Below are 144,179 nucleotides of genomic sequence, written 5' to 3'. Positions count from 1 at the left end.
ATAGAAATTTTACTGCTTTTGTCCTAACACAAATAACTGAACAGTCAAGAACATGAGAAAATATGAAAAGAAATGGCAACTTCCCAGACAGACAATTAAGTAGCATAGCCTGTTTCTTTCTTCTGAGGCATGTGAGGCAGGGAATTTAAATTGTCAGTATTGTCAAATATCACTGCCAAAAACTAAAGGGACTTTTCAAATACTCAGGTTTTTTAAAGTTCATTCAGGATCCTTCCTCTTTTAGTTTTTCCTGGTTTCTCTTTTAAAGAAATTTGCAAGCCTATGTAGATCAAAAGGGGAAGAGTGATTCTGGAAAGGTAATCTTGATTTATGGCGTGATGGGAGCATATTGCAGCCTTCCAGAAGGCTTCTCTTCTTGTTTCTGAAAGGTCAGGAAACATCTATTTTCATTTTGTGTAGTATGGTGCATTTTGTTTTATTTGTTTATTGAATTAAAAATTTCAAACTGTATTCCCATGGATGTTTTTAATGGTATCCAGGAGAGCTCCTTTTTGTCTACAAAGGATTTCTTAGTTCTTCAGTAAAATATTAAAAGAATCAGAATTCAGTATTCTTGCAGTTTTAGTGAAAAAAAAACTTACCACTGGTGACTAATAAATATTTCATGTTAGTAAATCTGCCTGGAACAAGACCTTTCTTATTTCTATTCTATCAAAAAGACCTACTGTTTCTCCTCTCCCTGCAGGAATCTTTAAGGGAGTTAAACCCCTTTGACATCCTTAGGTGATGAGTACTTAACTTGTTTAGGCTCCTTTGAAATCCTAGCCTTACATTCTGCAAGGATGACTGAAACTGCTCTTTGCAGGAATAATTAACTGTCTAGTGCCCAGCCTTGGAATTTACAGTGAGCTGATACACAAAAGCCAAAGGAGACCCAAGATGAAAAGGTAGTTACTGGTCATTAAACCCCTAAGCTTAGTAAGCTTTATTCTTCTCAGGAGTTCCCTGGTGTTAAATGCAGGCACTCTTACTTGATTCAGAATAACTTGGCTTGTATTTCACTTTTAGGATTTGGAGATGAGATTATGCTTGTGCATATACAAGCATATTCAAGGATATACAAGACATCTTTCCTCTTGAGTCTTTTAAGCAATTAATAGTGTGTGTTTCTTATGTTCATTTTAATATAAATAAAATATCATTAAATGAAATCTAGAAAATTATTTCCTGAAGCTTTGGCCCTAAATCAGAATTCAGTAGCTGATCAAAGGACATGATCTTTCTGCTGAAAGTCCAGCAGATTTGTTTTGAGAGTTTACCTCAGAGAAGACAAAAGATAAATTAAAACTGGGCAGAAACTTCATAGATTAGCAAAGGATTTGTTTTCCTAGACAACAGACTGTGGACCCAGTTAAAAAACAAACAAACAACAACAACAACAAAAAAAACCAAACAAAAACCCTAAAAAACAAACAAAAAACTCCAAACAAACAAAACTCCAAGAAGTATGAGGCTAAATATATAGAATACACTTTCTAAAAGTCTCGAAAATCCTGAGCTGAAAGTGTTTTATATCTCTATTAGATTTGTATTAGATCACTTCCAAGGATTGAGCCATATTCAGATGACTTTCTGATTATTTATATAAATATTCTATATACATAAAGAAGCATGAAATATGAAAAGCTATGCACATTCACAGTAAAACAGGATCTATATTAATGACATTTATAATTTTGCATTATAATAAGTGGCAATTATTTGTATATTTGATAGACCAACCATATTTATACCTACATTAGATAGAATGAAGGAATATTATTAGGAAGAGTATCTAAAGAAGATAAAGAAGAAGTAAAATAAAGGGAATAGAATTAATAAAGGGATGAGATAAGAAGCAGGCAGTAAGGAGGAGTGTAAAACCTCTTACATGTATATTCAGACACCTTTAGGTGAAAGTATCCCCTGTCCTCCAGGCTGGCCTGGGAATAGTCATGTCCATTGTTTCAGTGGAGCTGGGGGAGGGATAATGAACTTGGGGCAGGAGATGCTCTGTGAGTGCCCTTGGAGGCTCCTGTTCATACTGCAAGCCAGGTCACTGCTCCTCTTTGGGGGCTTTCAGAGGTAACACTTGACCTTGCAATCAGTGGTTTCACAGTCTGTGCACTCGTGACAGATGCCTCCCTCCACGGGTGCTTACAAGATGGAGCAAAGCTCCATGACAAGGCTTTCTTACCCATCTCTTTCCTTCTATTCATAAACAGTCACTTCAGCCCACACATTCATGGGCTCTGTAACTTATTCTGTCTTCTCTGAGGGACCCTTGCCTGTGCCTTACTGTCCTGCATCTTCCCAGAGCACAACACAGAAGGACTGAGAATGGAGTGTGGTGGGAGATGTTGGTGCTCCTGTGAGGAACTTGGGTGCTGTGTCTCTCCTAAGCAAGTCAATTGAAATATTCAGACTTGGGAAAGACTGAAATGAATGATCAAAAACTTCTTTGTAGACTGAATTTGATGGTCCCATGGACCATGAGTTCTGAGCAAGGAGAAAGCCTAGTGAAATCTCATCCAGTAGGAAATCCTTCATCCAGTAGGATTTGGTTTTAACTTTGTAATTTTTCTTCTAGAGAGTGGTTACTGTTTTCCCCAAACTGGACTGCTTTCAGACAGCTTTTATCTTTTCTGGAGCCCAACTTCAAGCAAGAGCATTGGAAACATTCATCTTTGGTCCCTGTTTTACATGTTTTGGGAGTTTGTTCTGCTCGCAGTTTAGGCACTGTTAGAAGGAAGAGAAAGATCCTTTGTCTTTCGTAAGAGTAAGGCTTTTGGGGTCCCATCAATAAAGAGTGTGGTCTTACATAATAGAGATGTTTTTCCCCTGAGATGGTGCCCTACCTTATGTCAGCTGTCATGACAGACAGTATTGAGATGGGGCAGAATGTAGAAATCTGATTTCTCAGAGAATCCAGTCCTTCTGTTTCTTGCTGCATCAATCTGGTTGATGAATGGAGTGAAACAGCATCCTTTATATATGGTACAGTAGAGCACCTTTCAAATGTGTGTATGATGTTGGATCAAGATGGTTAATTTAGGGCCTTGATGAGATAATGAAATGACTCTTGGATGAAATTTATCACCCAAGGGCATTCAAGGCCACTGTGTCGTGTGGATCACACTTAAGTAAATAGCAGAGCTTTATGCCTCTGGGACAGTCCTTGGATGTGATCTAATGCATTAGTTTCAAGGTAGCCAAAAACATTTCAATTATTTTGCAGTACAGTTGAACAGTTTTAACCCTTGCTGGTTGATTTCTTGCCAGTATTTGACTTTTAAATTACAATAAAAACCTCCAGAATCATACTTTGAGTCATTCATGCTGTTTGGCTTTTAACAGCTTCTGCTCCTCAACCAAGTGCTACTTCAAACCTACTGTACCCAGAATGGTGCATTATTGCTGATGAATCCCAGAAGGGGTTATTGTGTACCTCAAACATCCATAGCCAGGTGGCTGTGGAGCCTACCAAAGTTATGTGGTAACAGATGAGGATTGTTGGTAAAAACAAAGCATTGTTGGTAAGAGCCTGCTGTGAGAAAGAACAGGATGTGGCTGCAGAAGGGAGCACACACAGCAAGGGCAACACTTTTGGGGACAGTTGTCCTTGTCCTGGCTCCTGGGAATAAGCACCACACAGCACAGCAGGAAGTGAGGCCAGGAAGTGGGCATGGGCTGTACGGGGAATCCACCAAGACCACTCAAGACCACCCAAAGCCTCCAACTCATTTCCAGAAAGGTCTGAAAGAATTAACAGCACCTGTGAACTGATTTGCACAGAGAGAAGCTCATCTCCAGGGCAGGGAAACTTTTCTATGTAAAGGTACCCCTGTGAAGCCCACGTGTGTGCCCCAGGATCCTGGACATCCCAGTGGCTCGCCTGATCCTGGAACCAGGGCTGGTGATCTCTCTTTCTCCCTTTTTCTTTCTCTCTTTCTACTCTGCTGTGGGAAAGACCCAAGCAGAGTAGCAAGATGCACCTGCTTGAATCCCTGAAGTACAGGGGAAAATAGCAGTTTAGTTGATCCTCTGCATGGACCAAGCCCCCAAGTAGTGCCTCTGTCCCCTCGTGTGTGCCTCTCCCTGAGTGCTGCATCAGAGATACCCTGGCTGGTGAGGTAACAAAATTAAATTTAATCTTTAATTTCACCTGTGGTTTTGTGGTTGTTCCTGAGTCTTGCCTGTGCCAGCTGACACACTCAGGTTATAAATGTTACCTGTCCATTTAGGTTCTTCAGTAGCACCTATCACAGACGTACCCAATCACCTTTGGATACATTCTCTTTCTCACTCATGCCTTTTTCCTAATGGGAATCAATGTTACCTGTCAGTATCACTCAAGTTTAACTAAAAGGCTGAATATAAATTATCATTCTCAATCATAAATTCATTAATAATATTGCACTTTTTTGATTAAACAGATTTCAGTTCTGGAGTGCTTAATAATTGTGAATAATAAATACATATATCTTAATCCCATCAGTAATTCCAGTGTCTTTTTATCTCCAGGGAATGCCAGCCACAAAGAAGCCCAAGTTGTCCAATGTTTTCCTGTTTTATTCTGGAGTACGGCTCATTTTTCAAAAATAAATGCTTGAGTGACAGAGAGAAACTGATGCCAGATTTACTTTCTTCTGCTTCTTGCAGGTCTTGTTTGAATTCAGGATGATCCACTGTTTCACAATAAGATTATTGCATAACTTTAGGTATGTGATCGCCCCACGTATTTAAGTCAAAAAGCATCTATTTTGGTAATTCTTTTACTACTGTTACTATTGTTTTACTACTGTTCTATTGCAAATGGTTGGGACTTGGCAGCCTCAGATCTCTTTTTAGCTTCTACTGGTTTAATGTATTTATTTGTGTCCTTCCACTGCCCAAAGTCCTGAGTATTTGTAACACAAAGGTTTTCCTTTAATAAGTCATGTTCTCAAAGAAGCAAAGAAATAAGACACTCTTGATACACCTATATTGTGACACAATATACATTACTAGGAAAAATGGATTGTTTTTGCTTCCTCAGATACTGAAAACTCTAGATTTCTGTGACTGAAAATAAGAAGACACACATAAATTGCATTCAGTGCCGACCCATTCAAAGTAAAAATTCCTTTTGAACAAGAACAACAAACAGTTGTTCTTGTTCATAAACATAAACAAATCTAATCTCTTAACAAAAACTTCACAAATAAATACAGGATTGTAATAGATCATGTGATTGTCTTACAGACAGTCTCTACTTAGAAGTGTGCAGGAAGTGCATGCTGAGAGTCAGCTATTCTCTGACTGAGAATAGACAAGCACATCAAAGAAGCAATATGCCATTTACATTAGTGGATGAGTGGATTGACTGTTTTCCTGACTATGGAGGTCAGAAGGAGCCAAGTATTACCTTATTCAAGGTTGTTGGTGAAGTCAGCATATATACATATATATCTATATATGTAAATCTAGTAGCTGGCACATGTTACTACAGCAACTTAATGAATCTGCAGTTGCAAATCAGGAATTTGATCTAAGTAATATTACTCCTAAATCAATTATTAAAGTTTCACTAACTCCACCTATTTTATCTGACCTATTTCATGCCTTTGTAATACAATTGTGGTTGTGTCACCTGCATGCCATGCTGGAGACACCATGGTAGATTGTGTGGGCTTGGCAGTCCCATGGGAAATTTTAGCATCTTGAAATTGTTCAATGTCGTGCTCTCTGTGGACTTCTTGTCATTTGATTTCTTTAAAAAAAATTATACGTTCTTCAGCACATCATTCACTGAAGTCTTCGTCTGTTTCCAGACTAAGAGTCAGCACTGAGTGAAAACAGTTTTATAATGCTATTTACAATTACAAACAATGTTTCCATGGAATTTACTGCAAAGGAGAAATAAACTGAGAGGGAATGTATGATGCAAATGCAAAACAAATCACAACATACATTTGTGAAATAGCAATATGTGACTTGAAGTACCATCTTTGCTGATGTATCTCCTTTACATAATTTCACAGCCAAACTGCCATTTTAGGAAAGGGTAGAATGTCTTTCTTAACTTCCTGAAATCAAAATGCTTACAGTATTATTAGAGTAATATAGCCAGTCATGCTATATAATGGCTATAAAAATTATTCTGGCACCTGCCAAATTCTGCACCAAAATTTAAACATTTGCTTAAGCTACACAAGAGGCATAGAAATGTACCCAGTTCAGACTAAAAGTTAAAAGAATTTTTTAAAATCTATGATTACTTCTGTAACAATTTTATTAAGTATTCATGCTTCTCATGTGCAATGGTTCTTTTATTGTTCAACATGCCTTAAACATGCTTTCCATACCAACAGTCTTTATTAGTGAGTAACAGGGCTTCCAGGGGACATACATAGTTCAAATGCATGCCATTCTACTGTGTACTGCTAAACTGAGAAAGCATTTCTAAAGCTTCTCTTTTTTTTTTTTTCTGTATGACTTCTGTATGGCTTGCCTTTTTTCTCTTTTTATTTTTTCCTTTTTTCCTTTTTTTTTTTAAATATAGGACCACTTTGTGGGTTGTGCCTGGGAAACATGGGAAACTTTTGCTTGCCAGAAAATTGCAGGCTTATCTGAGAGACTATAGGACCTACTGCATAACATGTAGCAGAAGAAAAGAAAGGAAAAGGTTTGAAGCTTCTCTTGTGTTCACCTGGTTACACTATGTCATTGACTAAATAAACAGTCCTAAGCATCCATAAGGCTGTGTTGAGTGGGAGGCTGGGAAGCTGGGAAAGAAATATTATATGATAAACCACTTACAAATGGTTTTTGTAAACCTTATCAGCAACAAGTCAGGCATACTGATAATTCTCTTTTCTTACTTCTTTTTTCTCCATAAGCACCTGTGTAACATGTAATGGGGACAGATTCAGCTGGAAAGCTCAGTGCCAACCTAATGACTTGGATTTTCCAATGGCTTTGTCCTAACTGTACTCATGTGTATGCAAAACTTGAAACGCCACCAGGGGAGATCCAACAGTTCTTTAGCTCTTGCATCATCTCCAGCATTGCAATCAGGGCCACAAATTTTTGCAGCTAAAAGGGGCCATATCTTGGAAAGGTCAATCACAGACACAATCACTGTGTCTGTCTTTTCGAGGGGGATTAAAAAAATGAGATCATCTTATCATTTTAACTCATCTACCTTGGGTCTCAAATCAATGAAAAGGGGCAGTTGACAAAATTTATCTCCATCTTCACTTTGGCCCATTTTTCATACAGTGCTGGCTGTTTCAGGAACAGCCCAGCTTGATGTCAGTACAGTGCTCTACAGCAAATTAAAATCAATGATGGGTTTACTTCAGGTAAACAGACAGCAGCAGAGGGATTTGCCAGCTATGCTTAACACACCCTTCTAGAAATCTAGTTCTTGTTCAGGAAACCCCCAGCAGGTATTTGAACATGGCAACTACAGCCTAGAGATCTCATCTTAATGCAGAACTGAGTCAGTGATAGTTGGCTTTAATGCAGTGGCCCATGGACTGGGGCAGTTAAGAAACAAATAAAACAGTGCAATTCAGCAACAAACAAAATTCCTGCTAAGAAACAAATAAAACAGTGTAATTCACTGAGCACCCACCTCAATTCTGCCTAGCGAGCCATGGAGGATGTCTGGTGCCTTTATTGCTGAAGGCCTAGCAGGGTTCAATCCAAGGAGTAACAGCTCTTCCTCAGAAAAGCTGTGTCAGATGTGGTGGGTTGTGCTGATTTCAGCCATAGACCAGTTCACTCCAGAGCAAACTGCCAGCCTGAGCTGAAAGAGCTGGGGCTTCTGAGTGGGGCTTCTGAGATTTAAAGCAGGAAAAACAATCACATTATGAGTCAAATGAAATCTGCTGTAAAAAAAAACAAACTGAGAGAGGCAAAATGCCACTCAAGAGAAAATACATTGGGATTGAATTCCGGAAGGAATGGAGACCATAATATGAAAAGATTTCTCTCCAGGATCCCCTTTTGTTTGGTGTTAGCATTATTTTAGTAGAACATAGAGACCAACAGACCATCAGCAAGGGAAAAGTACATACTTGGGAACAGGGAACAGGAAGCTATATGGCACATTGTTCGTCCAAGTATTTAGGCTGCGTTGTCGCAGTAATACAGCTCACAGATCAGCCATGCCCTGTGATGTTTGTCCAAAAATCTTTTCTTTCTGTCTCAGCTATTTCAGAGGGTCCAAATGCTCCATCAGAGAGGGGAATGAAAGGTGAACGTGCAATAACATCATCATTCCCCTGCTTGCACAAAACTTAACAAACCTCGTTTGTTGAGGGTTCAGTGTAGTTGTGCTGTAGCTATGTGTTTTTAATGAGAAAAACAGTCTCATTTCTAATCTATTTAATGTATTTCTGATCCTTCTCCACACTTGAGCCCTGTAATTGGGGGTTGGAATACCTGGAAAGCTGGTCCTGGTTACAGGCGCACATAGTGACAAGTAAATGATTACATTTTCTCTATCCCCACCTCTGAGCTGGGGATTTTCCACTACAGTGTCTTTGCTAAGGGAAAGTTTTAAAATGGTAGCAGAGTCTCAAGCTGTCTGATTTTAGTGCTGATAGAATGGTACTTGATTTGCTTGACTAAGGAAGCTGCTGGCAAAAAAATGTTACAATTGGCAATTTACTTGTCTCCATGCATATTTTGGCTCCATATCAAGTTTTTAAGTGTTTTCCAGACAAGTGCAGAATAATCAGCACATCTGCCATGCAGGCAAATGTAAAGTTGATGAAAATATTTTATTTATAGAAGCTAATGCAAAAATGTAATTTGATGTGTTACAAATGTCAATTCTAATACTAATTAGAGCTATAATCTCATTGGGGAATTAAAAGATTTTTTTCATTTACTGAGACTGTGTTCTCTTTTTTAAATCCTCAGGTTTAGAGCTCAAGTTTAGAGCTTACAGCATCAGAAACCTTTCCCACACATATAATACTAAACACAGGACATCCTATAGGTGTAAATATTTGAGACTTATTCCCCCTCTCACAGTCAAATATATAAGTTTACATGAAAAGCCTTCTGAATGCAGATCACAAAATGAAAGATGGAAGCAGCCTGCATTACTCAATTACTGAAGATAATTTGCCATATATTTACACTTTTACAAGCAATCTTATTCTTTTTTCTAATGGGCAATGTATATTACTCTGCATGCAACAGATTTATACTACATACCATTTTGCATTGGCTATACAGGGTGTTTTTTGAAAGTCAGTTATACAATTAATTTGGATAAATATACAGCAATCTTAAATCATACAAAAGTATTTCTAGTCTGGCCTGACTTTATTTTTTCATCTTAAATACATAAAATAAATAACACCGGTAGGATATTATTCAGTGCAAGAAAATACATCATATTGTATTGCCAGCAGACTGCCCATCCTAAAAATAATTTGTAAAATTCAAGTCAGAACAAAGTGTAATTTAAATGAAGACTTGGAAAGCATAAGAAAAGAGTTCTGATTTAGTTCTAGTTTAACAAATCACCCCATGTAACAAAGCTTTTCAATGCATATACATCTATATACATAGCATAAGCTCAGACCTAAATCCCATTTATTTCAACAGGACCTAAGCATGTGCTCAGTTCTTTGCTGAATTACAGCTACAGTATAGCTGATGTGGAAAGCCAAAATATAGTATTATATACAATAACTGACTTTTTGATTTCACTATTCCTCATCAATTTAACTTCCAAAATTCATCCTTAAAAGGGTTGAGGAGTCACTTAATTTTCTGCTAACACTTGTGACTAAGTTGTAACAGAGTTGTTATTAACAGCAATTTAAAGGATAATGATTTATGGAGAGGAGGTTAGTAATTCTAACTAATTAAGAAGCAAAAAATGACAAAGCATGAGATCACTCCTCCTGAGTGACTGGATAGAAACCTAATTTCTTTCTGTCAAATCCCCAAGATTAGTTGAGAATTTTCAATCAAAGTTTCTTTGGAGTGCTTCTTATATTCTGCCACAGTGACCAAGATAGACAGTAATGGTTTGCAAGCTTTTTTGAGCCAGCTTTATTTTTTAGTTTTCATACCTCACACATTCTGCATATTGCTCGGAGAATTCTTCCACAAATTATTGAGGTCACATCCATTTAGCCATCTAAAAACTGAGCTTCTCATTTGTTGTAATAGCCAGCGAAATCTCCATAAATAGAAAGTTCAAAAAGTCATAATACACGTGCATACTTATTTTCTACATCTTCTTTATGTGTAACTGTTAAGTGCATTTTTTTCCACTTTGATTCCTCAGAATTGTGATTTTACTTTGGAACTTTTTAAAGGGTTTTTATTCCATTGCTTCAATTCACCTAAGTTCTTTCAGGGGGAATATGAAAGTAAAAGATACAAAGAAGCAATAACACAGCATTACATACCTTTAAACAGGGAAGAATTTAAAATTGAGGAAAATTTACATCATCTCATTAACATAGAAAATTTAATTTTAAAAAAATTTAAAATTCAACTTGCTAAAAATCTAATGCTGCAATGTGATCAACTTGATTATTTTGATCTTCTACCTGTATTTGATCTTTGACATTTAAAATTCAGAAGTAGTATTTATTAGCTTGGATATTTCCTTTCTGGTCTTTAATTAGACCCATTTTAAATGAAATTTATAAAAATTTCACGTGAATATTCTGGCTGCCACTGTGAAGGACTCACTCCTGAAGATAGTGTTTGCTGTGCAGGAGCATGAATACCTGTGGTTCAGTTCCCCTTTGGCTGTACCACTCCTTAAGATCACAAGTAATGGATCAGAACCTGTCTGAGAATGTCAGCCCTAGTGGATTCCAGTCGTGGGGCTTTCTTCCAGACTAGGTGATGTTTCTGAGACAACATGACTCCTGGTTCCTGTCCCTTATATGCATAATGTAGCCAATTGTACGCATGTAATGCTTCTACAAGGCTTCAAATACATTAACTGCAGAGCCTGTAACAGCTTTGAGATTCATTTTAACTGTTTGCTGTGTTTCATGCACATTTTTAGCAACCTGATTTAGTATTCTTGGCCCTGGTTAAAGTAAGGTTATGTCTAATTGCTCAAGGCCAAAATGTACAAATCAGAACATAAAGGAAAATCTATTATCAAAAGCACTTTTGTAGTAATAAGTTTTAGCCCATATGAAAAAAACCTAACTGGCCAGACTTTGATTGTTAGTGAATTCTTTCCTTTATAAGCTTATTATCTTCAATCTTGCAATTGAAAGGTTGAACTGAAAATAGGTTTGTCCACTTCCAATACCCTGTCAGAACTTTCAACTTCAGCTCTGCCTGCTGTCAGAAATATGCACATTAGGTTTTCTTTCCGTACAGTTTGTTCTTTCTCCAAATTTCAAAACATCCTAATAGCTCCAATGATAGCTGTGGAGTAATTTTGTCTACACAATTTAAAACAACAGTTTCATAGCCAGTTGTTATTGAAGATTTGATTAAAGGTCCTACTCTGACTGAAAGAACATTTAATCAGTTTGTTCTCTGCTTAGATTAAAGTCAGCTTCTTCTTTCCCAGACCCGTGTGAGGAATACACAGCTTAGCAGCTTGAAGAGATAACAGCTGTACTTATCTACATACACAAATGAGCAGAAGGTCAGCTTTGAGTCTAAAACACAACTTATTTCAGCTAAAGTGGGGTGGAAAACAAACCATACACCAACACCAGGAAAAGTGAAGAAAAGGTACTTAACACTCTAAATGGGGGGAAGAGTAGTTTCAATAGAATGGAAGTATGGTAAGGAGTAAAAAAAATGTACAGGAGACCTTCTGTCACTAAGGAGCAAGAAAGAGAGCTACAGTAGGGGCAACAAAAGATTTCAAGGCTCAATTGTGGGTCCTAGAACTCCTGAACTATGGATGGAAGGAGTGAGAAGGTACAACTGAGCACACACCCATGGGGAAGTTATCCCAGAAGCAAAGAGAACCTGGCTAAGATCTGTTGCACATTTATTGAGATGGGAAGAGAGATCCTTCCAGAGTGATAAACAGAGAAGCCTCAAAACAGGCTTGTATAAGAACAAATTCATTGGTGCCTTTTCCCTTTAAAGCTCAGAAAGGAGAAGACCAGCTAACAGGTGGCCAATATTCACAAGACAAATTTTGCTTGTATCTAGTTTTAATAGACATGTTGAGAAGGGCAGGGGCTTGGAACAGGATAATCTTTAAAGTACCTTCCAAGCCATGGCATTCTATGATTCTATGACTATGCTCTCACTGAAACAAATTTTGTCTGAAACACCAGCTGGAGCTGGCAGAGTAGGTATTCTAGATTGCTTCTACACTTGTCATAATTAAGGTGATAATGATTACATTCTAGCACTCGGAACCACACAGCTCTTTTAAGGGTCTGGTTTGCTGAGCCCTAAGCAATAATATTGAGCCCTGGCTCAATAAAATGTGTCTTAGTATGTGTAAAAAGAAGCTGTATACAGTATGTGCCTCCACATTCCCACTTCATTTCATTTCTATCAGATGTAAATTTGTGTTTGAGAATGTAAGAAAGCACATGACAAAGAGCCCTGTACTACTTTAAGAACTGTCAAAAAGCTTAAATTAATTTTGTTTGTGAGATTGCTGAATTTAGTTATCTTACAATGTTCCACACTCACTGCAATGAATGAAAGTCTGGACTGAAATCAGAAGATAAACTTCAGTTTCACCTTTTCACCAGTTTAAAGCTGTTGTACTGTGTTAGAGGAAGCTGGTATTCCTTTCTTTGTCCTTTTCAAAGTCAGATAAATGTACTTCTAGAGTGATTTAATGCTATGATTTTGTTTCCTACAGATCAAGCTAAGAGCTGATATGAGATGAAAGAATCTCCACAATAGTACTACAAGAGTGATCAGGGCATCCCAATTTTCAGAGGAAATAACAATATTTTCAGAGCTGTGAATTTTTCTTTATTAATATAATTCAATAGGATTCATCTATTTTCCATACAACTGGAATTTTGAGCTTACATCTGTGACAGGGAAAATGCAACTCTAAGCTTTCCAATAAACCCAGACCTGGGTATTAATAACTTTTATACCATAATTGGATTTTTAGTGAAAATCATCAGAATTATTTGCTTTTAGGTTTTTATCAAAACCATGATACTATTAGGTGAGTGTCCTCTTACATTTTGTTTAAATTCTCAGTGTCTGCAAACCTTATTCAAACTGCAGCCAGACCAAAGTCAGAACCTTTGTCAGCAAAAACTGCTGAGTTTCACACAGCTTTAAATATTTTACAAGGTCTGAAGCTTTGTTTGCTGTCATTTGAAAGAACTGTTAAGATACTGCTCACAGTTTGCCTGACCTCAGCCAGTAATTTGGAAGGTTTGCTCTCAGGCATACCTGTAACTTTCCACTTCACACTCAGTCTCAACTACTTGGGAAGAACTGAGTGGGCAACACGTGAGACTCTCAGTCTACATCAAAAATGACATTGCTGTTTCACAAGTCACTGGGAAGTTAGAAATAGAGCTCTTGAATGCTCACAAATTGTTGTGCTAAAAGATTAAAAAAGCAACACGCTGTGTGGGGCTGGGTGCCTATCACGCGAGAGAGCAGGAGACGACGCCGTGAGAAGCAGCTCACCATGTGTAGGTAGAAAGCTGTGTTATCACGTGTCACCCAGTCTGGGAAACAAGCAAATAATGGCACAAAATACAAATGCAGGTAATGGACTACGCCCACTCATAGTGTGAACAGATCTATGCTTCTTCTTCCAACTTTTTAATTTCTAGGTACCCACTAATGAAATAACAACAACAGTAATTATCAATTAAAGATTTGTAACTTCAAAAGCAACTGCATCCCTTAAGTGGCAAGAAACTCTAATTTGAGCAGATTACAAAGTCAAACAGAAGAAAACTGAAGTTTCAAGTACACATCTCTATTGGCTTCTGGAAAATCTAAGTTTATGTTGCCAAAAATCAGTGAATCAGCTGCCTGGGAGAAAAGTGTGAATGGTAATAGAAAGCATTTTAAGGATAGCATGGAAAATCTGGGTAAAAACCCCTATTTTCTGATAAATGTGGCAGCAGTAAGGAGCATGAAACTGTCAGCAAGAAAAATAAACTAAAATCTGGAAAATTTTGATAATTGATAAAGAAATCAACATTCCTACAGAGAAATCTATGGTCTGTAGGGATAGGGATAATAATGAGATTTTTCATATATTAGGAACAATGAATAGATTCCTAATATTCTATATAGGCCACACCTACATAGATATAGTAAAATTTTATTAAAAGGCAGCATTTGTTATTATTTCTGGACTGTATCTGCAGAAGAAAAAACACAGATTATTAATTTATTACAGAGAGATAATTGCACAATTTCCATGCAAGAACTAAGAAAGGATATCATACAAATGAAGCAGGGGAGAAGTCAGCAGGTCAATGTAATTTGCATTTAAAGTTTTAACAAGCTAGAGAGTTCAGCATTGTCTGAACCATAACTGTTGATTTTCAGTAACTGTTGGAACACTGGAAAAGTTCCAGAATGCTGGAAAGAAAACTAATGCTTCACATGCATTTAAAAGGTGGGCAGTCCAGCTAATTGCTAATTTATCCACTTGAAACTGATTCTTATAAAATCTATCATGATATGAATTAATACAGAACTTTTAGATGGTACTAAAAGTGTTTGTCAATATAACCACAATGAAAATAAAGCCTGACAACACAAGTGAGTTTTTTAAACTGTGATGCCAAGATCGGAGTACCCTTTCTCACCCTTGTGTATGACAACTGACCCTGTACTCACAATTATCTCAGCCAGTTACCTGGAAGAAATGTAAAATTGTCATTGCTAAAGCCTGTAGATGACACAGTTTGGAGGACTGGGAAGCAACAATACAGATGGGTCACTAGTACAGAATGGGAGCAACATTTGAGATTTAAATATTCAGTCAATTCCTTGTGCCTTAAAGTTGTTCCTGACATGGGAAAAAAGGAAAATCCTTTCATGTTAGGAAAAAAAAGTAGGAAAGAAGAACTGTAAGAGATTGTGGGCAAGAAATGTTGCAGTAGGTAATGAGGCTTAATATCAAGATATACAACTGAGAATGTTAAGAAAAAGGGTGTTAAACAAGTAGAAATAGCAATAAACAGCTTAAATACATGAGACTAGGCAGGAGAAATATAAATCTCCCAGTTTGCACAAAGATGAAAAAGCTGAAGTGAAGAAGGCTTACAAAGGTCAACTAAAACTGAGATCACACTTCAAGAAAAAGATCTTTTTCACCAAAAAACACTGGATTCATAACACTGGACAGAGACATAACACTGTCACGAGTGTTCAGATAAAATGAAGACAAACTGTTGATGTCAGAGGAGTGGACAGCTTGCAAATCTTTTTTAACTTTTCAGATCTCAACAAAATTAATCCTGTTATCTAAGACTGCCAGGAAAAAGGGCTCATGTTTGGGAACATCAAGGCCCTGCATGACCATCCTTGCCACTTTCTCCTTCCTCCCTTACTGTTTTGTGTTTGTGCAGCGCAGTGGAGGAAGGCAGCAAAGGAATCACAGTCAGAAGTAACAGTCAAAACCACAACATGAAAGGATGATGTGGAGGCGAGTGTAACTTGTCCAGGAATTGTCATAGAAGAATGGGGAAAAAACACAAACAAAGGTGAAGGAATCTTGGGAAATTTTATCATGTCTCCACTGTGTCTTGAAAACAAGCAGTCCTTCCTTTTCCCTTATCTCATGTGCCCAAGCCTTATATCATTTTTTTCTTCATGCTTAGCTCCAAGATGTTGTTTTTCTTACCATTCTCACTTCTAGATCTTTTGTTCTCTTATTCCACAAGATTTTGCCTTAGAAAACATTTTCCTGGAAATGCCTCCTACCCTTTTACTGGTTATTTCTCTTTGCCATTTACATTCTTTTAATTCTATCTGTTTTAAATACTAATCCTTTTAGGGTAAGAACATGACCTTATTGAGTGGCTCACAAATGCAAATTTAGGCTTATGGGCTCACATTTTGGGTGGCAATACTGAGTTGTACAGGTTAAAAACCTCAGCCCATCCAACAGCAAAGGAGATGTCTTCTGATCACAAAGCATCTTGCTAATCAGCATTCTCAGGCTAAAAACAATATGCTGTGAATAAAACAAAGAATTTATTAGATATTAACAACTATATACTATTAAAACAAAAATGGTGATTTTTGAGAAACCTATAATTACCAATTTCACTGACCTGTATGAAATTATTTAAATTTAAAACAAATATCTATGATTTTGGTAACGTGTCTGCTCATCATTCAAATTATTACATCCTCATATTTTTCACTAGAACTATATAAATGCTTTTTTTTTAATTAAACAAGAAAGATTAGATTAGGTTAGGTTAGAAAAAAGGCAGATTGGTTATCTTTAGTGAAGTAAAGGTTATACATTTCAACTACCATAAAGAATTGCAAAACTTCAGTGTGAGTAGGGTTAAAGGGTGGAAATGTGCTGTAACTTGCAGTGGAAATTTCCACTGCGTGCTTTATTGGCAGAGGTATGAGCCTTACCCATGGTAAGGGGGGCTGGGAGTGTGGTCTCTCCATAAACACTTTGGAATGCTGTGTCATGATATTTTTCCTTCCAGTTTTCTCACCAGTTTTTGGTTTTCGTCCTCCTGAGTGTTTTGGGGTCACCATGCAGCAGTGTGCATTGTGGCCCCAAAAAACTCAGGAGGACCAAAATCCACTAAAATCTGTGGGACATTTTCCTGAGGAAAAACTGCAGGGTCATATCAGCCTCCTCTACTGTTTTCTCATACTGACATACTGCACTCTCTGTAGTATCCTCCAATCTTTGTCACCATTCACTCAGTAACCTTTTTATTTTTGAATGTAACACTGTGGGTTTTTTAAGTTCTGTGATATAAAGACATAATTATGGGTATGGGGGAAAGTGTCATGACAAAATCTGTTCTTCTGTCTGTAAACAAGTTGTTCCTGTGCTTCTGAACTAGTAGTTGGTTATAGGATACAAGAGGGAAATTAGGAATACTTGCAAAGTTACCTAGAAAGTCAAGAGAAGCTCAGTACTGGAACCCAAGGTGTTTAATTTATTGGTCAATGATTTGGAAAAGGCCGTGTATAGTGAAGCAGCAGAGTGTGTGGCATTGTTATTTTTAACAGTCAAGATTAAAGCTGGCTGCAAAGGAACTGCAAAAATACTCAGTGCATTGAAAGGACAAACACAAGATAGAAAAGGGTTAGCAGAATAAAAAAATTCACTATATAGACATACAAATATGGGCTTTATTAAGTTTTTGGCATAAGTAATAAAACTTTAGTGAGGATAAATAATTACCTTAAGTGGGAATCAAAATGTAACACAACCCTGTGAATTATGATGAAAGGCTAAAAGAAATATAGATGGTTAAGCTTCCTTATAAATCCATCTTGCTGATGAATTCTTACTTCTGGTCACAGTTCCTTTCTCAGTGCCAAATTGAATGTGCTGGAAACTGAAACGGTATAAAGAAATGAATGGCAAAGAGATATGGTTTTCACATGGAAAGAAGCTGAGCAAAGAAGGAGTTTTCATCTTAAAAAAAGAAAAATATCAGAGGTGACTCAAAATATTTATTTGACTGAGAGTAAATAGAAAACAATATCACAGAATCATGGAATGGTTTGTGTTGGAAGGATACCCTGGAAGAGTTGAAGGCCAGAATGGATGGAGATTTGAGCAATCTGACCTGGGGAAATATGTCCCTGCCCATGTCAGGGTGGTTGGATCTAGATGATCTTCAAAGATCCTTTCCAGCCTAAACCATTCTATGATTCTGTGATCTTGTGACTAGATGAAAATTTAGATCTCATGAGGAACCCTCAAATCACCCCCATCACTTGGAACAAATATTTAAACATATACCTTAAAAAAAACCCAACTAACTACCCCCCCCAAAATAATTAAAATATTTTTTGTATAGTAAATGACAGGTGATCAGAAATATAGATTTCTTTGGGTTTGATCTGAAAATCTTGAAGAGGCTAGGTGTGTTTATGCCCAGCTAATGACTGGGTGGACAGTGGGGAGGGGTTTTCTGTGGTCATACCTAGCTTATATATGACCTAATGAGCACAGACATCTTCAATTAGATCAGAGCCAGTCCAAGCTGAAATGTTTCCAGAGACGGGGCATCCACCACGCTTTCAGGAAACCTATTCCAGTGTCTCACTGCCCTCACTGTAAAAAAGTTCTTCCTTACATCCAGTCTCAATCTACCCTATTTTAGTCTAAAGCCTTGTCCTACTGAAACAAACAAGGCTAAGAGATCCGTTCCCATCTTTCTTGTAGGCTCCTTCAAAAAACTGAAAGGCCACAATAGGGTGTGCCCGTAGCCTTCTCTTGTTAAGGCTGATCAACCCCAACTCTTTTAGCATTTCCTCATTGGAGAGATGCTCTGATAATCTTGTCTCTCTCCTCTGGGCTGGCTCCAGCAGGTCCCTGTCCCTCCTGTGCTGGGAGCCCAGGGCTGGATGCAGTGCTCCAGGTGGGTCTCAGCAGAGCAGAGCAGAGGGGCAGAATCCCCTCCCTGCCCTGCTGCCCACGGGGCTCTGGATGCAGCCCAGGACACGTTTGGCTCTCTGGGCTGTGAGTGCCATGGCTGGGCCATGGGCAGCCTCTCACCCACAGCACCCCCAAGCCCTTCTGGGCAGGGCTGCTCTGGGGCTGTTCATGCCCAGCCTGGGCTGACACCAGGGCTTGTCCCAGCCCAGGGGCAGCACCAGCACTTGGCCTTGTTAAACCTCATCAGATTCCCATTCCTCCAACTTGTCCAAGTATCTGGATGGCATCCTGTCCTTCAGGTGTGTCAAACTACCTCAGCTTGGTGTCAAACTTGCAGAGGATGCACTCAATACTTCATCTGTGTCATTAAGGTAAAAGTTAAATAACTCTGGTCCCAGTACAGACCCCTGAGGGACACCACTTGACATAGATATCCTTCAGGACTCTGAGCCATTCAGCACTAAACTCTGGATATGGCCATCCAACTAATTCCTTGTCCACTGAACAGTCCACCCATCAAACCCATGTCTCTCCAATTTAAAGAGAAGGATGTTGTGGGGGATCATGTCAAAGGCTTTACAGAATTCCAGATGAATGACATCTGTAGTCCTTCCTTTGTCTGCTGATGTGGTCATTCTATCACAGAAGGTCACTGGGCTGGTCAGGCAGGACTTACCCTTAGTGAAGCTGTGTTGGATGTCCCAAATCATCTCCAAGTGCCTCGGCACAGCCTCCAGGAGATTATGTTCCATGATCTTCCCAGGCACAGAGGTGAGGCTGATAGGTAATTTCCAGGGGCCCTCCTTTCTTCCCTTTTTAAAGATGGGTACAATATTTCCACTTTCCTAATCACCCGGGACTTTACCTGACTGCCGTGACTTTTCAAAAAATGGTGGAGAGCACCCTGGGAACTACATCAGCTGATACACTCAGGACTCTGGGATGCATGTCAGGTCCTGTAGACTCACACATGTTCAGGTTCTTGAACCTGATCTCCTCTTACAGTGGGATGGACTTGGCTCTCCCACTTCCTGGATGGAGCTCCATCCAGCCAAGATGTCTGGGAAGAGAGGTTGCCAGTGAAGACTTAGGAAAAATATTGTTGAATACCTCAGCCTTCTCCTTACCCACCCTTACCAATTTGCCAGCTGTTTTCATCAGGCAGGTACATTTTCTTTTACCTTTCCTTTGATTCTTTGTTCAAAGAGAGAAGTTCAGGTACAGTCAATCCTTGTCCATCCTGAGCCCATTCCTACACAACTGGGTAGTGTCCCCATACTCTTCCCAAGATACCCACCCCTGTTTCCACTGCCTGTGCATCTCCTTCCTGCCTTTTAGTTTAAATAGCCTATCAGCCCTTTCCTGATTTCTTACTCATGGGGAACAAGAGCTCTGGTTCTCCATGGAACACATCCTCAAAGATCTGCCAGCTCTGTTCCACCCTCCTTGTCTCTAAAGACAATTTCCTAGGGGGCACCATTGGCAAATTCCTTGAACAGCTTGAAGTTTGCTTTCTTAAAATGTAATGTACTCACTTCAATCTTCTGACTCGTGTCCTTCAGGACTGTGAACTTCACCAGTGCATGATCACTACAGCCCACACTGCCTCCAATCGTGTCACTGATTAATTAACTCGCATGGGTTGGTGACTGACAGGTCCAGTAAGAGACCCTCTCTGTCAGGGCTGTCTGTATTACCTATTTTAAGAAAATGCTTGTTAAGTATTTTTCTCACTTTGAACACTAGAGGGCAACAATGAAATTACCCATCAGAAGAACTGATAATCTTTACATAAAATAGTTTTTAAACGAAACACAGGCATTTCTTGCCATAAAGTGTTGTGGTAGTCAGTATTTTAAGGGATTAAAGAGAAAAGAGACAAAATGCAGTTAATCCCACGAGCAGTGATGAAGCTCTGCAGCTGCTCACTCAGGAAATACTTCAGCAAAGGATGCCCAAGCAGAGTGTTAGCTTTCTGTCATTGAGTCTCCCACAAGTACCTGCAGTAGAGCCATACTAGAAGGAAAACTCAGAGATGAGACAAAACTTAGGGATGTCCTAGCATGACAAATATGTGTTTCTGACGTAAAACACACAACACCACACTTAACAATAACCTGGCACTAATACGTAAAATCTGTGAAACCAAGAGATTTGTAACAAAAGTGAATGGACAACAGGGCTCAAAGCACTGTAGTGAATGGGGCTACATCTGGCTGGTGACTGCTCACCCTGCAGAGAGGGTGTGGGGCTGGCTGGTGCTGGGCTCAGGGTGGGTCCCGAGGCCAAAGCCCATCCCAGAGCACCGAGCAGGGCACAGCCAAAGCCCATCCCAGAGCACCGAGCAGGGCACAGCCAAAGCCCATCCCAGAGCACCGAGCAGGGCACAGCCAAAGCCCATCCCAGAGCACTGAGCAGGGCACAGCCAAAGCCCATCCCAGAGCACCGAGCAGGGCACAGCCAAAGCCCATCCCAGAGCACGGAGCAGGGCACAGCCAAAGCCCATCCCAGAGCACCGAGCAGGGCACAGCCAAAGCCCATCCCAGAGCACGGAGCAGGGCACAGCCAAAGCCCATCCCAGAGCACGGAGCAGGGCACAGCCAAAGCCCATCCCAGAGCACGGAGCAGGGCACAGCCGGCCCAGGGAGGGGTTGGGCCCGCTGGGCTCAGCCTCGGGGCGGCCTCACCTGGGGCCCTGTGTGAAATGTTGATGTGCAAGTCCTTGAATGCATCCTGAGGAAGGCAACAAAGCTGGAGAGAAAGCCTGAAAGGAATGTCCTGTGAGGAGCAGGTGAGACTTGGGGTTGTCAGGTTGAAGAAAAGGATGCTGAGGGGTGACCTCATTGCTCTCTGCAGCTTCCTGAGGGAGGGGACAGGGACATGCTGAGCTCTTCTCCCTGTTACCCAGTGACAGAATGCATGGGAATGATTCAGAACTGTGCCAGGGGTGGTTTAGACAGGACAGCATTCCACACAGCAAATAATTAAATGACAAAACTGTCATAGGGTTATCTGAATATAAACACTATAAATGTAAGCTAAAAATCAATTAGGCAAAACAACGGAACAAAATACCTGCAAGTTAAAGCTTCTAAACAAAACCCCCTCATTTATGAATTCCATTCACAAGTCACATATTGCCTCAGGCTAGAAGGGGCAGATCAAGGGGCATATCACCCATATGTTCCTGTATTGCTTGCAAACCCATCCCCTGGGCAGCTACTTTTGGCCATTGGCAAGGACAGGATTTTGGGCTAGATGAACTTCTGGGCTGACCTAGGATAATATCAAGGTAATTATTTCTCTATACTTTACTACGCACTGTGTGAATTGCTAATTCATTTTTATGCTGATCAAGCATTTTTAGGTGACCATACAAAGAAAAATGTAAAATTTCATTATTGTTTCAGCCACTTCCTACCTTGATTTGTTTTGCTGTTTTGCTGTTTTGTGTTTTCATCTTTTTGGAATGTAGTGGTCATCCTTCTGAAACCACACAGAGCTCAGAAACTGTTTCACAGGAACATTTGAATCTGGCCCAAATGTATTGTAACTAATTTTACATCTCCCTTTAAAAACATTAATTAGGCAAAACTATTCCCAATAGAGATTTTCAAAATCAAAATTCACCCTGTATCCTTTCCCACAGATGAAATAAGCTGTCAGACTTGTCAGATTAGTTCTTCCAATTGCCAGAAGTCAGGCCAAGAATACCAGATCTTCCAGACACCTTTTTAATGGAAAAAGTAACTGCAGGTATAACTACACTTTACAACAGCTGGTAGACTTAGAATACTGAGTTGAGAGAGGATTCTCTGGTTTCAAGCCTACTTTGCCACAGAGCTTTCATCTTCCAGCACAGTCCTTCCACCTGGGCTTAAGTGGGGTGGGGAACACAGTCCCAGCCCTCACTACTGTTGCAAACTAGAGAGAATCCATTATTCTGCAAAAATACAGAGAAGCCAAGTCTACAGCTACATAATATCCTCTTGACAAAAATCCAGTTTGGTCATAGAATATAGCGTGGCCTGTGATAACTAAAGCAATAATCCAGGATGCTGGGTAATACTGAGTGGGTTACACCCCAAGTATGTGTTTTAGGGGGTGATGTCATTCCTCTGTGGAATATACTTGTGGGCAGCAATGATTCCCTGTGCTGCACAAAGGTGCCTAATATGTTCAAAGGGGCTATAAATTTCATTTGGAATCAAATCTGGTGGAATGGTGGCAAATGTTTTAAACCAGATTTGTGTCAGTAGCAATAACTTACAAAATTTTGATTGACACACCAGAATTACAAGCCAAGCTAAGCAGAAATACACTGTCCAGTGGTGCTAAAAGACCTGGCTGCTAGGATCAAGGCAAGCCTAGAGTGAATTGAAAGGCTTTTCAAAGTATTATGCATAGATTTTAAGCCAATAGCAGCAATAGAAGATAGATAGTTTTGATAGATACCTTATACCCGTTATCTAACAAAAGGTCCATGGGTATGAATTTAAACAACTTTTACTAAGTTCAATCCAAATGACTTTCAGTTTCCTTGAAGTGGATTTATTGAAGCCACTGGTGGCTACTGAAAACAAAGTCAAAATTATAAATGAACTACTTACTGAGGATGAAAAGTCTGACCCTCATCTATTATTAGTATTGTTAAATCAGGGACAACACTAAGGAAATCTGGTTTGCCACTTCACAGATTAAAGGAAGGCTAAGAAACAGAAAACTTACTGTAATTGAAGTGGGGTTTAAAGCAAAAAGTATACAAAATTCCAACACAATAGGGAATCATGAAGCTGCCATGAACAAAGGATCATATTTCTGGGGTTGAAATCAAAATGGTCACAAGTGATGCAGTCATATTTCTTGTGTGGTATCATGTGTCCCTGATGTAATTTGTCTTTCCAGATGACTCCCATGCATATGTGAAGAAGAGAATTTAAGACGCAGCATGCCTATAATTTGGCCTGTGAGAAATTGAAAATATGCAACAATCACACCCAAGGCACACAGTCAGACATATGGATAAAAACAGACCAAATGATCTCTCTGCTGCAAGCAAATTTCCAAGGAAATTAGTCAGAATATCTAAATTGGAAAGGACGTCAATCTGCTTGGCCTGATTTCTTTTAATGGGATAAAATAGGGGAGCATATTTTTCTAACAGCATTGGCAGCAATCTTAGTTAGCCATATGGCAATGACTAAATTGTCACAGTGAAGAAATACAGCAGGAGGTAAAGGGAAGCTCCCAAGTGCTGCTACTCCATCACTCATGCAAGTGGCTGCTCTTGGCAGTGCTGCACCCTGTGGTGCCACACTGCACTGCTTTTGCCATCTGAACTGGCTTCTGCTCAGACACAGCAACGCTGCTCTCAGATTTCTTAAGAAAACTCTACCTACAGCTCACCTAGAGTTTAGTAAACTTTTTCTGAAGTAACATCTTAAGCCTTCAGCTTCTACTGAGATTTAAACCTCTATTTTTGTCATTTTAGTGTTGGCTAGATTAAGAAAATTTTGGCAGAGATGTAGCAAAAAGTAAGAAATGTGTTTTAATGATGAATGGTACTAGTAAATTATAAAAGCTTTTCTGAACTGATGACAGGTCAGAAGACAACATCAGATTTCACGTATTTCTGACGTCAGAAGAAAAGACATGAAATTGTTTTGAAAAGCAACATTGCTGATATCAGTTACATTTAGTTAAAAAATGACATTTCGGTGTTCCTGGAATTGAGACAAGAACAAAGAATTTGTTATTACTTGCTGGTGTCTGGAAACTCAGACACATTGCTCTTTTCACCTTGATTGTGAGGCATTAAATCCTTTACAGTATTTTCTTCTGAACTGAGGTTTTATAAAACTATCTCCTACTATAACAAATACAACTAAGATCATGGAAAATACTTGTAACAAAAGATGCAGTTAACAATCAGAAAAAATAAGTGCTTCCCAGAAACAAAATTTTAAATCTTCTTTTTAATGTGACTCTTAATAGATGCGCATTTAAAGATTCTAATTCATGCTGACGTGTTTATCAAAAGACCATAAGCAGCAGAGTAGCTGAAGCTAGGGCATATTAGAAGCACTACTTGTGTTGATGAGAAAGACTAATATCTAGTGGATATGTTTGAAGATAACAAATACAATACAAATTACTTTGGATTAGACTTTTACATAACATATTTTAGAAAATTAAAATCAGTTATTGCAAAAATGCCTTTGAAGCTTACACCTCGGACTTTGTTTTTAAAAGGATGCAAGTACCAATCTGATTTACCAACAACAATTATAAAAGGTGCTTAAATCCCTTAGAATCTGATTATGTCTTCACCATGGTGATTATTCAAGGTTTGTTTCAGTAGCACTGATGTTCTCAATTTCTGATATGATCACACATCCTCAAATGACATTTTACACCTCTCCAGAAAAGAATGGCAGTCAAACAGTATAGCCTTTTAGTCAAATCAGTGTGTGCTGTGACTACAGCCGTCCCTCATATGTTTGAATACTTTGCACATATCCCTGTTCACTAAACAACTGGATGGCTTGGTGATGGCAAGAAAGTAGTGGATGGTGTTTATATAAATTGCAGTGCTGCTTTTGGCACAATCTCTTGAGACATCCTTATAGACAAACTGATGAAATACAGACCAGGTAAATGAGATGGATGGAAAGCTGGCTGGACTTCAGCCTCAAAATAATGTCTTCAGTGGCACAAATCCAGCTGGAAGCCAGTCACTTGACCTCAGGGCTGGGTATTGGCATCAATACTGGAGTGAGTCCACTGAGAGGCCATGAAGACAATTGGGTTGGACTGCCTGAATACAAGGAGGAGCTGAGAGAGCTAGGACTGTCCAGCCTGGAGTGAAGAAAACTCAGGGGGTTGTTATCAATGTGTATAAATATCAGGGGCATGGGGCTGGCAGACTAAAGAAGACGGAGCCAGGCTCTGTTCAGTGGTGCCCAGTGACAGGACAACAGGCAATGGGAAGAAACCAAAATACAGGAAACTCTGTCTAAACCACAGAGTTTTTTTCTAAATGCATAAGTGATGAATGCATAAGTGATTGAACAGAAAATCAGGTTGCCCAGGAGAAGTTACAGGGTCTCCATTCCTGGCAATATTCAAAACATGGAAGGACCCAGTCCTGGGCTGCCTGCTGTTGCTGAGCCTGCTCGGAGCAGGCAGGTTGGACTGGGCATTCTCTGGAGGTGCCTTCCAACCACCACTCTTCCACAATTCTACCATTTAATTCATCCCTTAAATGCCTCTAAACTGGGACACTCCTATGTGAATAAACCATAACATGACAACTACAGAGAATTCCAGTGACTGATTCAATCACACTCTGAATTGATCTAGGAGCTTTCTCCCATGTTTTCTTAGTGGGACACTTGGAAGAGGAGGGTTTTCTACTTTTTCTGATATGCTGGTTTTCAAAGGCTGAAGAATTATTACCACCTGCAAAATATTAACAGAATAAACAACACCAAATAATTTAAAACATCTGCTTTTCTGAGCAAGTTTAAAAAAAAACAAACCAAAGGCTTTGTAATAAAAATGCTGTCTAACAATATAATCTTGAAGCAGTCTGACAAGTTGCCCAATTCTTTCATGGCTGGTGCCTTTAAAACCTACTCCCTGTTGTGCAGTACGTTGCTGAAGTTCCTGAAGTCTGTTTTGTCTTGCCAGTGTTTCTCTCCTTGCTCATAGTTCAAAGACACACCATGCAAAGCACAGCACTTTTATGACATTAGTGATTAATATTGTTTATTATTTTATCTTGCCCTGAATGAGCCAGATATTTCTCAGGAAGTGCATCCCAGAAACACATGGGCCTGCCTTTATTACGCTGATAGTCCTCATGTCTAATATGGCCCATTTCTTTTTTGTTCTGTTGGGTATTTGGCAGCACAGAAAGAGCACTAAAACACTTCCCTTATCATCTAGAAAACTCAGGATCAGTGCAGCTTTCGGCCATAAGAAATTTCCATCTGCACACAGAGCTACAGAGGGAGAGTATAACAAACAGTAATTTTCCCCCTTTCCTGGGATGGAGCAACAAAGGGGTTGAAAAGCCCATTTATTCCTTCCTCTCTAAACCCTGGCTGGAGGCAAGTTCAGAGCACCAGAATTATTGTGTAACCTGGGCATTGCCCTAAAGTCACACTTTGTTCAAGGCTTCACAGAGGCTGTGCTTGACTGCCACTGATATTTATTTTCCCTGAGATGCCAAGATCAATTGCACAGGAAAATGACAAGCTTTATTTTCACATTTCTATTAGGCCTTTTCTGCCTTTGACAGATGGTGTATTCTTCTGCTCACATGTATGGAGAGGAAAACATTTTTCAACTTTTGTTTTGTTCCCTGTACAATCTTCCAGGCAGGCAGTTTTTCACTAACACTACATTCTTATTCTCTAGAAAATACAAGCCTCTTTCCCCATTTCAAAGACTTTTGGGCCCACAGCCCCATATGCTATTTCCCATTTCTACTGAGATACCAAACTCTGGTTTTCATCAACTACTTTCTTCTGAAATATCCTGATTGCTTATAAACAGCACTTTAAATGTCTCTTCAGTAGACTGCCAATAAGAGGATGATGATTGAGTTTGTGGTTTGCTTATCATACAGACCAATGATATCTTAACATCCCCTTGGGCTTAGCTGATGATATCTAATGTCACTTGTTTTCTACTATTAGATTATTTACAAAAAAAAAAAAAATTCTGTGAACTTCTGCTCCACGATTCAGATTTATTGGCATTAAAGTAATGCTATTATTATTCTTTGAGGTAATTTAAGTAACAACAGTAACAACAGTAACAATAATTATTGGGTAAGCATAGTAATTATGAAGATTATTATTAACAATGTTTAAACTTTTTATCTTGCTATAGTGCAAAAACTGACAATATCATCGAGCAATAAAAGTTCAAATACATCCTTTCAGTAATAAACAAATGGGATCTGCTCCAGTCCTATAAACCATTGGAAATACTGGCTATCCCCAGAAGGTGGTGCTTATGTGCCGCTAAATGAAAACCACGGCGCCGTCCTCCAGTTACAGGAAAGTTTCTCACATGACAGAACATAAAATAAACAATCGTTCCTGACCTCAGTGCTTCATTTTGAAAAGACTGACTGAATTGTCAAGATAACAAACTGGTATCTTTCTTCCACAGAAATGACTTTTCCAAGTTTTCTAAAATGAGCTCTCATCTCATTTTACATGCAATGACAGTAACATAAGTTTTTGCTGGTGGTGAGTATTATTCCATGCCGAAAACTATGAGAAATAATCCATAAATTTTTTTGTTACAAGACAAAAACATGTAAGTTGTTTTAAGTACGGATTATTTAATTTTGTACTAACATATACCTGGCAAGAAGCTGCAATTTTAATAGTTTTTTGCAGATTTTTACTATCTTTCTGCAGTTCTAATGATTGATTTTTACTACTTCAAATTAAGAAAATGTTTTTTAAAGCCAGAAAGTGAAGATAAAAATATGTTTGCAAAAATAAGCTCAAAAGGGTTTCTTTGGAATTAAAATGTAAAGTATCTGGATGTCAAAAGAATCCATAAACCCTCTAATTTATTTTAAAAAAACCCAAACAATATTTTCATTTATGCTGTATTTTTCACACAACAGGAGCACAGAAATTATTTTAGAGCCTTTGGTATATAATATCTAGAATTTCATATGCTCTATTTAAAAAGCTAATGTGGAGAAGTGAGGATTGTATCCTCTACTTCTGTTATCAGCTGTAAATGCTTGAAAACTTGTCTGTTTCAGTCTGAAACTCAGCTTAGACTACACAGATGGTCTCATTCACTGATTTCTAACAGGGACTGGAGGCACAGGAGACCAGGAGTTGCTCTCTCCACGTGTTATGTCTGTGTCTCCATAGACTCAGTGCTAACCCAGACCACAGCATCTCCCCAGAAACACAAACTATTCTGATATCTAAAATGCTGAAGTGCTGCAGTCACCACAGTTTTTCCTGGTTGTATGACCTGGTTCTTGCTAATAAACATGCGGCCTTTATTGCAGGTCTGTGTCTTGCCCAGGTTTCCCACTGGATAAAGCCATTTAGATGAGTTTATGGATTGGTTGGTAACTGTTTATTTAATCAGGCAGATACCTGACTGGAGAACCTTGGTAGGGTTGCTTCTGCCTGTGTTTTAAGCTCCATGGTATGTCAATTCTTCTGTGAACCTGAATTAATCTCACGGTTAAAAATAGAAACAAAACAAAACAAAACACCCAAAAACACAAAAACCAACCAAAACAAAACCCAAAACCATATCAGAATTGCAATCAAAGGGAAATGGTTGATTAATTTTAGTATGCAAATTTGGATGTTCATTACACTATCAACTTTCTTGACAGAGCCTGCCAACTTCATACCACTATGTATTCACACTACTGAGTTAAAAAGTTAGCCAAGTTTAGGGCCCTGATGCATTATCTCCATTAGAATCAGGAATGGGGAATCTGAGTCAGACATCTCCAGACTTACTTCCAAACAAAAAACAGACTAAGTTTCTGTTTTCTTGAAGATACTTTAACCAGCTATAGGTAGAGTCTTCACTTAAAAAATGCCCAATCCATTACCCTGCCAAGTATTGTCTTCAGAAACCTTCAGCCCTCTTCTCAGATTCACATATCCAATTATTTTGCCTCCCATTATAACTGTACTATTAAATACATTCTGTGACTTTTTGGAAGTGCTACCATTGGAGGCTACATTCACTTGCTGCTGAAGGCGACAGACAGAAACACTAAGCCCTAGGCCAAGGAAAAACAGATGTCACCTCCTGGTCCTTTACCAGAAAAAATAAGAAAAGGAAAATGTCCTCAAACAACTCAAATGTCCTCTCATAATCTGTGGCAGGAAAGCAGAAAACAACAACCAGCATTGCTCTGCTTCTTACCCCCACTGCTTGGTGACCAGCTGAGAAGGCATTGACATACAACAGGCATACAACAACTACTTGTTGTACATGTATAGAGCAATTAAAGGAGTTATTTTCAAACCTGGCTTAATTGGAGGTTGAAGGACACAAGGAATATGCTGCTGAGGAAGGAAAATTGCATTTAGCAGAGCTGTCCTTACGTTTGTTTGTTTCCTGTAACTATCTCTTTTAGTGGAGCTTAAATGAATTAAAGCCTGAATTACATCTATATGGACCTTACTCCTTCCTTTTTAGAAGGTTCTTTTCCCTCTCTTTCACCTCTTCCCTTAGGAGCTCAGAAACATGGTATCTCTGCACAGTTGAAACTATGCAGTGTTCTGTCCTCCTCAGAAGAATGAGGTGAGGCTCCCTGTAGAAGGACCCAGTCAACAGCTGCTCCAAACCTTTTTGCTCGATTTCATGAGGAAACAAGGCTCTGATGAGATCTCTTTTTACAAGTCTTTGTACCCCAAGGGTTCTCTTCTGCTTTGGTTCTCTAGAACCTCACACATTATGAATTTCAGTTGAGCCTTGAGCCACAGAACAGATATTCCTGGTATTTTTCTCTCGTTTTTCAGAGCTCTGATAAGGGCTGGGCTGAAATCATCCCCTCAGCATGTCTTGATTAAACAGTTTTACTTAACCAGTGCATACAGGAAACCAGGCTTCACTTAGCCCAGCACTCAATGAACCCTTTCCTATCCCAAGGAGTCAGCCCAGTACCTCTGACAGGGATGTAACTCTGCCTCTCCTCCCATCCCTCCCCCTGGTACCTGAAAATCCTTTAATAACCAGACTGTAGGTATTTCTTTCCCAGTTTCCCCTCAAGTGTGGCCTGCGTGGTGACTGCCCTCACAGCTGCTTGATCTATCAACAATAGGTTTGAAGCATTTGCTCCTCTTTAAAAGCTTGAGCTGGCAGAAATACAGTTTTTATTCCAAGCTTCCAAGAGGAACTTCTGCTGAGCACACCTCAGCCAGCAGAGCCAAGACCTCTGTCCTGAAGGCTGGTGTAAGACACTGCAGGAGAGTTTCTGCAGAACTGTTCCACACAAGGAGAGCACAGGCATGTCTACACTGGATGTGGAGTTACTCAGCCCACACAGAGCTGTGGCTTGCTGCCTCATATGAGGCAAACTGGGGTCTTTTCTAAAGAAAGGACTGAACCACAGATCTTGATTTTCACAAGAGTATGCACAGGCTGCTCACCAAACCCAAAATCACAACCTTCCCCCTAAACAGAATGCAGCATTTTACAAAGTAAGGACTTTTCTATCCTAATGTGCCCTCATTAAAAAAATTAGATTAAAACACTTTTTTTTAACCTGTAAGGTTTTTTTCAGATTTATTTCACCAGTAGTTACAAGAGGTTTGATAGTGCTATACATCCATGCATGACATAGCATGACATTTACAAGAATATCCTACATTGGACAATCCAGTTTGTCAAACACCCACTATGTATGTTTGCATGATGTTTTATATACTTTTGGCTGACTTCTAATATCTAATAATATTATTTTTGCCCAGTACTATTAAATTTCCTTTTCATCTTTATGCATTCTGCATACATTGACATAGCTCTCTTGCATAATCACTTCACTACTTATTATTGTTGTAGAACAAGTTGAAGAGTTGTTGCTAAAATGCTAAGTTCATGTCTTAAAGAAATCAGCACCAATTTCCCTTCCCATGCATGTCAAACACTTAATTCTGCTGCAGTGGAAATTTACAGTACACTGAAAAGAAATTTGATCAGGTTTTATTTCTGTATGCAAATGAATAAAAGAGTTTTTGAGAAGAGGTTCTCATTGCAAAGGGACTAGAGAATTTAGGAAATTAATCTCTAAGAAAAAGACTAAGACTTATGCAACCCTGGTGACATATGTCATGTATATTCAAAGGTTTCTTTTAAAAGATCACTGTAGCATGTGAATCCTCTTGTAAAAATACTCAGTATTTAAAAGCACTGGATATTGAAGAAATAGGTTAATTCTGTCACCTAATATATGTGGTGTTTTCTTCAGAGGAAAGAAAGGTGAATGTGGAGTTAAAAGAGAGGAAGGACTGGTTAACCAGGATAGACACAATCAAAAGCTTTTCTGATATTATAACTTGAGCTTGGAAAAATGGATTAACTTTTAAAAAACAGATGGCTTGATGTGGGAGACTTCTTTGAGAAGGAAAGGATTTTCAGAGAATTCACATGTTTGAGGAGAAAATGAAACAAAGCTAATTCAAAGAAAAGTCTGAAAGCTGAGGAAAAAAACCCTGCCTATTCTAATAACATTAAGTGCTCAGTGGGAATGTCAATTTTCTTTTGGTTATAAAACTTGGATTAGACTGGAAAATGAAGTGCTTGAATGTTAAGGACTGAGTCAATCTTTGAATACTCTCTGCAATTATGGTCTCCCTGTAATTCTTTCTTGAACTTTATCCTGAGTAATCTTCACATGCATGCTTTGCATTCTAAATCATTAAGGGTTTTTTTCCTATGTTGTTTTGCATGGACCAAAGACCTGCTCCAATAGAGCAACTCCTGCACTCTAAATCAGTAGTTTTCAAACTATTGTTTGCAGTCATCCACGGAGAGCTGGCTTGTCACACGGTGCTGGCTGTAACCTTGTAAACAGAAATAAAAGAAACTACAAAGATGTATTAAAAACTTTCCCACTCGGTCTCGGCAGATGAAACTGAAGGGACTATGCAGAGCTGTAAGAGCATGGGGAGGGTTCTGGGATAAACCTTGGATTCTGAATGTGATTTTTGTGTACTTCTAAAGCTTCCACTGCTTCCTTGGAGTACCAGGACTACCCACCACAGAGAATTCTGTTATCAGAACAGCAGTGAAGAGTGGTGAAACCAAGGAGAGGAAGGCAAAATAAAAACAATCTACCTTCAGGAAGGTAGATTCCAGTAAACTCAGGGAAACATTAGTTAAGAATTTATGGCAGGCAAGTTCATGGGGGAAAGGATTTAAAGAGACCTGGCAATTCCTCAAAGAAATGGTATTGAGGCACAAGTACAAACTGGCCCAATGCAGAGGAAGGATGGAAAGCGTAGAAAGAGACCGGCCTGGCGAAGTCATGAGCTTGTTATTAGCCCCAAACACAGGAAGAGAGCACAGAGAAAGTGGAAATTAGGTTAGACTGCTGGGGACAAGTATTTTTCAGAAGACACAAAACTCAGGCCAAGGCACAAAGAGCTGTAATTAGCAAGGAAGACAAAGAGGAACAAGGAAGAAATATATAAGTAATAATTACATTAGTAACAATAAGCAAAGCAAGAATAACACACCAAGAATAGTACAACAAGAATAATAGGAGAGAGGCAAAGCTTCAGAAACCACTAAAGAGATCACTTGAGAACACAAAGCTAACACACTTCATTGAGTGCTAAAATATACAGCTTGAATTTATAAAGGAAGAACAAGCTAGGCAATTTTTAAATATGTTATATGTGAAAATAACTTAAAGTAACTTCCATATTGGTTTGACCCACCATCAAAATTTTCTTAGCATAATGCCTGATACCACCTCAGGGCATAAGCAGTCCTCTGAGTACTTGTGAAAAAAACCAGAGATAAGAAGCCTCTACAGAGGCAAAATATAATGTATAACTTTATTTGGAGAGATGGAAAGAAGGAGAAAGTGTTCAATGACTGAGAAAATCCCACTAACAATGACCCTTATGGATCCCCTCCAACTCAACACATTCTATGATTCAGTGAAATCATGTCAAGTTTCTTCTGTAAAGTAACAGGACTTGCAGCTGAGGATGCAGCAGGTAATTCAATGTTTTCAGACACTATAGAGGCTTTTGAAAACTGTCCCATAAAACATCCTCATCAACAGCTTATAGAAGCTTTTTTGACTCTTAACATAGAAAGAGTGTATAATTTGTTGGAAATCCATACCTATAGTGGCCTTATTTATGTTTAGCTGTCAAAAAGGAGGGCAGTACTGAGTGATGCCATGACCTGAATGAAGCCCAGCAGGCATGCATAAAAGTACTATAGAAAGCAGGGGTAATCTACCAACTATACAAATACCATAGACAGGAGAGCTGGCTAAGGAGGAACTAGGGATAAATCACATGCTGAATGTGAGCCAAGACAGGCTTGCTCTTACAAAGGAAGCAAAGACTCAGACTAGGTTATATAAACAGAATGTATACCACAGAACAAGTGACGTAATCTGTCTCGTCGGATCAGCGCTGATAAAACCACAGGGTGTGCAGGATAAGGCAACCAGTGTGAGGCACTGCCCTTCAAGCAACACTTAGATCCACTCTAGTGGAAAGTCTAATGGAACCACAGGTTCCATGAAAACATAACCTAAATAGACTATTAACAAAAAAAACCAAAAAAACCAAAAACTGAAAATTAACATGATAATAGTCAAGAGCATAAAAAGAAAGAGATTGCTTTTTTCTGAACCTGCATATGACTGCTATCTGCTGATAGAATGATTTTTCTATGTGCCTATTCATTAAAAGTCCCAAATCTTAGGCACATTCCTGTGGTTCCAATCAGTTATTTTAGAAAAACATTGTAGAAGGTAAATTGTGTTCAAACTTTCATTACTGTAATGAATATATCATACTATATACCAGTCATACCTTTGTCATCAACTCCAGTTCAGAACTGTCACATTCTTCAGCACAAGAAAAATGCAGTATACATATACAAACAGTGTTCCCAAATTGTTTTTAATTAATGCTTCTTCAGTTTCCTTTTAAGGGAACATATCACCCAAACCAAAAAATGTTCTTCTTTCTAGCTTCCTTTGCTTTATATTCCTCTCTCTTATGCAATAATGACCAAAAATTCCAGCTAGGTAGCTTAAATAACCTCTCTCACACAGAAAGGACTCCTGAAATAACACTGAAAAAATAAGAGTGCTGCTTTCCTGATGACTGTCCAAGACCTTATTTCACAGTTAAGTCTGAGCAACTAAAACAGAACTGAAAAATGGGGAAAAATCACAGTATTAAAATAACCTCAACAAAACAGCTAGTCAAGTAGATCACCTCTGCAAAGCAGAACACGTCTTAAGGTTGAAAGCCCTATTGTATCTCAGAGTGGAAATCACACTGCATTTATTTTTAGGAATAATTATTACTGTTAGCTACTGGTTTTTTCCACAAGAGTGTGAGACAGAAATCTTTATCATGAGAGCTGAATTACTTTAATTTACTAAACTGCTGGACTGACAATAACACAGGCATTGCTTGATACATTATACATGGGATGCATGGAAAGAATTAGTGAAAAGAAACAGATTAATTACTCCTTTGAAATACTATTGTTAGAACTGGTTCATATTTCATATAGTCAGCAAGAAAATTAACCCAGAATTTATTCTGGGTTTTGTCCACTCAGACTAAATTCTTTCCTCCTTAAAATGCCAATCTTAGAAACTGAGATGGATTTGCAAACTGTTTTGATGAAATTTTCATTATTTTTTAAACTGTTACTCATTTATTGTCCTGATAAGAAACCAAGGTTCTCTGATCTCCACTGCTACCACATTTTGAAAGTTGGTTAATGGACATCCAACCTGGTGCTATGAAAGAATTTGAGATTTCAAATGTTGTATGAACTGCTACTCTTTCTGCTGTCAACAGCAGATAGTAAAAATTTACCCTCTTGCATAATGAAAGTGCAAAAGCACATGTAAGGGGAAGTACATGAGTGCAATTCCACAGGTACAAGACCAAGATAGAGCCCTGTTTACTATTTGAGAGCATATTCTGTATTCTTGAGGACAAGCTTTAAGTACTTAGAGACAATACCGAAACAACAAACCAATTGGTTAGATGGTTTTGTATTTAGGAAACAGCTACAAAAACTTCACTGATGTTGCAAAATTCAAGCATTGAAAAATTAGGAAATCTCCTCTGCAACCTTGGCTTTCACAAGTTTACAGTATTTTTCATACTGAATATCCTGCTCCAGCAGGTATGTTCCTGACCCAAAAATTTTTTGAGTTTTTGTAATGCAATATGAGGAAAAGATAGCTGCTTCCAGAGTCATTTTAGCAACAGCCAAGCTGACACTCCTACAAAAAAATTCCAGCCCACAACAGTTAGGGTGGTGAAAGAGTCTAATCATTGAAAAATAAGATTTCATAAAGTTTTAATGGAAATGGGAGGTGAATTTATTAATAACAAATATGTAACATACACACAGCTGCAGGCACAGATGTATATACACAACTGGTCAAGATTGTATAGGAAAGTTTGTGCCACTCTAGCAGTTACAATTCTATGAAAATAAGCAAAGGTATAATTTGCAATTTAAAAAAAAGTTTGTGAATCTTCCATAATAAAAACTGTAGGTAACATCCAGACAACTTGATTTTAGTGGTGACACTTAAATTCTTTTGGATAGGGTATAATGCTTTTTTTTTCAATTTAGACCAGTGAGACTTTTATCATGCACCAATCTGCACAATACAGTGTTCGCATTTTTTTGTGAGGGATTGTACTGTCTTTTCTTCTTCATTTCAAAGTGCTTCCTTTCTCAGGGTAGTGCTCTCTCTTTCATGGTGAGTCACTCGGAAGTACTCTAGCAATGCTGCATCTTGCAAATAACTGAAGGCTTATGCTTTCTCCTTTATTTTGGTGGTCTCTAATTTGGGTGGTCTCTAATTTGCATTTGGTTTAAATGTGAAAGCAGTTACCGTATGCTCAACTGATTTTTTTTTTAAGTACACATTTAGTGATTGCCTAAAAATGGGTAAAATCACATATCTGCTACCAAGTAGGTCCTGATAAAAAAGATCATGTTCTTCTTCAGACATGAGAACAACCAGTAGCTATTTCTAGTCAACAGTAATTAAAGAGAATAGCAGGGCTCATTTGAAGTTTAATTCAGGAGGATCACAGTAGCAGCACTAGTTCCAGTGTGCTGGTCATGTTTCTGTCCTCAGAGTGACCCTGCAGGGCTCCTGTTCCCCTTCTCAGCATCAATGCAGGCAGTCCCTGGAGGATGGACACTCCCTAATCCACCTTCAGAAGGTTAAAAGGATTAAATAATAGATGTAAGATTTATTTACAGGTAACTGGGATGCTGCAGTGTTACATTTCTATGCTACATGGTTCAAAGGGCCTTGCAAAACAGCAGATGATAAGGCTGGCAATGAAAGGAGGCAGTTTATGCAATTTATCTATAAAGGAAAAAAAAATAGCTTTTTTGAGGATGAATCACAGTTCCCGTGAAATCAATTGATTCAGTCAGACCAGATATTCACTCTGGTAGGTAACTTTAGTTGTTTGTAAAGGTAGCTCTAGTGTGCATTTACTGACTGAATAAGTACAATTGAAGCTCGTCTTTTATTATTTAGAATTTTTTCCCTGTTTTAGTGTATGAACACACATGACACCCCTTTAGACCACAGGTCTTTCTTTACACACTGGACACATTTCTGAGAAAAAAACCCCACTTTGTTTATCAATAGAACACATCAAGTGTGAGGTGAAAACAACCGAGTGACAGCACAGGTAACCTTTGCCTGCTCTTTCCGTTCTCCTGGCTTTCATTTGTGGCCACTGCTACAGGAAAGTTTGACAGACAGTGTGGCATAGATTGGCAAAAGGAAAAGAGAGGGATTAATTAGTCAGTAAGAGAGAGAAAAGGGAAGAGAGAAAAAAAGTTCACAGTCCTGGTTCCTGCATCAATCCACCTGATGGGGTGTCCAATGTCCGCATGCACTGGATTGCTGGGAGTATCTTTTTACAGGTAGGTTTTCCCCACTTTGGAGATACATTTCTCTCTTTCTCTGCAAATCAGTTCTCAGGTGCTATTCATTCTTTCAGACCTTTATGGAAGTGAGTTGGAGGTTTTGGGGGTCCTGGGTAGTCTTGATCCCCCCTACAGCCCCTGCCCACTTCTTGGCCTCATTCCTGCTGTGCTGTGCTGTGTTGTGCTTATTCCCAGGAGCCAGAACAAAGACATTTGTTCAGAAGAGTGCTGCCCTTACTGTGTGTGTCCCCTTCTGCAGCCACATCCTGTTCTTTCTCACAGCATGTTTGTACCAACAATCCTTGCTTGGAATTACCAACAAACCTTAGCTGGCTCCTCAGCTATGTGGCTATTGGTGTTCAATATCTGGATACCTACACACTAACCCCCTTAACTTCTGGGTCCTTATAAACTGAGCATAAAATAGAAAACCAGCTATAATTAAAGAGGAAGAATTTTAAGTTAATCCTAAGTAAAAAGGTCTGAACAGTGCCCAGACACATAGCTTACATTCTGACATTTTTCTGCAGGAACTTCTAAAATATTTGTTCTCTTCATCTACATAGTCATTGGAATAAAGTTGAGATAATAACATACTACACAGTGTCCAAATCAGAGGTGTTTAATAAAAATAAATTAAAGAGCATAGTGGTAGGAAACAGAAGATTATGGGAAGTTTTAGAAAGGTAAAAGAATATAGTCACAAAGCCCAGTAGGTTCAGAAAAATATTTTCCATTGCAAGGGGATCATAGTGTTCCATCTCCTGACTAGCATCCCTAAAATTTCCAGGCCTACAAGCAATTAGAGGACATATCTGAATTATTCTACAGCAGCACAGACCCTCAGTCTTTGTCTTGCATCACTTAGTGTGAGACTTCTACCATTTGTTTGAATGATGAATTTGAATTGCTTCTACTGCAAACATTTGCTGCCCCCAAAGACTCCATAGCTCAGTTCCCATGGCACCGTGTACTTTGAAAAATGTGGATATATCTACAGTATCATGTTTCTGTGGCTGCTGTGGAAATGAAAGTACTTGTCTTAAACAATATTGCAAAGTGAAAAAGAGGGATATAAAGCATGAAGATTAAACACAGAGTTTGAAGTTAATTACTGAGGGATGTTTGGCTAAATATGTAACAGACATACCAGTGACTTTACCTTCTTTCTGTGCAAGATTAATATGATGCTGAAGTAATATAATCAAAATAACCCCTTTACCTAGACAGTTCTGCCTATTTGATTTGTGCGTTGATTTCACAAATGTGTATATTTGTTAAAAAAGGGTCAATGACTGACTAGTATCTCATCGTTTCTGCATTTTCCTCTGCAATGTAATTGTTCCATTACTTTCTAGAGCATATCTTTATTAGTGTTTCTAATGAACAATGACAATGTGTTATTTGAGTCCAAAGCTAGAGTAGAAAGCATTCCTTGTGCTTATAAAATTAATATTTTGATGTCCGAATTCCCCATTCAGTCTGTAAAGAGGGTAGCAAAGTGTCCCTTACCAAACTTCCTACAGAGGAAATAAACCAACTGGGATACTGTATTTTGTAAGAAGCTAAAATATGGAATTTGTCAAGTAAACAAAGGATGGGGACACAGAAAACATGAGTATAAACATGAAACAGCAAAACAGGATCTGCTTGTGGAAAGTAAAATCTAAACCACTAAGGAAGTGAATCAGCATCTCACACATATACATTGCTATATACTTTCTATAGAAACACACAGAAACACATGCATACATAGTCCTATACATGCAAATGCAGTATAAACTTAAAGAGGAATGAGTGGAAACATCGATAAATGTGCCAATAACATTTTGGCATCACAGCCAGCAACACATAAGAAATAACTTGTAAGTGTGCAAAGACCTATGGCTAAAACCCAATATATTTTGCATTGCATATACACAACTAAGTTGACATTAGGCAAAAAAGCCTGTCTGTATTTTGTACAATTCTATTGCAACCATGCCTGTAATTCTGGACTCACCACATCTGTTAGAGTAGCACATTACATTCTTTTTCATCTGCTGGAAACAGCTTTTCAAAGTGCTAAGCTCCCAGGAATGTTTTCAATTATCTAGACATACATTACCTTACACTTCATACTATCATTCTGTTACTCTGGTCTCAAGACCATTCAAACCTTTCTCTCTGACCACAGGTGCCTCCCAGTCCTATGGCAGTGCATACAGGCATCATAGCAGTTCTTGTCTTGAGTTTATGGTCTAAAATTATTATGTAAAAAAGAAAAAAATTTAGATGAGAAATTAGGTGAGAACTAAGGCCAGTGAGTCCCTGTGAGTTAACTGCAGTCCCATACAAAGCCTGTAACTTAGCCAAGACATGATCCCAAATCATCAGGGTCTCAGTTAATGCCTAAACTGCAAAACAATGCTTTGTGTTGGAATAATGTTAAGCCAATGAGTCCTCCACACCATCACTGATATGACAACCTTGTCATTTTTCCTTCCTTTTAACGATATCAATGGTAACAATTTTATTTGCAATAAACATGTGTCACATGCAAGCATGATATTGCATTGTTTACATATCAAAGAAATTTTCATGCTCATTCAAATTATAATGGCAGTGTTGCTTCCTTGGAATTAGTTATAGAAATTTACTACATACTATTAAACTCCTGACTGACCACAAGAATTTTTCTTTCCTTGCTTTTCTCTAACATTTATTAGGACAATATCTGAGTTGTTTGTTCTTGTTAATTTAAGTTTTATGACACTCATATGGAACAAAGGGGACATACCACCTTATAGATACAATAAAGTTGTAGAGTACAAGCTTACATATTTTAGGAAATTTCTCTGAAGTTTCCATTTTCTAGTCTTTCCCTGAAAAGCAAATGAGAAACACCAACTAACCAACCAAAACAAAGATCCCAGCTTTCATCTTGAGATTTGCCCTTTTTGTTCTCTCCATTCTTCCTTTTTTTTTAATTATGTCTTTTAAAATTTGTTCTTTTATGTTTTTCTAAACCATGAGAAGAATCTCAAGCTAACAGCATAGCAACTGTGCTAAAGGAGTAAGCCATCAGTGACAGTCACTGTGCTTATTAAGACCCTGAGAAGCACCAGGATCAATTGCTATTTGGCCAGATACAGAGACACAAGCTCACAGACGAGCAGTGGAATGCACAGAACTGGGACAGAAGTGTTCTTTTATGTGCTCTTTTTCACATCTCCACCTCCTTTCTTCATACTTTGCTAAGCTAAAGGGTGCCAACACTGCTGTGCAGCATGTCCCATGTACTGACACTCACAGGTCTTCCAAACATCAGTCTATATTGCATCCACCCTTTGCGGAGGGCTACAGTTCTAAAGACCTATGTGATCTTAATTTCAGTCCCATTCCCCTTATTGCCCAGTCTACTACAAAATAAATGGGGTTATCTTTTGTTCTTCCCTTTCCATTTTATCCATGTTTAGACTTGTAATCCCTAAGCATACAGAGATAAAAACTAAAAGGAAATAAATTCACCCTCCTGGCTTACCATTCACTTCACCATTACCAGCAACATTCCTTTGTACAAGTCAAACCCATTCTCAGACCTTATCACTACTCTTTTGTTCTATTAAAATCCATCTTGCTTCCATAGTGAATCTTGTCAGATTTCTCTTCCTTGACTTTCAGCCCAAATCAAATTAAAGAAAGTGCCTCAAAAAGGGAGATTTTCTCAGTGATGGTGCTTTATCCTTCTCCCTTCTGTGCTGTGGGCTGCATCCCCCTCCAATGCACTTTGTGTTAGAATTGACACCTGTTGGAGCCCTTGAATGGTCACTTTAGTCTCCTAATGTTGCTTAAGACAAACTGAGAGGAAAAGGCTGGATAATTTCTGCTGGGTATGGTGTATTGAGGCAGCTTAGTGTCACTTATCAGTGTCACAGCAAGGGATTGGACAACATACCAAATGCAAGAAGGGGAAGGGGGGCAGGAGTGGGAAGGACATGTGGATTAAAGGACACAGCACATCTTGGTTTCCTAACTTTCATAAGGAACTGCAGCCTAAATCTTCCCTTTATCTGTCTTGCTAGGCATTTTCCAGCTCCATTTCCTGTCAGTTCCCTGTCCATGATGTTGTGCTATGTGTGTACACATCCTAAGCCCCACTCCCAGTTCAGTGCTCTATCCCCCCCGCCCATCTGCCCCCTGCAAGTCAACACTCCAGCCCCCAGTACTTTCCCTGGGTCAGTGCTTGTCTCCCCTGCATTCCTGCCAGGTTCCTCCTGCCCCAGCCCTGTCTGCACAGCTGGGGTGCAGGACAGACCTGCTGCTCCCAGCAGCTGCCTGCCTGGAGCAGAGCTGGCCCAGGAGCAGCTGGGACTGACTGTGCTGAGAGAGGTTTTGTGCCTTGGCTACTGCACAACGTGCACAGCTGTGTTTTCAGAGTGACGTGTACAGGCTGGCCAGCATGAGGCCATCTCCATCAGACTCGAGATTAAGGTGCTGAACTCTTCTGAAGTCTTGCAGCATATTCCAAATGAAGTAATTCAGAGTGTAACTTGGCTATGTGTGGGTGGAACTCCATGGGAATAGCTATAAGCACTCTGCCAAGCTGCAAATACCATAGTAAAGAGATGGCAGAGCTATTCAAAGCAGAGGTTGATGGATATCTTTCTTAATTTGAAAGAGAGAAGTTTTCTTCTGTCTGAATGGAAAAATTGCATACAAAAACATGCCTCCAAATGCTCAGAGGCACACATTCAGTCTGAAATGTGAGTAAAAGCCTGAAAAAGTTATAAGCAACCAATGACAGATTCTTAACAAAAAATGTCAGTTAGCTTTCATAAAAGATTGTTACCAGCCCAACCTATAATTACTGTTGTATACATTACAGCTACAGATCTATGTGTTCTCCTCCTAGTTTATACAAGTTACAGCTTATTTCTTGCAAGTTCAAGGAAGTGGGTCTTGTGGAATTATCTGATTCCATAGAGAAAATAATTTCACAGGAGTTAGTTTAGGCAGTATATTCAGACAAATTAGAAAAAAACGACAGCAACAAAACCAATGAACGAACGAACAAAAACCACAAAAAACATCCATCAACAGCCATGATGTTTTTTAAAATTGTCAAATCCACAGTGAAAGTCAAATTATCAGCACTTTTAACGGGACAATATGATGTAAGTGTGTGAACAAACAGGAAGTTTTTGAGATTATGAAATTTATCAAAGTCTTAAAATGCCAGGATAAGAACTGTAGATCAGGGAAGAAGTTAGTTTATGATGTTATTCCACAAGGTAAGCAATGCAGTTAGATGGTAGAAATATTTGATTAATTGCTTTGGAAACTGTAAGGCACTACAGTGTATTTATTCAAGTCTCATTTTCTGGTAAATTAATGTAGCTTCAAACAGTTTATAGTTTACATTGTAACATACATTAGACCTAAATGTATAGCATATGTTCAGACTTCCTTAAAATCAAATCTTCCTCCAATTTTTAATTTTTAATTATTTTTTAATAGAAGTGTCACCTCACTTTTGAACCTCTTATTAATATAAGTTTGTTTATCCTTAAGGATTGAGTTAATGAAAACTAAACACCAATGACAATATTTTTGGATAGACATAAATGAAAGGAGAATCTCACTGATAGATCTCTAAAGGTTCGGATGACACAATTGAAAACAAAATAAGATAAGGCAAATATTAACTAACTTTGGAAATCTTTGTCAAATAGTTTTGATTCCTGATGGGGTTTTCTTGCCACTGTGGCAGAGCTGTACATCAGTATGTCATGAAGTCAGTCTACGGGACTGAGTGAACAACTCATCCTTCAGTTCACCTAATAAAGAGCTAGATAATATTTTGCCTAAAACAAGAACCCTTGCTTTCATGTGTTTTGCTTCTTTTCCATTAAATGTAGAAAAGTGATTTAAAAATAATAACAAAATATGAAATGCACTTACAGAAACCTCTATTTTGTTTTCAAAACCTCTGAAATTATTTATTGGACAAGTTTCTCCTGAGATTAATTTTTTACTTGACATTTGATTTTCAAATTCTTCCCACTCTATTGATTTGTTCACATCTTTTTCACTTTGATTAAACAATTGGTTGTAATTATTTGAAATTATTTAAATTAACTATATTTGGGGAAATGCCGAACAGTAACTTCTTTTGTAGTTTTATGAATTCTGTTCGTCTCTGATAAAAGTAGCAGATGCAGTCCAAAACAGCAAAAGAAAACAAGAAATTTCCCAAAGATTCCAAAATACCATAAAACTTTTATTATATTGATCACCAGAGATCTGAATATCTCTCTCAAAAAAATTATGAATGAAGAAAGCTATCAAAGCAATAGGCATTCATTCTCAAAAGAAGCCAGCACTATATGGCTGAACTAAAAATATTTGTAATAAAACCAAAAGCTGTATTTTTGTAATAGTGTTGGTCAAGAATTTGATCAGAAAACAAGCATTTATAAGCTAGTCCAAACTTTTTCCTCTGAAAATTACAGAAGTATTCATGGGCACTACACTTCATTAACAGAGAAAAATACTATTATCCATTGTGGCCACCAGAATATAAACACAGCCCAGATTCTCTTGAACTACAATTTAAAAAAAAAAGAAGAAGAAAAAAAGATGGAATGTTGCTGGTTTGTTTCCTTTTTAAGTAATTTCTTTTTTAACACAGAATTGATAGGAACTCCCTTTTCATTGACTGCATTAAGATCCGACTAGTTCAAGGAATTCCTTGCTCACAAGCCCTAAGTTATCTTTCCAGACAGCACACAGAAAATAAGTCTCTTACCCTCTCTATTTGCTTGTGTCACAGTATGTGAATGTTTCTGCCGTCCCTCTGCTCTTTAGATAGTTTTATTACATACACACACCTATGTTTTCGTCTTCCCTTTTATAGATATTCTACAAGACACAGCAAGAACCCAAAATCTCAGACAGTGATCTACAAACAGATGAGTCTTTAGATACTGAAAAGGTAGTCTGTCATCATCCTTCATCTGCTCACATTGCAAAGCTTGAGTTCACTCAGAAACAGCGAGGCAAGCTGGAGTCAGTGTCATATGTTAGCTGCATTTGTGCTTCAAAAATTTCTGGCAAACATTTCTTTCCTAATTGGGGAAACCAGAGTGGCCTTGTTCACAGATGAATCCAAATCATTCTCCAGGTTTTGTGTTTGGATGATGTGTCACTGTTTCAGCCATCAGTCAAAGAACAATAAGTGCACTTGTTTCCACATTTTGACTGAGTGGGCAGCAGCTGACATACCTATCAGCTTGAGTGCAGTCTGAAGTCTTCTTAGATCAAAAATGCATTCACTAGCAGTCATTCAGCATCTAGCATAATGTACCATATTTTTCCACTAATGAGCTACAAACAAAATCTCATCTGTGTGCTTGGCTGCACTGGAAAAGGTAAGAGGCACAGGAAATACCTGACAGAAGTGCAGACTCAAGCAGATGTCAGTAATTAAAGTGCTGGCCAAAAGAACTTGTTGTGAGAAAGAGAGACCCAGAGGAACACAAAACACCTGGGGAGAAAATGAGTGGCCATCAAAAAAGAAGCACAGTCTGAGTCAGTCTGAGACCAAAGCGATGTTTGAGACTGAAGTGACTTGATGGAGACTGAATGAAACCACAGCACGTTCAGCCATGCACATGTTGTTGAATGCTAACAAGTGCTCCTCCTGCAGGAGCCATGGCAAAGCCCAGGAGAGAAGCTGGGCTGGCCAGCATGATGGTTTCTCGTGTGACTTCCCTGTCCTTCATCAGGGCACTGTTTGATTCAGAAGAAAAGTCACAGACTTGGAGATCATAGACTGGTTTGTGTTGAAAGGGACCTTAAGGATTATCTATTTCCAATCCTCTGCTGTAAAGGCCAGTCAGGCGAGCACAGAGGTCCCAGGGGGCAGTTTGGTGATCCTGGGAGCACTGAGGTTTGTACTTCCGCTCACAGGCTTATTTTAGAGCATGGACCCTCTAAGATATGGATGGCACCTTCATGGTTTTGGGTTACCCTAACAAATTTTTGCCTATTGTATGACTCAATGTGACTGACTGTTGAACTTCAAGCATTTTTATAACTGGCTTAGTAATATTTTTTTTTAACTGATAAGCAGAATTATTTCATTCAGGCATGAATATATTACGCATTATGAATGTAGTTGCTTGAGACTCACCTGAAAATTTTTTTTTTCCATATTTGAGTTATAGTCAATATTGCTGTTACACTACGTAGACAATATTCAGTTTCTAATATATATGATGAACAGCCTTATTTTCAGCTGTAAAAAACACAGCATACAAACAATCTGCACTGTATTCATGGTTGTGGATTGCTAAATCACTGTATGGCATACGGAAATTTTTCAAAGCAAGCTACAAAGTAGCGGGCAATAAATTGCAATTCCTGTGATAGGAAGATGAACAGAAATCTCTTGAACCAAGACTCAAAGCCAGACACTGTACTTCCTCTCTTTTAGATCTTCTAACATGTAAATCGACCGTTACAAAGAGGATTAACCACCAGAAGTGCACGACTGAAGCCCAACATTCAGCCCTGCTCTTTATTCACCGCCAGAGCAGACCAGGTGTCCAGAATCCTAATGCTGGCCTCTGCAGTTGGGGGTTGTATGATCTGCATACTAAGCACAAGTCACCATTGTATTCTGGCTTTAATTTATTGGTGGCCTTAACAACTGGCTATTTTACTGCTAATTGTACTTTAAATTGCTTGTACAAAATCAAACAGTACTTTGCACTCTAAACACGCGCTTTCATGAAGTACAGTTATTTTTTAAAACAGTTTATTTTATCAAAGAATTAGATTTATGCTCAGAGAAGTAAGGCTTTCTCACAGAAAATTGCCTTTTGGTATTTTAATTATGTTAATGGCTTAAGCTGGTTTGGTTTTTTTTTTGGATAGCTTTATAGTATGTACTGTAAATGGGATGATGGTGTAATCAAAAGTTGCCAGAATCTAATCACAGATATATCTCTGTCATTGCCCTCAGCATTTGAGAATCTCCCCTTTTAGCATTTTTTGAAAAAAGATGACTTGGTATTCTGACAAATTTAACTTTGGAAAATCTGTCTTATTTACCAAAAGTCACCACATGGCTTCAGTTTGTATTCTGAAGTACATCTTGTTATGATGTCTGTGGAACAGAGCTAAGGGCTGGCAGGGAATATGGAGTTCCCCTTGCCTGACTGCAGATGTGGATGTTCCTCTGGTATACAGCTCAGTCCTTATCTTCTAAGTAATTTCCTCTTGGAGAGGACTAATTTAAACTATGTGGCCTGCTAATTATTTTGGGATCTATCTTGCTGAAATGCACTGTGAAATAACAATAGCTAGCTTATGTTCCTGGTTCTCAGAGCATTTTTCAGATCTAGAAAAGATCTCTCTGCTTAGACCATATTTGTAGATACAGAGACCCTTAAATTGAAAGGATTTAGGTCACACTAAGCCCCCCTTGCAAAGTTTGTAGCAGACACTGTAGCTGTCACTTCTACTCCATGGTCCAATAACAAAATAATCATTTTTTAGCAAAAATTGAGGGTCATCTTGATCTAGACAAAATACAGGAATTGTCACATAACTCAGAAACAAGATCCACTCTACAGACCACAATACTCCATGCCTACTCTTCCAGAACCTGGCTTCATTTTCCCCCTTTAAATACTGCCTAGGCAGAGTGGATGGAATACTTGTTTCAATGTTTACCAGATGTGCAGCTGCCCATAATAAAAGTAAAATTTCTAATGTTATGGGACTGTGAGGTCAGAAAAATACAGTGATACCTATGGCATCTATACACTAATCTCGAGGTTATGTGTGAAAAGTTATTTGGTCTGCTCTGTATTCAATATTGCCAAGCAAACTTAAGCCCTTCTGCTGTCAGAACATGAAATAATTGTGTTTCCATCCCACAGAGTATAGTCCTCGTGTTGTCGGCTGTGGAATACTCTGTGATGCTTCCAAAAGCAGTGAAGTAATTTAAAGTGCTTGGAATGAATGAATGAACAAAATAAAAATAAAGACATAAAGTATAATGCTCAGAAAAAAACCAAACCAAAACAAAAAAACCACAAAATCCCCAAACTGAAACCAGATTTTTTTATCAAATTGAGATCATAAAAGTAAAATCCTGGTTGCAAGTGCCACTTCTAAATTAAGAAAATAATTACAAAACATTTTAGAAGGACATTTTAATGAAATTCTTAAAAACATTAAGCCTGGCTCGAAATCTGCAAACATTTGATGGGTTTTAATATAAGATAAGCAGTAGATTTAAAATTTCATGGAAGATGAGTGAAATCTTTGCCATTTTCTTGAATGACCCTCAGCCCCATGGCCTCTGAAGAGGGCACAGTCATTTTATGATGTGCAACAACTTGGTGGAGAGTGCAAAGATGGTAACCTGGCTGGATGGTCTTTTCATTCTTTTTCCTTTTAACCTTGGTAAAGACACAGAGGTAATAACCCTACTTTAAGAATAGTGCATCAAGTAGCATCACTGAGATCATGTGTGAGATTAGCTCAGAGAAACTGCTATGAGCTGAAATGCTAACGTGGCTAGAGCAAACACTTTTTCCAGGCTATGACATACAACTGCTGAACCTATCAGAATAATTTGAGGGACCTGTTTAGATTGCAGGCCGACATAGGATGTGGTTAATCTGTCAACACCTAAAGCATTTTCTCTGATTAGAAAGGTCTGAGCAGCTGCAAGATGACACTTTACACTGTGTTACTGGAAAATCAGTGTTAGGCTTAAAAAAAGTTATTAATCTTACTTTCTGCTACTCTGCTTTCAAAGCAAACAATTAGACAATCATTATTTATAAATTCTGAGCAATGTAAAAAGAGTACTGAAATTTTACTGGACTTTTAAATTTTCAAGACTCTTGATTATTTCTTGTTAGAAATGTGATACTGGTATGTGACAGAGGCTTGGCAGAGCTCTACTTTGTGCATGTATCTAGAGTTGATTTGAGTCATAAATAATTGACCTATGATTCTTTCCAATATGTTTAATGTATATCATGTGTAACTGAAAATGAGGAAAAAATCCTGGAACACGGATAGAGTTATTCAACCTGATTGAAATAAAGTGAGCTGAAAGACTAAAAGATTAATTTTTAATTTTAAAAGTAATTTTTATGTATCATGTCTGAACATCGTATGCCAAGAATTTTGCCCATTGTCAGCCTGTTTGACAGATTTGAGAAAAAAAAAGGTTGGATTATGACTCTGGCAGATTTACATATAAATATTTATATTTTCAAGGTGTTGTCAATTTTCCTATTCAGTGTTCCTTAGCCTCAGTCTGAAAAACTTTGAGGTAACTCAAATGGTGTGTTTGGATTATTTGCTAATAGTTCAAGCATCTAAGTCATGTGAAAGAGATTTCTGTCTTTTTATTCTAAAATGATATGGATTTATCTGTTACTTCTTATTGAAGGAGAACTAAAAACTGTTCAAAGAATTGGAGCAAAGGTGAAGAAGAAATTTCACTTCTATTTTGTTAAATAACAAGGCACAGAAGGACTGTGTTGTTGAAACATTCCCAAATAGCTGTGAATGGGTCATTAAAAAAAAAAAATCACCTTAAGAAAACCCATCACTATAAGCATACACACCCTCTTATTCTCTGTTTACTGAAGTCAGTTTTAGAAGATGAATGCCTTTCTTACATAATTCTTCTCTCAGTAGAAATACTATTTTTGATATGTTATTTGATAACTTGAAACTTGCTCTTCCCCCTACACAGCAAAAGCAATATTTGTGACATAAAATAACTGAAGCCATCTATGTTAAAGGACATACAGAAATATTAAGAAACAATCAACCCAAAGTCCTGTTTTTTCTTCTCACTGTGGTTTCTCTATCTGTAAAATAAAGAAACGATAATGAGTTACTCTGTGAAATATTTTCAAATCTGCAGATGGGAATCACATGGGAACCAGATATTTTTTATTTTAACTAAAGTTAGCAATTTGAGTAAAATCTATGTTTTGGGAAACCAGCTTATGCACAGTATAAATATTGCAAATTTATACACCCTTAAAGAGATGCAGATTAAATGTAAATATACATTGGTACTTCTCTTCATAGTCTGTCCAAGCAGCTGTACAGCTGTACACCATTTGAAAAACCCATATTACAGTATTTTCCTTCTAGACTCTAATAGGAGACAGGATTCTAGCTGTGTAATGATCAGCATTAGATAGTCTGAAAAGGCATGCCTGAAAATTTGAAACCTTAGGAAAATATTCATGATAATCTGGATGATGCATACAACCAGTATATACTTTTTCACTCTACACATGCTCTCTGACATCACTCTTGGCCTTTAGAACTGAAAATGAGGGCCTAATAAAAGTTTCCAGATTTCCATAGATAATGTTGCCTTCCAATAGACATGGGTTTGACTGTACCTAAAACATTCCAGGAAAATTCTTTTTATGTGTATTGGTTTTGCATGGCCTGGTTTTGGTAGCAGGAGGGAACTGCAGGTGTGGCTTCTGTGAGAAGCTGCCAGAAGCTTCTTCCATGTCCAGCAAAGCCAATCCCTGGTGGCTCCAAAGATGGAGGTGCTGCTGGCCAAGGCTGGGCCAATTTGAAATGGTGGTAATGTCTCTCTGGTAACATATCTAAGAAGAAATCAAACCAAAATTCTGGTGCAGTTGTAATACTGAGCAGAGAAGAGTGGAGTAAGAGCATGTAAGAAGAACAGCTCAGCAGACACAGGGTCAGTGAAGGAGGAGGGGCAGGAGCTGCTGCAGGCCCCAGAGCAGAGATTCCCCTGCAGCCCCTGGCGCAGCCCTGGGTGAGGCAGCTGTGGCCCTGCAGCACAGGGAGGTGCACAGGAAAGCAGAGATTCCACCTGCAGCCCCTGGAGGAGCACAGCAGAGCAGGTGGTGCCTGAGAGGAGCCTGAGGGAGACCTGTGGGAAGAGGGCCCTGCCCAGGCTGGAGCAGCCTGTCCCTGAAGGACTGCACCCCACAGAAGAGTGACCCAATGTCTGAGGGGTGCTGTGGCCCATGGGGTGGACTCACACTGCAGTAATTTGCAGGGAGCTGCTGTCCCTGAGGTGGTGCCATGCTGGAGAAGTTCATGGAGAACTGACACCCATGGGAGGGACCCCATGGCGCAGCAGGGGAGTGATTCCTCTCCCTCAGCAGTGAGAGAAGCCCTGGGTGATGAACTGACCACAACCACCATTACCTGTCTCCTTGCACTGCTGGGGTAGGAAGTAGATGGAAGAGGGAATGGGGTGGGAAAGGTGGTTCTAAGGGTTTTACTTCTCATTATCCTGCTCTGATTTTGTTAGTAAAAATTCACTTCATATCTCCAAGCTGAGCCTGTTTTGTCTGTGATGGTATTTGGTGAGTGATCTCTCCTGGTCCTTATCTCAACCCATGGAACTTTCCTTACATTTTCTCTCCCCTGTCCAGCTGTGGAGAGGAGTCACTGAGCAGCTTGGGTGAGGGCCTGGCATCTGGCCAGTATCAAGCCAAAACATCATGCCTTTTCCTTTGTTCTAATATCAAAACTCTTTACTTAGTTCAGCCTATCTTTTATTAAAAGTAATCTCTGTTTTCATGTCTGACCTACAGAATAAAATAATGCTTTGTTATGGTAATGAAGTGAGTAATATTAACCTGTACAGCAGAGTATAAAACAGTGTTGTAGCATCTCTTTGTATGAATGCTAATTTATGAATCTTTATTAATTTTAACATATCATCGCTCTTCAGGTTGTGAACATCAAGAATAACAGATTTTCTTAGAGGGATAGGTATTTTTCTTTGGTATCTTGATTTTACCTATTTGGAGAAAAGAAATGAAGATCACTTGGGTTATAGGTAATTCATGGTCCATTCTTTTGCCTAATTCTTTCCTCCAGATTGACACTATTCCATGGATAGTGCTGCAAGAAAGTGTGGCCTACAAAATCAGTGAATAAACCAGAAAAATCCATACCCGTTACTGGGACTGGAGGCGATAAATGCCATGAAGACTCAGCTGTGGGTTTGTTGAAGGTTTCAAGTAGTTGACTACTGTGCAGGTATGCTCCCTCAAGATCACATCTGAAACCAAAATTTAAATCAAAACATTTAAATTCATTCAAAAGGTTTCATCTATTCCATCTCTTTAAAGATGTCAAAACCACTACCCTTGCCCTTTTTTCTGCCATTCTATAAATTAACTGAAAGTACTTTTGTCTGAATGTGCATAAACTGTTTTCTCTAAATCAAATTAGAAACTATATATAACATTAAACCTTATCTGAGATTCAGATTCAATTGCAGATTCTGATTACATTAATTTAGATATATTTAATGAAATACTTTTGATTAACATGATTCATGCTCTGTTCTTTCTGAAAAATCAAGACTTTTTTCCATTTGAGAAGGCAGTATTTCTGATTATGTAGGTGAAGAACCAACAGCAAAAAAAACCCAAAAAACCAACCAAACGAACAAACAAAAAAACCCCAAAAAAACCAAAAAAACCCAAACCAAAACAAAACAATGAATATCAAGCATTTCCTTCAAGAATTACCTATGAATGCTATGAATGAGAAGATAGTTACAGATTTCTTTATGGTTTCTGATATTGACTTCTAGGTTGTTTATAAAATTACAGATTTCGCTGTTATTCTACATCTTTCTAATATTTCTTCACTAGAATAATTTCTATGACTGGTTGGTAGATAAAATACTCACTCATTTCTGGGTAGATATCTCTTCTACAAAAATGATTTTAGGAAGCTTTGTGAATGTTCTGGAACATATATAATGGGGAAAAATTAGACCAAGATGAATCTTCTTTTTGCTGGGGTTTTTTCAAATTTTTCTGATGAACAAAGAAAAATATATTTCATGTTCCTGTCCAAGCACACAGTACTTCATGACAAATATAAAAACTGCCTTTCATGTATTACCTGCTGTATATTTGGTGGTATTTGTTTCATGCAAGCCTGGTTAGAAATACAGCATTTCCCTGCCATCTATTTTACTAGTGCATTGTGCTAGTAAAGTTTGGGAACAAACCTAAACAGAGAACAGCAACATGCTGTCCAAAGCTGCCCTATGGCAGACCAACACCTATTATATAAAATTACTGCAGGAATTCAGCCAATGGAGCTGGATTGCCTGCAGCTTCTAAACACGACTGAAAAACCATAAAAGGCAGGCAGAATTAAAGAGGAAAATGAGAAAGGTATGCACCTTCCTTTTATGCTCTGAAGTACAACAAATACCAACAGAAGGGTGGGAATGTCCTCCAGTAAATTTTGCTGCAGCAACATTTTAGTAAATGAACACAGTGTTAGCAGAATTTGTGTCCTCCAGCAATACAAAATCAATAATTCACACCTACTGCCTGTTAGTCATCTAAGTAGTCAATGATTATATTAAAGGTGTCATATTAAGTGTAAGTCACACGTGTCAGTTTTTGGCAGCTCCCTGATGGAGAAGTTTTACAGAATTTTATATTACTGTAGAAGGCCTTGATACCTTGGATATAAATGGATGAAGTAATGGGCAAGTAATAGAAAGGGGAAACTGGTCTTTATTAGACCAACTAAGAAAGTTGGAAAAAACAGGCAAGTGTTATCCTTGTATTAATTTATTTTGAAATAATTTTTATAGAACTATATCTGTTTCAGCCTACTAAATTTGATTATTTTCTCCTCCTAAGTTTCCTTTTTAAATATCTGGGCTTTTTGTGAGATCTTAGTTTCAAAATTAAATTCATTGAGGTTGCAAAAGTCTCTCAGATAAAACTAGCTATGGAAAATTTTGCCGGCGTTCAAATTCTCCAAAGTTCTCTTTATAAAAGTATTAGTACTGGCAAGTCAGAGCATGCCTCCCATTTATTACCTGACTTTTTTGACTGTAACTTCATTGCAGTATTCTTCAAATTTCCATGCAACATCAACTTTATGGCTGATTTCTTTAATAATTTCATATTTAGCATTTTAATTTCAATAGCAGGAGTAAAAACTGACGCTGGAGCAATCTCCATACGTAGCATATATATCTGAAATAATATTCAGATTATTTCAAGTGGAAAAGATAGGATCACTTTTCCTTTTATCAATGGTATTTACTTCTGAGAGTTGTAGCTCTTGTTCCTGGCATACTACAATGATTTGTGGTTTCTTTTAAAACACACTTCCATGCAGACATACTTTGCATTTTTGCTGGTAAAGCAAGCACAAGAATCCACAAAGAGGAATTAAGGTGCCTGGTTCACACATCTCTTCCATTCCACAGAGGCCATCCAAGCAGTTCCACAGCTCCCTTCCAGCCCCAGCAAGTCAGAAAGCTGAGGGAGGATGCATTGTGTCTGATTTTCTTTTTTTTTTATTTTTCTTTTTTATTCAGCTGAATGCTTTTTGTTTAATACTGAGTGTTATTATACCTTGTTACATCTTTGATGTTATAAAACCCTGGGCATGAAGTCCAGCTTTCCAAATTACCAAGAAAATGCTAGACCTTATTAGCTGCTTTTTGTCTGGATAAAAATTGCAGCTTCTGAATGTGGTCTTCAGAATTCTCAGGGAAATGAAAAAATAGGAAAAATTATTCATGGAAGCATACAAATTTACCCTGTCACACAGCAGAAATGAAAAACAAGATCGTGAAGCAGGTTCTAATAACTATTATTTTCCTCTGAGTACTGGTGCATTACAAACAAGCCTGAATGTAATTCCAGAGAAAGGCAACAGTAGAAAGTGTGGGGGGTTTGTGAAATGACTGCAGCTTTGACTGCAATAGTGAGACCCATCACCTCTAACTGAATCCTGGTCAATGGAAACCTCTATTTATTTTTATGTGCCACTTATGGTTGGTGAGTACTCATGGGTTTTGGTTTTTTTAAATGCTCCCTTCACTCCCTGGTAGTGACAGGAACTGCCCACAGGGCTGCTGCTTATGTGCTCTACCTCTTCCAACTTTTGGTCATATAATTCACGTGTTTACAATTACTATGGCAACGCTGACTGCTATGGCAACACTTAGTAAACTGACACTAGAAAAGAAACGTTAAAAGAAAAGAAAAGAGAAAAAAAATAAAAGGAAACACATCTTGCACTAAATTGCAGGAAGATAAAACATTTTTACTCCAGCTCACTTGTTGCAGGACCAGATTCCATTCCCCTTTCTCACTCAGTGAGTTAAGGCTCAAGCCTGATTAAGGAAGAAAAGCTAACAAAATTAATCAGACTATCTTAATTTACCCCATGAAAGGGGTAAAAGGTTAAGTTTCCCACTTCTGCATAGCTCTTTTCAAGTCTCACTGCTGACAAAAAAACCCTTCATTTAAATAGACGTTAATTTAAAATCTGGTACCATCACTGTTTTTACAAGCTACATAGAAATCATTCAAGTTATAAGTACAATAATTCTTAGTGTATTTCATTTCAAAAAACTTCTGTACAGACAGTCAAATGAGCCAAGCAAACATTTTACAGAGGGAAGACTGAGACACAGAAACCTCACTTAGAGATGCAGACACAGTACGTGTAGTGTCATGAAATGCAGTTGATAACATAGGCATGGTACCACTTTATACTTGTTCCTAGCCATGGCAAATGTGAAAAAAAAAATCATTGCCTTATAGTTCAGAAATGTTCTATGAGAGACACCAAATTATCTTAAATCTTCGGTTAAAAGACATGTAACCAAAATCTATTACAGGAATATTTAATCGCTAATGTGTTCAGTCTCAGAAGGCTCAAAATAACCCAAACATGTTGGTTTTCTTAGTATAATAAACACTTACCAGCATGGCCATATTTATAAATATTCTAAGTTTCAATTTAGGCTTTAAGTTTCAAATTAAATTCCAAGTCACAGGGTAGAAAACTGTGCTCTACTCATTTAAAAAATTGATAGCTCTTAGCAGGTTTCATCTGTTTCCTGGACTGAAGACTTTTCAACCTAGGCATTTCTGTCTTTATGTTTTTATAAATTATGTAGAAGTCATAAACCTTCCCTGAAAGTGTCACCATCCTTATTAGGTTATGCTAGCAGAAACCGTAACTTTAGGAGGAAGGGTACAGATTGAGGCTGAGTAAGAAGACAGTTTGAGGACAGAGCACTGGAAGGTGTGACCCTTCTGAGAGCACATACTATCTCTGTGAACATCTTCAGGCTGTCCATGAAGTAATGGGATGCTTCAGCTGCCAGCATGGGCAAGTCTTTTGTAATGCTTAAAAGACAGGCTGTAAGACATGAAAGGCAGATCTTTAGGTGAGTAGAGTAGAGGTTGACAGAAGGGAAAGTACATAAACTCTGAAACTCTCTCCCCTAGAGAGTTAGCAACGTATGATCTCTCTTGATACAAATAGAGTGGGGTTTTTAATCTGCCAAACTAACAACCAAGATCTGCCAAAACAAAAACCAAAAAATGGCAACTTTTTTCTTCTCATAACTTCTTTCTTCATTTTCAAGAAGTCTCTATGTGACCTGCAGATTAAGCAGCCCAGGAGTATCACAGATAATTTTTACATTAGTAACTTTGTAACGGGAGTCTAAACTCAGAATTTATGGCTAACACACAAGGAAGCAATTTATTCCACATAGATTTATAATATACTCTTAACAACCAAACAAACCAATGAAAACCTAGTTGAGAAAGCAATATATTCAGCTAGGAAATCAGATAATCTTTTTTTTATACATCATATATGAGGACTGAGAAGATGTCACATTCTGGTAAGAGGTAGCATTGTTCAAAAACATGGGCTTATTTCAAAAACTATTCTCTGAAAAACATCTTTAGGTGATGTCAGGTCTGAGCTGACAAATTACCTGGACTACTTTACAGACAAAAGTAATCACATAGAAATATTTGACTCCTTTTCTCCACCCCTGTCACCACAATAAAACATGATATTAAAAGTCATTGAAGTACTTTCTACAATCTTTCCTGAGCTGTTTGCTAATCTCATTCATGAGGTGAGATCCAAAGAATTAGTTTGGTATTGCAATGCTTAATGCTTCAGTGCCTAAAAGTAAGAATCCAAGGTGCTGATGAATTCCCTATACAGTGACTGAGAGGGAATTAGACAATTGTAAGTAGCACCCAGTCCAAGAATAAGGCAATACATCCAGGGGGCAGGAAATCCTAAGGAAAAAAAAATCCCAGAATTCTGTGCCTTGCCTGCCTGAAACCTGCAGTTATGAAACTTCAGAACTTAGAGCCCTAGGACACATGAGGTGCTGACACATTTACCTGGGGAGACACTTCCTAGTCATGGAGGTGAGCTGAAAATTTGCAGTTTTGTTATTGATGCCACAAGTTAATTCTCAGCCAGATCAGTCCCTCAAACTCGCCAACTGTTTAGCTTGGCTGGAATTCATTCTGGCAAAAAAAAAAGACTTTGGACAGCAGGCTGAGCAAAGGCTTACAGAAATCAAGGCACTGCAGATTAAGGATATATAATGGTACAGCTAAGGGCAGCTAAACACGGGTGCTGCTAACAGGCAGAACAGCTCTCCTCTTGGCCTGTGGGTGTTTGCTCCTTCCCTTGCATTAGCAATGGTTCTTTCTTGGCACTGCAGTCACCCCTATCAGGAAGCTGAACTGACGTAAACCAACATTACAGGGGGAAAAAAACTGCATTCCCATCAGATCATCCCACTGTCTCTGCACCCACCCACATAATGTGCAAAACACTGAGGAGGGCAAGGGAGTCAGAGAAGTGAGACAAGGGCAGGACAATACAGGGAGCAAAGAGGAGACGGGCTGGACTTGCTGCTGGAATGTCAGAACTGTTTGAGGAATAGCTTAAATCACACCAGCTGCTAACAACAAAAACTAAAGTTGAGAATTTCAACACTGACACGCAGATCATTGTTTTCTCCTAAAAGTGTAAAATAATGTAAGTAAAGACTGGTAGTTTTATCTTTAGCACAGCAATCTAGTGATTTAAACACTTTCCTTGTCATTGGAAAATGCTGGTTGTGCTCTGTTTTCAGGGAGGGGGCTATTTTGGTGTTATATCACACAAGAAAGATAATTGTGAAACCTGTGTGGAGTACTTTGGTTTTTATAGAGTCAATAAAGATGTCTATAGAAAGCATCCTGGCTTTCATCAGGTAAATGAGATAATTAAAAAATCATGTGAGAAAGAGAAATGAGATTTTTTTTAAAAGATATATGCATTTAATTCTGTCAATATAAACCCTCTTTCTGTAAAATTATTTCACTTTGTATTGCTGTCTGCAATATTTTAATGCTTGTTCTGCCTAGAAATAATCTGTCCCAACACAAGAGCAGATACATTCAAACAGATTTTTTTTTTTCACTCTGTCAACCCCGTGGAGTATAGCTATGACCTTATCCTCTTCTTCTTCTTTGGACTCTTACTTTAGTCTGGATACACAAATCTCTGAGTAGAGAGTACTAAATAGTATCTCTTTCTTTATTTTTCCTCAGTTTCAGAACTTAACATGCAACCTTAGTTAGTCCTAAAAAGTTTCTCCAGGTTTTAAGGCATTCACTCCATTGCCTACTTATTGTTAGGAGTCTTTATAGACATCCAAGTGCTAACAAATGCAAAATAAAAGAACCTGTTTTTCATGTTGCCAAAGGAAAACTTCAGACCAAAGGAAAAGCCTGAAAAGAAATATTTGTCCAAGATTCTCTAAATGTCACTGAGGATGTGATTTCTAGTAATTGAGTTCTAGTAATGGCATTTCCTGCATTTTCACACACAACCCTCAGCTGAAACAACTTGTGTGTAAATAAAATGACTGTGTGTAGTCATCGTTAATGCTTTAATCATGTTATGCAGATACTGAAGTCACAGATTCTACAATTTCTTATTTTACCCGTTCAGAAGAAGATGAGGCAGAATAGAAATAAATTTCAAGCATTAATTAAATAAGGCCTGTTTTCTTTTTTGCATCTCTCATGTCTCTAAGTGTGGTTGCAGGACAAGAATCATTCTCTTTCCAATGTTTGGGAAGCCTAAAAAACCCTATTGATGCCTCTTTTGTTTTTAGTCCCTATCTTTGGGAAAATCAAAAGAAGAATTTAGGCACTCAAAGTGTAATTTTTGCCGAATTTGAATGTTTACATTTGTTTTAAGCAACATCTGCAGTATCAAATGTTTTAAACCAAAATGATTTACCTGTCCAAACTTGACATGCTCTGCATTCCAGATGCACTTTCAGCTATGCAGCTCTCACCTGAGGCCACTTGGAACCCACAGCAAGACATCCCTGTGCCTAAGTCCTTAGAAGAAACAAAGAAATAAAAAAGGGGAGAAAAAGGGGGGGAAAAAAGGTGTGCTCTGCAGTAGAGAAAGTGAAGTTAATATTTATTCAGAGATGGAAATTCTGAGTGAAGAAAAGAATTTGTCCTGAGGGTTTATGCAGCACAGAAGTGGGTGTAAATGATCTCATTCTTATCTTCTCCAAATTTGCCCAGTAATTTGAATTCCTTCTAGACCACTGAATTAGGATATCTTAATAACAAATTATTCCTGTAGCTGGCATGACTAGTTTCCTAGCCATTTTTATTCACAAGATCAGACTTCTCCTAGGCTGTTCCCTTATAAAGTTTAAGTTTACACAGTTACAAAAACAGAGCAGAACAGTCTCTAATTCTATCTCCTAAAGCTAAATTCTCAACAGGAACCATAAGGAAATAAAGTGGCAAAGGTCTTCAAATTAACTCCTGTTGAAACTGGTTGTGTTCAGAGCATCTTTTTTGTATATACTAAAGATCCGTTTCTTTAAAAATTTTTTATTATGCAAGCCCAATTCTGATGTTTAGGAATTGCATGTACTACTCCAAGTTTGTTCTTTTGTGACTTCAGATCCAAATGGACTCATTGTTTTCCTTCATCAAATACTTGTGTTGCTTTAAGTTTACTAACAGGGTGAAGAGATGCTTTTAATAGTGATTGAATTATGGTAATATTGATATCTGGAGTGCAAGAAGTAATGCACCACTGCCCTGCAAGATCTGAGTATTTTTTCTCCCTGTATCAGCAACATCTTTGCTTTGGTATTCTTTATATGTCACATTTTACACTTTTCAAAAGAAAAGCCACTGTGTGCCTGTGTGAGAAATTCACTTCCAGCATGAATACATACCCTGTGGTCTACACCCTAATGTCCAAGTCTGCCCTGGTGGATTTCAAGACAGGGATTGGAAGAAGTCTTGAGTCCACTCTGCAATAATGCACATCTCAGGCCATCTTTGAAGAACATTACATTCACTTCAGCAAAATATAAATTTGGTATCTGAAGATAATTTTGATCCCCCTTATTGTTTGTTAGCTGGCTTGTGGTTTTTATCTGTAGTATGCTGCTGCCCAAATTACATCCTTTTATGACTTTTGAGGTAATGCCCTCAACACAAGTCAAGCATATGTCAACACAATGACAAATCAGCGTGATTGAAGGCATTGTGCAGCAAGGCCTTGTCCAGTGAAATTTTGAATATCTCCACTGATGGACTCCACAACTTCTCTGGTTCCTATTTCAAAGTCTATCACCACCTCATTAAAAAAATCTCATGAAGTCCCTTGTTCCAACTTGTGCTCATTGCGCTCTGTCCTTCCACTGGGCACCTCTGGGAAGAGAATGCATCTGTCTTCTCTACATCTCCCCAGAGGTGAAATATTTCAAGAGAGCAGTAAGATCTGCCTCTTTTTTCCCTCTTTTGAAGGCAGAACTGCCCCAGTTCTTTCCTCATATGTCACATGAGCCCATGATCAGCTTCACAGCTCTTGGCTGGACTTCTCCAGCATGTCGATGTCTTTCTCACACTTGGGAGTGCAAGGCTTGATGCTGCAGTCCAGCTGAGGTATAGCTAGTGAGAAACAAAGGGGAATAATGGGCTCCTTTGACCTACTGGTTACAGTCTAAAAGTTATCTTGTTATTGTGGTTGGCCTTCTGCAAGGGCACACTAACATATCTTGTGAAAATATGCTGCTCCTAACAGAGATAAAGCTACTTATGACACTGAGTTACAAGGCCAGCAACAGCAAAGCTTCTGTTTGGACAGTACACTTAAATTTTATCATCAGGCCTCTCTTACTCTGATTTTAAAGAAAACAATTATGGGTCTCTTATACTTTACCATCCATCTTAGGAGACATTCTCCACTCAAGATGGCAACTTAGCTCTTACTCCCTAAGGGAAAAATAATACAAATAGTATTTGATCCCAAAGACTAAAGAGAGTAATAAGAATGGGAAGGGAAGAGATGTAATGAGAAGGAGCAGGGAGAAGTAATGACATGGGAAGAAAGAAAGAGGGACTAATGAAAGGGCAAAATGGGAAATGGTAGGGGAAAGGGCAAGAGAATTATTGTAGAGGTGAAAGCTGGGAAGAAAGTCTTTAGTCTTTAAAAGCATCTGGAAAGTCTGGCAACACTAGCAAAGGCCTCTTCTCAAGCCCCAGAGCCTACTGCAAAAACAGACCCTGCTGACCTCCTCTTTCAAACCCTTTTAATGTTCTAAACACTATAAAATCTATCCTAGTGTTTCAAATAAACTCAGTGACTGCTTGCAGTGCGTGAATCCTTGATCAGTCTTTTGGCTCTGCATAATCAACTTTCCACAGTACACTGAGACTCTGGCATTGCTTCTCAGTGGCCAGTGCCAGCAGCAACCTGAGTTTCAGCCATTTTAAATTTGGAAGGATTAAGAATTTAAATCTAAATTCAGTGACTTGTTTAGTCTAAAGAGATATTCTATGCTTCAAATTTAGTTTTTAACAAAATCACTCAACAAGTCTAGTAGTTATTCCTAAACCAGTTGAGTTTCTCCTAATTTTGCTTTTCAGCTTTTGAGCTTTATATTCAAACTATCCTCCCGTTTTTTAGCCATTTGCCCCAACAGGATCAAACAGGGCATTTTTGTGTAATGAACTCCTTTCTCCATGACCACAGCTTTCACTGTGGACAGCAAAAACGTTGCAAATTGGGCTTTATTTATTTATTGTATTTGTTATATAACACCCATCCCCATGTATCTGGCTGCCCTACAAAAGTTAAAGGCAAGAATAAATAAAATAAGGCCATACCCACTGGCCAGAGAGAAGCAGCTGTTCTGCCAAGAGAAGAGCCAAGAAAAAACAACTCTGAGAAAAAGAGCTGTTGAGAAAATCAAGATAAAATGATCAAAGATGCACCGTCCAGAAAGGTCAGCAGAGTTTATTATTGAAGCTTTCACATACCCAGTCTGCTTAATTGCCTTTTATAAGCATTTTACAGTGAACCCTGGAGGCTAATGCAGGTAGGGAGATTGTGCAAACCTATCAATGGAACCAAAAAATGTTCAGCAGCTGTCCCAAAGTCATGGCAGTGTGAAAAAAAATGAATGATGACAGTCAACTATAACAGCTTAACAAAGATGAGGACACATTGCATTCATTTGCTAGAGTCACCATCATAAAGAGTTATGTAAAAGTTACTGTGTTTGCATAGCAGAAACCAACCAAAAGGAAATCAAATTATCTTTACTACTAAAAAGGAAAGACAATATCACAAGTCCTGAAGAAAAGTACTTTTTTCCATACTTTTACAAAAGTACTTTTACAACAAAGACATCAAAATTCCAAAACAGGAAAAAAAATTATTAGCACTCCATCTTCTACCCCGAGTCTCTTATAGAAATATTAGTAAATTGCATTTGAAATATGTCTCTCCAAACGGTAGAGAAGTGCTCTCTGTTCTATTTCTTTAACACAGCAGAAAACAGAAAAATTTTGAACCCTATCAGTACAGCCATATGATATTAAATTCCTGCACAGTACAAATGCCAGCCAGGTCTCCCCAGCTTTTTACTCAGTGTGGCTATATGAAGATGTTGAGCCCTGTCTGGAAAACACACAGTTTATATCGGAGCCAAACTGTGTCATCTGCACCACTGGGCAGGCAGTGAGATTGTTCTGCTTCTCTGCTGTTGCTTTTTCCACATGTTCCCTGCTGAGCTGGCATGCTCCACTGGAGATACCTGCTTGTACTCGAACATATTTTAGGGCACACAGGAGCTGTCTGTCCCTTCTGGCTGCAGCTGTGCCAGCTCACACTGCTACAACTCCTATTTGTCCTTGGCTACTCACTGGTGCACCCCTCCCAGTGTTTGCCACACTTTCTCTCTTGCCAGCAGAGCTTTCCTGCAAGCACCTTTTAAAACATTTCAGGCAAATTGAGACAAATTCACAGGATTCAGTGGGAAACTTGAACACATGTCCATCTCAAATAATAAATCCCAACAATTCAAAGCAGAGGTCCAGGCTAATTTACAGTAATTGAAGTTGATAAAGTAATGACACCATAAATAATACCTGTTGCTCTGAGAACCTTGTATCTCTTCTTTTTTCCTTTTATCACCAAAATTCTAAACACAATTAAAACTTCCTCTGCCATGATAGTTGTGGTTTGAAAAGCCTGCCTCATAAAATTGCAATAAATAACCAGACATATTTTATCTTCCACCAAATCCCCCTGTAAGGCCTCAGCCTCCTGGCAAATCTCCAGCTATAAAGATTTTGTTGCTGTTTCCCATCCCTTTATTCATTTTAAAGGTACTTCCTCCCCAGTCTCCAGACTCAGGAGAAGAGACAGAGAGTGCATGCCATGCAAATGTTACAACAGAGCCAATTCCCCCACAAATTGATCTGTTTGGTACAACCTACTCTATTCCATGTCTTCAGACAGAAAGCCCTTCAGGGCACAGTCTGTCTCTTTTCTGTGGTTAAATGACACAAAAGGCCCAACCCGCCCTGGGGACCTGGGTGCTATCTGGATTCTCTGAGATGCTTTATCTCCCTTCATTATCAGGCCATCCCAACAAGATATCATCAGGCTGGGCTTAGTCTGCTGAGGCTCTTCAGCATTTGTCATCAGATTTTAAATCCATATAAAAATGAAATACATTCCTTCTATTCCTTCTAAAAGAAGACCTCCTTGTCCTTAATCTCCCAGTACGTCAATCTCAGCACAAGGAAGCCATCGCCAAATTTGGGTGCAATTTAGCACACACAGGATGCTGTAGTTTTTTGCAGCCCAATATGAGCTGGTCTCATAGTCAGAAACCAAACCTCCTGATATACACAGTCAAATGTGGATTTTTGAACATGCAGAATCTGCAGATGCCATGGTCATGGCAATAAGTACCTGGAACACAAATCCCTGTGAGCGTTCTGGCTCCACTGCCCATATGGAGTTATGAAATCACCATGCAAATGCAGAGTGTTTTCTAAACTGCTCATCACACTAGCACCAAACCAAACACACACAGAGACTGAATTACCTCTTGTCCATGAAGAAAATATTTCTTTTGATTGCAGGATTGAGGTTTTTGGCAGGCTACCAGGGAGCTCCCAGTGTGGTTGCTGTATGACCCAGGAGTGTATATGGCTAGAGGGCAAACATAAGATTCCTGCTGTGCCAACATATCAGCCTTTGTAAACACAAATATGGAATGAAAAATAAGAAGCAGCACAACCATATCATGCCATAGGTAAGTGCTGTATTTATTATTCTAGTGCAAATGTTCTGAATAAAAAGATCTTTGTGGGGGTCCCATTGCCTTTTCCCTCAAAAATAAAGCATTTCTAAACCCACAACAGCTGATGGAAATATGTTTGTTTTCTCAACTTGATAAAAGATCCCAGAAGGAGAAATCTAGTTTTAAAATGTCTATTTTTTTTCGAATTGCCTTTTAAGTTTTTATTTCCATACACTATGGTGTATGCCTGTTATCAAAGTGTATCTAAAATGTACCCTCGTAATGCAGTGTTCCAGGAAAACAGCTCTCCCTGACCCCTCAGTCACCAGCTCCCTGCCACTGAGCAGGCTGCATTCTGTAGGAATAGTATTTCACATAGAACCTGTGAGGCAAATGAAATGCAAATAATTTGAATTGTCTGTTTTCACTGTTATAATGTAATTAGGACTTCAATTTGAAACTGATCTGCAGAAAACAGATATTTTTCTAAAGTCATTTTGATTGCCCTGTTTTTAAATTTTGATAGAAGATATCATAATGATGAGAAATACCAGGATAGCTGTTTCAATCCAGTTTCACTCTTTCAGCTAACTTACACCTAAGTTTTATACTAAATTTCTTTGCAATAGAGCTGGGAAGAAATTCATAGCTCTTGCAGCGAGATGTGTGAAATGTAATGATTTTTTCTCTGAGTTTGCTCAAAGGATACACATTTTTCTGAAAACCAAACAACAACTTTCTTGACTTCATCTGAATTGCAACTCTCACATTTTCATGTGCTTAGAAACTCAACTTTCTACTCTTCTTTCACAAAGAATCCACAGGCACCACCGGAATGAGAGCTGTGCCAGGGGTAAGGCAGCTTCAAGATCAAAGTGCAGATTTATCAGGAAAACAATGAAGAATAGGAAAACAAAACCACTTTAACTATGCAAAGTCATTGTAGATTCTTACCAAGAAGATTCCACTCATTACCACATTTGTGAGCAAAAGCGAGAGGCAAGTATAAAAAGGAAAGGCAGAATGACATTAATGAAGTTGCAAAAATGCAGCTGAGAGATTTCTCCCTCAATTTTCACGTGTGTAATATAATCAGTGATGGATTAACATGCTGAAAGTGAGAGATTTGGAAGATTTTCTGTACTCTGGGGAATGTCTAGTTTAAAAGTTGTGTTGTAGCTATTCTGAACAGTCTCTCCAAAAATGTTATTAGAGTATCTATGGCAAAAGTATTGCAATATTAAACTTTCCTAATAACAAATTTGTTTCACTCTTCTTAGAATTTACAGTGTTAAAATGCAGGAGTGCCTACAGGGAGAAGTTAATGTTTTCCTGTCTGCAAGACTCTTGTTCAAATATGCTACAGAATGCTATACTGAGAGCCTTAAAATACGTCAAAAACATTTTCCAAATGTCACGATCAAGTCAATTCAAGTAAATAAACCAGTGTCAGTAAAACCAGAGAAATAGAATATAAATGTGGTACTAGTGCATTTATTCTTTGATGATCCCTTTTAAGATTTTTCTTACAAATCCATCAGTTCAGAACTTTTCTATTTGTGTAATCACTGACCAGTTTTGTGGTTTACACAGCACTCCCGTGATTCAGAAATAAGGGCAAGTACTGACTTCCACGCACTTGAGTATAGAAAAAAAGTCAGGGAATGATCTTACATATATTGTTAGAAAAGGAAAAAGTAGTGTTAGTAGGGGCAAGGCTCTTTTTTGATTGTTTGTTTTGAAACAAATTCAGGAATAGAAGGATATTATTAGTATTGCAATGCTGGCAGGACATAACCTCCTCAGGTCTGGCTGCTCTCATTAATTCCAAGTAAAACTGTGTCTGCTTTCTCTGCCCTGCGTTAGAACTACCATTCCTGTCCAGAGAGTGAAAGGCTTCAAAGAGGTTAGTATGAGAAGAATAGTTTTAAGATTAGCACAAATGAGGTTCTTTGAATATTGAAGACAGGGTTTAGAATCACAGCATTGTGCTCATTCTATGGCAGCATCCAGATTTCACTGATGTTTCATTCAGGATCTTTTTGATTGGTTGATAGCAGGAGGAAGGGGAAAGTAAACAGGCAGAGCCATCCTTTGCTTCTCTGGAAATATTTCTCTGTCCTGTGCCAACTGAGTTGAGGTGCTGGTTGAGACAGGCAGAGACAGATCTTCTAAAGGGTCATCTTCTCTCAGCTCTGACCACATTTCTACCACCAGCTGCACCTTCCTGTCTTTGATTGTCACCTGTCTCTGATGCTTTTGTGATTTGGTCCAAGTTACAAAGCAACAAAGAGTTTTGAAATAGGAAGATTCCTAACAATTTGTAGATGACCTTGCAGCCCAGGTTATATTCCAGTAATCTCACTAGTTGGCCAAAGATTCATTCAAAAGCCACATATAGCTCTTGAAACAAAATTGCACATTTTGCAGGCTAAATACAGATGTCAGGAAAGTGTTCTCTTGTGTGGATTTTTTCTGGCAAGTAATGTAATCAAATGGCCACCTACAGAATATTCATGAGGGTAAAAGTATGTTTGAAAGATCTTTTCTTAAGAAATGCCCAAAGCAATCAGTGGATACATTAATACTTTTTGTCAGATTAAAGAATATCTTCGGAACAAGACTGAAATCATCTGCTTGGCAAAATTTTCGCAGGATCCTCCACATTGATAGCTTCTCAAAACATCTAGCTTTCAACATGCTGACTTATACTAATAACAAGTAAAATCATAAACTTTTATCTGCAAGTGATCTTAACATTAGAGTGTAGAAATATGTTGATTAATCTCTACTAGAAGAATGGACAACTTCTGTTATCTTTTTATGATGATTAAATATTACCTCAGAACCTTCTAACTCAGAATTAATTTGGCAAGTGGTGGAATTCATAATTAGTACTTGAAAATAACTGAAAGATTCTGTTTATTTTGCTATTAAAAAAAGAGAGAGAGAAAAGCCAAAGAAAAAAGAGAGGCAGAAATTACCTTGCTGCATGAAGATTGCTATTTATTCTGGCTACTAAGACCTCATCTAGAAATGATGTACAAGTACCCTATTATATTGCACTGTGTTAAAAGTACCAGAATGAAGAGAAAAGTTCTGAAGTGGTGAGTCTGGGAGGGGATATTATCATGACCTGATGTCCTTCAGTAGGAAGTGGATATGTTCCTTCTTCAGGACCCATAGGGGAAGCTCTCAGAAGATGAATAGGACTGTAAATTCCTCTAACAGTGCTTAGCAACCCAGACCTGAAACCTCCCTATGAAAGGCAGTTTAGTAGTAAATTTTTTAAAAATTTAAAATTCAAGAGAGACCAAGAAGATTTATTGTGCTCCTCTTCAGACAGTTTTTACTGTAATCTACATAATCACAGCAGCAAAAGAGAGTAATTTAAGGGCTGCAACACACAGATAACTTATGAACATAGGTGGGATAGGTCCTTTTACATGTACCAATGTGGCTTCAGAGGAAAAACTTCAGAAAACAGTCTGACACAGTAGAAAAAACTGAGTTTATTTTTACTTTTCAAACTTGTATGGAAGTTTGTGATCTTAGTTTGTGTTTTCTTGAAGAAATTTGAGGAAATCAATATTTGGGATGGGAAGAAGGCCTGTGGTCCTTAACTTGCATCAACTACAAGAGTCCAGTAGGGAAAGATTATGTCTGGTGTAAAAAAAGCATCTCAAAATGCTGTTAAAAGTAAGTAAAAACTCTTCAATGAAAAGAGTCATCAGCAGAGATCTAATAAAGCAGGATGAAGAGTGTTGAAATATTCTACATTCTACTATGTCTAAAGTGTTCTTACACAAGGATCCAAATGAAAGCAAAACTATTGGTGATGGAAAAAAAGTACCTCGATGACATCCATCCTTGATTACTGGAAAAAAATGGATTTCCAAATTATCTTGATATTTCTGACAGTCTCTATTAATGCATCAATCTGAAACACACAAAGTGATTCATGACCCCTGCACTACGTTGTAAGTTTTGAGGATTTGAGGGGCTTTTACTAAATATCTGCTCAATATTTTTAATGTGAACAAAGAAAAGTTCTGTGATAGGCAGAAAGCTGCCTTTTCTGGATCTGGTCCCACACCTTACAGAGCAGGAACTTCTCTGTGGAAGATGGGACTGAGTTTCTGGTAATGAAAATGAAATACATTAAGGGTTATGCCACATATCTATATAAAGCATAATTCTGTAGTACATTGTTGTATATTTCACTCAGTGAAATTAGTGGGAAGGGAAATCAGAAGCATTTTAAACCTATTTTGCACCACATTAAGAAAGCCCTGAGGTATCAGGAAAGAAAGGAATGAAGCTCCTCTCACATCCCTGATAAAACAGGGGAAATAGAAAATTAAAATTTTTAACCTGAGACAAAGCACGTTTGATTTTCATGGTATTCACATAGATCCATCAAAATAAAATATTATTCCTACTGTCAAGTAGGATTTCAGATGTTTATGTTTTTTGTGCAAACAGGAGTTCTGAGTCTCATTTGTTACTGAACCACTGTAGACTTTAGTAGCTTGTGATTTTAAAAAGTTCTCATAACTTGTTTTAAACTGTTTGAATACAGCATGACAAAAGCAACTGAATGTGATCATCTCATTTCACTCATCTCTCATTTTATTCTCCTGTTTTGTGTTATTGAATCACTGGAACTCACTCTTTAATAATTTATCAGTAACTTGATCAAAGAATTAAATGCTCTCATATTCCTTGGCCTAGAGGAAGTCAGGAGTAACAAATACTTTATAAGTATTCAGATCTCAGAAAAAATACTGTTTTAATGATACCTCTCCCAAAATGCCCTCTTCTCACAGGTGATGTGTTTTTAACATTTAGTCTAAACAAAAATTACTGGGTAACTCTACGAAGACATTTATAATGATTTCACAGAATTAATGAATCATCAGGAAAATAATATCAAAGCACAGCTGACTGGGTTCCTATTCAGCACTTCTGAATCACTGCTCATTGAGCAAAGCAATCACTGGACAATGGGGGTTTTGCCTGAGCAAAATGTGAGTCAGGGGACCTGGACTCGCATTGTCTTCACTGGGAGTTTTGCCTGCATATGGAGTGAGCTGAGACTCGTGGTGAATGGGAACCATTCAGAGCATGGCTAAGCAAAGCACCCAATACATCACCATTCTGAAGTTAACACTAGGTGGTAGACATAACTGGAAGAAATACAGACATTTTTGGAGCCATGTGAAAGGCTTGTATAAAGCAGCATTTTCAAACGCATTGTCTCTTATTTCCCCTTATTTTGGCCTAAATGTTTTTGTTTTGAAAGGCATCTGGCTGTTCGCTCTGACATTCCCTTTGGTTTAACAAATTAATTAAAATAATTTCCTTTCTGCATGCAGTCTGTAGGCAGAAGAGGCACCTCTGTTTGGAAGGGAAGAGTTGACATCCTTGCAGTTTAGAAGGGAAATCTGTTCCCCTGTCCATACCCTCTATCATTGTTTAGTTGGAGGAGGGAGAGATTTCTAACTAACCAGTTTTCAGCATGCAGCTATGCAAGTGCATATCCATGTCTGTGGAGACACTCCAGGCTACACGTTTATGGTACAAACTCCTCCATGGATCCACATCAGGATGAGTGACACCTTCAAGCTGCCTCCCAAATCACTGAGAGCTGGTATAAGTGGAACACATGTAAAAGCTAAAGGTGAAAAAGAAGATACAATGAACTAAAGAAAAAGAACAAAATGACAGGAAAAAAAAGAAGGAGAAAATAACATGAGTGAACAGAGGAAAAAGGAGTATTACAAACTACCCAAATAAAGCTCATAAAATAAGGAATGGTTTGGAATAGGTATCTAAGAACCAAGTAGGACCAAAGTCTAACTCTCCCTCAAAACTTGGATTCATTGATTAAAATTAAAACAAGACCTGTTCTGAGTCATTTTTCTCTGACTCAAAGGAAACTCATGGTGGGCTAAGGGCTAAAAATTGAGATATAGAATAAATGGAAGTAAAGGAAGAAGGAAAGCAGTGAACCTGCAAAAACGTGGGGAGTAGTTGTTTTACCAAGGAAAAAGGGCAAAGGGGGATGAGGACATTAAGTTAACTTGTCTTGGAGTAGAAGTTCAGAATGGAGCAGAATGGATGGAGTAACTGACAGCATGAAAACAAATCTGAGATGTAGCAATTACTGAATCTGTAAATGAGGGATCGGATACTATATTATGGGAGAGAGATTTGATTTACATCTTTCTTTTAACGATTTCTGGTCCGAATGAAAAGACTACTGTTTGTTTTCTTTCTATAGATGCATTTATAATATATGTCAGAAAAGCTTTCATTGTATGTCACAGAAATCTAAATAAAAACAATGTGCAGTGTATCAATCCTTTGTCTTGTTACAGAAAGACGGCATTAAAATGTGGATTCAATGTATCTTTTTTGTGATTGTAATTAATATTTAATTACAATGATCTGAACTTCTTCATACAACAATAATATTTGTATCCTCCCAGAAGCTGAGTAAAGAAATGAGTGCAGACAGAAAAAATTGAAGTAATATATCATACCAGTGACATGCCATCTTTCCTTTGAAACATACTTGTTCACACTATAATACTTAATTTTTCTATATATATGATGACAGGCATTTGATCATATTTCAAGGAGAACAATAAGTAATAAATATTAAAGGACTGTTCCTGTTTTCAGCTAATTGCTGATTACCAATGAGTTCTGTGAACTCTGGATCCCAACAGAGAATGGAATTTCAGAATGAAAAACACAGCAAGAAAATAAATGCTGATCACCACACAGCCTAAGTGTCTGGATGCCAGGGATACTATGAAACAGATATTTTGAGATCTTCCGTAGTATATTAAACAGATATCCTCTAAAAGAACCCAATTACTTTAAATCATCCTAGCCTATGTTTACTAAAGATATAGAAGCAAAACAGACTTTCTGCCACTCTGTTTTGCAAACCTGATACTGCTTTTTCCTTTGCTGAAAATTTGCATGTTTTCTCAGAGCCTGTTTCTTTCTCACAATAAACAATGCAAAGCCCTCCTGCCAAAAAAATGTCCAAATGCTAAACAGTTGCTATTATAGTCATTATTATAGCAGCAACTTTGAGCTGCGTGCTTTTAAATTATAATTATTTTTACAAAAGATTTTTGTGTCTTGATTGCAGTAATTATGATTCCATAGTAGTAAATGCCTATTTAAAAAGTCACGTTAGCTTACTGCTCCTGATAAATTAGTTTCCTTAAATGAACTTCATACAAATGAGTGGTTTTTTCTTATTTATCTTACTTGCTATACTAATAACAAACTAGGATGTATTAAACAGCTGATAAATTATTGTTTCATTATAAAAATAACTATGGACAAAAATGTCAAATGAAAAGCAATGATTTTTATGAAAAGTGCTTCATGTAGATAATACCATATTCTAATTCAGAAATGCCCGTGTCTCTTTAGTCTTGTTTCTCACCTTTCTGCCTTTGCTTTGTAAGGAGGACATGTCAAGAAAAAAAAAGGCAGAGGAAAAGGAAAAAATAATCGGAGACCAATCTGTTGTACAAGCTAACGCATGTGCTAATGATAAGCCTGTACCTTGTTTAAAGAATATCCAATATAAACAACACAGGATCCAAGAAAGGGGCTACTTCAACAGCAAGTCTGGGAATTAAGACAGAAAACAGTTCAGTGTCCAGTGGGACACCCAAAAATGATGGACCCAAAAATGGTCCCAAATCAGGACCCATGTGGGACCATTGCTCTGTCACCACTGTGACAGGCAGGGATTGGAGGTCAGGATTTAAAGTACCCATGGCATGGAGTACTCTCTGCTGGAGCATCCCCAGGGCACTCTCAGAAGCTCTGCCGGTTCACAAGCTACTGAAGTTCAGCAGCTGATCAGAGAAAAGGCTTTAAAAAAAAAGGAAATCGGGAAGAGGAAACCAAGAGGGACCTGAGCGACAAGGGGTAGCAAATTTCTGGCTCCAATGCCATGCTCTTTTGTAACTAGCCACAATGCAGCATTAACTTTTTAAATGAACCTGCCTCTCCCCCAGCACCCATTTAAGTGGTTGCCACTGGCTGTGGGAAAGCCAGTGAAGCCATAGTGTACAGGCGTTTGCATCTGAAATACAATCAGCTACCGATGAGATCCCATTCGATTTCTTACAATGATACAGTCCCATCCTATCCCCAATCCTTCCTAGACAACCTTGCTTATTCTTTGGTGAGAATCGCTCCATTGTACGTACAGACATTCACATCCTTGATAAGACAGTTAGGGGAAAAGTTCACGAGCCACATCCTCTGCTGGTGTAACTTCATTTCCCTCCCCCCTTCTCCCAGGAGTGAGTGCTGATCTGACGCCCTGTGTTGAAAGGAAACAAGGTTGTCTATTCAGCTGCAGTCAGACATACAGTGTGTGTTAAGGCTCAGACAGCCCATGATGCTGAGTGGAGATACTAAAGGTTCGTGTTTCTCTGCTGGGAATTTTCACAGAGCAGAAAAGGAATGCCGCCTTTTTTGTGTGTGACTTCCGACTGACTACTGACAGAGCTCAAAAGCATAAAATCACATTTATTCTCACGGCACAAGACCTTGAAATGCAGGAGGATTTGTTGGCTGGCTTGAGTGAGCAATGTTAAGACTGTAATGGGACACTAAATAGAAACACAGAAACAGATCACTGAAAAATCAAAGTCCTGCTGATTCAATTGGCCTGTACTGCAAGTCATTCATCCTATGTTAGGCAAAAAACTTTACTTTTTAAATATTTTTTGACAGAATAGTGGCATTTTCTAAAATAATTTGATCCTTACCATCAACAGAACATTTTAACAGTGACTTGGGGTTTTTTTTGAAAAGTGAACTTGACCAATGGTTTACAACATCTCAAAGATAAACTGAAATTCAGTGTAATCAGTAGAAGCAGTTTCCTCTAGAAGTGACCAAGACACGCTTGATTCATTTCATGGAGTGTTCTTAGAAGGTGGGAACTGGATTCCTGTAGGAGAAACAAAACCAGATCATACAGTCGAAGCACTAAAAGGTGTTTGGAGCACAAAATGATGCTAGAAGCAATTCAGTGTTACAATGTGCAGATTCTGCAAACTTTGTACTCAGAACCAGCTATGGATCTGCAGATCTTTTCCTACAGCACTTCATACTTGCTAACAGAACAGAGCCCATGTTTTTTTGGATGATTGTAGTGCACATGCTGGCAAAATTTGGCTGCCTCACATTTAGCTGGCCAAAATGGAGGTATTCATCAAATTCCCCTTTGATATTTGAAAAGAAACAAACACTAAACCTCAATTTATCCTACTCATCTTAGCATGCTCAAAAGAGCAAGAGCCAACCAAGTATCTCAGAAAGAAAACCATGCCATCATCCTGTGAAAATATTCAGGAGCCTAAGGCTTAGCTTTGCCAAATATTTGCTAACTTGTATGGATTAAATTCGACCTCTTAGAGACTCAGCTTCTTCACTGATACAACAGTGTATAATGGTAATAAACAGTTCTAAGCTGGATTGCAGCTTGAAAGGGAGTAATATATTTTCTTATTTTGTCCAGCTTAATTGAAGTCTGGGACAAACTGGCATGCCATTTACCATGACTAAACATATTCTTTCACAAGAATTTTACTCCCATTTTACCATTATGCTATCAACAGTATTTCACTGAGCTTCTAAGTAAAACTCCAACACTTCAGATATTCAGCCAGTATTAATTAATAGTGCTGATTTATTAATGTGAAACCTGTGTTACTTTGAATCTTGAAATTTATTTCAGCTGGGATCCATGCAGTCTCATGCCACACTTATTGCTATCTAGGAAATTAAAGAATTGTACAATTGGTTGCTTCATTTCCACTTTTTGGATTTGCTATAACTGGCTTCCCTGGGTTTTTGTTTGATAGCTCTTGTCAGCTGAAAATAACAATACTTTGTGTTGGAACAGCAGCTTCCCCTCTAATACCTTTACTTATTTTACAAAGGCACTGAGATACTGTGCAAAGTGCATTTAGTGACAGACTTTGTCAGCCACAGCAACACAGTGCTTGGGTTTGCCACAACATGATTTCAGCCGGCTGAATCCACGCTGCTTGGGAGGACAAGGTCCAAGTCAGAGCCAGTCCTTGCCCTGCACTTGCACTTCACTGCTTTGCAGGCTACTTGGGGCATTATCAAAGGGCTGAAACTGGAATCCAAAGCACAGATTAGAGTGCTGAGCTAGTATGTCAACACAGACATCCAGGCCTTAGGTCAATTCCTTGTCAGTTTTTATGAGGAAAACCTACCACCACCATGTAGAGGTTATTTCATCTATGTAAAATTGATGGTTGCACTGATGGCTACCCCTCTGTGTCACTCTACAAAACATAACAAAGTTTTTGTGTATTTTTTGCCTTGGCTAATCCAGTCTAAAATCTACAATGTGTCTAACTTCTAAATTGGTCTTCCTAGAAACTAACACTGCTGGAAATGCTACAGGTAAAAGAACATTACCAATAACATTTTAAATTTGTCCTAGTCCTAGTATTAAATACTGCATACTAAATCTGTTAAATCTACTGTATCTATAAAGAGAGAATCCAGTGCATTTTAATAAGATGTGTTGCAGAAAGACACCATGCTATGAACTTACTTGACTCTTTTTTTGCTGTCCAGAGATATCTAAAATACATGGGGTTTTATAATATAAAGGATAATACTCTTGAAAGTTAAAATCAATAAAATAAATCAATGTCAGAAGATGAAGGAGAAAGGAAAAAAGACAGAAAATTTGGAACATATTGCCATAAAAGCTCTTAATATTCTGTTTATGTAAGAAGTGTGTAATAGTGTCTGTTGTTCTCAGAGAGATAATGGAAGTATCACTGCTGGAGTTAAGCTGAGCTCTCCAACTGATTATTGTTTATTTTAATTTTGTCTCACTGAATAGTTAATTCTCTCACAGGATTATCCTCATTTCTCATGGACTCCAGTATTAATGAAATCATTACATACTTTTGGACCACCTCACTGGGACCCAGCCCTGTCCCCTTAAATCAAATGTATCATAGCTATTCATATGAGCAGAGGGCAGGACTGTATGGGAGGTTTTGCAGAAAGCAAGCCATGCTCCAAAAAGAAAGATCAAACAAGCAGATTGCTAGAGGGCAAAGGTTCATTAAAAGGTCAGTCCACATCTACAGAAAAAATAGTGAAAGTATTTAAAAACTGCACCACAAAAAATAAAAATGAGATAGACATTTAAGATGCCAGGTGCAAGAAAATACAACATGTGTTTCTGTCTTTGCAACACAAGCTGTCAATGTTTTTTATTCATTTTAAAAGTCAATTAATAAGTTGACTTAGATGTTTTCTTTCTTAAGTTAGATGCCAAAGAGCAAGATTCCATGGTACACAAAACAATCTCAAACCTACATTAATCATAAGAAAATTTGAAATTATCAGATTTTAGATTTTTTTCTCTACATTATACATCATTATTTGAATCACATTCAAATTGGAAAACACTATAGCAAAACCATTACTCTGACGATGTGGAAGTAAATCTTCTCTTAATTTTATTTTGCACCTATCTATTCTTTTTGAGTATTGTACATAGGTCTTTTTCCTGTCTACTTAAAATGACTTCTCAGGAAAATAATTTGAATATCAACATCATTTATAAACAAACCTTTAAAGATGAATATATAGAGAATTATATAGAGATTACTTATATATTTAACATAAAATCATGTTCCTTTTGATTTACAATATTCGTCTATAAGAAAATACTTTCGATCCCTTTAAAGATGCACTAAAATATAATTATGGAATATTTTAACCTGACTTTACCAATGCTTAAAATGAAAGTGTTTTTCTAAAAAGGAAAGTTCTTTGGGAATTCCCCTGATTCCCATCAACAAATACCTTTTCAACAACGCATACTTTGAAATGCTAGAAAAACTGAATGGCACTTATTTCTCAAAAGTGGATATTTTATACTTTTCATTCATTCATTCTCTGTTATTGAAACAGGCTGAATGGGGCTTGCTGTCTGTGAGTTTAAAGTGCCAAACAAGAGGCAAGTCTTACTATGTATTTTGAATATCTACAAGAAACATACAAAGGATTATAACTGATCATGTTTTTCTCTTTCCTTGATAATGCTCCAGTTGCTTCTGAAAGATATGTCTGGTTCCCCACCCTGGGAAGAGTAGATCTTGGATAGCTGTCTTCAAGAATTAGAAAATATGTGATCGCTTTCACACCATGCCTGCTTTTAGAACAAAGTGGCATGCTCAGATATTTTATCATTTGTTTTAAAAAGCACAGGGCTAGTGTTATATAATTATGTTTAGGATTTTCAGATGTGCAGCCTGGAATGTCTAAGGAAAAGGCGCTCCAGCCTCCCCTGCCCTGTGTGTGTGCGATCCTTCAATTCTTCCCGGATCCTGATTTGTCATTTCTAACGAAGCTGAACTGACAAAGCGTGAAAGTGGTCTAAAAGGAAAAAACAAAGAAAGTGACCCTGCTTTCACTGTGCCAAGACTAATCAATATTCCAGAAGCCCCGTTTTCCTCCCCTCTCTGCTGATGCGTGGTTCGTGGTGGGTTGGTTTTGTCCTTTTTTTTTTTTTCTTTTTTTTTTTTTTTCCCCCGGCGCTGGGCCGGCAGTCTCCTCCCCTTTCCTTAAGTTACAGGGATAGTAAGTTGCCGTACTCGGGAGCACATGCAGATGTCAGTTTTCCCCCTGCCGCCCGCCCGGCTCCGCAGCTCCGCGCTCCCCGCCCGCCCCTGCCCCATCCGGCGCGCTCCCGAGGGCACGGCAGCTCCGACCAGGTGAGCCCGTCCTGTCCTGTCCTCTCCTCTCCTGTCCTGTGCTCTCCTGTCCTCTCCTGTCCTCTCCTGTCCTCTCCTGTCCTCTCCTCTCCTGTCCTTTCCTCTCCTGTCCTCTCCTCTCCTGTCCTGCCCTCTCCTGCCCTGTCCTGCAGCGAGGGTCCGAGCGGGGGGGAGGCATCCTTCATCCTTCACTCTGTGCCTCTGTGTCCTAATTAATCGATTAGTCTTTTGATTGATTATTCTTTTGGCTGCGCCCATGTTCTTTCTTGATCTTGATGTAAATTGTGCAGGACAGATTAGCTGCTAAACATCCTGGAAAGAAAAGGCACTGTGAACGATCTCTCTCTCTCTCTCTCTCTCTCTTTTTTTTTCTCTTTTTTCTATTTTGCTTTTTCTTTTTTTTTTTCTTTTTTTTTTGTTTTGTTTTGTTGTGGGGGTTTTTTTTGTTTGTTTGTTTGTTTCTTTTTTTTGTTTTTTTTTTTCTTTTTTTAATGCGTACATTAATCGGTCGGGGGTGGGGGGCGGGGTGGAATCCTCCTTCCATACAGCAGTCGTGTCCACAGTAGAAGCCTTACTAATTTAAATATTTAGCTAGGTCTCAAAATTTCTGTTTCCACTCCTTAAAGCAGCAAAGTTTATAGCGTTCTGTTAAAATTCAGGGAGGATATTACACTAAAGTGCTAAAGTGAACCGTCTTGAAACATATGGTAAAAGCAGGGATCAAAATCCACCAAAATAAACTTGTTACAACATGCGATTTTGCATAAAACGTGCTGGCTGAAACCACAGTGTATTTATATTTTAAATGCTTCCGGAAAAAAAAAAGTGTTTTGGCACTAAATTTATTTAATATGAGGTGTTAGAGTTGAGCTGTCTATAAACAGAGACTGATTTCAGCAAAAGCACCTAGGTTTATACATTTATTCATTAATAATTGCTTTTTAAAAAGCATGCCAGTGTATATTGACTAAGACTTCAGAAAATTGTATTCTCAGTCTGGAAAATACCTTTGAAGAGTCTCCATTACTAAACAAACTCATACCCAGCAGCCATCAAAACAAACCCACACCGTCTAAAATAAAAAGTAATACCTTAATGAAAAACGTTTCATATTGAAACATTTTAAGGTTGATTCAGAGCATGATTTCTTAAAGTCAGACGTGGTTTGGTTCTTGGGTTGTCCTGCACAGGTCCAGGATTTGGACTCCATGATCCTGATGTGTCCCTTCCAACTCAGGATAGTCTGTGATTCTGTGATATATGTTCATAATTGCTATCAGGACAAGCTAAGCATTACTCTGCAATGTGAGCTGGTATTACTGTCTGAAGGAACAAGTTAAGTGGGATATTACTTCTGATGTTTTACAGATGTGCTTGGAGTAGTTTATACAGCTAAAAGATGAATGTTATCAACATAAAGCTGTCATAGGCATATCTTCTAAATAGTGGTTGAGGGATAAATAAACTATTGCTGCTGCCTTTTTCCATGTGAAAAGAAGGAATTGAGACAATGCATTCAATCATTTAAAAACATTTGAAATGTAGAACAATTTAAATGTACCATTTTGAGCAAAATATTTCTCTCCAATGGTGAATGTAAAGGTGAGCTAGATTTTTTTTCAAATATTAATGGCCTGTTAAAAAGTACAAGATCAAGCCTGACAGAGAGTTTTAAACATATACCTTAAGTTGGTATGATTTGTACTGATTTTACATTTATGTATCAATAGCAAATATTTTTTAAAAGTTACTCCTGGGCTTTAGAGCATGACAGCAGTTCATATCTGAAGACATGGGACACTCATCTGATCAGTCCATGTAATCCTTCCTTCGAAGTCATTGAGGTTCTGCATCAAAAACTGCTTAGATATTAAGAATAATACAAGTTTTACTGAAACATGAAGAATATTTGCTTCAATATAAATATATAGCTAACCATTCCCCTAAAATCTTACTGCAGTGTTCGATATTTCTTGTCTTGCAGGTTTCTCCAGTAACTCCCACTGAAAAGAGTGCTCCACTTTTCTGAAGGGATACTGACAGAAATTAATTATAAAAGAAAGCTTTCAGCAAGATAAATGACTAAAGGTAACGGAGAAGACCCAAAACCTGGAAGTAGGATGGAGCGAATTCAACAAGGAGTCCGGAAACGTACTCTTTTGGCAAAAAAAAAAGTGCAGAGCATAACAAAGGACGATGTTAAAAGTTATTTAATGAGGAATGCCTTTGTGCTCTTCACCGTTGTGGCTGTGATTCTTGGTGAGTAATTTGTTCAATAGGAATATTCTGTTCTCCAGTGCATTTGACAATGACGATGTGACTGGGTGATTTGCATTACAAATGAGTTTCCAAATTCTTCTGCACTGATAAGAATGTTCTGGCTTGGAGAGTTTTGGCTTTGACAGCTGCATGAAGTTTAAGGAAGAGCCATTAAATTATTCTAGTAATTCCTAAGAAGAATTTTGGTGAGAAAAACCAACCAGAATAGCTGTGTTATGAATTCTTCCCTTAAAGAGTCAGATACAATAACACATTGAATGCTTTCAATTCTATCTTTTCCTACCAGAGCCAGTTGCCTCAAAATGCCCAGGAAGCAACTTTTTTTCACCTAAACTATCAAAAAATTATCACTTTGCAATGATGAACGGAAACTCTCAATGAACGAGATGAGGAGACATTTCTAAGCAAAGGCATGAAATAAATACAGCCTCAGTCTTTTCAGTTTTCCCCTGATAAAAGCAAACCTAAGCTTATTCTCCTTCAGCCACTCACAATCTTACACATGCATCTTTCAGATGCAATTTGGGCAACAAAGGCAGTGTTACTTATTCAAAGGACTGAAAGATAGCACCTGAATAAATGCCTTTTAAGAGTATACTGAGAGGAATCCAGTACATCAAACAGCCTTTAGATTTGGAATGCACCAAAATATTGCTACATACTTTGAATTAGCATTAGAAAGAGATTCTGCTGAGAAAAACATGCAATTTTTAAAACTAATTTTTCTTTAAATGATTACATGATCACTTAAGATAATTTTTCTTTAACTAGAGATTGTCAAAGTGACACCATATTTCATGAAATAAACACTCTTTATAGGGTGAGCAAGAACTTAATGGCTTTACTGTACGGCTTTCACTTTTCCCATTCATTTAAAATACAAAATTATGAATCTGATCATGATGATGGTGAAAAACCATATGTAAGCACCTAAAGATGATGGTCTATATCCTTTGCCAGTGTAGGCCCTAATGTCTTTAATAGTGCTATTCTATATAGGTCTGCTTGCTGTGTTTCTGCAACTCTTACAGGAATTGAAATTTTAGGGCTCTACCATTATTGTTGCTTGATACCACATCAGCACTGTTATTTCAAATTAATTTCAGGTTTGATGGTCTTTTCTTGGGAGACATTTATATTAATTTGCCTATTGGTAAAATAAAGTACTTCTTTGCTAAAGCAGTAACTTCAGTTTCTGATATTTTTAAACAGCATTTGATCGTAAATGTTTTTAATTCCTAACTAAGAACTTTACAGATGTAAAAGTCCCATTAATATCGGGTGAAAAAATCAGGTGTTTTATCTACAATAGTCAGAAAAGGCAGAGCAAATCAAGCTAGTTTTGAAACACTGTCCAACCACAAAGAACACAATTCTTTGATTGTTACTTTTCTAGACAGCATGTGAAAAAAAAAACTCTTTTTGCAATTTTTTCTCTGTCATCTACATCCAGTAGGGCTCCCACAGATTTGTCAATGTGGAAATGAAATGTAGACTGGACAAGTGGTTTTGCTATTATTGCTGGTTCCAAATAATCTTAGGTAAATACTCACACTGTGGCCCCTACTCCACTACCACCTACAGCAGAGGATCAATTGGCACTGGGACACAAATTGGAGAACTGATGAAAATGTGTAGGATGATTTTTCTAAACTAAAAGCCTAGGATGAGCTGGCTGCTCCAATTCTGCTCATGAACCTGTAGATATATCTAGTATAACATGTAGAAGAAAAAGTCTTCTTGTTATTATCACAAAATGCTCAAAATTCTTCTTATATCTGTTATTTGTGGAGTAATTTTGCAGTATGATTAGAGCAGTAATTTCATGGTTATAAAAAGGTAATATCTGGGGCTTTTGAGAGTTTTTTGCTGTTGTGGAAATACTCAGAAGTAGGGAACAGATGGCTAAAGTGGTTGGGAAACACTCAGTGGTGGAACTCCATCTGTCTAGTATGGCAAGGACTAAGTTGTTCTCATCATTCAGTTGTTTGGTGGTCTGTGGAATATTAGATAGTGGGCTTGATCCCCTCCCTAGGAGACAATAATCATCGTTGCAGAATTAGCCCACCAATTAGCTCTCCCATTTGAGGTGCTTGGATGTGAGTCTAAGTGGAAACCAAACTATACTCAAGCCAGGGTTGAATCATTTACAAGAAATAATGCTTAATGTCTGTGATCTAACAGACAGATGACAATTCTTAGAGCTGTCAGTCCAGAAATTTTCATAGACACCATACTCAGGAAAACACTTTATTTAGAGAGAGCAACATTTCTTCAGAGACATTTTTTTCACATCCCTTTAGTCAAGGGATAAACATGAAAAAGCGTTTTTAATAGAGCATTTCCTATTTCTTTGCTGAGCAGGATTGATTTCAGTAGAGGTTAAGTGCATAGGATCTTATCTTAGTTCCAGTACTGTGGTTTATAGTGGGGGCTTGAGCTTGTGTTGAAGTGGGAACTTGCCCTTAGTTATGAAGTGGGAAACTACAACATGCAATTCTCTCTGTTGTATACATATACAACAGATATTTTGCAAATAGGGTGAGGTTTTTCTGGTATTCACATGACAAGGAGAAATACAGACATTTATATAGCCATTCTGTTGTTACTCTGATTCTAAACTAAATTCTAAACTAAATTCACTAGCCATTACCATACTAAGCCAATTATTCATTAAAAACGTAGTGATGAAGATGCAAGAAGGTGTAATTCATGTTGAAAAATACTTAGAATTATTCTCTATTCCCATAAAAATGAACAGAATGTCCTTCAGACTACACCTTCTGCATAGGTAGGGTCTGTCTAGCACATTGTCATAAAAATTGTTAATAATTTTTGTGAAATTTAAACTTTTCTCAAGCCCTTTGAGAAACTTGGGAGAAAAGCATAGTCAAAAAGCGAATTATGATGCAATTTTTCACATTTTCCTTGTCCACATAAAGATATTATGAATGAGTTTTCTGTAGTCAATCTTGCCAAGACTCAGTAGATGAGAGCAATCCTGTAAGACAAATTTTTGAGGCTGACCACTGGCAAATTGAGAATATCACAATGACCAGGAGCATTTGAGGGTAGTGTAGGAAACATGGTGGCTCATAGAAAATCTGCAGGAAGTCTCACAAACTTTGAAGTGCTAGCCAAATTACTGGCAAAATCTAAGGCTCTCCCACGCTACTCAGAACCATCATCCTGTCCCCAAAAACTCCTTCCTTTCAGATACACTTCCTTTATCAGCCAGCCTTCATTCTCACATCCTATTTTCTCAAAAATGGCACAGGAACCCAGACTCTGACAGGATTCTAAATGCCAAAGAATCTCCTGTGTGTTCTGAACTTGTACTGAAGGACAAGACCAAGATACAGAGCACTGCTGAGCAGAGATCCTCAGAAGCTGTCTGCAGTGAAATGCTGCTTTAATTGAAACAGAGGAGGCTGTGAAGCAAGTGCTATGAAAAGGAGTTTCTGCATAATTATTAAGCTCCAATTCACTAGCTAAAATCCTTTTGCCAGAGTTATATTATACATGTTGCAGTTGTCTGCTGGGACATTCAAGGCGGAGGGGGATGGATCCATTTTTTCTGACTCCCTGTTTCCCCAAAGGGAAGAGGGAATGCAGGTCTGGCTGTGTCATTGAAGCCAGGCTTCTGTAATTGCCAGCAATCTCACAATAGGTGTGAAATATAGATAAACCTGTACTACCTCTGTTCTGCAACAGCACACACCATGTGGGAGATTCCAAAGCTTTCCAGTGTTTACCAAAAAAACCTAGCTAAAAGAACAGGAAGAAGACAGGTCTTGCCTTGCCCCTTTTCCCTGAAGAAAAAAAGCAAAGAGATAAATAAAGCCTTGAAAGGATCCTTCGTGACACAGAAGGCAAAACACCCACAGAGCCCTTAAAATATCTAAACAGTGAAAAGCTGTGCGAAGGAGCACAGGATATGAAATTCTCCTATCTCGAGAGACTCCCTGTCTGAACAAGAGTTTAAATACCTATGAGGTACAAGTCTGTGATAGGCAGGTAGACAAAACTCAGGATAATGCCCACAAAAACAGCATCCTTGTGTGTTGAAGCACCACCTTTTCTGCTATTGACAGATTTCTGTATCCACTTAAGGGTGAGGCTGACATACCCAGAGAAGAGTATCTGACTTCTCTATATATTGACATTGAACACTGTGACAAATCCTAGTGCTGCATCTGTAAAATTTGCATGAGAACAAAGTGAAGATCCATCACTGAAGGAGAAACAGCTGTGGGACCTGAGTTTTAGGTAAAAGAATAAGTTAAAGCATAAAGAGAGAGATTATACAAAAAAAAAGAGGTAAGATATATGCAAGAAAATCAAGACAGCTGGCTACAGTTAAAGAGAAATTAATTATTTTATGCTGACCTCAGAGGCTGACTGTGTCTCAGGGCTCTCCTGAAGAACCTGACCAACGCAATTGATTTCTCACTGAGTGACAAAGCCTTCCTAACTAATAGTCTGAAAAATTTGCTAATCAAAACCTTTTTTTTTTAAGTATAAAATAGCTTTAATTTTGGAAGAAAAAGAAGCGTGAACAGACACCATAATACTCAGAGTGACACTTAAAGCTCCAAAAGAGATTATTCTTTTCAAAAGTAAGAAAAAGTATAGAAATGCAAAGAACTTTAATTCTGCCATTAAGACACCAGTAAAAGTCAGACTGCGAAATACAAACAGTACTCTAGTTTAACAGCAAAATAAAATAATGTTAATGTATTATCACAATCCACACTTCTTACCACAATTCATTTTGGTGTTACTGAAATGAAACAGCAATGATTGTTGAACTGCCATACATGGCACAGAGTAACAGCAATAAACTTGGCTACCTCGTGAAAAACAATAAAGCATTCTGGAGAGAGCACCTGTGCATAAACGCACAGTAAAGGTGCAAAATCTTTAAAAGCCAAATATCAGCTTATTTCTATCCTAACGCTCTAAACTGTCAAATCAGTGGACTTGCAAAGTGGTGCTCAAAAGCAGTATGTCTCAATGGTCATAAAACAGTCCAGAGAAACATTCATTCATTCCACTCTTCATACAGATTGAAAAAAGGCTGTTAATATTCTCAAAATTCTCTCTAGAAGTTAAAAAAAAAATGTATATACATAGTAATGCTTCTTACAAATCAAAATTCAAAGCTATCCTAGGTGAAAAGCATGGCAGTAACTGTGTGGGGCATTTAGGATGTGGTTTCTCAGAGATTTTTACAAGAAAATTCTCTGAATGCCATTACAGTATGGTCAACTGAAACAGTAGTTATCTCAAAGATTCTCAAGAAAACTTTTGTGTTGATCCTGAAAAGGGTCAGAAAAGGCACATAAACATTAAATAAACTATATTAAGGCTTGCCAACCCTTTCCATTTTTTCAGTAGACAGGGACTATAATTGCTGTGGTGACTGGAAGGCAGCACAAAATCATAAGCAAGATGCCAGTGATTTGTATGCTGAATAAATATTTAACATTGTTGGATCCTTACTGGCACTTGTAAAGCTAGAACAAGATGTCATTGGAGATGAAATGCTTTTGAGCTGGCCACAATGAAGGTGTGGCAGAAGATGGTATGTTCAGTTGTTCATGAATTCCTGAAAATATTCATTTAGCTTAAAATTCTGACAAAATTCCTTGAAATAGCCAGGCATCTGAAAGTTTCAAGGGATTATATATCATAGAAAAAATGTTTTTATAAAATTCTTATCTTTAAGTGCATTTGAAAAACTATACTAATAAATCCAATATAAAAGAGAAATAAACAAAGGGGCTAGATATTCTAGATGTTGAAAAGGCTGCTACAAAAAAGTAAGATAAAAATGCAGGCACTGGGATAATTTGTGCTGTATTATAGCATAGACATCTAGATCCATAGCTGAGACACACTAATTTTTTCTATTTTTCATGCCTTGTTGAAGGAAAATCAGGTCTTTTGCAACCACCAGCTTCATGAAATAATCCTTGTAGTCACATTAGTTGTGCATATCCTCTGACAATCCTCTAAAGTCCTTCTGTTTGCTGTGCATTCCCTTAAAATTTTATATTTAATTTCATTTTTAATTAAAACCCAGTAATCATATGATAAGTAAACTTACAACTAGGCAGACACTGAGGTGCTGCAGCAAGTCCAGAGACAGACAATAAAGCTGGGGAAGGGTCTGGAGCACAAGTCCTGTGAGGAAAAGCTGAGGGAACTGCGAGGTTTTAGCAGCTTTTCTCCTGGAGAAAAGGAGTCTCAGGGAACCTTCTCACTCTCTACAATTCTCTGAAAGGAGGCCTTAGCCAGGTGGGGATTGGCCTCTTCTCACAGATAACAAGGGACAGGACAAGAGGAAAAGGTCTGGAGATGTGTCAGAGGGTGTCTAGTTTGGATTTTGGAAAAAATTCTTTCATTGAATGGGTTGTCAAACGCTGAAACAGTCTGCCCTGGGAAGCAGGGCATCTGAGGGAGCCACCATTCCTGCAGACACTTAAAAGCTGTGTAGATGTGGCACTTTGGGTCATGGTTTAGTGGTGGGCTTGGCAGTGCTGGGTTATGACTTGAACTTGGTGATCTTAGAGGTCTGTTCCAGCCTCTGGCTCTATGATTCAATGGGATTTAGCATAGATCATAATTTTTTTTTTCACAGCATATTACAATTCAGTTTAACTGGACCTTTGGAGCACTAAGGCAGTGCAACTGGTGTTTAGAAAGTACTTAGTAAGGAGCAATAAGAAATTTCTGTCTCCCATATAAATTTCTCCATCTCTGTTGTTCACAGAATATTCTGCGGCGTCTACAACATATATTAGAGAACACCTAAGCTCCTCACCAAGAAGTCTTAAATTATTAATGGATACAAAATATATATATGGTATAGAGTAGGGAATAAACTATGGAAAATAGTAAAAGAATAAATGGAAATTATTTCAGAGGAATTTTAGTAAAAGCTGGATTATTGCATTTATTATGTCAACCCACCAGACTTGAAGTTGTATAGCCAGTGTCTGCACTTCCAATCACAATGAACACAAATGAAACCACATGGTGTGTAGCCCTTTAAAATCCATACAAGAGAAACTTATTTTCGTTCTAGGTTTCATGGGACTTTTTATTTTAAAAGAGTAAAATAATAGGTGTGATTAGCTGCACAACAGTGAAAAGGAAAATAATTAAATGCTAGAAAAGAGGCAAAGCCAGAAGGATCAGAGGAGAATCAGGAAAGTAACAATATGTTACTGCTACTCATATTTCCTGGTTTTTCTCCCACATCCTTTCTTTTAGCATGAGTTTTATTCACCTTTTGAATTCCCTTTCTATTCTCTGCATTAAAAAAATGCAATATCTTGCTTGAAATTTAGCATGTGTGTGTATATATATTCTATTGGCATGGATAGAAGACCATAAATAGAAATAAGCTTGAGAGTTACAAAGTGTGTGCTTGTTTTTCACTTTTTACTGTAACTTGGTATAACTGTAAATTGATTTATTCAGAACAAAATCTATAAAAGATGGGGGTTAAATTTTAAGCATCTTTTACACTGCAACATAATCTGGGGCCCCTCAAACTGGCTGCAGTATAAATGCTTTGATTTTACCATGCACAAGGGCTAAATGAAAGTAAAAGAGTAGAATTGCCTTTGTATAATAGGACCAATAATCAGGGAATTTCTGGGAGTACTAACCAAAGGTAGTTGACAAGTACATACAATACATACATTTTGATGTCTTTTAAAATTTTTTTGACTTGGGAATCCATATATTAAACAGATATGGGTGTGCAGCAAGTTCTTCAAAGTCTAAAATGCAAGCAAAGGAAGCTGCCCATGGAACCTAAATCTCAGAGCTGTGTGTCTTTTTAGTGCATGAGCCAGAGCAAGGAGACTCAGCTGGGTAGCTGCACAAGTCCATGACCTAAGCATGTAACTGCCCAAAACTTCCAGGGGGAACACAGGCAGTCAAACAAACAAACAAACAAACAGGTTTGCATTCCTACTCCCACTCCTTTCTGAGTCACGACCATGCCAGACATTTTCACCCAGTGGAGGTGCAGAAGCCCAGGTGGGAATGCTGTCAGCAGCACTTGAGGAGCTAGGTTATTCTCTTCCTCTCAAAAGGCAAGTTACAGGAGGAGGCAATTCCACCATTCCTTTCAAAGCTGTGGTTTTAGGCAGAGGGAAATGTAAGACTTCTAAGGATGAATGCATATGCTAAGAGAGCAGAAGGCAGCATTGTGTTTAACCTAATGACTCAAAGGCTCACCTATAACAGGAAGCCCCAGGCTGTGAAGCAGCCCTTGGAGCAAGAACAGGGACACAGGGTATGCCAAGTCCAGATGATTCAGTGCATTCTGTGTGACAGTTGTGTTCAGTTGCTAGTCCCTCAGGATTTAGCCTGGAATTAGGCAAATAGATGTTTAGGTCATGGCAGATCTGAGAAAAACACAGAAGCAGAAGGGTGAGAACTGAGGAGTCTTCTAAAGCAAATGGAGTAGTGCCCATCAGCTTCATAGATTTCCAGAGCAAAGCTTTTTTTTATCTGGAGGGACTTAAAAGGTCATAGTCTGGACTCAGGTACTTACTGTGTAACTAAGTATTATTCCAGGTGCAAGTTTCCCTGTGCCATTTTTGTGACCTTTAAGATAGGAAAATTCTACCATTCAGAATAACACCAAACAGTTGGAAGAGAGGTGTCGTTACCTGTATGGAGGCTGGGTCTAAATTAATAAATATGCTACAATCTATCTTCAAGATGAGTTAACTCACAAGAAGTAAGGCGTGATACCTCATTTTAATCAACTGAAATTAAACACTTCTGGAAATTCATGTTTTGGAAGGGGCTGTTGGCAAGGAAAAGAAATAGATGGAGGGTTCTATTTGTGAATAGTTTCACAGTCATACTGAGGATTTCAGGGATGAAGTGGCTCATAATCAAACAGCGAGGGACTGAAAGCATCCCAGCTATCGTTTTAAGAAAATGGTAACATGATTCCATGAACTTCAGCCATGAGCCTGATTTTCTTATGGAAAGAATTCACCGAACAAATCGAACATTAAAAAAAAAGTGTTATGGTGAAGCTTACACCTAATTTGGCAAAAATCTTATGTTCTACGAGGGGAAACGCTCCCCCTCAGTCTATCCTGGTTGTTTGCACGTCTCAGCAAAATACTGGACAAAAAAGAAATTTTTTAACTAAGTCTGCCATATGTTCCCTGATCCAGATAGTTCTGGCATGGCCATATCTTGATTCAACAAAATACTTAAACCTCAGTGTCAAACAAGTCATTTACAGATTTAGATTACCAGCACTAAGCTAAATTAAAAGGTGGTTTTGTAGGAATTAAAAGGTGGACTAGCTCCATAGGGATATGTATGCATAATTTGAATGTCCTGCTCATGATGGTGCTTAACTGCATATCAAGATAGTCCAGCCTAAAATGAACTCTTTGTAGCATGTGTCTAAGCTGGAATTAAAAAAAACAAAGGTAACTGTCCAAATCCAGCTTCAAGATCTTGGTCAAACTATACTAAAATTCCTCAGAATAGAGCTATCTTTTCTGTGAATGTTTGCATAAAGTTCTTGGACCTGAGTGGTCTCAGTCTCACTGTCTGCAATTCCTTTGTGCAGCTATACTGTCAAAAAGACAAAATAATAAGGATGAGCAGCTGAAACCACAGTAGGGAAAAGTAGAATTCAGTGCTGGTAAGGACTATGTCAACTTCTCACCAAGGAAAAAGAGGAAAGAAAGAAATGTAAAGCAGGAAAGGTACCCTATAAACTTTGAGAGAGCAGCTTTCTTATCTGTTTTGATCTATATTTTATAGGAGTAAATACATTAACTTTAGTCATGAACATGAAGCAGCAAAGTAAAACTAGGCATGAAAGGAACAGCTATTATAGTAACTTTGTAAAGCACTGAGTAGTATCTTAATTCTAAGTAATACTACATAAAATATAATCTGATATATACTGTGAATGTCTGAGCTTTTATATATGCATAGTAAGATATTATTCCTGTTCATGGAATTTTTTGTTATTTTTTGCATTAAAAGTATTTTTTTTAATATAGCTCAGAGACTAACGAGAGTACATAAACTAGGCATAGTTTGTCTTTCAATGAAGCCTCTTGTCTGAGGATGAAATCATGAATAATGTCCCTATTCCATTAAGAACAGTCTGCCTCAGTGCCAGCAGTGAAAACTCTTCATTCCAAATCTGCTACTAATGCCATGCAATTGCTTGTCTGGAAATAAAAATTTTTTAAAAATTTAAAAAAAGAAGTGAGAAATCAATTACAAACAAGAGGTAAACACAGAAACAGTTCAAGGAAGACAAGTGAAAAAAATTTAAAAACAGTTAAAGGCCAACAGAGAAGTTGAAGTTGGATAAAATGAGAACAATTTTTTGGACATGTTCTCAAAGGAACAAAATTACCTCCTAATTGGGGAAGACAGGGAAATGAGCCAAACAACTAGAGACAAAAGGGAAAAAATGTATGAGTCTTAACACTAGAGCAAAGAAATAGCAAAGGACAAATTTCAATAGTTTCTAAAAAGCCTTTTTAGCAGCACTCAGAAGCTGTCCTCAGATTTTGTATCCAGTTTTGACCTCTGGTCAAATGGTGCTTTTGCACATCAGTTCTTACAGCTTCAGACTCCCCTCTCCACTTGCATGTTTTCTGTCCACAAAATCCAAAGAGGCGATGCTGTGTCTGCAAGTAAAGGCAACATGCAAGTGTTTTATAGCTATAGATATAAAGATGTGTCAGAAATTCAGGCTCCTCCGGAGCTGGGCAGAAGATGTCAGGCAGAGTGTTTGACCGAGCTGGGAATTGAGGGCCCATGTATCTCTGTTAACCTAGCTCTAAATGCCCACAATACACTTTTATGATAAAACGCCTCTGCATCTTTGCAAATTGTAACTGAATACTGCTGTTAGAAGGCTGGTGTGGGGTTTTTGGGGAAAACAATCTCTCTTACAGGGTAAAGCAAACCTTCAGGGTCAGGTTCAGGGGCAGGTGGTCCTGAGGCACTGTGACTGTAGGACTGTGACTCTGTCCCCCCAGCACAGCTGTGAGCTCCATGGTACTCCTGTGGCCCCTGAGCAAAGGTTACACACTGACTTCTCTTCTGATGCAGAGGACAGCTCTCCGACATCACCATGACTCTTACTTTGCTATAAATCTGCTTTTCTCTGCCATGTCTCTTTTTGCAGATCCCAGATCTTTTCTGGATCCCAGTCATGTCTAGTATATCTAGCTCTTCCACATTATTTCTCCCATGACTACTCTCAGTATGGCTCAGGCAAACAAGAGGGAGCTGCTTGTGTCCAAATCAACACATATTCCACTTTACTATAGATTCTAATGTGGCAACTTGGAGCACAGGTCCTTAAACTCTCTGCTGCAGTGTCATCACACAGTTATAACCTGGCATTTATGTTCAATAAAATGGTTTCAAAGGGAACACACATTCCTACCTACATAAGGAAAACCAGAAAGCAAAGAAAGGGCAGGTGTGATACACCAGGTGTATTAGGGGGTGAAGGTTCAATATAAAATTCTGAAACAAGAATTATGAAAATCAAAGTCATGCTGAGCAAATTGGGTGATTCTTGTGGCAAGCAGGGAAAGAAATTAAGAAAGAGATTTTGCCAGCAACTTGAAGTATTTCTTATCAACAGAGAAGTAATTTTCCTGTTTGTCTCAAGTAAATACAGTTGTGGACTTATCTGAATCTGGCTGTTAAAAGGTGTCAGAACAAAATGGTAAATTAAGCAATAACAAATGACCCAAAGAACAAAAGCAGTCACTCCAGAGCTCTGCAGGAATGTAGGAATGAAATGGCTGTGGAGCTAACAAAAATATACAATGTCCTATTAAACTGGTAGAAGCCTGATTCCCTTCATGGCTCTTGCCCAATTGCTGTTATAGAACAAAATGTTATTTGCTTGCTGGTTACAAGGTTTTCTGGAACTGAACTATTAACAGCTGTTAGTTTAGAACAGCATTCTACTCAGCATAAAAGTTTTTGGTTTTTTTCCCAGTTATTTTTGAAGTTTTCTATTTCCTACTGGAAAAGAAGAAGTAATTCTGTACCACATATATTTAGGGAAAGGATATTGATATGGACCTTCTTTAACAGTGTTCTGAGATTTACAGTAAAAAGCAGAAGCGTATATAACTCTTATTTGTATGTTCTGACTGACCTGGCAAGTGCTGATAAAGACAAAGCAGCTCTTGCTCCATTATTGATATAAAAATAGTAATTTTCTCTTGAAATATGTTTAAGTGATGTTTGGTCAATTGAGAAGTACAACTGTCAGAATTCTGCACTTCTTGCTTGAAAATGCAGCAGACAGCATGGGCATTGTAAAAAAGTGTAAGTTTGAGATAACTCTATAGTCTTGATTCCTGTGTAACTCTGAAATAAGATTGAGACCAGAAGCTCATAAGAATTCATTTCAATAACTTAGACCCTGACTTTATTGCTTACTTCATCACACTTTGATGTTAATCCGTTAAAGACATTTTGTATAGAAGGTTGTGTAGGTTTTTTTTAGCCATACAAGTATCCCTATAATTGTTAAAGTCCAACACGAAGACTTAATTGTTTTCTTTCTGGTACCCAGTGACCAGAAGTGAAGACCATAGGCCATTCATCAATATAGTCCTATTTTTGGAATAAAGAATTCCAAATCCTAAGTACCATTTTGCCATTTCCTTTCCATTATCCTAACTGCCAGAATTATTTCCACCTTCTGCTTCTTGCAAGTTTTAAGTCCTCTCTTCACTGTATTCATACATCTTTAATTTCATTTTGAATTTCATTTTGATTCACAAAAACATTGATATAAAATCAATGGAATAATTTTAGCTTTTTAGATTGTTCTCATTATCATCAGGATCATCTACAAATAAATTTTTCCATAAACTTAACTTTATCACTATAGTGGAAAAATAAATTTTTCCATATACTTAACTATCACTATATCAAGAACACCTCAAAAATCCTTTTATAACTCTAAGCTAATTTGCTTTTTCATTATAAACTGTATAAATTATTTAACAATATGGTTCTGTTATACACTAAACACATGTATAGAATTCTTGTTAACTTACATGTTAACTTAAATAGGCACTACTGATTTTTGTCCAGAAAAAGCCCAAATTCTGTGGATAAATTACTCTTTGCTGCAGTGCAGAAATGGTACACTAGTAACCATTTGAGAAGTCAGGTTTTGATAGTGTTGATTAGTTGATCTTTTCTGTTACAAAGGGTACACAGAAACCTGCACAACAGGTTGTGGGAGCTTGTTTCACACAAGGCTTTGTCTCATTACAATTTTCAGAATTAACCTGAAACTTGAAACTTTTGCTGAGAAAGGCCAGTTCCAGTATGTAATCTTCTGAGTCTTGGTTATGAAGCACAAAAACTCCTGCCACACACAAAGTAGTGGATGGTTGTTGGAATATTGCACCCCTTCCAAAGGTTTAGTACTTCCTACCAGGTCTTGGTTCAGGACTTTATTTTGATGCTTTGCCATTGTGCCTATTTTTACATCATCATCATATGCTGCTATCTCACCATTTCAAGCCTGTGAATGTTGGTTCTAAGAAGCTAATTCAAAGACAAAGCTACTCTGCCAAATTAGAGTTTTCTGTCTCAAGAATTTTGTTAAATAAACTTTGTCAGATGGGATATTATACCCACTATTTAGTTATTCAGACTTGGAACAGAAAATAAAGTTCAATTTTAATTTATTCTAAAATCAAGAGGGACTGGTAAAATCATGCTGTCCTGCATTCATTATCAAACCCTACAAGGAGGAATAATTTGTCTAAATTTCTTCTTGTTCTGTATGAATACAATCACTTTCCAGAAATATCTGTGAAACAGCTACTGCTGTATCTCTATTTCAAGCAGGGAAACTGAGTCAGAGAAAGGTTCTCATATCTTGGGCATGACTGCATAGAGATCAATAGCAGTGCAAAGATTAAGGCTGAGGAATTAGTAGCTGTTGTGTGTTGACCCATTTCAACATAATACACTACCAGGGCACATTTCTTTTCACATTGCAGAAATTCTTTCTGTAAACTGCAATGCTGGGAAACCCTGTAATTATGCACAGAGCACATTAGGACAAAAAACAGTCAATAATTTTTGGCTCAACAGGTTTATGTGGGACTTTAGAAACTCACTCTCACTACCAATAATATTCATTCAAACAGCCATCTCAGGCCACTTTGTGCTGCTTGGATGGTAGTGGGACAGATAATCAAGCCCTTATAGCATAGCATAAGGACTAGTTCTTATAGCAGCCTCAGAAACCCTTACCAACCTCAGTGAGGCTTTGTACTAGTGCAGGGATTAATTCATGTGGAACTAATTGCAGAACTGTGGCCTAAGTAAGAAACCAGTCTAGCTCTGTTTGCTTGTTACCCAGTTGTCAAAATGTAGTGCTCATTAAGTGCAGAAACAAAAGTCCAGATGGATTCTTTATATCTGAGAAATGTGTTTCTCATAAAAAAAGAAAATAATGAGTAACTCAGCAGCAGAATTTAAAACTTTTTTGAAAAGAAGGGAAACTCTCAGGCAGATCTTTTAAACAAGAATTATCCAGAGGCCCTTCTTCTATGCACTTTATTATGTAATTTTACCCAAAAAAAAATTTATGCAAAACGCACTTTAGCTACCTGAGACCACAGAACATGAATGAGACTAAACAAATGCCTTCTAGTCCTGCTACTCTTTTCCATAACACCAACTCCATGCTTGGTGCCATTTGCACTCTAGTTACTTTTCTCTCCATTCTGTAACACTATTCTCTGGAACACAGTTCTATTTTCTGTTCTACACAAGATATTTCTGGACTCCTCTAGCTTAACCAACCTGGTAAAGTCCCTAAATCATGATCAAACAGAGGTCACTAAACTGAGAGTTACAGATGTTTCCTTTCTCCAGCAGATGTCAATAATCTGGTGTAGGAGGCATGACAGCATATTTTAACTAGCAAAATTTGGCATGAAGATATTATCTGCTCTATGGAGTACCAATCAAAAATCAGTCTTTAAAAAAAAGCAAACCCACAAAGACTAAGAATTGGAACTAGCAGTTGTCAAAATTGTTCAATGTTGCAGCATTTTCAGAATGTACTCAAGACCCAACATGATCTAGAGTGGATCTGGAATGGTCTGCTGCCTAACATCACTGAGAAGCAGCTTCATAAAACATTTTATGAAACCTGAGTCTGCCTATCTTTTAATAAGAGCTATACTGCTCTTCTCTGAGGCACATATCTACCAGAGAAGGCACCAACCCCTGAGTAGCCATACAAAATAATTGCATCAGGGAATTGACCTGGCTGAAAATTAACACAGTAAAATAAATTCTTTTGCTGCAAACCCACTGTGGTTTGCAGCAGGATCAGTTGCCTGATCCAGCTTTCTACACAGAATTTACCCAAATGCTAGTACCAGACAGTGGTGAAGAACATGGAGTCTTGAATGGAAAGGAGAGATGGTTGAGTTTCGCCATGAGTATGGTTAATGTGTTCCAGATAAAGCCATGTGTTATTTGGCTGGGTATAGCAGTCCTACATCAGACAGGCACCAAGCCATTTAACAATGGCAAATTGCAACTGGTCATGTCAGCTAACCAAATAACTAAATAAATATGCAAGCAAAGCAGTTGGTGGCAAATACAGGACAAAATCTTCAAAGTTGTGGCTGGGAAGTTTAGGTTCCCACACATGAGCCCACCTATGACTTCCATTTGTAAATGTATCTCAAGCCCCATTTATCTGTTCCCAGCAAGATAAATGGCTCCAGGCATTCCCCTGCTCCTGGCCCTCAGGCATTGAAACCCACCACTTATCATCCAGTAAGGCCTTTCAACCCTGATTATCTGCTTCTTTGCAAGTGTCAGTGTTCCTGAAGGTAGGCATGGGTAGAGATGCTTACCTCCTGCTTCCTTTTTGACTGTGAAAAGACTAAACCACAAGGGGATTCTCAAATATGTCTGTCCTGGTTATCTCCTTTAATCTGGAGCACATCTGTAGGATCAGGCCCACAGAGTAGACAGGCATGGACAAGACTTCTGAAGACTGGTAGCTAGTATGTATTTGCATTGCATATAGGATTACACTCAAAATGTCAGAATTCAAGACACTTGGCTGTAGTAGCAGGGATCGCTTCATTAGCACTCAAGGTATACCTCTGACAGTAATCCAGATTTTAAAAAATAGCAGCACAAAAATCATTCTAAATAACTGTGCTGATTCTGGCCAGGAGAGGGTTAATTTTTGCAATAGCCAGGAGGGGGCACAGCCAGGACCCAGGGGTTATTCTATAAAGCCTGATGTAACTTTTGGGGTCAGGGGAAGGGGCCCCTTCTGGCTATTGGAGCATGTTTAGGATTTCTGCATGGTGAACACTTGTCTGTGAATCATTCACCTCTTCTGCACTTCCTTATTAAAATTATTACTGTTCTTTTTCTTATTTCATTGCTGTCTTCAGTAAAATGCTTTTGCCTCGATACATGGTGTCTACATTTTGTGCCTCCGGTTCTCCTCCCTATCCCACCACAGGGGGAGGGAGAAGGGGACTGAGCAAGTGGGGCGTGGTTTGCAGTGTTTCACTGGGAACACTAAATTGGGAACACCATTCCTAAATGGCAATAACTTAACATTTTCAGAGGGCTACTCGTAGTAGTAGACAATACCAGAGAAAGTAAATCATCATAGTAAAGACTGCAGGTTACAATTAGATATGTCCAGTATAGATGCTTTTTCAGATACTTTATAGATGTTCGTGTTCAGATGCTACTGCTTCTTTAAAAGACTGAGTAATGATATCTCTTTTCCCTCCCTTCAGGTGTAATCCTGGGATTTTCTCTTCGATCATATAAGATGAGCTATCGGGAAGTGAAATACTTTTCGTTTCCAGGAGAACTACTCATGAGAATGCTGCAGATGCTGGTCCTGCCACTAATTGTATCCAGTTTAGTCACAGGTAAACAAAGAAAAAACAACACAAAATACACCCCCACACACCCTCTCTTGAATAATTTTACAAAGATGTACACACCAAAATCTAAAAAGTGAACATTCTATGTCCTAAAAGCGCTATAATCTGCAGAAAGCCATGGCATTCCTATTGCTGCTTTAGAGACAATGTAATAAGAGGTTTGAATTAATATACAGAGAAAATGAAGGATGGTTTTTCATAGACAGACTAACAGTACAAGCTACCATATGCAGCTGCTATGAAGCTGACTCTGTACTCCACTCTCTTTTACTATCTGAACAGATATTTCCTCCACAGTGTCCTATTATTATCAAAGATAACATATCTCAGAAACACAGTGCCAAAACCCAAGAAAGTTGAAACTGTTGATTGTGGGCAATAACACACGCCTGTAACCACAGATATGCAAAATATCTGTCTGCCTCCTAGTTTTCCAGCAATAGATTAGAAAAAATGGAATCCTATTATAGAATTGTTTAGGTTGGAAGGTACCTTAAAAATCTGGTTCCAATCCTCCTGCCATGGGCAGGGACACCTCCCACTAGAGCAGATTGCTCAGAGCCCCATCCAGCTTGCTCTCTGACACTGCCAGGGATGGGTTATCCACAAGTTCTTTGGGCAACCTGTGCTAGTGCTCCATCACACTTATAGTAAAAGATTTTATTCCTGATATCTAATCTAAACTACCTTCTTTTAGTTTAAGCCATTTCCTCTCCTATCACTACAAGTCCTCTTTAGGCCCTTCAGGTACTGGAAGGAGTTCTAAGGTGTCCCTGGAACCTTCTCTTCTCCAGGCTGAGCAACCCCAATGCTCTTAGCCTGTCCTCATGAGAGAGATATTTCAGTCCTCTGATCATTTTCATTACTTCCTCTGGACCCACTCCAATGTGCCCATGTCCATAGGGTATAGATGGGATTGGATGGAAAGTTTGGAAGAAACTTAATTCCATCAGTTCTGTTTTGTTGTCTTCTGGTCAGAAGCTCTAACAAGCTTTGAATGCTCTTTACCAAGTTGCTCCTCTAACTAGTGATATAATATTTAGTTTCTTATGGTGATGTATGCCTTGGGATTCCACCCAAGTTTTGTGGAGGACCTCTCATATTTGTGATGAATGTTTAGGATATACCTGTGATGCATTTATTATTTCAGTTATCTGAAGAGAAGAAGGTATGTATTTTAGTCTATAGACAGCTTGGAGAATTTAATTAAAATCACCCACTGTGCAGTCCTAGTATCTAAAACACAAATACACTGCCTTGATTGACCAAGAATCCAGATAATAAGTTGTTCTCTATTTAATTGATTGTCAAATATGTTAATATAAAGATCTCTTAAAAATGCAAATGAGCAGAGACTCCCATGTTCAGCGAAATCAAAGGAAGTGTGTACAAGTATAAGCTGTTCATTCAACAGCAGAAAACTCAGGTATTCACAATTAAAAAAATCGTTTGCCTTCTTATATTTCAAGAAAAAAAAGTAACATTTGTTTCTATGCACACACATTCTATGGATACTGAAACTTAAATGAACACTGCAACTAGGGAGTATAAGTTTTGTAGGAGAAGTAAGGGTAGGTTTTATTCCCAACCAATATGTAGTTTTGTTACATGTCACGCATTCTCTCATCTTCTTGTCCCTTTCACTTGCAGAATTCCATGGGTTAGCAGGACACTGACAGAAGAACCATTAAAAGTAGAAAAGGAGAGATATTTACCCCTTTTCAATGTCAGCTGGCACTGCTGCTCAATTTTGCAGGATGAATTATTTCAGGAAAATGTATCTGTTCAGTTCTCAATTCCTTATAACTCTGCAATCATACTGGTTCTCTGAGAGAGCTCAAGGTAAATCAGGAAACTAAGGAGATCATCCTACACAGGGATTTGAATGATTTTCAATAATCTAAGTAGAAAAACTTCACTCAGGTAAAGATCAGCAAATTCATCTTAGAGGGTCACAAGCATCACAAGGAGCTGGACTTTCGATGAAATGATCTCATTTGCTGTGTCACCAGCTCTCAGTAGAGATTTTGTGAAATAGCAGAAAAATGAGTTTCCAAGTAATCCTATTCTGAAAAGAATCTTCATTCTCTGGATTCAAACAATACCCTTCTTTTTATGTGTTTTTCTTTCCCTTTAAAGCCCTTTATCCTTTTTTTCATAACGATAATTTTCTTTATTATAGAAAAGCATTTGGCAAAGAGAAATCATCTCTATTGGTAAGATTTGCCCTCCTATCATCCGTGTGCCTTATAATATTAAGTGGATATTAAGTGGATTATACTTAGAGATCCCTTTGAAGTAGAGACAGTAATTTTCAAGGAGAATAACAACATTTTAAACTTCTTTAGCTGGGTAGGGAGCAATCAGAGAAAATTCAATGCAATTCACAAATGGCAGATTTAATTTCTTTTTAAGAATCATTCAGTACTGCAGGACTATACTCTTTCTCATGGAAATAAAATACTTTTACATATTATTCTAAAACTTGAGGAAAAAAAACTCCTTTCTATACTGAACAATGCCTCATTTAGCATACAAATTGTTTTTGTAAGAAGGATGTTTTTACATATTTGCTGCAGAACTCTCATACTAAAATGAACATATAGGCATTAGTGAATATCAAAATAATAATTAAATATAACTTTTGCAGGTGTACTATTGTGCAATTTAATGCATGCTTGAATTATTTTTTTACATGTTATAGGATAATTCAGTGGATTAAAGTCTTATACTTCTCAAGTTAGTCTTCAGACTACTCAATATATTGAAGGCAAATCTCTTATTTCCTGTATTTTTTGTGGCAAACAAAGTGGATGCCTCTTAACTAATCGCAAAGTGACTCCTCCAGGTCTTCATCCTGATAACATACTTGTTTCTTTCAGTTGTCAGTTATTTGAATAAATATTTTGCTGTTTGCAGGAGCAACAGTGTCTCCTAGAAATTATATTGTGGGTTTCCTTTTGTATTTATGCAAGTGTGATGGATGTAACTGTGGCAAAACCATAAACTATGGTCTCTGTGGTGTTAGAAACAGGCTGGGGATGGTTAAATTCCCTTGCCAACTTTGTGATTGTCAAAGAGGTTAGAACAATAAAATCCAACTATTAGTTAATGCACTGTTATAGTGTTACAGAAATAAAAGGAAAATTGAGAAACTGAAGACTTGTGCTATTCAGGTAAACAGTACTAATGGTTATTCACAGACCTCAGGAAAATAAACTATGCAAGAAGAAGTCAATCCAGTCAAGTTTCTTTAACCCTGGTTTCTGTATTTCATGAAAGAAGCAATACAGGATCACTTTCAGAGGTTTTTAGTCACATTTGCCTTATGACTTACCCCCATTGCCTGTGGTTCAAGCAGGTGTGCAGCTTTCTCCATGAGATTTTATCTTCTGACGTGTGTTTTACCAGGCATGTACTAACATCTGCTTGGGAGAAAATGGAGGTTATTTGCATATCATTCAACATCTTTTCATGTTTATAGGAAAATATGATTATATGAATGTCTATATTATTTATTTTTGTGGTCTAGACATAAATTCAGCTCCATCCTCTATGTTGGGCTTTATTGTCTACAATCTTTAAAATGAGAGAACTCCTATGTCAGCATTCCCAATGGGGATCTCATATAAATTCAAAGGAAAAATTATAACATGATATATGAGAGGAAATGTAAATAACCAAATAAATAAATTCCAGTTTGGATTGTATTATGGCCAAGTCTTAAATATGAATTCCTATACAAACAGAAAGCTGCCAATTTTGCTCTGTTTTGAATTTGCAGCAGTTATAAGAGAAAAAATATTTTATGTTTTCTCATTTCATTACAGCTTGAAGAATATGACATGAAAATTGCTTTACACAATTACTTTAAAATACACATTGTCCCTAAAAGGTATATAAAACAAATATATATGAATATGATAGCAATTCAACTCACCATGAAATAGCCAAAGCCAGAGAAAATTGCACTAGCAATAAGAGCACTATGCATTAACATTTTTTGAGCTGTTATAGCAAGATGATAATGAAATTGAAAGTCCAGTCCTTAAAACTGTCCAACAAATTTTTTCTGCATGTTTCAATTATTGAGTGAATATAATGCAGTCAGAATGAGGTATCTTTTCTTAACAAAACCATTAATTTCCTGAAATCCCTTCCTGAAAATGATTCACAACAAGTCTTTATGAAGAACACAGTTTTAACATAATATTAGTGAGAAATATTAAAGCTGGAGAAATTTTGTGAGGGTTATTTGCTGATATTTTGCACAGTTCTAGACATAGTTCAGTTTAATAGACTTCTTCTCCTTCCACAACATTTTAAGAGCTTGGAATTTACTTTTACAGGGACCACTACTTTTAAGTGCAAGTGAACTGGTATTAAATTCTGTGCAATTATTTCAGATATCTTTGTCTGGTAAATCATAGCAAAGCATAAGAAGCCCATTCTAGACCTGACACTAATTTTTGCTGCACGCTGCAGAACAGTAAGTGTACAGTTTGTTTACTAACATACATCAAGATAGGGAAGGAGAATAGGAGTACAGACACAGTAAAACCGAGGTCTGCTGGCTCACCAAGGATTATACAGCAATTACAGAACCAAGCAAAAAGCCCATTTGTGAGCACCAGTACAACACACTGTGCACTAGACAATACTGATTGTCCAAACTGCTTATGGGGGTAACACTAATATGGGGCAAATAAGTCTTAACCACTTACCAGGATTTTGTGTGAAAGGTTCTGTACAAACACAGACCATGGATCCCCTGCCAAAAATAGAAGGCTGTGTGGAAAAACAGTTTAAAAGAATGAGCATGGAAAATTTACTTGAAAGAAGAAGAGCATTTTAATATGTAGTTTGTATAATATCTTAGTTTAAATTTTTTAACTTTGTAACTCAAATAATGTAGCTATTGTTAGTGGGTTCTGGAAGAAACAAACTTCCCTGCCTCTGTAGGGTTTCAATAACAGTCAACAACACTGAGTACTGCATGAAACACGAGTGATTTTGTTTGGGGCAGACTCAGAGACACAGGAATTTTTCCTGAAACTTTCTGAAAATGTTCATAGTAGTTACTGCTACACAAACTATGGAAAGTGTTGCCAAAGAGAAGAAAGCTGGGATTTCCATGGATGGAATCTTCTTAAGCAAACTCAGAAGTGCATACAATGCTTTTGAGTTTAGCTATCAAAGGAATGCAATGGATGGCGCCTGTTAAAAACATCCAGTAAGGAATAAGGTGTTTATCCTCAATGAGATAAAATAAAACACACAAAATTACTTAAGTAATAAAACAAAGCACTCTCAGGGTTCACAACTAACAGACAAGTGGTAGCTGCAGTTGCTTAAAATTGCCTACAATGAACAAGGGTAATGTTCAAACAACTGAACTTGACATAGTCTCCAAGTCACGCCCTTACCTAAGTCAGGAAAAATGCAGCATCTGGACATGAGCATATTCTACCGCAGAAAAGCCATTTTTTTACAAATGTTACTTGTGGATGTAAAATGTGGAAAGTCAGTGCTGTGACATTTTGTACAATCTTAGGCAAATCATGTTTTCCTTCTCCATCTCTGCTTTCTTTCTCCCTTCAGATGGACTGCTGGTGAAGTGTTCTTAGGTTTTTTAATAGCTATTAGGCAGAAAAGAAGATGATTGTATATGATGGAAATTTTAGTAAAGGCACGAAGGATAGCTCAGCAAATCCATATAGCTATTTTAGTTACAATGATGGACTTAAATTAGGGTATGACAGGGGACTGTGACACAGTGACCAGCCTCCCACATCCAGACAGCAGATGTACACTACCTTCTGTAAAGACATAATTCTAGAAAAGAGTCTTATGTTATTAAACTTAGGAAATTAGGTTTTATATTTGCCTTTTTAATGTTGGAATGAGAAAGTAAATGACCCTTGAAGTGTAACTAGATGCAAATGCTATCAATCATATCAAACTCCTAACTTATATTAATATTTCCTTTTTTTTTAAATAACAATCTCCTTTATTATCATAATAAATTAATAGCAGTAAGCTTAAAGGGCCAGAATTTTTAATTTGCTCATCTCACCTTTCACATCAGAGCACACAACAGGGAGGGACCTGTGCATCATCCCTTCAGAAAAGGGGCTGTGAAAGCAGCATGTGTCTAAGGTTTGTTGAAGCAGGACCCATACTGCTTGAAGCCTCTAAGTAATTCCTGTATTCTCCTGTCTGCTGGCTGACAAGTGTGCTGTGGAAAAAAAGCCTGTCACCTACTACGAGGCCCCAGGTGCTGTCTCATATCAGCTACAATATTTATGGTAATTTCAACAGATGGAAGGTCTCTCATTCAGGCAGAACAGACCTGTGGAGCCAGTTAATTCTCTCCCAGGGAAAAAAAAAAAAAGAGGAGAGACCTAGCAATAATTCCCTGTAATTCATTCTGGCAAAACAGAGACATAACCAGTACCTGTGAAACATCTAAGCACTCACAGTTAAGCTGGCAGGTAAAAACATTAATAAAAGTCAGTCTTACACTTCTGTGTTTAAGAAAAGTTTAAGAAATACAGCATTCCTGATTCAGTTAATATAGTTCATACACAAAAACCAAGAAGCATTTATGTAGTATTTGGTCAGTTTAGCTAGCCACCAGAGCAATGAACCCATTTTCCAAATTCTAAAATTTGGCACATTTTCTGATTTTTCAAAAATTCTAATTTTTGATGGTCTGTAGAAAGAATTTTAGAAGTCAGAATAATTAATACCCACCAAATCAATAAAAAGTTTTACATTCATTTCAGCTGACTCCAGTTATAGGGAAAAGAATTAACAAATTCTCTGAGTAAAGCACTTCTGGGATTGTCAGTGAATTTGAACTGCCTATGTATTTGTATTGGGATGTCTCTGTAGAGGAATTCTATACACATGTCCTGTAGTATGAAGCCTACTATGAGTAACAAATTCATGGACATCCTAAGGGTGTATTATTTTTTCATTTATGGCTTTCTTTTAAGGCATAAAATATTATTTTAAAAGTAACTTTCTTTCTAGGCAACTCTTTCCTCTTTCTCTGCCACCCAAAGCTTTGTAAGCACATCAATATTGTAAAAGCTGAACTACATGGCAGCTTTAATTTTATGCACTTGTACATTTCATGCATAAATGATTTCATGCATTCATATGGATATTTGCATATGCAATTTACATAACGACACAGTTATTTAATTTGAACATTTACATACTTAAAGAAAATAAAGGAAAAGTCATGCTTTGATTTGTGTGTGTCCAAAACAGAGACTGTCTTGAAGTGTGGGCATATAAACTACAAAGTTAGCAGAGATCCAGCCATCTTGTAAACAGAATATCCTGTCAGGTTAAAAAATCAATTGAAGAAACATTACAAATATTGATCCAAGTTCAGACACAGTTTCATCTCAGAATAGCATCTTTATACTAGATTTAGGTCAACAGCAGCTAAAAATATACAAGCACTCATCTATAATAAAACTATTTTAAAGACCTTCCCTTCAGTAGATGAATTTCTGTACAAAACAAGTGTCTATCAAGTCTGGCATATAGTCTTTAATAATCATTACTTATATAGGTACTCATAGGTGACAAGATTGGAACCTTCTTAAATTGTTACACTCTGCAGTTTTAAGGCAATGCGAAATTGCCTTAATTGCCATAATTATGTCACATAATCTTAAATATTTTGGAAAATATTTTTAAAGCTAAATTCTGAGTTTAAATAACAGGCAGTTGCAGTTAAAAATATCAGAAGGAAAAAAGGTAGCTTAGGAAGTATTCAGCACCTAGAAACATCAACTTTCGTGTAAGAATACTAAACAAATTATGTTCAGATTCTGAGTGTGCTGGCAATCAGTCAGGAAACAAACTATACCTAGCATTTCACAAGGCATGGAAGCCAGAAAATCATGATGAAGTGTTGTAAGTATTTGTACAATAAATATATCTTTGGGTAGAACATCTTCCTCAAAAACTGCCATACATCTCAACCTATACAAGTACTAAAAGCAAGGACTCCAGAAAAGTTCATAAAATTAAATATTAACTCATTTCTGAGCCATTTCTGAAACAATTTGGCAATATGGAATACAGAAAAATCTATCTTCACAAGAGCTTATGAGAACAATTCTGAGTGAATTCTTAGTCAGATTTGACCAAGAATTAAAATGCAATAACAGCAGAGACTAAATTCCCACACAAAATAAGAGTCTGTGTAAGATACCATAAAAGAGGAAACCTTAGCAGGACACAGAGCATTCAAAAGCAGAAAGTACAGAGCAGCATGGTTTTTGAAGTCTTAGTCTGTGAGAGCAGCAGAAACAGCAGGGGTGATCAAGAACAAAGTCTACAAACATCTAAAGATAGTAAAACTTAAAGGCTCCTCTAAAATAATTCAATTTAGCTAGTGGTCCTTAATTGAAGGCTGATTTAAACTTCATTGCAAAATATAAGTTTAGTTGCTGCCCAAAGTATTGAATAACAGGTTGTTATACTTTTATTTAGTCTGCATTCTGCATAAGATTCCAGCTGAATTAACAATAGGCACAACCTCCCACCCACAAAGATTTAGTTTTGCTTTTATATCTTAGTTCAAATGCATAACATTAATTCTTTGCTTGCTGACAAAGCAAAAATTGTTTGAAAGAACACAAAAACTAAAGCATCTTGCCTGAGCACTGGTGGACCATTGTAAAACCACATTGTCTTTTTCTTAACATTTCAGTGAAAAGCAGAAGGACTGAAAATGTATTAAGGAAAACTTAAAACACTTTTTTGAGTTTAATACAAACTGTTTTCTGTTGGTTACAGAAAAACAGCAGACCTGAAACACAAAAAAAAACCTCAAAAATATTAAAAATCAGCTGTAAAGTCAGTTACATTAGTTTGTAAATGGAAATTTTGTACAGCAAAATATCCAAAAACCAACTCTCAGCATTTTGAAAATTAGGACACTGAGCAAGCATTTTGGTCAGGATATTGAATACTGAAACTGTAAAGAATGATGTCTTCAATAATGAATGAGTCTGTGATAACGTGACAGGTGAACTAGAATAGTGGCAAGTGCAAAGTAATACACCCTGGAAAGGGAAATGTGCTACACCTAATCAGGAGTTCTCAAATGGGCATTAGTACAGGCAAGAGTTCTCAGACTCACTGTGAGCAGTCCAGAGAGGGTGACAGGGCTAGAATGAAGTTCCAGTGAAAGACAAGGAGGAATTAAACAGACTTCATTTCTTTGGCTTGAAAAAATACAGACACAGAAGTTGCTGTAAAAGTCCTCAGAAATCATTAATTCCTTGCAGAAGCTATAATGCAGTGGCTATTTATTATTGTATCTCCTAACTATATTTCACAATAAAGGAAAAATAGGGTGTCCTAAGAAATAACAAGAGCATGCATTTATATTTAAAAAAAGGAAGTACTTTTTCACATGACACAATTCAGTTCAATTATGTTAATAGTTTCAAATTAAAATTAAATTAAAAGAGTTTGCAGATACAGTCATCACTGGCTAATAAATTTGGAAACTAGCAATTTAGCAAGGCCCTAGATCCCAGTGCTCCTTTGTTGCAGGGAGGGCAAACAAGGGCAATTTAGTCTATCTTTTAATTTTCCTCTTAGTCTCTCAGTGAGAACCTGTTGTCAGATTAATGTGAAGACAAATGGGTTGGACAACCTCTGGACTAATTTATATCCCATAGTTTTATGTTGGTTTTGCACTCCTTAGAATTTCTTTACAGATTGAAAGTATGTCTCACTTGCTAAGATTTCACCTACCAATTACCCCGAGGCATTGACTACTGTATACAGTTTCAGCTTTATGGCACACACAGCTCTTCAAGAAGCAGTTCAAAACCAAGGAAACAAACAATTCCAGGATTTAAGAATCATCTCACCTTACCCAGACATTAACTCACTCCATTGGCATTAAATTGGACTTCAAAATAAAACAGCCAAAGCAAGCCGCCATGCAGAACAGAATTGGTAGCTCTTAATTATTCCACTTCTGGGAAATTTACAAATAGCAACAGTGTAAGAATCATTATCACAATATCAAAATATAACAACAACAGAAAATGTGGGCATAGTCACCTACATGCAGGCTTCTTTCAGGCTTTTTCAGCTTTCACTTTCCTACTCCTTTCACCTCCTTAACTCTCCCTTGGATACCATGATTCACATTCTCATTTCCTACATTCAAATATAGCACAATTCCATCATATTTTCTTCCTTGCCAGTCTGTCTTTGCTGTAACTGCTTGTGAAAACTGAAAGAATCCAAGGAAGAAAATTCCTGAGGCTGAGTTTTGGAAACAGCAGGGATGTTACTGGAAGTACTTGCACACCAGGAGAAGTAATACCTTTCATTGTTTCATCAGCACTCTGAAATGTGATAAGGCACAAAGTACTTTCTGAAGAATTGCACCAGTTACACAGATCATCTTAAAACTTGCAGAACATTGTCACTTTCAAAAACATATACTATCATTAGTTCCTCTAGCCTTGTTTTCACTCTTTTTTTTTGCTTTTTGATAACTGACAGTTGTTAACCTATAACATTATTTCCATTTAATTCTCAAAGGTAATTGTTGGATCTACTACATACAGTCCTTCAAACATGTATCTGGATTATGAACTTCTGTAAGGTAGATCCATCATTGTCACCATCACTGGAGACAGAGGTACTGAAAGCATTGGTGGAAATTCCACCTGAATTCTGAGCAATGGAAAATGAGGAAAGCCACTGTGGACAAGACTTACAGGACTTACAAAGACTTGCAGGACTCGAGCTTTGGGTCTGGATTCCAGTAACATGTTGGATTGTCTGGATGAGGAGGAAGGCTTCCCAGATAATTTTTCATCCTAGCATTCTAGCCACAGGTCACAGCTCTCACTGGTTGAGAATAAGAAGGAGAAAACAAACTCTCAGAACAAAAAATCTCTAATAATTTCTTGGGACTATATATACAACTGAGGACCAGCAGTATCTGGGATTTGAGTTATATGTCAGGGAGTGAAAAAGCACTTCCTGCATGTGCTAAAATTCTTTGCATCCAGACATTCCTGGTAGTGCATAATTTTTTTCTTTACTTATAGGTTGTTTCTGAACACACTCTATATCATCCTGTTCAGATCTTGAGAAACAAATGCACCAAAATATAAATGATGCTGTTGTACATGGTGTGGAGAATGTCTCAAAAGATAATCATTGCAAGTATATAAGAGCTGGCCTCACTGATAGGAATTGTTTTCCAGTTGTATCATAGTTCCTTTCCCTAGTTCTTAACTTTTCACAGAGACATGGCTGGCAGAATGGTAGAATACCTTCTCCTTATTCCTGTGTTGCAATGTTGTCTCCAGATGAATGCCTGAGACAGTCATGAACATTGCAAAGTATTTGCTGCAGCCTAGAATCTCCTTACAGAGTTGCCAGTCTTCTTTAATTGGGTAGAAAGTCTCTTGGTGCAAACTTTTTCAGACTCACAGAGTCAGATCTGTTTCTCTGGGGTTCAGCTTTTACCCTGCTGAAGTTTGGTAAGAAGCTCTGGTGACCCCAGAAATGACTGGGATTTTGTGATGGGGGCTTACCCCAGAAAGCATCAGTTTGAGCTAAGTCTGGGCATAATTTGCCACTTCCATGCACTGCATCAGATGATTCACTTGGACCTCTCTGGTGCCACATTTCTCCATTCCACATGGCCTTTTTCCTTTGATTCTCTCTAAGACTTGGTCTTCCCAGGCTTGACAGAATGATGCCACTGATACACACTGCAGCAAAGCTACACTAGTTTACCTAAAATCACATCTATTAGTCTCTGCAAGGCAGCAAGTGCCATTTGAATTCCAGAAACAGGTAGAAAGAAATTTACAGACCTCTACCTGTCCTCAAGGCAGTCCTTTCTCCAGTTGTCTGTCTGACTGTTCCTCAGGTCAACAGATGTTGTCTTATATATCAAGAGTTCTATTATCATTATAGTGCAAGGATTCCATATCACCAGAGCCTCGTACCTCCTCAGTGTCTCCTACTGGCAGCTCCCCTAAGCACTGACTCTTCCTTGCAGTAATCACCTAGCTCCACTCATCCACTCCAATCATCCACTCTTTTATAATACTGTTCTTATTTGGCACAGGTGTGGCCTGTTGTCATCAGGCCTGCCCCTAATCTTTAGTAATTGGTTCAGCTACAACTCTTTATGGGATAAGATTACATTCTCTACTATCCTCATTTACCCCCACACTGTATCCCTCCTACAGAGTTTGTATTTTTAGTGGTTTTGATTTTGATCAAGTGTGCCTTGTTGCAAAGCACAGTATTTCCAAAGGAAAGAGGGGCATGTCCAATCTATACAAACATTAATTCCTCAGAGGTTTGCATGCTCTGTAAAAAAAAGGCAGTTTAGTACTCCCCACACTTTCAGCTCCTTTTAGTGTGGGCACAATTACGTCTAGCAAACCAGCAAGAAAGGCACCTGGGATGACAAGCTCTGAAATATTGGTTCATTGGGTCATCAGACACAGAAGTTCTGTGCATTCCTTCTATCAATAGCATCTTGAAATGACCCTATTCTCTACAGGAGTGTATCAAAGGAAGATACACAAATGATGATCTACAAAGACAAGTAAAAACTACTGGAATAGAGGGAGACTTGTGGGGAAAAAAAAGAGAGATAAAAGTACTGTCATGTAGAAAGGAAAAGATAAAGTTCTTTACAGCTTCACACAGTTGAATAGCAATTCAATTCTAAGACTGAGGAATTAATATGCAAATAAAGAAAACTCAACATTTGTGCCAACAGAAGCTTTCAGGTCTTAATGTTATTCTTAAAGAAGCATCATCTCTGGAAGTAAAAAATCAAAGCAAACTAAATTCTGGGCCTCTGGTTGTAAAATAAAGCTCACAAATAGATCCCAACTGTATTCCAAAAACTCAGGAGTCACAATACAGAGAGCACTTGTTTGAAAAAATTCTGGGATTTACCCAAAACCAGTATTCCAGTATTTGGAGAACATGACTTCTAGTTCCTGATTTACCAGATCTGGTATTAATCTTCCAGCAATATTCATCTTCTCTACGTCACTGAAGATCTTGAAGGGCTTCAAGTGTATCACAAGTTGTGAAGAGGTTTTCAGACTACGTACTTTAACAAAAATATTTATTTATATGCCTCAATTCATCGCATTTTCAGAATGAGACCTTGGTTTGTTATAATTGTATACTTAAACAGGATCAACTCTTTTTCAGATAAATGCATTTTTTCATCCTTAGACAACAGTACAAGTAGCTCTTTACTGGTGGTAGATAAGAAAAACAAAAGTACAGCATAACACTAGAAATACACTATTCGCACTGCAGCTAACATAATGAGTCTGATTCTTCTCACCATAAACAGCTCTCTATTTTCTCTTTTCTCACATGCAAAGCTGAATACTTAATTCTGAAGTTGCACCACCCACTTCTAACTTATTTCTGAATACTTAGATAAAATCAGAGCTTCTCCAGTGAATATAGTTTCTTTTCATAGCTAGAGAGAAAGTAGGTTTTGGTCAAGAGTTCACCTAAAGAATGGTTATTTCATTAATGCACTAATTCATTCTTGCACTGAAAATCAGCTTTGTCCAGATTTTACAATTTCAGTATGTCTTAATTCCCCAGACTCTGAAAACCAAGTTATAGAACGTGTTCTTACTAAGCCTGGTTAACATCTGTCTCATGGCCAATGAACCTGTGCAAAGGACCATCATCCATTAGAAAATAAACTTTTCAAATTTGATATAGGATGATTACTTGTTGGTTAAAAAAAAGGTTAGTTTTCTGTTCTGCAAAACACCACAGTCCAGCAATAAGGGTAACCTAAAAAAACCCCTCTCTTCTCTTCCACGTGTTTAGCTTGAAATCAGCTGATATATTCTTGATACTTCTGACCTGTCATAGAGATTCATATTCTGAATCCTGCCAACATGCAGATAGTGTCCAGATGGCAACTGTATAGCACTTGAATTGTGGATGCCAAACCCTCTTTTTCATCTGTACTTAGTACTGTAACATCCTGAAAAGAGTGTAATAATATTATTAAAAAGTACTGATTGCTACTGTCAGGCATTCCAGGGTAAGTATTAACTTCTTTCCATTCCCTCCTACAAGTCTGTAAGATGAAGAAATACAAAGAAAAATATGTACGTCTTTGATCTTGCAAGGCTGTAACTGAATCAGTGACCCAAAGTTCAAGAGGTCATTGAAACAAAAGAGAGAAAAGAAGGAAAACAAAAGCCTGTTCACATGAAACTCCAATTCCACACTTTCTTAATGAGTTCTCAGAAGAGCCTTAACATCATTACTGAATTGTGAAAAAACCCCTCCAAATTATAATGACAATTGAAAACATAATAGACTAATTGCAGCTAAAGTAATGACTCCTTAGTATTCATATGGCATATTACCAGAGGACCTTAAATTCACAAATAGAAGCTATTTTTTTCTTAAGCTTGATTTGATTGTTACTAATTAATTTTTTTGGGGTGAATTTAGAGTGTAATTAGGTTCTGATTTACTCCTATGAAAAAAAGGAAAAATGCTATCATGTTATGCCTTAGGATATTCTCATTTATTATTAACATATTAACTAATGGATTATTGGATTAGTGGCATTTTAAAAGGCTACAAGTTCAGAAATTTAATCATATCTATACAAATTTTTTTCTAACAATTTCTGTATCAGATACCATTCTCTTTAAATAGAATATTGTATATGATAAAGGAAGTCTCAAATTGTTTCTACATTCTTTATCAAGACAGGATTAATTATTTTTTATCAACAAGTTTATGCGCATTGTTTCTTTTGTCAAATGCAAATCCTTGTGATTCTTTAAAAAAAGGATCCTAAAGTAGTCTGTATGGTCTAATTAGTTACTGCTCTGTAGTTTCTAGTTCAAAAAATGACCTAGAGACATGAAAGAGCTCTGTGTATTTCCTTTTGACATGAACAGATACTGTGTAGTGGCGCACCTTATTTGTGCCTGAACTCTCAGAGGAACTGAGGCATCACTACATTAGGTCCTGTACAAATGTCAGCACAGGCTTGGGTATAATGTCTTTGAGGACAAACCTCTGCAGACTGCGAAGCTGTTACACCAAGATCACTGTCATAGAGAGATAACTGAGCTAACTCTTATCACTGTGGGGAGCAGCATAGCAGTGGTACCATGGAGTTTCACTGAAAGCAATTTTTGTTGCTACAGTGCAGATAGGAACTGAACTTGGAGGGGGTTAAAATTATACTGGAAGTGTGAAAGAAGAAAAGTCAGCAAAGAATGCTCCACAGAAGCATACAGGGTGCTGTAAAACAGTACAGACTGACAAAATGCAGGGCACATGGAGAGGAATGTAATAAACTAAAAGGTTCATGAGGAGATGTAAACACCAGCAGAGTGTGTGCAACATAGACCAAAAAACCCACTAGCTCCATGAGCAGCTCATGGAAGATCAATGGGTAAAACAGCAGCAGATGAATGAACTGCTAGATGAAAGCAAAACGAACGCTTAGAACTTTTAGGTCGGACACAGATGCACAAATCAGCATTGTATCACTGACAAGATTTATTAAAATGAACAAAACAACAAAGCAGGGCTGTTTTTATTATTAATAAACTGTTGCAAGAATAGATTGTAGCTACTGCAACAACAAAAACCATGAAAAGTTCTTTAGTGAGTGAACAGCTACAAGTGGAACTTCAGATTACTCAAAAAAGCCAATTCTCATACACACCTAAAGGCAACCTCACACCGTTTGTTTCCAAATTATCTTAGTATAGATGAATTAACAAACAGTGCTCTCAATGTTTTAAAAATTGTGCTAAAATTAAAAATCCAAGCAGAAAACCAAAGGCTATGATGTTGCCAGATGCATTAGTCACACCTTACCATTGATTCAACTCTTTATCAAGTCACATGCAACTGGGCAAAGCTTCCTTTCAAACAATGGTTGCTGCATGAACTCTATAAAATTAACTTAACTAGTGTGAGATCCTAGTGGACAAACATCCAAATAAGATATTACCATTGCAATAGAGTCTATTATTGGAAGTTTCAGTGAAGAAGCCAAGAACAGGTTTGGCAACAATTCTGAATCATATTTTAAGTGAGAAGGTGATGTCTCCAGCATGGAACTCTGACCAGTTAATGATCAGAACAATCCCATGCCCCAAAACCCATGTAGTTTTGCACACAAATAGAGACGTCTATCTCTCTTTTTTTAGGGGAGAAGCTTAATTTCCCATTCTTTAAATCTTGCACCCCTCTGACTAGAACTGTATCAAATTTTCTAGCAATTCATGTAAGTGTCTCTTCAGGCACTTGTTACATACCCAAGATGTAAAAGCAAATTATTTTTTACACTAGACTGCACTACCAGCTACTTATGGATACCTCTAATTTCTCACTATTTTTTCAGCAGCAACTAACGTACATCAGGATTGATTTAGTAGAGTAAATAGTTTGCAGCTTCATCACACTCTATAGAGCCAGTCAGATAAAAGAAGCACTGTACATTTGTGGAATGTTGTTTAATAAGTGCTGCACATACAAATACATGTCTGTGAAGAGCTCTTGACACAGTCTGCCAAAACTCAGACCAGCATTTTAGCAAATTAAAAGTTTGCACATGTATTTTGAGAAATTGCATTAGGGATTTTTATGGAGCACTGAGTAATGTGCTCAACACCATCCAGAAAGCAAAGGTAATTTTATCGCTTGTATCACTTCATAGGATGGCGTGCATTTCATGCTTAAGGCAGGTATTTTTTGGCAATACATTCAAAATAAATGAAAACTAGTATTTCATCCTCAGGGAATAAGATAAAAGTCACACAACTACTACCATATTTATTTCAGTCTTGCAACAACATGCACTTTAGGATTTAAACTAATTGAATGTGCTTTGGCTTATCAGCTACCAAAATAAACTTGTTTCCTGATTAAACTGAACTAATTTACCATGTTACGTTATGCCTTTTCATAAACAAATATACTTATTTCTTTCACTCCTTACACAGAAAATAATCAGCTTTATGTCCAACATAAGAATCTCATTTCCAGGAAAGCTTAGTTCAAGTGCCTGGGCATAAAAGGATGTCTTTTTAGAATTGCACTGTGCAGGTAGCAATAGTGTTTTGTTACCAAAAAAAATTTTGAGCTGCTATTTTCTGTGTTCCTGGGTCTCTGATTCTTGGCTTGAAGACAGTCAGTTCTTTGTACTCTGTTATTACAATGAAGTAACCAAAGAAAGAGAGTCTTGGTTTGAGACTGTCAGCTGTTACTAATCACTGCTCCATGGCTTGCTGTGAATCCCTGCTTGCATCTCCCTCCTGCTCTGCTTAGCACACATAAAGAAGATAAATTACTCCCTAGTTTCCCTTCAAAAAGCATATTGTTTGTCACATTCCAATACTGTGAGCAAAAGACAGAATAATGCGAAGAGTTAAATGAGTATCTCAACAGCCCCGCAGCAGGGTCCTTCTCAGGCAGATGTGTTTCAGGAAATGTGCTTTCCTACTGGTTCTTCAAATGTATCCTGTTATACTGCAAACCTGAGAAGCAAGCCAATTACACTTTTCAGAACAGAAGAGCATAATCCTGTAGGAGCTTTCATTTAGTAATGTAAGCATCATTAACACTCAGTAGAAGCACTGTTTTATATTGACATATTTCATTTTACCAGGTGCTATACTTCATTGTTTATAAATACTTTAGCAAGAACAAGAAGAGTAAATGGGAGGTTTATGAAATTCTTCCCTGCCCTCAGTGACTCTCACTGACAGAGAGAAGAATTTTAAAGGAAGAAATGTAGAACAGTTTTTGTTGGAAGGGACCTTTAAGGTCATCTAGTCCAACCCAGTGCAATCAGCTGGGACAACTTCAGCTAGATCAGGGTACTCAGAGCCCTCTCCATCCTGACCTTGACAGTTTGCATGGATGGGAGAGACACCATCTCTCTGGCCGAGAATGTTTCATGTCCCTCATTGTAAAAAAGTTCTTTTTTATGTCCAACCTCAATCTGGCCACTTTAAAACCATTAGCCCTCTTCCTGTAATAACATACTTTACTAAAAAGTCTCTCCCCATCTCTCTTACTGGCCTCCTTTATGTACTAGAAGGTGCTGAAAGGTCTCCCCAGAGCCTTCTGCTCTCCAGACTGATTAGCCCCAACTCTCTCAGCTTGTCCTCAAACAAGATGTGCCCTGTCCCTCTGATACCCTTGTGGCCCCTGGACCTGCTCTAACAGATCCATGTCTCTTTTGTGCTGAGGACCCAAAAGGTGGATGCAGTGCTCCACTCCCATGCAGGTGGAATCTCATGAGAGCAGAGTAGAGGTGGAAAAGCACCTCTCTTGACCTGCTGGTTATGCTTCTTTTGCTGGCTCATGTGCAGCCTCTCACCCTCCAAGTCCTTCTGGGCAGGGCTCTGGGTCTGTTCATGCCCAGCCTGTGCTGATACCCAGGGCTGCCCTGACCCAGATGCAGCACTTTGCACATGGGCTTGTTTAAACCTCATGATGTTCACCTGGGCCCACTCCTTGAGCTTGTCCAGGTCCCTCTGGATGACATCTTGTTCCTCGGGCATGTCAAACACCTCTCTCCTTGGTGTTGTCTGCGCTCAATCCCACTGTGTCATTGATGAAAATGTCAAACAGGGCTGATACCAGCACAGACTCCTGAGGGACACCAGCCATCATGGGTCTCCATCTGGACATTGACCAATCAAATTATTTTTCCACTGAAATAAGCAAACTAAAAAGAGAGTAAGGCTGTGGACTATCCAAACATGGAAATTGTTAGGATAAAAGTTGCTATTGGTTTGAACCTCAAGCTCAGTAAGTTTTTAACCAATACTCTAGAATGTATTTCTCTGCTGTATTAGAAGGCTAAACTTGATGGCCCAAGAAATACTTTCAAGCACACACAAAAGATTAAGTTTCATAAAGTGAAGCTATTCTGCTGAAAGAGCATTACTCAGTGATGAACCACAACAAGAGAGTCTTTTATTATTCATGGTTAACTGAAAGGTAAAACTCACTTAAAGCCACTCAAGATTATTTGGATCTCTTCCATTTATAACATTCAATGATGTTCAGACATTATTGTGCCAGGGTTTCACAAACATTCTCCTTCTAAGGAATAAACTGTAGCTAAAAAAGCAGGTGTTTGCTAGTTTTCTGCCCCAGACACTTTCCTTCTGCTTCTTTTGTAGAAGTTCTGGTGTTCACATGACCCAGTTCTGGGGTAATTCAAAATGAAAAATTATCAGAAAAAACTAACCCTACAAAATCCAAAGCTGATCCTTTTTGGGCAAGGATGGGGCAGGACCACTGCTGTGGGGCAAGGCTAGTCATTTAGGAGCCACTCTTAGCCATTTAATTGGCTCTTTGAATTGCATTACTATATCCCAGCCATGGGTTTCATTAGTCAGCTTGGCTTAATCACGGTCACATAATTTTGGATCAAATACAGCTGCTAATTTTCCTCTATTTACCCACTGTTCTTAACAGAAGTGGAAAAAAATAATGTGATATCTAATTTCATTATCTAAAAATTCATATCTAAACAAAGATAAGTTAAATTGATATTTGGGAGCAACTTATCAGTTTATTCAAAATGGCTGTATTTCAGACATATATTTTAAGTGGCTTCAGGAAATCATTAGCCATATTGATTTAATATTGCTGAACTTCACCTATCCATATAGTTCTTTGAAAATATTCATGTCTTTTTTCTTTGCAATTTTATAATTTTACTGTTACCATTATTAAAAACTCCAATCTAGAATTAGGGTAAAATTTGAACCTGATCTTGGGAAGAGCCCAAATGTCAAAGCCTAAATTTAACTTTTGTTTTCTGGGAATGCTCAGAACCACAGAGGACATATTCATCTGCTATTAGAATAAAGCTCTACTGCTTAATCATGTTAATTAAACTTGGGCAATACCTCCACTGCCTTTACCTAACTAATTGTTTTCCTTACAAATTTTCTGTCAGCATATTTTACCGTGACCTTGCACAGTGTTCTTAATTTCCACAAATCCTCATCAACATACACAAAAGGGATTGTTCTCATGGTCTCACACTGAGAGTTTACTCATCACACAGTGCTTAGTGGATGTAGGGGGTGGGAGTAGCCCATTTTAGACTGCTTCATTAGGAGAGTGAAAGACAACCTTAAAGAAACAAAATTAGGGCAACACTCCTGAGTCAACAGTTGCCATTATTGCTGCTCCACCATAGGAGTCCTTAACAAGCAACTGCAATTTCCTAATGAAGAGACCATAAAAAAGTAAACAGGAAAATAATTAGGAATAAAAAGATGCTCTGTTCATAATGTTTTGTGTATAAAAACTTAGCTCAAAACATCTAAAGGGAATTTATATAAAAATCTCCATTGGCAAGGAAGTGCCATCAATTCAATTCTAATATGCTGAATAGGGAAAGAATTCATCATGGTCATAGGAATCCTCTTTTTTTTGTTTCAAGAAGTCAGCGTGTATAAGGACCAGAATGGGCAGCTTTTTCTACATGCTCGTTCAGAACTGCCTCATTATTTTATGCATTTTCATCAACATGCTGCTATATCTTGTCAGAATCCTGACCTGGAGGTGTTGGGTCCTGTGCCCACAGATGGGAACCCCATGTCAGCGACAGCTCAGCCATGAGCCTGCACCTGGGCCCTGAGCACACGATTCCTCCCCTACTGAGAAGAGTGACCAATATCTCGTGAGGAGTGACTGAGGACTTTGGGTTTGTCCAGTTTGGAGAAAAGGAGGCTGAGGGGCTGACCTCTCAGTGCGAGAGGCAGCACACTGGAGCAAGCTTCCCAGACAGGTGGCCAATAAGCCCTGCCTGTCAGTGGTGAGGAAGTCAATGCCATAAACAACTTTAATTTTTGGTCAGTCCTGAAGTCTACTTGGCCTAGATGGGCATTTCAGCCCCAACTGAAAATATTTAAAATGCTTATCATTATGCATCAAAAGGTATTATGCATTTTAAAGAAACAAAAATCTAAAAGCACTGGGGGGAAACGCTTAAAACTGCAATAATTTTAGTGTAAGAAAGAAAACATAAACTGCTTAGTTTATTCAGAAGCTTTTAAAGGGCACCAAAAATGCTCAGAAACAGGGACTTTTAATATGATAAGCAGTGGCTGAAATTTTAACCATTTTCAAACTAAAATTATAGGCATGCATAAATGTATATGCTCACATGCACACCCTCTACTCCCAGTGTCAGTCTTGCTTGCCCTGAGGAAAGATAAAATCACCCAAAATACTAGAATCAATCCTACATAATGACTGCTTTTCCTCAGAGGGTTGCTATTTACTTTGGAGTGTAAGAAAAGAGATCCTATTTAAAAGCTACTATTTATGGGCTCTCATTTGTTAGTTAGTGATTAATTTTGGAGCCAAATATAAACCCAAGGATGCTTTGCTGACTAGGAGTTTACACACAGAAACAGGGCTTCAGGCATACCAGCTGCTGACCAGTTACTGTTGTGGGAAAAAAGCATTTTGCATCTAATTATATAATATGTTTAGTTCTTCTTAAAAAAAAAAAAAAGGAAAACACAGGTAGAAACTTTCAAGTACTGTAAGAGGGAAAATTAGGCATAAACTCCAATCTCAGACTGAAATAGCTCATTGAGGACATTGGACTGTTCTGCACAAATCAGTTTATTCCATTGATTCTATTGTGCTAATTAAAGGGAGAAAGTATTCTGGTATTCTGAAGCTGTAGGACTTCTAGCATAGGTTCTACATTCCAGTTTTTAAAACAATTCCTTGGAATTTGTTCTTGAACAAACAGATTCAAAGCTATTTGTCTTAAACATTATCTAAAAAAAACATGCTCAGTGTATTTTATGCTTGATCTTCCAGGAGTACAGTACCATGCCTCTGCATTAGTGTGCCCATTTCAGTGTGCTATAGTCCAATAAAAGCATATATCTATGCTGCACATAGATTATGTGCAGCATGCTTTTGATATGTAGTAACTCTGGATTTGGTAAATTCTAGAATTCTGTATAATAGAAAATCATAAATAAAATATAATTGACATAAGAGTAGTCATAATATTGTGACTATTCATAATATAGTAGTTATTCATGATGAGTCATAGAATCAATAGCTCATGCCAATTTACACAACAGTGATCAAGTCAGATGAGCAATCAGAATACCAGATTAACAATTCAGAATTGTTAAAGTCCTCCTAACTAGATTTTTTTACTCCTTTTCCCTGAGTCTTTTCTCTCTCTTTCTTCTCTTTTAATTATATATTTACCTTCTCCTTGCCTTTCCTATATTCTAAAATATTTTCATTTTTTCTCTAATATCTTTGTTAACAAAATAGTGCTTCACTTTGTGACACTCTGGAGAACTCCTTCTCATCTCCTCATTTCACACACAGTGTTACTTCCCAAGGGAGGGAAGGGGTAGGTGAAGGAAGAAGACGGGGTAAAAAGCCTGGGGGTGTTTTGCAGTTCTGCAGACTTATGCCTACCCCCTTCTTTCTTTTCTCCCCTTCCTTCTCCCCAGCCTCCCTCCCTCCCTCCCCATCAGTACTTAAAAAATCATTCCCATTCATGTTGTGTGAGTGCACACGCTGGGAGAAATTGCAGGGGCTCTGCTCCAGATCCCCTTGACAACCTCAAGGCATCCCTGTGCGTGGGGACTGGTGGCACGGCAAAGTTTCCCAGGCCCCCTGGGGAAGGGGAGGGAGAGAGGAGGCAGAGGTGCTGGAGCCAGCAGCGAGGAGGAGAGAGCAGCGAGCAGGATGAAAGGGGCACATACATCTCCCGCGGGACAATGGGGGTTTTGCTGGCTGACTGTGAAAAGACACACTGAGGATACAATGCTTTGTGGCACATGAAAGCTCTGGGGACCTTTCCAGAGCCCCATTCAGTTCTAAGGAGTCTTGTCAACATCTTAAAATGCAAAGGAAACAACCCCTCTCATTTTCCCGTGTTTTAAAAATGCGTTTTAAATATTATTTTAGGCAACTGTTGTTGTTGTTGTGCTGGAAGCTTTTGCAGTTTGCCCAGTTCCCATTAATTGGAGTGGGAGGGGAGACTGCCCAGCAGGTCCCCAGCAAGGGCTCTCAGAGGTGAGCACTTGTTTCCCCCCATACAGTTTTTGTTCATACTTAGGCCTGTCATCCCTCTGCTTTGAATGCCTTCTGCTCTACGTACCACAAGCAGTTACAGCTCAAGAAGAGAGGAATTGCTGTTCCCTATGTCCAAGCTAAGAAATAGATTATATGACAGCAAGAGCAGGAATGAGACTGAGCAACCTAAAACAAGGAGCAATGTAGTCCCAGCCAGAGGGCACCCCGGGAAGCCAGGCTGGAAAGCAGCTTGCAAAGATAAGAGATCACTCCTGCTCCCTGACATACTGCTCACACATAGTTCACCACTCAATCCTAGAATCAGCCCAAGAAAAAATAAGGATCAAAATATCTAATCCTTCAAAACAGCAATCTTTTCTGGTAAGGTGTGCCCCACTGACTTTTGGAGTGTAGGAGGTTCAACCTTCATAAGGGGTAAAGTACAAAAAAAAAAGTCAGGCTTGGTTAAAGCACAGGCAGGTGTGCTTACAAATCCTCTAAGAATGACAGTGCTCAGCCTCTGGTCCTGAATCTATTATCTGTAAAGGGCAGAATACTGGGAGCTGACTGATTCAAAATCTCTGCATTTCCAAACATTCCTACTAAACTGTACAGTTCAACTGTTTGTGTTCAGGTTGTGAAACAAGTTTCAAAAGTCTTATCCAAAATGAAAAAATAGATAGACCATTGTTGTTACTTTAGAAAGAAAAAGTAAGAACAGAAAGAAACCAATTGTATTTACAAAAATTAAATTGACTGGACTAGTATGTAAACATTCAATCTTTCACTTTGTAAGTTATGTTTTATTTTAAGTGCCATATTAATATTTTAAAAATAACATTTGTAACAAATGCTGTCTGAGATATGTGCTGTGCAGTTTGATAGCAGATCTAAATTTTCCAAAAATTATTAACTTTATTTCTTTTTTTGGCTAACAGCATTTGCATTATTTCAAATTTACTTTACTTGAGGACTCTAAAAAAAATCAATCTTCCATCCACAAATAAGAGGGTTACAGGACTTCCTGTTTGTAAAACTTGAAAAGCTATTTGTAACTCGCTAGTATTTACCATTTTCCTCACAGCATTTCAAATAGTAAATGTAAACATACGATGAACATAATAATGCAGTTTTGCAGATTGAAAAGCTGAGTAGAGAAATGAAGGATCAAATGCTTCTAATGTTGGCTTTCCATGCTCAGTTTCTTGCTGGACACTTTGTTCTTCCACTACAATGGCACACACATAAACCAAACAATTCAGTGTGTGAATCTAGTGATGTCTGTTTGCAGCTCCTTTTGTGGGTACAAATCTTACTGACTCTAATGGTCTCTGCCAAAAGGGCAGAAAATGAAAAAAGCTGAACTGAAAGGGTAAGTATAAAGCATGCAATTGGTTTTATACTTTGGAGATTTGATCAGAGCCTGGGACATATCCTTGATCTCAGCCACATCAGGGACTAGAGTGCTTTCACTGTAGCTCCAAGAGAATCTATCTCCTCCTTGAGAAGACAGACAGAAGTATTGTATATCTGCAATAATTTTTAAAACTTCTAGTTTTGCCAGGCCATGATTCAAGTTTCCATATTATTCCTGTGGTCCTCTTGCCTTATTTTAAATGCTTTCTCCTCTGAGACAGGCACCCAAAGCAGAAGTTGGTCAGGTTTTTTTATATCTTATATGTTAAAAGTTAGCATCCATATAAATGTGTAGGGAATCTTAAGAAGCATGGACTAGGCAATTCCACATAGGAGGAGATAATAAAGCTAAAAATCCTTTTCTAACCCCATTTTTCATTCTACACTTTGAAAGCTTGATTGAAACAAGAAGCACAAGCACTGCTTTGAGGCAGATGACGCAGCCCTCCTGATGGAGAATGGGCAAATAGCAAGGAGAAGGAGTGGGACTTTGAGACTTATCTGCATCTGCTGGAAAGAGAAAGAGCATTTCCATTTCTGACAGCCCTCATGAGACATTCCCTCTCAGAGACTCAGAGCTCTTTCCCTGGCAGAGCTGCACCTTCTATTAGAAAACACATTGCAGCCATTCATCAGTGCAATCTGATGAACAAACACTATAGAAGATGACCTAGGGAGCACCCTAATATTCACGGAAGATCCAAATAGAGCCAAGAATTAGGATTAATGTTGCAAGTTCTGCAAAGTTTATGAAAGCCTGTAAAGGTTTATTCATGCAATGGTAAGGATTTTCTGAAACAGCATTTAATCTGTTTTAAACTCCCACAGCTTGGGACAGACATAATCTGAGGTTGCCCACTGGGGACTAAAGACGACTCTTCATACATGTTAATTGTTGCAAACATTATCAACATTACTTAAGAGTACTCACTTTTCTATCTTACAATTATAAATTATGTGCAGCACATTTTTCAGACTATGGTAACTACATTGATCAGAAACCATGAATTGTCTCACTAGAATATATGGAGTGCCCCACTGCATCAGACCAATAACCTTTACTTTAAGATTATGACAATCACAGTATGAGCTGCAAATGAGGGACATCTTGCCTTGGGTAGTTTTAAGTGTGATCATCAAAACTCTTCCCACAGAACTGTTTTCATCATGTTTAGTTCATACTCTTTATTCACAACTGTATCAGGTAAATGTCGTTGTGCTTAAATCCACTAGGAATTGCTGCCCTGGATAGTAAAGCCTCAGGGAAGATGGGAGTTCGAGCAGTAGTCTACTACATGAGCACTACAATCATTGCTGTACTGATTGGCATAATCATTGTGGTCATCATCCACCCCGGGAAAGGTACGAAGGAAAACATGCACAGAGAAGGCAAAATTGTGCAAGTGACAGCAGCAGATGCCTTTCTTGATTTAATCAGGTATGGCTATGATATTGCACATTTTCTGTACCAATAGCTATTTTAATGTTAGACTCACAGAGAACAAAAGTAGAGAATTTTAAACAGTGATTGCATAAAGTTGCCAAATTCCTTTCAACTGTGTGATATGGATTTATTTCCAAATCTAGCTGTTGCAAGGAAGAAATTGCTTTTAATACTAAAAGGAAGACTTTTTCTTTTTCTTTTTCTTTCTTTCTTTCTTTCTTTCTTTCTTTCTTTCTTTCTTTCTTTCTTTCTTTCTTTCTTTCTTTCTTTCTTTCTTTCTTTCTTTCTTTCTTTCTTTCTTTCTTTCTTTCTTTCTTTCTTTCTTTCTTTCTTTCTTTCTTTCTTTCTTTCTTTCTTTCTTTCTTTCTTTCTTTCTTTCTTTCTTTCTTTCTTTCTTTCTTTCTTTCTTTCTTTCTTTCTTTCCCTTCCTTCCGCCACTTCCGCCACTTCCTTTCCTTCTTTCTTTTCCCCTCTCTCTCTCAAAAGAGAGACCTTTGTTCTGCTATCTGCACATACCTATCTGCATGGGTATTTTTCCTCCTTCCATAGCACAGACCTTATTACTAAATTCCTCCCCTTCCAACTTCCAATAGTTTTCTCACTTCACCTGAATCCTTATTTACTTATTTATTTTAATTCTGAATTGTAGCCACCAATCTGGGTGCATCTACTCAATCTATTCCATTTATATGAATGGGAAATGACTTTCAGGAACAGGCAAGTAAAATGCTTGAGATAGAGGGCACAGACACAAAAGCTTGTTTTGTCCTCGCTCAGAGAATCTGCAGTACCTCTTTTACAGAGCTAATATGTCACAGATACATTCCAGGGAGTAGGGAAGCTGAGGTTTTGAGCTCAGGAGCTTTTCCACAGGTAAAACCACCAAAATTTTGTGCTCCACTAACCCATTTGGAGAATCCGGAGACATGGAGAAAGGCCTCCAAGGATCCCGCTGCCAGAAAGGGGCACTACAGAAACCTCCATGAAGAGGTTTGCACTCAGATTCCTCAAGATTTATTCAGTTAGGCTGTTTCTAAATCCCTCAGAAATGCACAAAACAAAGGAAAACAAACAAACAAACCCCTATCTGCAACAAATGTACAGACACGTGTATATATTATTATTATTATAGAATACTCAAACTTCAGAAAGATTTGGGTATAACCACAACAAGACTAAATCAAGTAATAAATATCATTAAGTACAAGACAACACAAATGCAAAAATTGTTTGAGAACTTGAAATACATTAAATATTATTAAATTATTTATTAATCTGGATTCATAATGCATTCATAAGTACAAAATTAAAAGTGAGCCCATAGAACTTTGTACATTTAGTAATTTAGCTAATATACTTCTCCATAACCCGATGTGTTATACAATACTGAGTACAGAGATTCTAATTGCCAGGAACTATCCAATCCTACATTTCATCCTGGTAAAGCTAACCAGGCAAATGCTACATGCAAAGCTCTACTCACTGAATATGTAATCACATATTATTCTTAGGATTCCTCAAAAATTAGTTCTCCAATTCTTTTATTAGCTGTGTCCTTACTAAAGGCATTATTATAATATTATTCTCATGTTATTTTCTTTCTCTTTCACAGAAATATGTTCCCTCCAAATCTGGTGGAAGCTTGCTTTAAACAGGTAATTTTTTCTTTTTAATTCCAAACAAAACATGAAGAAGTAAGAAATTGAATGTAACCACACTTGCCTTAGGAATATCTGCTTACAGCAGAAACATAACTTACATTTGCTGCCAGATGTCAAAAAAAAAATTTCCTGAACTAAACCAACCAAATCTATGCTTTGTTTTCAATCATATTGAGACAACAGTGTTTGCTATGAAAGTGAAGAAAACCCACACAGTTTGGCAAATCAAAAAATTACTTTTTTCAAAATGTCAAATTCATAACTTGACAGCAAGGTTCGTTAGAGTGAATTCAGCTTTTCTAAAACAGTGTGGTGTTAAACTGGGAGATACTGAGATTTTCACCATCTGTGCAAAGACTGGAAGATTTTCAAGGATGCCACATGACAAATGTGCATAGGTTGGAAACAGAAGAAAAAAATGTATGGACATAAACAAAAAAAGCAAAGTAAGATCTTCCTGCCACCTACAGTAGAAGTCCTTAGGAGTGTTTTTTTTACATTGCTTTTCAAAATCCTCTATCATTAGCCCCATCTTATTGTTAGCTGTACTATGGAGAAAATAATAGACCCATTGTTTTTTCAAAAATGAAGTGATTCAATGAAACCTAGAATGTGTCTTTCCATAATCTAATTGCTTCATATTGACATCACAGATAATCTTGAACTGATATTATTTACCAGTTGCTGTTGTAGCAATAAAAAAAGCCAAAATGTGGAGGTCAAGAAGAGCATAAAGTATAAACTTTCCAAAATCCAGCTGACTTACATCTTGCAGAAGAATTGAAAAGAAATTGTAGCATTATCTTTAGCTGTATAAACAGAAACCAGTAAAAAGGTTTTTACTTTCTGCATTAAAGATTTCTAGATTAAAGATTGAAAAGCAAACTAGACCCAGGTCCAAATGCCATGCCTCTGTCTTCAGCAAGGATGTTGATGAACTCAGTACAGAGAAGCAGAAGAGCAGTATAGAAATGCAAAAGTCTATATCTAAACTAGAAATAAATTCAAAGAATGTAATGTAATAAAGTACAGGAACGATATGATCTTTATCTCAAAACAATGAAATAATTAGGGCATAAAGTTATGGATGTAGCAGAAAGTATTTTTCATAAATCTCTCAAGTTTGGAAGTTATTATCTAGAGCTCTTGAGAGCAATCACAGTGTCTTCCAGACTGCAGTTTCAAAAAAATTCGGGAAATTATTTAGGCAGATAACAGGCCATTAGTTTGATCTCGGTTGTAGTGAAGGCTATAAATGCCTTAAAGGGAAAAGTATAAACAAAAAAGAAAAACACACAAAACAAACCTACTACCAAAACCACAAAGATATCTGAAACATAAATTTTACCATCTTTCTTCCATAATATTGCTCATTTCCTCTTTCTTTTTTTTTTTTTTTTCCCAATTTCATTGTTGGTTTTGTTATTGTTTGTTTTGGTTGAAGTTTTGTATTTTGGTTTTTTTGGGGGGGGTTGACTTCTGAGAAACAGTAGTGTTTTTAAGATGACAAAAGTGAAATAGTTGCACTGGGGTCTTTAAGAATTTTAAAATTTGTGGAGATAGCAATGGAAGTTGCTGAACGGATGGGAGTAAATCAGTTGATATTTTTATGAATGACATTGCCAAAAGATGCACACAGTTAAGTTTACAGATGACAAGAAAGTCCAAGCACTTTGTGTTGAGATATCAAAAAAATGCCAACGAAGGTAATAAGACCCTGGCACAACATAATACTACAAAGTCACATCAACAAATGACTCTGCTCTTGGACATGTTTGCATGTTTGGTTACCTCCTAGTAGCTCTTCAACACATGTGAAATAAACATTTAGAAGTTACAGTAATTTCTTCTTTACCATAGCAAATAATCATCAAAAACACCAAAAATGTTCAATTCAGCTCTAGGATATACATTAAGTGACAGAACACCAAGACATGAACTAAGGCCAGAGGAATGTGACCATTTAGGTTAATGAGTATTTTCAGTTTTCTTCATTCATAGATTCATGCAAAATTAACATAGTGAAGAGAGGAGTTGTTGGAATTATCAAAAGAACACAACATATAGAGCAAAAAAATTACTGAGAAACTATTCAACTACAAAAAAAAAAGAGTGGGAACAGAGGTAAATACGATAAAAACATGCAAAAAGAAATGAATTTAAACTGGAAATTAGTGATTTTTTTAACCCTACACAACTTGAAGTTGAATTCCTGAAAACATCTTCATTTAGGAGTTATAGGAACACTTCAGCAGTTTTCCAATACAGTTTAAAAAAATTCTTTTGATAGTATTCTACTGTAACAGAAAACTTGGTTTGGTAACTAGCAGTTCTAATCCTATGTTCTTAATTAAAGATATCCTGTAGATTATGTTAACATTTAAGTACCTTGTATTTCTCATGTGCTTTAAAGCCTAAGGGAGTTTTGAAAAACAATCTAGAAAAACCAGACATATTCAGTGAAAATTTTTACTGACTTTCAGCAGCAGTACCAAGATTTACTGAAGTACCAGCATTTTAAATTTTTCATACCATTACTTTTTGAACTTGGTACCAAACCCTAGATTTTTACATAGAAGTTTTTTTGTTGTAGCAGATTCGTTTAAAAAAAGATCTTAGCGTACAAGTATGTGTAATATTCTTAGGTATCCAGATGATTTTGTACATCTGACCCCACAATTTTCTTTCCAAAAGTTTTCATCCATTATTTCATATGTTTCTCAAAAGATTTATGAAGAGGAATGAGCCATCTGGCACAAATCTGTTTGTGTAACACCGTGTCTGATGGTCAGAACACAGTACTTCTCATAGCTGTCCACACTCAATGGTGTAACACCATGCCACAGCTTCACACACCTGGAAATCATCACTGGAATATGTACTGCACATTTAAATTTCATCTTTGGATAGATCAGATGTGCACATCATGTCCTGCAGCATTCTTAGGCAGGTTTCTTTCCCAGTTTGTACTGGAAGCCACTGGAAGGTGTGACATTAAATGGAGAGCATAACCAGAGTGGGAGGGATTTTAAGTGGAGTTGGCAATGTTTTTATATGGTTGCTGCTGGGAGACAAAGTCCTGGAGGGGAACTGGAACCTTAGAACTTATCTAGGAAATGTCTTCCTAAATTTTCTACTGTTCTTCTTTCAGTTGTTTGGTCCTTTGGATTCCCTTTTCTGTTTCTTCTTCTGTTTCTTCTTCTTTTACAAGACTGTAAAGCCTCCCCTCACAGAAAGTTGCCTCCCCTTTCTTTTATTTCTCCTCATCCTCCTTCTTTGCACCTTTTCTTTCCCAGGTATTTCCATTTTCCACTTGACTGACATGAATTTTCAAATATGATGGAGAGTGGTTTTGTTCCCTCAAGATCCTGGGATGAATTTTTTCATGTTCTGTATACATCCGTTCAATTTCATTAGGTGCTTCCAAATCTTTGCTTAAAGTGGGAGGGACTTGGCTCCTCCAAATTCCACCTGAAGATTCAGGGATTGAGAGTTATGGGGAGATATGCCAGACAATGAAGACTGAGACAAAGAACTCATTGGGTACCTCAGACTTCTCAGGCTGATTGTTGAACGCAGATTATTAATCTAAATAACATGTTTTCTGATGATGGGTGTTTTCATATGACCTGTCACAACATTCACTATGCACAGGTCTCATGAGGCTTATGTCATTTTTATGAGTAACAAGAGAATCTGAATAGATTGACCACAGGTTCACATTCCACACTCACCTAAAATTAGATTACTTTGTTAAAACTTTTCTCTGTGCCCCTACATTCACCCCAGTTTAGGGAGATCTAAAGAAATCTTTGGGTTTATATTTCAGCTCTGGCCACTATCTATCTCTTCATTTCTCTTTCTTTGCTAAATTAAAAAATGCTGTCTAGCCTGGGGCTGAGCAGTAGTGAGCAGTCTGCTTGTTGAGCAGATACTGCTTTAAGTATCTTGTTCTTCACGCTGTGCTCTGGAGGTCTATCAAAGGGCAGAAGAAACACAAGCAAACTTGCAAAATCAAGAGAAACAGAATCAACCTAAAAATTTGGTGAGGGTCACTCTGGTGTGAATGGGTAGAATTTGATGCCAGCTGAAGCCTAAAGAGCTGCATCTGATAACAGCATTTCTTCGGAGATATTTTTAATTATATATTCTTTCCTGAACTTGTCATTATCATGGGAATTGTAAGTGTTAATCACACATCCAGAAATGAATACTAACTAATATATGGTGTCTATTTTTCATGATAATTTGGGGTAATTAAGATATATTATGACTTGTGTCATCAACTCTTACACAGAAAATTTAGAATGCATTCACACATATCCATATGGAGAGCAAAGGAAAAAAAACAAGAAGAAGATGGAATATCTCTATTTTTTTAATTTTTGGGGGCTGCATTTAAGCAAACTTGTTACTTTTAAAATCATTATTCACCAAATGCTGCATCATCATGCAGACTTAGCGCAGACAGTACTAATGACAGAGTAAATTATGACAGTGAATAATGAACTTTCAGAATAGCTACTATTGCAATTACCTTTTCTGCAAGTTAAACCAATGGGATACGCTGCTGCCAGGTTATAATATTGCTTCTCCAAAAGTCCTTCAATATATCTAAGTCAAATGATAGGGTATCTTGTATCACTAATAAAACCAGAATAATAATCAAAGTGTGAACAACTGATTCATCATATTATTCAATACAAAATCTATATTGTCTATTTCATAGTAAGCAAAGTTAATTAAAATTAATTTTCCAGTTGATCATTATCACCATGTCTTGTAAAAAAAGTCCAGAAATTCATTACTTTTGCATTTTACTTGCCGATACGATTGTTCGTAGAAGGCTGTTCAAATTAATACATTCAAATAACATTTATCTTACTCCTCAGTTGTTCTCAGTACATGAATTTAAGGAAAAATTATGAGTATTTTGCATCTAAAATCTTACCAGGCAAAAATACCTCTTCCTGGAGGTTTGATGAAATTATATCCTCCCAAAATTATAGGACTTCAGTAATATTGCCTAGCCCATCACATATCATCAGTGTCTGGACCTCTGTTCTCTCTTCTGAGACCTTTAAGGCTACAATGAGTAGTTTATTTTGCCTAATTTCTTCTATTTCTGAAAGTTGCAAAGGAACAAGAATCAGCAGAATCACAATGTGAAATTAAACTGTCAGTTTCAGGTACATTAAAAGCTGATAACTCTGATTGCCACTGAGATAGAGATCTGCTGAAAATAGGAATATCATAAAAGCTCAAAAAATTAACTCTTACTGCCAGTTACTCTGCAGAGCAGTAATAATCAACCCCGCTATTAACTCAGCTATTTCAAAGCAATTTCTAACATCCTGAAGGTGGTCCTTCATCCAGTCACTTCCTATGATCAATGGCTTTTTCACCATTTCACACACAGAAAATATGTTTTGAGGTGGCCAAGCAATCTTATGTTCTGCCTTTCATGTCATTTGAAAAAACAATAATAAGGATAAAACTCAACCAACACCTCACACTTTTTTCCTCAGTAGATACATCCCTTGTGTTCCCTGTGTCTGGTTTGCCTTGATTTCTTTTGCTTCACCACGAAACTTCTCATGGCTTTTGATAGACAACTTTGTGCATAAGACAGATCCACAGCAGGCATATCCACAGGGATCTCCTGGTGCTCAGTCAGCTATAATGGAAGAAAGAGCAGCTCTAGTAAATATTTCAGTGGAAATAAAGTTGCTCTGATTTCTGCTGGTTAGATTAACGTTTTTAATCTCACTCTGAATAAGCTGTTTCTCCTCTGCTCTGGAAGGTGTTCCAGAAAGACTATTATTTTCTGTAGTAATATTTCTGAATACTTAAGTCTGATGAATAAGTGAGCAAACAGAAAAGACCTACATCTCTGTGGACACTCTTGTGGCTGAAATGGAAAAGGACTTAACTGAGCTTAGTCTTAAAATCCATATTATACCCCAAAAGATACTTAAGTAATGAATTAAAGACATGTTCCTGCTGCAACAGAATTGCAGAATGACCATAAAATGAAGACATATTCTTATTACCACCTAAAATTCTTTCTAACACAGCTTTTTGAAGGTAAAACCTTCATGTGATTATACTTTTTCCCATATAACTCCCAACACCTCCTCAGTCCCCCACCACAATTTTGTAGCCACATGGGGAACTCCGACCTGATCTGACACGAGGGGGGCAATTCTCAGACAGGTAAAGGTCTTGGTGCCTCTGATGGAAAAGTGGTTTGTGACTTAGCTCATGGCCTGTTCCAACAGGCAGGCAGCACACATCCAACTCTGTCCTGCAGCTGTTTCACACTTTTGACCTTCCAGGTAGGGATGAGCAAAGAACCTGAGCATAATGGAGGAGATTCAGAACCAAGTAAGTTATGATGTGCTAGGGGAAGTGGGAAATTAATAGGAAATTTCATAAGAAATTAGGTTTTAATTCCAGACCTTATTGTTCCAGAACTCATTAAACAGCTTGCTTTCCTAATTTCATCTAATCTGTGTGCCTGCAAATGCAAAATAGTTACAGACATTTGCATTAATGAATTTGCACCTAAGGTTTTTTTCCTATTCAAAAACAGCAATAAAAATAGAAATGTAATACAATTACCACACCTGGAGACAAGGAAACAGAATAAGATAGGGAAAGAGAAAGGAAAAAGAAAAAAGGAAAAGAAAAAAGAAAAAAGAAAAACAAAATCAAATCAAACACCCCCCCCCCCAAAAAAAAACCAAAACAAAACCAAAAACCCCACAGTGTTTGATGTAAATTGTTAGGCAGTATTTTGACATTCCTGACAAGACAGAATAAAAAACACTTTAATGAGTACTTATATTACTTTTCCATTTACATTTTAATACCCCTATGTTACTTAAAGAGACAGCCCCACCCCTTCTTCCATGGTTGTGCAATTCCAGTCTGTGTTCTTCCCTCTCTCACACTTCAACAGCCAGGTGAGCTGATTCACTTCCCCAGGCTTTACGCAAGAAATGGTGACATTTTTTGCTTGGTGAGATTTCTGTCACTTTTTAAAAAGTAGAATTGTCTCACTAGCAGATCAAAGAAGAATTATCACAGGTTGGATGTGAGTGGGTGAAGCAGTGGACTGGGCTTTTCCTTGTCAGCCAACTGCTCACACAGCTCTCAGCTGACTTCTGTACAGCCCAAATCTTTAAAGATTTTAGCAAATTTTATTCAAAACTCAAGAGCATCTGACCTTCATGAATCTTGGTTCTGCTACATATTATTCAGAAACCTTCCATAAATGTCCAGTTACCAGGTTTTATTTGACATTCTGAGAGACTTAGAGCCTTTAGTGGGTACCTCAAATATGTGGAAGGAGTGCGTAAAACTATTCAGGTGCATAAGTAACATTAAATCAGGCTAGTGTTGAAAGATGATGATACTCAGGTTTCCCATCTTGGTCATAATTGCTTCATTTCACTCAAGTACTTCTGAAGTGTTCAACAGGTCTCCAGATATCAGTAAGGATAATTGGAGCTTTCCTGGCAGCTCCAAAAGAAAAAAAAAAAAAAAAAAGAATAAGAAAAGAAAAAAAAAATCCAAAGTTGTTGAATAACCTCAACACCAACATTCTGCTGCTTTAATGGACTAAGCATCCTGAGACACATGAGGAACATCCTAGTGATATTCAGTATGCTTTGTGTTCAACAAAATTTAACCAGGACAGAGCTGCAGGGCTTTTTGAGCCCAGATAGAAATATTCAGGCTGTAAATTTCTCTTTGGAAAAACATTTCGGGGTGAAAGGCTGGTTTTCAAAGCAGATATTTAGGACCGTATTGAGATTTAGAAAGTGAATTGTCTGTTCCATAAAGGAACCATTTAAAGTATAACCCTTTCTCTAATTAAGAAATGTGGTGATATTTCTGCAAAGAAAACTAATGGCTTGCCATAACAAACGAAAAAAGAGGTATGTTATATTTAAGCTAACTTCAGTCTTATTTTTTTTAATACAAAAAGATGAAGAAATAAAGAAAGTCCAGAGCACAAGAAAATATTCTCACTAGCCAAAAAAGGACTATAAACATTTAGAATTTTGTTGTTAGGAAAAATGGCAATTTATATAAAATGCAAATTAAGAGTCAATAGTTTTTTTACAGAATATAGGAGCACAACAAATTTGCATCTTTGACTTCAGTCTATTTAGGAGAAAATTATTTCCAGAAGCTAAAGCTGAGGATTCAGTTTTTGAAGTTAATAGGACTTTTGTTGTTTTCAGGAAAACCAAATATTCATCATAATACATTTTACCTAGATAAATAATAATTTAATTTGTGATTTTAAACTTTGTTTGATATGATTCACTGAATTTTTAACTTTCTTTATTTTTGTTTTAACAGTTCAAAACCAACTATGAAAAGAGAAAGTTTAAAGTAGCTATTCCACCCAATGACACATCCACAGTGACTTCCATAATAAGCAACGTGTCAGAAGCAATGGAAGCTCTCACCCGAATGAAAGAGGAAATCGTTCCTGTTCCAGGTTCTGTGAATGGAGTGAATGCCCTTGGCTTGGTGGTGTTCTCAATAAGCTTTGGCCTGGTGATTGGGAGCATGAGGGAGCAAGGTCAGGCGTTGAAAGACTTCTTTGATTGCCTTAATGAGGCTATCATGAGATTGGTAGCTCTAATCATGTGGTAAGTGCCTCTTCGATAAATTCCTTTTTCAGCAACTAACAATATTTTCTCATCACAGCCAGGCACTGAGTAGCAAGAATCTTTTTGGCAGAAAGTCAGACAATAAGATTGTATCTACCTTGGAACTTTTTTCTTGATCAAACCCAAGAGCTGTAACCCTCTGTGACCATAATCTGCCCAAACATACCAACTCTTTCAGTGGGTTTCATTTTTGACATGAGAAAAATCAGGGTCCATGGCAGAAGTTGCTACCCTTATCAGACTTACTCTATGTCTTCATAAAGACAGCACTCACAGCAGTAAGCTGTTGAAGTTTCCTTACATACTAATCTGAATTCATTAAAGGAAACTGATAAACCTCTCCCATAATCTTATTTCTACACAGCAAGACCTTGTTATCATAATTTCCCAACACAACTGGTTCCTGTAGTTGTGGGGTTTACATGTACGTCCTTGCATTGTAGCTGCACTGCTCACACGTACACGTAATTTTCCTGCTTTCTTTATTGTGTTCAGTAGGTAAATAAATACCTTTTCCCTCAAGGTATGAAATCTTCTCAAAATTTAAGATTCATTATTCTCCAGGTAGAAGCTTAACTTTGAAAAGAAATGATGTCTTTTTGCCTTCTTTACTACAGGTAAAAACCAAATGAACTACAAGAGTCTATTGAGGAGCACACATATATACTGCCACTAGATATGAAACCAAAAATAAGTATATTTGCTCCATTAACTAAAATCTTTTCTCCTCCACAAGCACATTTAAAATGTTAAAGCAGTGGCTTCAGATAAGTTTCCACAGGGACTTGATCACATAAAGGGCAGTTGAGATGCAGTGGATAGGTTCCATTCCGTGGTATCTTACTGTGAGAAGGCAAGTGGACATTTATAAGAGTAGGGCTGTACCTAAATTACTGCTGCAGCAGAATTATGTTCAAGTTTAATGCTCAGCACCAGCTCTTTCTTCACCTCTGGCTGTGCTTCCTGATAGGCAAAAGCAGCTCATCCCACCTGTGCAGCCAACTTTTGACATACAGATTTCTTCATGGTGATGAATATATCATCCCATTGGATGAAATGTAACATAGCCAGAATTGATGCCTGGAAAATAGACAGACCTTCCCAAAAACATTACAGTAAATGTAAAAGCAAATCTATAGTTGAAACCTTTCAGGTACACCATATGTCAAAAGTCGCACGTGGTATATTAATTCTACCATTTTTATATGGTTAGTCCATTATTATACTTATCATACACTGTCTAATTAAAAGATTATTTGTTTAGGTAATTATTCCTGGGGTACTGCCACACTGGACACAGTCTAGAGATTTCTTTTGCCCCACTTTTGATATGTCTGGTCCAGATTCTGGTTGGAAAGGAGAACATCCTTGTACTCCTCTTGGAATAAAACTAAACAATATTTAGGAATGCATAAGGTTAGCTTATTGTTCCTAAATGTAGGGAAGAAAGGTAGGAAAAATATTAGAAGCTATAGCCAAAGCTACAAAGCTGCAAATATGTGAAAAATATAAAAAGGTAAAAATCTTAGGATCAGAAGCAGCTTGAAATCTTCAGAAGTTATCAGACTTCTGTGTGGGTTCCTTCCCTAAGGAAACTTCCTTTCCCTGTGGGAAACAGCACTGGAATAGAACTGGGTGCTTGGTATAGTACACATATATCAGTTTAGCCTTCATTCACACAGGCAGAATTATAACAGGATTGGCTAAACTAGCTTTTATATTACACTTGAATTCCAACAAGAATTCATTCCCTACCTGTCCAAAAGGCATCTTGAAACCCTCACCAGATGTTGAATGCACTGAACCCCACCAAAAACACTCACTGCTGTGGTTCAATCCAGGTTGAATTGTTAGGAGTTGAAGAGTTAAATTTTTGAGCTGCTCCTGAATAGGAGCATCCTAACAGTGAAAGTCTGCATTTTTGCATATAAACAAAACAGGACGGTGGGGCACCAAATCTCTACTTTTTTTATAATGCTATTTTGATTTCTTACTTGCAGGTATGCTCCACTTGGAATTCTCTTCTTGATTGCTGGGAAAATTGTTGAGATGGAAGATATGGGTGTGATTGGTGGTCAGCTTGCCATGTACACTGTAACAGTTATCATTGGCTTGCTAATTCATGCTGTCATTGTCCTACCTCTTCTCTACTTCGTGATCACTCGGAAGAATCCGTGGGTATTTATTGGAGGCTTAATACAGGCATTAGTCACAGCTTTGGGAACATCTTCCAGGTATAACAAAATATTTTAAAGCCGTATCTTTTTTTTTAGTATTACTGGTTTAAGAAACAATTTTGTTTAATGGTTGATATTCTAGGTAGTTTGTAATGGCTTGATAATGAAGGCTAGAGCTAGCAAAGAATATGCATGGCAAAATGGAGCAGCAAACAGAAAAGTCATGAGGGGATTCCTATTGACAGCTGACATTTTGTGCCCAAAATCCTGATAGCCAATTATGGATACAGAACCTACAACAGAAATGCCACTTTTGCTCTTGCAGGCGATCAGTTATGTCATATGAGTTTTAAAAACTGTTTGCATCTATGACAGAAAGAAACATTACAATAAAGTATACATTTCAACACCATTTGACCTTTCATAAAACAGCAGCCATTTTGGTAGATTTTTAAAAAGTGTCCTCGAGATAGGAGGTTTCAGTCAGATATTCTGTGATGCTAAATTCAAGTCCTTGGTGTTTGAGATTATTTTGAAGTAAAAACCTAGGCTGATGCAAGACAGCATACTATACTGCAAGTGGATTAAAAAACCATTTAGAATTCAACTGTAAGATGACTGTCAGCAAAAATATTTTTCTAACACAATTTTCCACAACCCCTCTTTATTTTTGGTCAGTATTTTATCAATATTGATAGAGTTTTCAAAGACTTGAAAGTCTGCTGAGTATTTAGCAATGAAAGTTTCAGTGGGATCAAGTAACCTGAATTGCTGTGTCTTGGAAAACCTCTTTACTTTATTGTGATCAGATGAAGACATCCAAGACATGTAGTTAACTTTCTTCATAGCTACTCATATATTGCCAAGTTTTATATTTTTAGCCAAAACAACAATGATCACATGTTGACATTTTAGGTGTTGCTAAGTATTTTTACAGCATCAAGATCTTCTCTGACTCTCATTCTGCCCCCACAGTGAGTTGAGGGGTCCACAGTGGGTTGGGAGGGCACAGGGCCAGACAGATGAACCAAAGTAAGTAAATAGATATTCCATGTACATACATCATAGTCAGCAATGACAGGGGAGAAAGGATTTCAGGAAGGCTGGCCATTGGTCCATCTGTGGGAGTGGTGCCTAATTATCACTTGCATTGTTTTATTTTCTTCTGCTCTTCTTTCAAACTTCTCCCACACTTACTAAACATTTTTATTCTCAACCCCTCCATTTTCTTGTTCTTACTGTTCCTTTCTGTTTTGCCTGTCCCATCAAGGTGTGGAGGCAAATAAGTGACTATTCAGTGCCTAGCTGCCTACTGGTGTTAGCCCATAGATGGGAAAATAATCAATCAATCAAAATACCTTTTGCAGGAGAGCCCACAAACCAGCAGAGAAAACAGGCTTGTTACTGAAGGTTTGAATAGTCCAATTGGTATACCTTCAAGAAAACAATGCTTAGAGATGATTCAAGCACAGCTCCATGACTTAAACCTGAGAAGCAGGAATTTTAGATAGATTCCCGTGCCTGTCTGAAGAGCCTTGTGATGGAACACTAAACTTAGAATCATTCAGATTAGGGATTACATAGAAAATAGTAGTAATTAACAGTTGGAAAAGGATTCCAAGAGCATTAGGAGAACCTTCACCATTAGAAATGCTTAAATTCAGTATTTGCATTAAAAAAGAAACCCTATTCTGGTATTCTGGTAGATCACATAAAAACTAAGACAAAACCATCTTGTGATTATAATGTGACATTCTTCTCTTTCCCTCTTTACAGAATTTATATTATATATTATCTTTTTTCTTTCTGTTTCAGTTCTGCAACACTGCCTGTTACATTTAAGTGTCTAGAAGAAATAAATGGCGTGGACAAACGAGTTACAAGATTTGTACTCCCAGTTGGTGCTACTATTAATATGGATGGAACTGCTTTATATGAGGCTTTGGCTGCAATTTTCATTGCACAGGTCAACAACTTTGATCTGAACTTTGGACAGATTATCACAATCAGGTATGGAAACCACTGTCACCTACATTTAATAAATGTGCCTTTGTGATGACCCCTTCCCGGTTTAAGTGGGATTAACCAAAATGTCTAGAACTTAAAAAATGAACTGCTACATTATCATATTATCAGTAATTTACATCTTCACACAGACGGACCTCCAGCACATATTCTCATATAGATAAACTTTTAGCAAAACTTTAACATGATGCACCTGTTACTACTTTAAAGACAAGTAAAAAATCTAATTAGTTTCAATTTTTTCTTTCTTAAGAGCTCATGCAGCTGTTGGGACCTACAGACTTATAATGAGTACCAAATAGTTTATAATGCATGTACAAAGCTGGAGCATAAAGCCATCACAGCGTTAATGCTAGAGGAGGAAGTGTTTTCCTGTTTTCAGAAGACTATCAGGGCTAGCTGTGTAAGGAGCAGTAATACAATTTTATTACATCATCTGATGGAAATGGTGAACACAGGTTATGTTTTCATGCACACAACCCTTGTTTGAAATATAACAGCAAACAACCCACTACTTATAGCGTTCAATAATAACTGATCTGCTTTAATTTCATTTTGTTTATCACAATTTAAGGAAAAAGAGTGATGGGTATTTGTGCAGAAGAAAGGAAAATCAGCAAGGGGTCAAGTGGGCATTGTGGGACAAAGACACATATCTATCACATAGGAGCACTGAAAGTTCAGATATAGTGCTCCATAAAACCCACCACTTTATTTCAATATTCATTAACCTAAGGCAAAACTCTGCCTTCACCCTCCAAGGAAATTGTTTCACATTCATTAATACTAGGGCTGCTCCCTGGCAAACCACCTGAGAAAACAACTTCCCCCTGTACCAGGTGTGAACAAGGATATTTCTATGAAGTCACTGGACTGTATGACTCAGGGTTTCTGGCAGCTTTCTGTTTTCTGATGCCAGAACAGCACCTGCTGGAGCACAGAGACTTCACCTGGCATGAAGTTATTCTGAGATGGACAGAGAGCAAAGTTCATGTGTTAGGTCTGCCAGGACAGAACTACCTCCTCAACTTTTCTTTTAACACGTTTGAGCTTGTGGAGAGAGTTTTTTCAGTGGGTGGGGACATGTAACTATAATGGTTTTTTCTGGCCCTTGGCATCTAGCTGGGAATTTATCACTAACAAAATTATGTTTCAAGGTTTCTGGATAGAGATTTAGTGAAACACTTTGGATCGAGGGTCATAGTCCCCTGCAGCTACAGGGTGTTCAGATAAGGGACTAGGCTCATCTTTTTATTTAATGCTGAGTAAATGCCTTCTTGCTTTATATCTCGTTTTATAGTTTGACAGATGATAAGGAGAGCTTTTATTACAGTTTAATTGCAGAAATCAGTTAACTGTTCTTGCCATCTTTTTGCACAGCATCACTGCTACAGCTGCCAGTATTGGGGCTGCAGGCATTCCTCAAGCTGGACTGGTCACCATGGTCATTGTTCTCACATCAGTAGGTTTGCCTACAGATGATATCACTCTTATCATCGCAGTGGACTGGTTCTTGTAAGTATTATTTATTGTTAAGTAAGTTTAAGTGGACTGGTTCTTGTAAGTATAACTTATTGTTATTAAGGCTTACACCATATTTGGAAGTGAAATAGCCAGGCACATTGTGGCTATACTACACTGTTTTGCTCTGGAGGGCAGTTGGAAACAAGTGTTAAAAAGAATCACTATTTCTTGCTAGTAAGGTATTTTCTTAGAGCAGATGGTGAGGGGTATTGCTTAATTATGGTTCCTTTTGCATGCAAATTTTACATGGAAGCCTGTATTGTTCAGACACTAAGAAAACTTTCAGATACACTGTAATTAAATAAGCAAAGAATTGCTTAATTCTTTTATTTTTGTAGTATGACAATGAAAACTTTTCACTAAATCAGACTCAGAACTGAATCAGATCCAATTCCTTACAGCCTTTCTGACTATCTAATCTAGGAAAGGTTCATCTGTCTACCCCATGAAAGCAGAAACTAAAAATAGTGTAGTTGACAGCACAAAGTATTGCCCCTCAGTTTTTCCATTCATCTATCTGTAGATGACAGGCACCTTTAAATACATATACCTAGGTCCCAGAAATAAATGAAAGGAAATCTTTTTCCAACCTCTATTTCATCTAACAGCTATTATTTAGCCTTTCTGGGGGCTTTTACCTTTCAATCTTCTCAAGTGATCCCTGGAAGAAGTTCCCTGTGTTCTTATCAGAACATAATGCCTTCAAATGGTTATCCAACCACCTGATGTTGGTGGGTGCTTTCCTAGTGACACTGCCAGTCACTCCTTGTCAAGCTGCCTTCTGCAACTGCTGGGCACAGCCCTCTGAGAGAGATGGCTTTTTGTTTTAATTTGAGTCATTCCTGCACAATTCCACCCTGAATTATATATCATATTTTATGGTGAGGAGACAAACAAGGTCAAGGTAAAACAAGGTAAAGGTAAAACAAGGTAAAGACTAATAAGGTAAATTCTTGCTGGCTTACATGTTTAGAGGATATAAACCCAAACTCTTGATACCCAAGAGTATCAAAATGCCTCCAAGAAGCCATATGCTCCCTTTGCCATCCTCACCACATGATCATCTCTTGCTGTGAAGTTGCTAGGAGTATTAACACACTTTGTGACTCCACGTCCCACTGTATTTGTAAATGTCTGTAGAAGAAATCATGGCATTAAAAGTTCAGGTAAGCAAATGTATATAAAAGAGGTGATTCACCTGGTACCCATTCGAGGGCCATTCTAGCACCTAGTCTGCTTGCTTCCCTGAGCAAGGGATGGAGTCACTCACTGCCTTTTTCCCTAGGGATCGTCTTCGTACCACTACCAACGTCTTGGGAGACTCCATTGGAGCAGGAATTGTTGAACATTTATCACGGCACGAGCTGAAGAACAGGGATGCTGAGATGGGCAATTCCGTGATAGAGGAGAATGAAATGAAGAAACCATACCAACTGATCTCACAAGAAAATGAGAATGAGAAACCAATAGATAGTGAAACCAAGATGTAGGCTAGAGAAAGCGTGAGTTCAACACCACAAGTGTGGGAAAACACACACTTTTTCCGGCGATTTATATCTTGAATTCACCAACTTCATCCATTCCTTGATTTCTCCCTTTATGCTCGCACTGGAAAGAATTAATGAAAATATATTCCAAACTAGCAGCGATCATGGTATATGTTGGCTTCCCACTTAAAAAAAATTAACAGGCAACAACACTGGTCCTGCTAGACATATGCTAACTGGGGATAAAAAAAGAGATTGTGTATATGTTACTCAGTCCTGTGAATCTTTTTTTTTTCTTTTTTTTTTTTTTTTATGAACTGGAAAGTAAAAACAGATAACAGAGCCTGAAAATGGTTTTATTTTTTTAAATACCTGTTGCAAAATTCCTAACATCTATAAACACACAATCGACCCTTCTAACTTGATAACTGCATCCAGCTAAGTAAATTAACAGGACTTTTGCTATTTTATCTGATTTTTTTTTCTCTAGTGTTATATTATTGTTCAAATAGTAGCAGGAAAATAAAAAGCAGGAGATTAATTGAGGGGATAAAAAGGGGGAAGATATATAAATAAAGAAAAGAAAATACCCCCAAATCAGCACTTTTACCAGCTGAGATGAAATATTTCTGAGAAAGTTATTTTATCTAGACAGTTTTTTGAATTAGATTCAGCTGATCTTTATAAAAATTTAGCCTAGTTGGCTCCCACTGACTCACAAACATTTACATATGCATGTATGTACTTCCAATCTGGATTTGCTCCCTTAATTTCAACATCACAACCCAGTTAAACAATCTGTGTGTGTGTTTGTAGGAGCAAGGCCCTCGTCTGGGACAGAAAATGTGTCTTCATCTCTGGATGAAAAATTTGCACGCTCTGGATGCACTAATGAGCTACTTAATAAGCAATTATAAGAAGGCAATGCCAGCCTTCTACAGAAGGTGCAGAGGGTGAGATGTTCAGCTCCTAAATGGGCTGCATTCTGAATCTGAATCCCTGAGACCAGCAGAGGTTTTCTGATTGGAAACCTCCCAAATTCATGATCCACTAATAAATTATAGAGGTATGAACTGGATTTACATTTTGCCATCTGGAGAAGGCTCCCTGTCTTAATGTGAATTTTTTAATTCCTAGAGAGTTTACCAGTAGCACCTGAAAAAGAAGATAAAAGCCTTTAGAAAATAAAATTAATGGATGTTTTCATATTTTATTAGGAAAAGATATGAAAATTGAAAAATAATAAATACAATAATATATGTTGAAATTTTAATTAGAAAGGATTTTTAAAATGAAATATTGTAGGCAAATTTCAGGCAATATATAAGGAAAGAATAAAAAAAAGAAAACAATGCACTTGTAATACAGTGGCTCTTTTGCTCAAGATTATTCCCTGAAAAAGTCCTTTTCTAGAAATACAAATTATGTACTTTTTCCTTTTTCCTTGCATTATTAGAGAGGTTAAACCAGAAAGTTTTATAATGAAGATGCAGTTGGGAGCAAGAAAAATAATAAATGCACAGGCACAATAATTTTCAATGATCTGTTTTATGGAAATATTCAGCTTTCTTCTTTATTTGCCCCCTTGCCAAAATAATTCTGATGACAGAAATGAAGGATCCCTTTGCATTGTCCCAGCTGACATTCAAAAGACATTCAATATGTTGCCTTTGTCACTTAAAGTCTATCAATAAGGTGTACAAGTAACTGTGGTGGAAATGTTAGCATGCTGGTCAAAGACAAACCTTTCCCCTGGCAAGATTGGTTTTTTGGGACTGAAAATTCCTGTCAATCTTCTCCAGCTGAGTAATTCAGAAAATACGAGCAAGAACTCTCAAGTGAATGAAGTGAGCAGGGTTTAATATAGGTTACTGAGCATCAAACCAAGAAAGCTCTAAATGAATCTCTGAATGAATGACAGAAAGAAAATATGGGTTGTTTTTTTTTTCATTTTTGGTTTTGTTTTGGTTTATTTTTTTGCTAACAGAATGCAAATCTAGGATACAGACAGGCATTTTCTGATATATAATTAGAGATATTTTTATATAGATACTGTATTCAGAATGTGTGTATAAACATTAACTGTAGAATTTATGGCATAACATTTTAAATTTTTTGTTAAGATTTTGTTTGGAAATACATTGCAAAGACAATGTAAAAGGCTGTCTTTCTATGACATCAGCTGAGAAAAATGAATTGTGTCACAAAGAATGTGATCTTTTTTATACTAACTTTGTTTCTTATGGAAATCAGGTATTATAGAAAGATTCCCTTCCCCATCCCTCACTGGTTCTGCATTGGTATGCACCCAGAGTGGATTGAGAAACATTACTTTGTAGATGTATTTTCAATAAAAATAGTTTTACATTACTGCTCTTATTGTGATTTAGACTTCTTTCAAAGGCTCTGTAATACAAGCTTTGCACAAACCCAGAGATGAGGAACTCATAGTATGGGATTTCAGGAATTACAGGCCCTGTACAACAGGGCTTCGAATAGGGCTTCTTCACTACAAATACTTACTTAGTTTCATGATCAAAAATAAAGAAGTAAACGGTGGGAGGCAGAAACATTAAGAATTAAAGGAACCAGGGTTTACCCCACCAAAGTTCATTCAAATTCAAGTTTATAAATGTGTATTAATATCTGAAAAATGTAAAAAAACCCAGAAAACTAAAAAACCCACAATAACACAAGCCAACAATAACAACAACAACAACAACAAGCATAATTGGATGATTCAAACCCCAAATTCAGCTTTATAACATTACAACCTTCATAGACAATCCACTATTATGCCCATGAAAGTGGTTTATGATACTGAGTTCATTGGCAAAACCTTCAGCTAGCAGTTATCATCTAATGGAAGTGAATATCTCATCAGAGGCACTGAAAAGGTACAAAAGATACAAGCTGAACCACTTGCATCTGGGAAGTTGTGTTGTTTGGAGCAAATGGAGACAGCTGGGAGAAGTCCTGCCTTCCTGAACACACTTCAGCAAAACACCAAACAATGACCTCTATGAATACATCTGTGGTGTTTTAAGTGTAAACAAATTTTGTGAAAAAAATTGGAGATGAAAAAGGTTCAGAGAAGGCATGGTGTTACAGGGCGCATGAACATTACCTTTAACAATTTTATTTCTAGTTACATGCATTTTCATTCACCCGATCCAGGTAGGTATATTTGTGTCTCTGGAACTACTGTCATGATGGAAAGAGTGTAAAGAAAGAGGGCTAGTGTATCACAGAATCATTTAGGTTGGAAAATACCTCCAAGACCATTGAGTCCAGCCTTTGACTGATCAATATTTTGTCAACTAGACCATGGTACTGAGTGCCATGTCCATCCTTTTCCTGAGCACCTGTAGGGATGATGACTCCAACACCTCCCTGGGCAGCCTGTTCCAATACTTGACAACCTTTTCTGTAAAGAAATAAATATTTCCTGATGCCCAACCTGAACATCCCCTGCCTCAGCTTCCTCTCATTTCCTCTCATTCTGTCACTTGTCACTTGGGAGGAGAGACAACCCTGCCTGGCTACACTCACCTTTCAGGGAGTTGCAGAGAGTGATAAGATTCCCCTTGAGCTTCCTCTTCTCTGGTTAAACACTCCCAGCTCCCTCAGACACTCTTCACATGACTTGACCTCCAGACCCTTCCCCAGCTCCACCGCCCTTCTCTGGCCATGCTCCAGCATCTCACTTGGAGATGTTGGTGGCACAGTGGCCTTGCTTACTCTGCCGTGCCCTCATGCCGATGTGAGATCTCTGGTGTTCCATAATTTTTCAGCAATATTTTCATTTAGAAGTTGCAGAACAAACCAGCAATGCCATTCTCAGGCAAGAACTCATGTCTCTGTAATGGTGTGTGGCCAATGAAAAGCAAAGTGATTATGCATGTGGAAAATGAACTCCTGGCACAGGAGAGTATTTCTTCTGAAGGACTGAATTCGCACAAGTGACATTTGTGTTCCAATGCAGGCACAACAGACCAGAAATTTAAGGTATTTTTTTTCAGCTAACCCTTGCTTGTTTTAATAAAGTTACAACAGAAATGGTACTGAAAAGTGTATCTTGCTTCTGATGTGATCAACAGTGTCCTAGTTGGGATATCAGTGCATGACCGACTTGGTTCTGGTGTGACCAGCCATTTCCCAGGACAAGACAAAAATTCTAAGATTAACTGAGAGGTCACTACCTGCTTGAATTTCCAGCTTTCTGAAGGGATTGGCTTATCCTGGAAGCATGGATAAGGCGGAAGAAGACTTCCACATGTCCATGCAAAACTGAAAACTCAGATTTGCAGCATCAGAGAGGCAATAAGATTTCTACAGATAACAGAGCAGTAGTCAGGGGATATAACCCTTCTTGATGAGCCCTTTCCTTTTCCACTTCCCCCACCCAGCTCCTCAGATGTCTCTGAGACACACAGACATATCTAAAATTCCAAAATTTTAAGACAGGAGTACCCGCATCCCTAATCAAAGTTTCACTTGAACATGCCTCATTACACAACTAGGGCTGCACAAATAATTGATTTTTCACTTCAGTGATTGAACTGAAAAACTGGGGAGAATAATTCTTCCAGGGAATCATTGAAACAACTTTTTGTTGCTTAGAAAAAACTATCTCAGTTTTAGATTGCTTTTACTCTATTTTAAATTAAAACAAACTCAGCTGTAAAATG

The 144,179-nt window shown here is 37.7% G+C and overlaps 1 protein-coding gene across 1 annotated transcript; it reads left to right on the top strand.

Annotated features, from left to right (window-relative positions):
* The first annotated feature begins 76,441 nt into the window (after positions 1–76,441).
* SLC1A3 (solute carrier family 1 member 3) lies at positions 76,442–141,858 on the top strand. The gene is made up of 10 exons (XM_054652339.2): positions 76,442–76,597; positions 78,582–78,856; positions 95,749–95,886; positions 121,711–121,915; positions 123,534–123,576; positions 131,959–132,254; positions 134,276–134,509; positions 136,268–136,462; positions 137,858–137,992; positions 139,287–141,858. The coding sequence occupies exons 2-10, from the start codon at positions 78,676–78,678 to the stop codon at positions 139,489–139,491; spliced, it is 1,632 nt and encodes a 543-aa protein (XP_054508314.1). The 5' UTR covers positions 76,442–76,597; positions 78,582–78,675; the 3' UTR covers positions 139,492–141,858.
* The last annotated feature ends 2,321 nt before the right edge of the window (positions 141,859–144,179 follow it).

Source organism: Agelaius phoeniceus, chromosome Z (assembly GCF_051311805.1).
Source record: "Agelaius phoeniceus isolate bAgePho1 chromosome Z, bAgePho1.hap1, whole genome shotgun sequence".
Taxonomy (NCBI): domain Eukaryota; kingdom Metazoa; phylum Chordata; class Aves; order Passeriformes; family Icteridae; genus Agelaius; species Agelaius phoeniceus.
Note: the sequence above shows the minus strand (reverse complement) of the source record. Positions and strands in the feature narration are given on the sequence as shown.

Excerpts from the sequence above, each read along its gene's own strand:
- SLC1A3 (XM_054652339.2), top strand. The coding sequence starts at position 78,676 with ATGACTAAAGGTAACGGAGAAGACCCAAAACCTGGAAGTAGGATGGAG. Across the intron at positions 95,887-121,710 it reads TGTATCCAGTTTAGTCACAG|GAATTGCTGCCCTGGATAGT; the intron begins GTAAACAAAGAA and ends TAAATCCACTAG. Across the intron at positions 136,463-137,857 it reads GGACAGATTATCACAATCAG|CATCACTGCTACAGCTGCCA; the intron begins GTATGGAAACCA and ends CTTTTTGCACAG.